Source organism: Cibotium barometz, chromosome 20 (genome assembly GCF_041138505.1).
Source record: "Cibotium barometz isolate CiBa-2024 chromosome 20, ASM4113850v1, whole genome shotgun sequence".
NCBI lineage: Eukaryota > Viridiplantae > Streptophyta > Polypodiopsida > Cyatheales > Cibotiaceae > Cibotium > Cibotium barometz.
This window is the reverse complement of record NC_141065.1, coordinates 29039662-29183840: the sequence shown is the minus strand read 5'-3', so window position 1 is coordinate 29183840 and position 144179 is coordinate 29039662. Positions and strand designations below refer to the sequence as shown.

At 42.1% G+C, this 144179-nt stretch overlaps 1 protein-coding gene across 4 annotated transcripts; it reads left to right on the top strand.

Moving 5' to 3' along the window:
• The first annotated feature begins 35259 nt into the window (after positions 1 to 35259).
• Positions 35260 to 95029, top strand: LOC147627761 (protein ENHANCED DOWNY MILDEW 2-like). 4 transcript variants are annotated; one of them, XM_086814719.1, is made up of 20 exons: positions 35260 to 35486; positions 36139 to 36446; positions 36530 to 36670; positions 36766 to 36862; positions 36958 to 37014; positions 37507 to 37733; positions 37822 to 37924; positions 38209 to 38313; positions 39315 to 39565; positions 39649 to 39732; positions 40415 to 40975; positions 41086 to 41230; positions 41368 to 41469; positions 41808 to 41900; positions 50835 to 50876; positions 51508 to 51618; positions 79437 to 79508; positions 79606 to 79724; positions 92372 to 92435; positions 92546 to 95029. In XM_086814719.1, the coding sequence occupies exons 2-20, from the start codon at positions 36139 to 36141 to the stop codon at positions 94661 to 94663; spliced, it is 4800 nt and encodes a 1599-aa protein (XP_086670845.1). In that variant the 5' UTR covers positions 35260 to 35486; the 3' UTR covers positions 94664 to 95029. The 4 variants fall into 4 exon arrangements, with proteins under 4 accessions (XP_086670845.1, XP_086670848.1, XP_086670847.1 ...); XM_086814721.1 differs by lacking the exon at positions 35260 to 35486 and adding an exon at positions 35544 to 35562; XM_086814720.1 differs by lacking the exon at positions 35260 to 35486 and adding an exon at positions 35573 to 35600.
• The last annotated feature ends 49150 nt before the right edge of the window (positions 95030 to 144179 follow it).

Here is a 144179-nt window from a genome sequence, read left to right as displayed (position 1 = left end):
GCCAAACAAGTTAAAGATGAAATCGGCAAGCTACTCGAAGTTGGATTCATTGATCTATCCGATAGAAAAGTCCACAAGGATATCACCCATCAAAGAAAAATTTGAAGATCAAAAGATCAAAAGTTACTTATATGACCAAGTCTTTTGTACCAAAGCTCAACCTCTGACATAGATGAGCTTCTTATATGTGCACATGTCTCTAACGTAGGCATTGTATCCAAGATAACATCCTTTTCATCTTTTGCAAGAACTTTGTGCATGTACACCCATTTGGATTCATGAGATCACTTTGCATATTTTGCTCCACAATCTGTCCAACCGACCACCAAAAGTTCTTTATAACACCTGGAACATAAAGAAAATTTCTCAAATATTGTATACCTCCTTTGGGAACCTCTAATGGTATATTCCCAATATGAGTAGTAGGATTTGGTGTATCATCTCCAGTGGATGGATAAACTCGTCTTCTTAGTGACTTCTTGTTTTGATGCAAACAAGCCTTCTCTTCAAGTCATGTGACTTGTACACATGGATTCAATGTGCAATTCCTTATATCTCTTTGCTTTGAATAGTGATCTTGGGCTCAATGTCCATCTTGTTATAAAATTTGTTTTGTTGTTTTATTGACTTTCACCATTCTAGCCTCCTTGGTTTGAGAATTGTCTTACACCTTGATCTCTTTGAGTGTTCCTTTGACTCCCCCTATATTTGTTCTCCTCTCATGGCTATTGTTACCTTGGGCTCTCCCAAAGTTGCTACCTCTTTGGCCTTGATGTCCTTAGCCCCAACCTTTTCCTCTCGCTTTCATCACTCCAATGTGCTTTTGATGAGCTTCCCTTAAGTATCTATTCTTCAAGAATCATCTTTTCCACAAGTTCCTAAAAGTTCAAAATAGATGTTCTGGACATCTTGAAGTCACTTCCAAGGCCTCTAATGCATATCTCTACCATCTCTTCATTTTCAATTGGCTCACCAATCACGACCAATTGATCACATATACCTCTTATTTTTGCACCATAGTCAAATACTGCTTCTTCAAGAATCATCTTTGCCCCCACAAGTTCCTCAAAGTTTGGCAACCGATTTCGGGAAAAAATAGATGTTTTAAACATCTTGAAGTCTCGTCCAAGGCCTCTACTTCATCTCTCTTCCGTCTCTTCATCTTCAATTGGCTCATTAACAATGGCTAATTAATCATAGATACCTTTGTTTTTTGCAACATAATCAAACACTATCGGGTTTTTGCAGCATAATAAAACACTATCAGGTTTTTCTTCTCAATTGTGTGTAACTCTTCTCTGAGTTGTATGTATCTTATGAGATTTTGACACACTTTCAAACATACTTGAGAGTATCAGGAAGCCCATTCACAATGCTCAACATGTGGAATCATTACTTGACTCATTGTCTAAGCAATAATACTCATTGCCTTTTTCTCCTTCAATTGCCATACTTTGACATCAGTTTTATATTGCCTTCATAAACTCTATTGAGTCTCGTGAGATTGATGATCTCTTTCTAACTTCTAGTAGCTCTAGAGACATGTGTTGGCATTGTGTTTGCTTTAGTGATGATGAGTAAACCCATAGGTCATACGACTCAAGGAATATATTGATCTTGAACCTCCAAGCTTGATAATTGTGCTTTTTAATAGGGTCGATTTGTACTTCCATAATGATGACGAGGATAGAGTGTCATGTAGAGGGATTTAGAAGTGAAAGGTTAGAGAAAAACCTTATAGGGTATATGAGAAAGGTTTGACGAGGATAGATGGGAATATCAACTCAATCCGAGTTGAAAATGGACTTATAAAAATCCAAAAAACCAATTAATTGATTACTTGTTCTCTTCCTTACTTTTCAAAGTAGGATGACCTACTTTTGCTTTTTTTAACAACTAAAAAATAACTTTGTATTATTTTAAAAAAGTCACAAAAAAATGGCCTTGCACATCTGCATTAATGGCAAGCTTAGCCAATGTTTTAAACATTGAATGTCCTCCTAGCATGGCATGCAAACAGCCCCAAGGAAGCTGGATGATATCACAACCTAATGGTTAACCATCCTCTAATGCCCCCCCTCCCCCCTCGGGATTCCTATCCAGCACACCATGGGGCTTTGGTGGGTTGCTTGGGGACCCAAGGAAAGTGCCTCTTTGTGCGGGACCAAGCAATCAACCAAGCAACCTACTCTCAAGCTACCTTCACGCAATCAGCTCTCCCTCTCCCTCCCCTCTCGAGTCACGGTTGGGGCTCCCCCACCCCCGTGAAACGACCGTGACCAAGCAATCAACCAAGCAACCTACCTTCAAGCAAGCACTCAGCTCTCCCTCTCCCTCCCCTCGAGTCACGATTGGGGCTCCCCCCCCCCCCCCCCCCCGTGAAACGACCGTGACTCGCGTTCCTTCTCAAAAGCGACCCTCTTTCTTGTAAATATTTTCTATGTTAATACAATCTTGACCCCACCATGGGTCTTTCTTAAAATCAATCGTCCCTCTCTCACTCTTGGCAAGCAAATCATGAGTCCCTCGTTGCCGTTGGCTCCGCGTGAGCCACGGGGGACGTTGGCCGGTCCCGTTGGTCATTGGCACATTGGCAAGGTGAAGGGAGCTCCGTTGGGGTCCCGTGGGGATCGGGCCATCACACTTGGTATCAGAGTAGGAATTCGCTCAGGTGAGCAAATGTCCCATGCCTAAGAGGCGCGACATGGTTCAAGAACAAATTTTACAAGAAGCCGGCTAAACAAAAGTAGCAACGCCCCGTTGTCCGAAGCGGAAGCGCGATGGTGGATAGAGGAGGAGGAAGCCCTCTTGACCCAAATCAGATGGTGGGTCCGTCATGCTCAATGCCAAGAAAGGTGTGAAGAACGGCCAAGGCTCTCGCCGTGAGGAACATGGATGAGGAACATGACTTCTGGGATGCACACCAGGATAGTTACGAGGTGCAAGCTCAGATGTCACAGCAAGACCAACGCTTGGGCCGTCTGGAAGACATGTTGGCCACCTTGATGAAGTGGTTTCCTCGGCACCCTGCAGAAGCAGGAGAGACCGTGGGTCCTCTCCCAACTCCGAAAGGGAGTATGCTCAGACTAGCCACGCCGACACCATGAGAGGCATAGAATGCATGAAGATGATGGGTTTGGGAGATACAAACCTCAACCACCCGAGAAGTATTCAGGGCAACGAGACTCACTGGTTCTGCAGAAGTGGTTCCATGAAGTGGAAGAGTATTTGGAAACGAATCAAGTGGCAGACCATCATTGGATAAAGATTGCGTCCCGCTTTCTCAAGGGTGACGCTTTCAAATGGCTCCTAGCCGCCGCAGAGAAACACGGTGAGGGAGACATCTGGAGGTCATGGGATGACTTAAAAAAGGACATCACGAATTATTTTGTTCCCTGAAATGAAATCTTCAAGATAAGGGATGAATGGTGGAATCTATACCAAGGGGATAGCAAGCTGTCCGAGTACATAAGCAAGTACCAGCACATCATGCTTCAAATCGATACCAAGGGGATAGCAAGCTATCCAAGTACATAAGCAAGTACCGACAAATCATGCAAATCGATACCAAGGGGATAGCAAGCTGTCCGAGTACATAAGCAAGTACCGGCAAATCATGCTTCAAATCGATAAGATGACTTCAGTGGATAGACTACATGGATTCTTATTTGGGCTGCTAAAGGATTAGGCTGAAAGACTGGCAATGCTGTGACAGTCGTCGCCAGGGTTAATGCTCGGTCAAACACAGCTTCAAGTGGCAATGCAAATGCACCTAAGACTCAAGGGAAGCAAGAAAATTCAACCCGTGACACGAAGAATGAGTCCTCACAGTCGGGAACACAGTCGGTGGGCAACCGAAGTGGAGGGAATGCAAACCCTCAAAGCGGTGGCTATGGCAGTTAGGCAAGTAACAATTGGCGGAGCAATAATCAATCTACGGCACACACTCCAAACAGTGGTTATCGAAGACCCCTCACATGGAGTACATGCCGCTGGTGTAGTGGAGATCACTATGATAATGAATGCCCAAGATGACCTGCCCAATCTAGGGTGAACACAGTGAATGCCCAGGATTCAGTTGATGGGGCAGGGAATACCATGGGGGGGAGTACGGATCACAAAGATTGAATAACCAGAGTGCTCCCATTTAAGAGGTAGTGCACCAACTACACCCTGTGTGGGGGTCGTGCAAGCATCCCCATAGATGGCAGCGGAGCTGCAAACCATCCTGCACTTGTATTTTCCAGTAGAAATGAATGGTGTACAGCAAAACATCATGGTGGACATGGGGACAACGCACAATTTCATGACGCCCGAATGTGCTAAGAAGTTGGGGGTGCGGTTAACTCATACAGCCACTCGTACAACCACGGCCATGGAGGTGTCTTTTGCTCAAGGCACTGATTCCAACGTGCATGTGGTGTACTCCATGCCTATTTAAGCGGGTGCATGGAGGGCCAAGTTGGACTTCCTTGTGGTCCCGGATGGATACCTTTGAAGCCATAGTAGGGCTCTCGTGGATGGAAAAGTACATGCTGGCTCTGTTGGGCAAAGAAGTTAATAACCTCCTACTGGATATGCAAGGGACTAGGGTATTGGTGCCGTGCTTGAGACCGCCCCTCCTCGCTCCTCAGCTAAGAAGTCCCCGTAACCAAGTGAAGCAACAAGGCAGTTACCCAGGGACAGAGTGGCCCCAGTCAGACAAGTGCCAAGAGAAACGGCAAACCCCTCAATCAACGAAAAAAGGAAAAAGGGTGATCCTAGAGAGTCTCAAGCCAGTAAATGCGACCATGCAAAGTCAAGGAGCTGCCAGTTCAAACATGCAAGGTCCAGGCGTGCTGGGCAATAAACCGGGTAATGCAACAGGACAGAGTCAAGATGTGCAAAAACAAAAGTTAACTTGGGATGACTTGACGCCATATTGGTATTGGTATAGTGCTAGCAGGTGGATCAAGACATGAGGCATGGAGCCCAAGCGCACATGTGCATCATGTGTGTGGATATCAATGAGGGCTGAAGCCAAGTGGTGATTGGGGATTCGGAGATCAAAGGGGTCCTCGATCAGTTTAAGGATGTTTTGCCAAACAAATTGCCTCCATGGTTACCGCCACAGGGCAGCTGTGGGTGGATCACAAAATTGAGTTAGTGGTCTCGGGGCACATCCCACACCGGCAAAGGCACCGTACAGAATGGATGCCACCAAGTTGAAAGAACTGAAGAAATAGTTGGGTGAACTCATGCAATAGGGGTTGATTATACCAAGCAAGTCGCCGTATGGGGCACCCGTGCTCTTTGTAACAAAAAAGGATGGCACAGCCAGGCTTTGTACAGATTATCGTGCGCTCAACAAAATGACCATCAAGAACAAATACCCCATTCCTATGATGGAGGATTTGATGGATAGACTAGCAGGGGCTCAATACTTCACACATATCGACCTCCGATCAGGCTACCATCAAATTCGAATTGCAAAAGGGGACATCGAGAAGACAACATTCAGGACAAGGTATGGTAGCTACTATGAATGGCTCGTGCTTCCGTTTGGCCTCACAAATGCTCCAGCCACCTTCTGTACTTTGATGAATGATGCCTTCAAAGACTATCTTGATGAGTTTCTCATTATATACATTGATGATCTCTTGATATACAGTAAAACCCTGGCAGAGCATAAGGAGCACCTAAGCAAAGTGCTAGAAAGGTTGAGACAATGCAAGCTTTATGCCAAACCAGAAAAATGTGAGTTTGCAATATCAGAGGTTGAGTTTTTGGGAATTGTTGTGAATAGCAAAGGAATCACGGTGGACCCATGCAAAGTGGAAGTGGTGGTCAAATGGCCAGTACCCAAGAATGTCAAGGAAGTTTGGGAGTTTGTGGGCTTTACCCAGTTTTGCCGGCAAGCATATCCAAGACTTCTCCAAAATTATGACCCCATTAACAAATATCACCAAGCGTCGAAGGGCTTTTTGCTAGACAGAAAAGGAGAACATTGCATTTGAAAATATGAAAGTGGCTAGGTGTTGCACTCCCATGTGAAGTTGCCCGAATTCGACAAGGAATTCGAGATCCATACCGATGCCTCGAATGGAGCTCTCGGCGGCATGCTTTTGCAAGACAGTCACCCCATCGCTTTATGAATCTAAAAGGTTCTCTGATGTTCAACAACGATGGCCCACTCATGAGAAGGAGATGTAGGCCGTTGTTCATTGCCTAAAAAAATGGCGCCATTATGTGCAAGACAAGCACACCATCTCCCTCAAGTATTTTCAAACCCAACCCAAGTTGTCACCCAAGCAAGCAAAGTGGCAAGATCTCTTGGCAGAGTTCAACATAGACATCATGCACAAACCCGGCAAATAGAATGTCATGCCAGATGCATTGAGCCATATGCCACAAGTTAATGCAGTGAGTGCAGTGGATAGTGGGGTCCTAGATGAGATTAGAGCAGCCATCAAGCAAGACACCACAATTCAGAAGATGTTCAATGACCTGCATAAAGGGCAGTCAGCGAACGACAGGGTTATATGATTTTAAGGATGGACTGTTCTATGCCCATGGGAAAATCTATGTGCCGGATGTGCCTAGCTTGAAAGCCAAATTGTTGGGAAGCCCATGATTGCAAGATGGCAGGCCATGGTGGCTAAAAGCAGTCATTTGAGAAACTGAGGAGATTCTTCTACTAGCCAAAAATGCAGGATGAAAAAGTTGAGTATGTAAGATCATGTCCCACGTGCCAATTGGTAAAGGCACAACGAGTGAAACCAGTCGGGTTGTTACAAATGATGCCAATACTGTCTCGACCATGGGACACGGTAAGCATGGACTTCATAGTCGAATTGCCCGAGTCACATGGGTATACCACCATCTTTGTTGTGGTCAACTCTTTTTCAAAACAAGCTCACTTCATTCCCGCCAAGCTGCCCCTCACTTCATAGTCGAATTGCCTGAGTCACATGGGTATACCACCATCTTTGTTGTGGTCAACTCTTTTTCAAAACAAGCTCACTTCATTCCCGCCAAGCTGCCCCTCACTGCATAAATATTAGACGGCTAAGCTATTCTTCAAGCACGTTTTCAAGTACCATGGGTTACCGATGGCCATAGTGTCTGATCGGGATGGAAGGTTCATGAGCTAGATGTGGAGAGAGCTCTTCAAGTTATTGGACACTCAACTTCGATTCTCATCCGTCGCTTACCACCCCCAGACTGATGGACAAACAGAGAGGATCAACCAGGGAATCGAAGATTATATTCGCAGTTATGTTAAGGCAGATCAGAAAGACTGGGTAGACTACTTGGAGATACTGGAATTTCATTATAACATCTCCATACATAATACTACTGGGTTTTCCGCTTTTGAACTGGCACCAGGAAAAGAAGTGATAACCCCACTAGCAATCGCCCACAAGAGCCGTTCATGTAGAAGATCATGATGCATAAGAATTTTTGAGACAGTGGCAGTCATGCATGCAGATAGCTAGGCAGAACTTAGTGCAAAGCAAACGGAAGTATGCCACCGACATAGAAGACAAGATGAATTCCATCCGGGAGATCTGGTTTTGGTAAGTGCCCAAAACATCGCGTTGCCAAATAACCTTACCCCAAAATTCAACCACTGTTACTATGGGTCGTACCGCATCTTGCAGTTTTTTAACGGCATCACTTACAAGCTAGAGTTACCAGAAAATGTCAAAATACACAATGCATTCCACATAAGTTTACTCAGGAGGTTCTATGTCGATGAGAGATTCAGTCACCCCATGTGCCACTCGTGGACAACAACTCCAACCCCTTTGAACCAGAAATCCTTCTAAAGGCCCGAGTGCACCGCAATCAGCCAGAGTTCTATGTGGAGTGGAAAGGGCGCCCCATGACAGATTGTGCTTAGGTGCATGAAGCAAAGTTATTAGATGAACAAAAACAGCTAGTCATGCAGTTTTATAAGTTTCCTGAAACATTGCCAGATGATGCCAGTAGCATGTAATGCCTTATGCGCTAGAGGGTCATGTGGTACCTTGTAGTACAATGGTGTACATATGCATTTTGCCGTTTCCTTGGGCTTGAAAGGGACTTCAAGATCTTTAAAGGGGGGGTGTATGTGATGCCCCCTCCCCCTTCAGGATTCCTATCCAGGCCACCATGGGGCTTTGGTGGGTTGCTTGGACACCCAAAGAAAGTGCCTCTTTGTCGGGGACCAAGCAATCAACCACACAACCTAATCTCAAGCTACCTTCAAGCAAGCGCTCAAATCTCCCTCTCTCTTCCCTCGAGTCACAGTTGGGGCTCCCCCACCGTCGACGATCGTGACTCGCATTCCTTCTCAAAAGCGACCCTCTTTCTTGTAAATATTTTCTGTGTTAATAGCAATCTCAACCCCACTGCGGGTCTTTCTTTCAATCAATCGTCCCTCTCTCACTCTTGGCAAGAAAATCGTGAGTCCCTCGTTGCTGTTGGCTCCGCACAAACCGTGGGAGACATTGGCCGGTCCCATCGTTCAAGGTGCCGTTGGCACGTCGAAAGGTGAAGTGAGCCCCATTGGGGTCCTGTGGGGAACCGGGCCATCACACTTGGTATCAGAGCAGGAATTTGCTCAAGTGAGCAAATGTCCCATGCCTAAGAGGCGCAACGTGGTTCAAGAATAGATTCTACAAGAAACCGGCTAACAAAAGTAGCGACGCCCCGTTGTCCGAAGTGGAAGCGCGACGGATAGAGGAGGAGGAAGCCCTCTCGACCAAAATCAGACGATGGGTCCGTCACCCCGCTCAATGCCAAGAAAGGCATGAAGTATGGCCAACGCTCTCGCAGGTGAGGAACATGGATGAGGAATCGAACTTCTGGGAGGCACACCAGGATAGTTCCGAGGTGCAAGCTTAGATGTCACAAAACAAGACCAATGCTTGGGCCATCTAGAAGACATGTTAGCCACCTTGATGGAGTGGTTGCCGGCACCCTCTAGGAGAGACCGCGGGTCCTCCCCTAAGTCCGAAAGGGAGTATGCTCAGACTAGTCGCGCCGACACCATGAGAGGCATAGAATGCATGAAGATGATGGGTTTAGGAGATACAAACCTCAACCACCCGAGAAGTATTCAGGGCAACAGGACGACTCACTGGTTCTGCAGAAGTGGTTCCATGAAGTGTAAGAGTATTTGAAACGAATCAGGTGGCAGACCATTGTTGGATAAAGATTACGTCCCGCTTTCTCTCAAGGGTGGCACTTTCAAGTGGCTCCAGCCGTACGTGGTGAGGGAGGCATCCGGAGGTCATGGGATGACTTCAAAAAGGACATCACGGATTATTTTGTTCCCCGAAATGAAGTCTTTCAAGATAAGGGATCAATGGATATTAAGCTGTCTGAGTACAAAAGCAAGTACTGGATAGACTGCATGGATTCATATTTGGGCTAAACGATTGCCCGAAGAGAATAAGAGAAGCAGAACCTGTGGGACTACAAGGAGGCCATGGTGAAACACTGGCAAATGCTGATAGTCGTCTTGTAGGGTCAATGCTCGATCAAACACAGTTGCAGCCTACTTGCAAATGCACCTAAGACTCAAGGGAAGCAAGAAAATTCAACCCGGGACACGAAGACTGAGTCCTCGGGAACACAGTCGATGGGCAGCCCAAGTGGAGGAAATGCAAACCCTCGAAGCGGTGGCTATGGCAGTCAGGTAAGTAACAATTGGCAAAGCAATAATCACTTCACGGCACACACTCCAAACAGTGGTTATCAAAGACCCCTCACATGGAGGGCATGCCACTAGTGCAATGGAGATCACTATGATAATGAATGCCCAAGATGACCTACCCAATCTAGGGTGAACACAGTGATTGCCCAGGATTCAGTTGATGGTAGGGAATACCATGGGGAAGTACGGATCACAGAGATTGAAGAACCAGAGTGCTCCCATTCAAGAAACAATGCACCAACTATGCCCCGCGTGGGGGCCGTGCTCCAGGCAACCCCAAGATGCATGGCAACGCAGCTGCAAACCATCCCGCACTTGTATTTTCCAGCAGAAATGAATGGTGTAATGCAGAACATCATGGTGGACACGGGGACAACGCACAATTTCATGATGCCCGAATGTGCTAAGAAGTTGGGGGTGCGGTTAACTTGTACGGCCACGGCCATGGAGGTGTCTTTTCCTCAAGGCACTGATTCCAACGTCCTTGTGGCGTACTCCGTGCATGTTCAAGCGAGCGCATGGAGGGACAAGTTAGACTTCCTTGTGGTCCCGATGGATGCGTTTGAAGCCATAGTAGGGCTTTCATGGATGGACAAGTACATGCTAGCTCTATTGGGCAAAGGAGTTAATAACCTCCTACTGGATATGTAAGGGACTGGGGTATTGGTGCCGTGCTTGAGGACCACCCCTCCCCACTCCTCAGCTAAGAAGGCCTCGCAAAAACCAAGTGAAGCAACAATAATTGCCCACGGACAGAGTGGCCCCAGTCAGACAAGTTCCAAGAGAAACGGCAAACCCCTCTATCTGCACAACAAAGGAAGAAATGGTGATCCTAGAGAGTCTCAAGCCAGTAAATGCAACCATGCAAAGCCAAGGAGCTGCCAGTTCAAACATACAAGGTCCAGGCGTGCTGGGTAGTAAACCGGGTAATGTAACAGGACAAAGTCAAGATGTGCAGAAACAAAAGTTGACTTGGGATGACTTGATGCTAAATTGGTATTGGTATAGTGCTAAAGGAGGTGGATTGGGACATGAGGCATGGAGCCTAAGCGCACTTGTGCATCATGCGTGTGAATATCAAACGAGGGCAGAAGCTAAGTGGTGATTGGGGATTCGGAGATCAAAGGGGTCCTCGATCAGTTTAAAGATGTTTTGCCAGACAAATTGCCTCCATGGTTACCACGTAGCTGCGAGTGGATCACAAAATTGAGTTGGTCTCGAGGCACGCCCCACCCCGATAAAGGCACCGTACAAAATGGATGCCACCAAGTTGAAAGAACTAAAGAAACAGTTGGGTGAACTCATGTAACAGGAGTTGATTAAACCAAGCAAGTCACCATATGGGGCACCCGTGCTCTTTGTAACCAAAAAGGATGGCACAGCTAGGCTTTGTACACGTTATCGTGTGCTCAACAAAATGACCATCAAGAACAAATACCCCATTCCTGTGATGGAGGATTTGATGGTGGATAGACTAGCAGGGGCTCAATACTTCACATGTATCGACCTCGGATCAAGCCCATTAAATTCAAAATTGCAAAAGGGGACGTCGAGAAGACAACATTCAGGATAAGGTATGGTAGCTATGAATGGCTCGTGCTGCCGTTTGGCCTCACGAACGCTCCGGCCACCTTCTGTACTTTGATAAATGATACCTTCAAAAACTATCTTTATGAGTTTCTCATTATATACATTGATGATCTCTTGATATACAGTAAAACCCTAGCAGAGCATAAGGAGCACCTAAGCAAAGTGCTGGAAAGGTTGAGACAATGCAAGCTTTATGCCAAACTCGAAAAACGTGAGTTTGCAGAGGTTGAGTTTTTGGGATTTGTTGTGAACTTAAAAGGAATCAGAGTGGACCCATGCAAAGTGGAAGCCGTGGTCAAATGGCCAGTACCCAAGAATGTCAAGGAAGTCTGGGAGTTTGTGGGCTTTACCTAATTTTGTCGCAAGCATATCTGAGACTTCTCCAAAATTATGACCCCATTAACAGATATCACCAAGGGCCGAACGGGCTTTTTTCTATGGACAGAAAAGGAGAATAGTGCATTTGAAAAGAAAGTGGCTATGTGTTGCACTCCCGTGTTGAAGCTGCTCGAATTTGACAAGGAATTCGAGATCCATACCAATGCCTCGGATGGAGCTCTCGGCGGCGTGCTCATGCAAGATGGTCACCCCATCGCTTATGAATCTAGAACGTTCTCTGATGTTCAACAGCGGTGGCCTACTCATGAGAAAGAGATGTACGCCATTGTTCATTGCCTAGAAAGATGGCGCCATTATGTGTAGGACAAGCACACCACCAACATCTCCCTCAAGTATTTTCAAACCCAACCCAAGTTGTCACCCAAGCAAGCAAGGTGGCAATATCTCTTGGCAGAGTTCAACATAGACATCATGCACAAACCCGACAAATAGAATGTCATGCCAGATGCATTGAGCCGTATGTCACAAGTTAATGCAGTGAGTGCAGTGAACAGTGGGGTCCTAGATTAGATTAGAGTAGCCATCAAGCAAGACGTCGCAATTCAGAAGATGTTCAACGACCTGCATAAAGGGCAGTCAGGGTTATATGATTTTAAGGATGGACTGTTCTATGCCCATGGGAAAATCTATGTGCCGGATGTGCCTAGCTTGAAAGCCAAATTGTTGTGGGAAGCCCATGATTGCAAGTTGGTAGGCCATGGTGGCCAAAAGCAGTCATTTGAAAAACTAAGTAGATTCTTCTATTGACCAAAAATGCAGGATGACATGGTCGAGTATGTAAGATCATGTCCCATGTGCCAATTGGTATAGGCGCAACAGGTAAAACCGACAGGGTTGTTACAAACGATGCCAATACCGTCTCGACCATGGGACATGGTAAGCATGGACTTCATAATCTAATTGCCCGAGTCACATGAGTATACCGCCATCTTTGTTGTGGTCAACTATTTTTCAAAACAAGCTCACGTCATTCCTGCCAAGCCACCCCTCACTGCATATAAGACGACTAAGCTATTCTTCAAGCACGTTTTCAAGTACCATGGGTTACTAACGGCCATAGTGTCCGATTGGGATGGAAGGTTCATGAGCTCATTGTGGAGAGAGCTCTTCAAGTTACTGGAAACTCAACTTTGATTCTCATCCACTTACCACCCCCAGACTAATGGACAAACAGAGCGGATCAACCAGGAAATCGAAGATTATATTCGCAGTTATGTTAAGACATATCATAAAGACTGGGCAGACTACTTGGAGATACTGGAATGTCATTATAACAGCTCCATACATAATGCTACTGGGTTTTCCCCTTTTGAACTCGCAATGTGAAAAGAGGTGATAACCCCACTGGCAATCGCCACAGGAGCTGTTCATGCAGAAGATCATGATGCAAAAGAATTTTTGAGACTGTGGCAGTCACGGATGGTGATAGCCAAGCAGAACTTAGTGCAAAGCAAATAGAAGTATGCCAATCGACATAGAAGACAAGATGAATTCCATTAGGGAGATTTGGTTTTGGTATGCGCCCAAAACATCGCGTTGCCACAAATAACCTTACCCCAAAATTCAACCACCATTACTATGGGCCGTACCGCATCTTGCAGAGTTTTAACGGTCACTTACAAGCTGGAGTTACCAGAAAATGTCAAAATACACAATGCATTCCCTATTAATTTACTCAAGAGGTTCTATGTTGATGAGAGATTCAGTCGCCATGTGCCACTTGTGGACAACAACTCCAACCACTTTGAACCAGAAATCATTCTAAAGGCCCGAGTGCGCCACAATCAGCTAGAGTTCTATGTGAAGTGGAAAGGGCACCCCATGACAGATTGAGCTTGGGTGCATGAAGCAAAGTAATTAGATGCACACAAACAGTTGGTCATGCAGTTTTCTAAGTTTCTTGAAACATTGCTAGATGATGCCAGCAACATGTAATGCCTTACCCGCTGGAGGGTCATGTGTTGCCTTGTAGTACAATGGTGTACATATGCATTTTGCTGTTTCCTTGTGCTTGAAAGGGACTTCAAGCTCTTTAAAAGGGGGGGTGTATGTGATGCCCCCCCCCTCTTCAGGATTCCCATCCATGGGGCTTTGGTGGGTTGCTTGGGGACCCCAAGGAAAGTGCCTCTTTGTGGGGGACCAAGCAACCTACTCTTAAGCTACCTTCAAGCACATGCACTCAACTCTCCCTCTCCCTCCTCTTGAGTCACGGTTGGGGCTCCCCCACTTCCGTGACAACCGTGACTCGCGTTCCTTCTCAAAAGTGACCCTCTTTCTTGTAAATATTTTTTGTGTTAATATCAATCTCGACCCCATCGCAGGTCTTTCTTTCAATCAATCATCCTTCTCTCACTCTTGGCAAGCAAATCGTGAATCCCTTGTTGCTGTTGGCTCCGCATGAGCCGCGTGGGATGTTGGTCGGTCCCGTCGTTCATGGTGCCGTTGGCACCTCCGCAAGGTGAAGTGAGCCCCGTTGGGGTCCCGTGGGGACCAGGCCATCACACTTGGTATAAGAGCAGGAATTCGCTCAGGTGAGCAAATGTCCCATGCCTAAGAGGCGCGGCGTGGTTCAAGAACAGATTCTACAAGAACCCGACTACGAAAGTAGCAACGCCTCGTCGTCCAAAAAGCGGAGGCGCGGATTGAGGAGGAGGTAGCCCTCTCGATCGAAATCAGACGATGGGTCCGTCATGCTGAATGCCAACAAAGGCGTGAAGAACAGCCAAGGCTCTCAATAGGTGAGGAACGAGACTTTTGGGAGGCACACCGGGATAGTTCCGAGGTGCAAGCTCAGATGACACAGTAAGACCAATGCTTGGGCCGTCTGGAAGACACGTTGGCCACCTTAATGGAGCGGTTGCCAGCACCCTCCAGGAGAGACCGCGGGTCCTCTCCTGACTCCAAAAGGGAGTATTCTTAGACTAGCCCGTCGATGCCATGAGAGGCGTAGAATGCATGAAGATGATGGGTTTGGGAGATACAAACCTCAACCACCCGAGAAGTATTCGGGGCAACGGGAGTCACTGGTTCTCCAGAAGCATTTCCGTGAAGTGGAAGAGTATTTGGAAACGAATCAAATGGCGGACTGTCATTGGATAAAGATTGCATCCCGCTTTCAAGGGTGATGCTTTCAAATGGCTCCTAGGCACAGAGAAACACGGTGAGGGAGGCATCTGGAGGTCATGGGATGACTTAAAAAAGGAAATCATGGATTATTTTGTTCCCTGAAATGAAATCTTCAAGATAAGGGATGAATGGCAGAATCTATACCAAGGGGATAACAAGCTGTCCAAGTACATAAGCAAGTACCAGCAAATCATGCTTCAAATCGCTAAGATGACTTCGGTGGATAGACTGCATGGATTCTTATTTGGGCTAAAGGATTAGGCCCGAAGGTTAATGCCGGGCAAACACAGCTTAATGTGGTAATGCAAATGCACCTAAGACTCAAGGGAAGCAAGAAAATTCAACCCGGGACACGAAGAATGAGTCCTCAGGAACACAATCGGTGGTCGAAGTGGAGGGAATGCAAACCCTTAAAGCAGTGGCTATAGCAGTCAGGCAAGTAATAGTTGGCAGAGCAATAATCAATCCACGGCACACACTCCAAACAGTGGTTATCGAAGACCCCTCACATGGAGGGCATGCCGCTGGTACACTCGAGGACGACCTGCCCAATCTAGGGTGAATACAGTGAATGCCCAAGATTTAGTTTATGATAGGGAATACCATGGGGGACTACGGATCACAGAGATTGAGAACCTCCCATTCAAGAGAGGAAGTGCACCAATTATGCCCCGTGTGGGGGCCATGCCAAGCAACCCCAAGATGCATGGCAGCGGAGCTACAAACCATCCCGCACTTGTATTTTACAGTAGAAATGAATGGTGTAAAATAGAACATCATGGAAGACACAAGGGAAACTCACAATTTCATGACTGTGCTAAGAAGTTGGGGGTGCGGTTAACTCGTACAGCCATGGCCATGGAGGTGTCTTTTGCTCAAGGCACTGATTCCAACGTGCATGTGGCGTACTCCGTGCCTATTCAAGCAAGCGCATGGAGGGCCAAGTTGGACTTCCTTTTGGTCCCGATGGATGCCTTTGAACCCATAGTAGGGCTCTCAAGTACATGGTGGCTCTGTTGGGCAAAGAAGTTAATAACCTCCTACTGGATATGCAAGGGACTGGGGTATTTGTGTCATGCTTGAGGACAGCCCCTCCCTACTCAGCTAAGAAGTCCCCACAAAAACCAAGTGAAGCAACAAGGCACTTGCCCAGGGGGACAGAGTGGCCCCAGTCAGACAAGTGCCACGAGAAACAGCAAACCCCTCAATCAACAAGACCAAGCAAAAAGGGTGATCCTAGAGAGTCTCAAGCCAGTAAATGCGACCATGCAAAGCCAAGGAGCTGCCACTTCAAACATGCAGGGTCCAAGCGTGCTGGGCAGTAAACCGGGTAGTAATGCAACAGGACATAGTCAAGATGTGCGGAAATAAAAGTTGACTTAAGCAGGTGGATCGGGACATGAGGCATGGAGCCCAAGTGCACCTGTGCATCATGCCTGTGGATATCAACGAGGGCAGAAGCCAAGTGGTGATTGGGGATCCGGAGATCAAAGGGGTCCTCGATCAGTTTAAGGATGTTTTGCTAGACAAATTGCCTCCAGGATTACCGCCGCAAAAGCTATCAGTGGATCACAAAATTGAGTTGGTCCCGCGGCACACCCCACTAGCAAAGGCACCGTATAGAATGGATGCCACCAAGTTGAAAGAACTAAAGAAACAATTGGGTGAACTCATGCAACAGGGTTTGATTAGACCAAGCAAGTTGCCGTATGGGTCACCCGTGCTCTTTGTAACCAAAAAGGATGGCACAGCCTAGCTTTGTACATATTATCACGTGCTCAACAAAATGACCATCAAGAACAAATACCCCATTCCTATGATGGAGGATTTGATGGATAGACTAGCAAGGGCTCAATACTTCACATGTATCGATCTCCGATCAGGCTACCATCAAATTCGAATTGCAAAAGGGGACATCGAGAACACAACATTCAGGAGGACAAGGTATGGTAGCTAATGAATGGCTCGTGCTTCCGTTTAGCCTCACAAACGCTCCGACCACCTTCTGTACTTTGATGAATGACACCTTCTTGATGAATTTCTCATTATATATATTGATATATAGTAAAACCCTGGCATAGCATAAGGAGCACCTAAGCAAAGTGCTGGAAAGGTTGAGAAAATGCAAGCTTTATGCCAAACTAGAAAAATATGAGTTTGTTGTATCAGAGGTTGAGTTTTTGGGAATTGTTGTGAACAGCAAAGGAATCACGGTGGACCCATTCAAAGTGGAAGCCGTGGTCAAATGGCCAGTACCCAAGAATGTCAGGGAAGTCCGGGAGTTTGTGGGCTTTACCTAGTTGTTTTGCTGCTGTAAGCATATCCGAGACATCTTCAAAATTATGACCCCATTAACAGATATCACCAAGGGCCGAAAGGGCTTTTTGCTGGAGAGAAAAGGAGAACAATGCATTTGAAAAGATGAAAGTGGCTATGTGTTGCACTCCCATGTTGAAGCTACCCGAATTCGACAAGGAATTCAAGATCCATACCGATGCCTCAGATGGAGCTCTTGGGGGGCGACGTGCTCATGCAAGACGGTGACCCAGTCGCTTATGAATCTAAAAAGTTCTCTCTCGTTCAACAATAGTGGCCTACTCATAATGAGAAAGAGATGTATGCTATTGTTCATTGCCTATAAAAATGGCACCATTATGTGCAGGACAAGCATACCAACATCTACACCGACAGCATCTCCCTCAAGTATTTTCAAACCCAACCCAAGTTGTCACCCAAGCAAGCAAGGTGGCAAGATCTCTTCGTTGAGTTCAACATAGACATAATGCACAAACCTGGCAAACAGAATGTCATGCTAGATGCGTTGAGCCATATGCCACAAGTTAACGCAGTCAGTGCAGTGGGACAGTGGGGTCCTATATGAGATTAGAGCAGCCATCAAGCAAGACACTGCAATTCAGAAGATGTTCAACGACTTGCATAAAGGGCAGTTAACGACAGGGTTATATGATTTTAAGGATGGACTTTTCTATGCCCATGGGAAAATCTATGTGCCGGATGTGCCTAGCTTGAAAGCTAAATTGTTGTGGGAAGCCCATGATTGCAAGTTGGCAAGCCATGGTGGCCAAAGCGGTCATTTAAGAAATTGAGGAGATTCTTCTATTGGCCAAAAATGCAGGATGACATGGTCGAGTATGTAAGATCATGTCCCACGTGCCAATTTTGGTAAAGGCACAATGGGTGAAACCGAGAGGGCTGTTATTACAAATGATGCTAATACCGTCTCGACCATGGGACATGGTAAGCATGGACTTCATAGTCGAATTGCCCGAGTCACATGGATATACCACCATCTTTGTTGTGGTCATCTCTTTTTCAAAACAGGCTCACTTCATTCCCGCCAAGCCACCCCTCACTGCATATCAGACGGCTAAGCTATTCTTCAAGCACATTTTCAAGTACCATGGGTTACCGACGGCGGCCATAGTGTCTGATCGGGATGGAAGGTTGATGAGCTCGATGTGGAGAGAGCTCTGCAAGCTATTGGACACTCAACTTCGATTCTCATCCCCTTACCACCCCCGAAACTGATGGACAAACAGAGCGGTTCAACTAGGGAATCGAAGATTATATTCGCAGCAGTTATGTTAAGGCAGATCAGAAAGACTGGGCAGACTACTTGGAGATACTGGAATTTCATGATAACAGCTCCATACATAATGCTACTTGAACTGGCAATGGGAAAAGAGGTGATAACCCCACTGGCAATCGCCATAGGACCCGCTCATGTAGAAGATCATGATGCAGAAGAATTTTTGAGACAGTGGTAGTCACGCATGCAAATAGCTAGGCAGAACTTAGTGCAAAGCAAATAGAAGTATGCCAACCGACATAGAAGACAAGATGAATTCCATCCGGGAGATCTAGATTTAGTAAGCACCCAAAACATCATGTTGCCAAATAACCTTACCCCAAAATTCAACCACCATTACTATGGGCCATACCGCATCTTGCATAGTTTTAACGGCATCACTTAGCTGGAGTTACTAGAAAATGTCAAAATACACAACGTATTTCACATCAATTTACTCAAGCGGTTCTATGTCAATGAGAGATTCAGTCGCTATGTGCCACTCGTGGACAACAACTCCAACCCCTTCGAACCAGAAATCATTCTAAAGGCCTGAGTGCGCCGCAATCAACCAGAGTTGTATGTGAAGTGGAAAGGGTGCCCCATGACACATTGTGCTTGGGTGCATGAAGCAAAGTTATTAGATGTACACAAAGTTTTTAGATGCACACAAACAGCAAGTCATGCAGTTTTATAAGTTTCTTGAAACATTGCCAGATGATGCTAGCAGCATGTAATGCCTTACTCGTTGGAGGGTCATGTGTTGCCTTGTAGTATAATGGTGTACATATGCATTTTGCCGTTTCCTTGTGCTTGAAAGGGACTTCAAGCTCTTTAAAGGGGGGGTGTATGTGATGCCCCCCCCCCTCAGGATTCCTATCCAGCCCACCATGGGGCTTTGGTGGGTTGCTTGGGGACCCCAAGGAAAGTGCCTCTTTGTGGGGGACCAAGCAACCTACTCTCAAGCTACCTTCAAGCAAGCGCTCAACTCTCCTGCTCATTCTCCCCCTCCCCTCGAGTCACGGTTGGGACTCCCCCACCCCGTACAACTATGACTCGCGTTCCTTCTCAAAAGCGACCCTCTTTCTTGTAAATATTTTATGTGTTAATAGCAATCTCGACCCCACTGCGGGCCTTTCTTGAAATCAATCGTCCCTCTCTCACTCTTGGCAAGCAAATCGTGAGTCCCTCGTTGCCGTTGGCTCTGCGTTGGCCGGTCCCATCGTTCGTGGTGCCATTGGCACGTCAGCAAGGTGAAGTGAGCCTTGTTGGGGTCCCGTGGGGACCGGGCCATCATACATACAAGGCTATCACCTCTTACAAGTAGTGTGTATGATACTCTTAAAAAAATTGGAGGCTGCACACGTACTTTTGACTTTGCAAGCCCACAAGAAAGCTTTTATGCCGGTCATTTAGTCTTTGCACGACCATCGGCCTTCCAGTCTTCATGCGCCAATTTCATCGGCTTTAGTGAAGCACAACCTTTAAGAGGCTATGATATCAACGTTAAGTAAGGAAGACATATGAATGCACGAAATTTGACTTGTTTATTATGCTTGGCCATAATGCTTATATATAGAACTGAACAAAAATCATCCTAAAGCTAAAGCACGTGTGATGCTTTTACACAAAAAACCTTCCAAATCCGAGGCTCTTAGATTTTGTTCATGCCCTACACTTCTCCTACTTAAGCTTGTGTATTTCAATAGCTAGGATGGCAACCGTCATGATAGTAGTCATTGTTATGGAACCTACAGGATGTTCTTTACATCAAATGAAAGTTAAGAATACCTTTTTACATGGTGACTTACTGGAGGAAGTTTACATGGTGTAACCAAGCACGGCTAGATTTTGTTTGCAGGTTGCACAAAGCCTTGTATAGTTTGAGGAGGCACCTAGTGCAGACAAGGAAGTATCTTGTTGCTATTGGATTTCATAAATCTAATGTTGATTTCTCACTTTATGTGAAAAATACTGGTAGGGGGGATTATGTTAGTGGTCATCTCTGTTGATGACTTAATTGTCACAAGAGATAGTGATGACAGTCATGAGGTAAAGATGCTTCTTAAGTAGAAGATTGAAATGAAAGGTTTAGGTGAGCTATGATATTTCTTTAGTACTAAAAGGTAACTAGATCACGTGATGGGATTTGGCTTTTATAGAGGACGTATGCTGCTTTGGATACATTGTCCAAGTATGGGATGTGGGGTGTAAGCCAATCTTAGTGCCATTAGAGAAGAACATGATATACGTGATCTCTTAAAGGATCCTACTATGTATAGGTGTATAGTAGGTAGTTTGATTTATATGGCTACCACCAAGCTAGATTTAACCTATTCGTTTAGATTGGTGAGTTGATTTAGACAAGCCCCAAGGAAGACACATTTAGATGCAGCTAGGAGGATACTCATGTACATATAAAGTTCACAATACATTATGGACTTTTCTATGAGACTGGGATATACGTATAGAACATGGGTGTTCCTCTGGTGACATCTGAGGTAGCTTGGTTATAGAAGCTACTTGTAGATATAGGTGAGTCCCTGGATAGGCAGTTGTCATTTATTGTGATATCATAAGTAGCATACACTTGGCTAATAACCCGATGTATCATGCTAAGACAAAGCACATTAAGGTGCATTGTCATTATGTCAAGAAGAAGGTTCTAACAGAGGTGATGCGGATTTGGATTATGTCAACACATAGGATCAGGTGGTTGACATATTCACATGCATTAGGTATAGAAGCTTTCATTATGTCAAGAAGAAGGTTCTAACAGAGGTGATGCGGATTTGGATTATGTCAACACATAGGATCAGGTGGTTGACATATTCACATGCATTAGGTATATAGAAGCTTTGAAGGTTTAGAATCTTACTTGGAGTATAGGGTATAGAGTTGAGCTCGAGGGGGAATGTTGAGATAAGTAGTGTGGATATGGAACACACCAACATATTTATGCCACTGTTATGGTTAGTGAGATTATGATTGATATGTCACTAGTAAGGTTTTACAAGCTATCTGACAACCACTTTAGTTTACTAGAATTACGGCATAGTTATAGCACTAGCTCATATAGTTAGGTTTACACTATGAATCTTGTATGTTTGAGTAGTAGAGTACTTTTCCTTATAGCATGTACTCTTATCTTTATGTTATGCTTGTAGAGTAGTGAAGAAGATAGAAGAAATATAGCCATCCATCTCTCTTGTACACTTGTCTACTCTTGTGTGAGCGTGTGTGTGTGTGCGCGAAGAAGATTGCTTATAGTTAGCCCATGCTGTCTCCACTACACTTATTGCCTAACACCTATGGCCATGGTTGCCTATCCACGTGCTTGGAATTGAATCTATTAAATTGCACTTATGCACTACCCATGCCCCCTGCTCACCTTTACATCAGGTGAGCCACCCATTTTTGTAAGATCCATTGGCACTTGTGCCCAGAGATCTTCCTTCACTCTAATGCCGAATGCCTAGATCCGCTCATCAGTGGGCTACAACTCCATTGACATGCCAACCCCGCCATGTTTACCACATATGCCTAGGATAGCTACCCTTGCATGCTACTATGTAATCTACCCTAGTCCTCGTCTTGTGCTACTCATTGTTGACCATCTTAGTGAGAACATTGCCCGACTCCCATCATGGGCTACCCCTCATCGCCCCATGTGAGCCCGTTAGCCAGAGCCCGTCAACCCATCATCGCCCCAGTGGAGCTACACCCTCGATACAACCTCTTGCACCTCTCCCAAGGCCATGGCATATCTACATATGGCCCTTGAGCTATAGCCCGGGCCATATGGTTTCCAAGCCACATGGCAACACACTTTTTTTTGTGGTGACTATGAAGGGGACGAAATGAATTGGTCACCTCCTTAGAGAAAATATTATGGAGACTATGATGACCCATATAGAAGGCCAACTTTCACCTCGAAGAAAATATTATGGTGACTATGATAATCCATAGAAGGCCAACTTTCACCTCCCACTAAGTCCTCTGTCTCACCGCATCTAACCATTTAACAATAGGGGTTTAGGTGAATTGGTTCCAAAGGTAAGGGCTGTAGAACTAGCTCTCTCTACGGCTTCTTGAGAATTGTTTTTTCAAGCTTGATCAAGGCCTTTGGCACGTTCAAAGGAAAAACTCCATGCTCATATAGTTTTAGAAACAAATTGCACACCAAACCATATCTTTTCACGGAAATAAGGGAAGGTAACTAGCTTGAGGAGTTGGCTTAATTGGTTGAGCAGATTGTCATGCTCATGTCTTTCATAAGGGCTCTTTTTGGTGTTGGTTAGGCTCCCTTAGCCTTATAACTTTTGGATGATGGATCCCCTATATCTCATTGGTTCGTGTGAGGATGACTTCTACATCTAGTGGCCCCACGAACAACTCTATTTTTATAACATTACTAGATTCCTAGTAGCTTTTCATATTGTTGTTTTGGCATGTGTTTATTTTTTTTGCACTCTTTAGCAATGTGCCCCTTCTTGTTACAATAAAAGCATTTAACCTTCTTCTCTTTATTTGAGGAGTTAGAATCCTTACCCTTCTTCTTTATGTTACTATAGAGAAAGCCTGGTCATTACCATTAAAACTCTATATTCTAGTTTTCTTGTCTCAATATTGAGAGCAGCGAGGACACCAATATTCAAAGATGTAACAAAACTATATTATACTTAGGTGACAATACCATGAGACAATGGCAAGGAAGAGTTAAGGACACCGCACTCATGTTGACTGCAATTGTTTGGTCTTAAAAATATTTATTTATCATGAGGAACACCTCCACCACTTCATCTTCATTTAGCTTCTTTTGTTGAAACTATTTTTTAAGGTTTCGAATCCTTAATAAATTTGTGGTCTCCTATCGACTTTGTAGCAAGTCCATGCCTCCATAGCTCTGGATACATGTTAAACCATGATTAACACACTATTTTCCATGCTAGTGATGATGGTTCAGAGAGCATGTGCATCCCTTTCTTTTTAAGCTCGGAGAAGGTTAACAACAACCGATGTATGATTTCCTTCTACATCCACTGTTGGTGGGAAGTGAAACATGAACACCATGTGCCATTAAGATTGAGCTTTCCATCAATATGAGAGTTTTATACTGACCCGAAGCTTTAATACATTGTAAGAGGATATGACACAAGTTGGATCTTTTACAGCACAAAAAATTTAAACTCAAATCGTATAATAATAAAGAAAGAACATTACTATATTATTAATGTCATATAATAAATGATGGCCCTTACACTTGTGATTTGAAATTATTGAGATGAAGGCTAAACACTAATAAATGGCATACCATATTATTAAGAACATTACTATATCATTAATCTCATATAATAAATGACAGTCCTTGCACTTATGATTTGAAATTATTGAGACGGAGGCTATACATGAATAGAAGATAAGAACATTGACGATTGATGACTTGTTATGGAGAAGGTGCTAATAGTGTCTCTATATAGGCTTGTATACACGACTAGACTATGTCAGTCCTCGATCATAGTTGGTTCCAATGTTTGTGGTGTTGAACCAACCGAATAACTTCCAAATAGTGCTACATAATGGCTACACATTTGATGCACCTCTCTCATTCCAATATCATCCTGGGGCCTACAAACTTTTGACTAGGGGTCTAAGAGCTAAGTCTAACTGTTAGACTGTTATGAGATAGTGGTTCACTCTAGCATGTAGCATATCTAGCAGTGTGCCAAATCTTTTCTTAGTTTGCCTCTACACCATCTAACTTCCTAGGCCACCATCCCATGTGAAACTTGAGCTAGCTCCTCAACCATGGCTACTTCTCATAATGGGGAGTGTACAAGCATGACCTAGCTAGTGGTTGGACATTGGAGCATTGCTATCCAACACTCTCGTGACATTGGAGCATTGCTATCCAGCACTCGTGTCATTACCCCACCCAAAATGTGTGCATCCCTATCAAGGGAAAGGTGTGGGTTTGGCTTTCCCTAAGAGGTAGGGTGTTCACACTTGCTACTACTCGCCCGTTCTTTTCCAAGGAAAGGCCTCTCTCAGCCATTTTCCTACACCAAAAATAGCTACCTCAATCCTATTGAAGATAAAAACACACTCAATACATAGTAGACTTCTATTTCGGACAAAAGGTCCATATTGGGTGAGATCATCTCGTAATATGGGCTTCATGATGTGTAATGCCAAAGCAAGTAAACAAAAATTTTGTTACGAAGATTCCTTAAGGTAGTTGAAAGTGAGCAAGAATGTAGGGACTAGTTATTAATAGTTATAAGTCTTTTGTGCCATGTTTTTGTATGCACTTAGAAAGCCACTGATCTACTGCATTAGCCGTGTGAGAAGGTAAAGTGCCAATGTACTTTGGTGGTTTCAAATCCTTTAGTGTAAGTTTTGGCTTTAATCCCTTTTCCGATGTACCCATCATGATTACCTAAGGGATGGATATCCATTAATGTGACTAAGGTAGTATAGCTGTTATCATAGTGTGGATATCATTCATAAATAAATTCATTTGCTCTTGCAAATTATGCATTTGTTGGCGAAGAGGGACAGATTTTGGTGATTGAGGGACAGAGTGATCGGAATCCATTTTTTAATGAATAATATACAAGAAGCATCAAACGATGGAAAATAAGAGAGAAGGGATAAGTGAGCCCCCTGGCCGTATGGTTGTCAATCCCAATGAAGACGGAAGCCGTGTAGAGCTACAACTTCGAAGATCATGCCAAGTGCTATGAGAAACAGTCCACTTGAAGAAAATTTAATTTGTTGAAATGCACTGCACAAACTTCTCCTTACAAACCTTAGAGTAGAGAACTTTGGGGCTTGGTCTTTTTTTTAATAAGCCTTCTTTTTTCTCTATGCTTGCACTGCAGCAACAACAACAGGGTCGAGAGAAGGAGAAGAAGGTTTGGCTTGTTGTGTAAGGGGCACCACAAGAAAGGGCTTGTGGCTTAGCCGCCACAAGACCTCCACAAGCGATAGCTGACCACAACGACACGTCAACAGCAGCAATGCGACGGATGAAAGCATCAATGGATGTCAATGACACAGCGATGGAACGAAAACTCGATGTGTAATTTCGACAATGACGGAAAGAAATGAAAATGGACAACCGTAGAGTGAACATTTCTCCACAATCTCCATGCCTCTCTTTGCATTTATGCTTCCCCCATGGCCAAGAATAAAAGCTTAGGCTTTGGGACCAAATGTCAGGCTTCCATGAAAGACGCTCTAGATCTTTGTTTCTAGCCTCATGCGAAAAACGTGAAAGAGAAGAAGAAAAACTCAAAATTAGCAACAAAGATGAACCTAGCTTGGCATACCATGTTTAACCACCCAACCATTATATATACACCAGTGTGTACCTTATCGGCCACACACCTCGAGCATCAAGCGCCCCGTGTCCTTGCTGGTACCCCCATGCTACACATCATTGGGTCTTTGGCCCATAACCATCACCCACGAACATTACCCGTTCACACTTATTATTTTTATGCGATGATGTGCAAGAGTATGCCACCATTGGTTTTCCCACGCAACGTCCACGTGTCCCATGCATTACTGGCATGTAAATCCCATATAGTAGTGTGTACACGTCCCACATGTAAGGGTTGTAACATCAAACATATGTGGATTATTTATAATCTAGCAGTATGGAACTTGATCATGAATCTCAACAAATATGTAATTGGGGCTCAATCAAGTTGAATCACCTTGTTAGCTAGAGCAATAATGTGAGGCTCATAAGTAGGTAGTGGATGATACAATTCAATATTCAAAACAGATTTGAAAGCATATTCTTTGTTGTGATTAAGCATTTAAAATGCTATGGATTGTCCGTCCATCTTTCTATGGTTATTGGGGATGCCTTATTACCACTATGTTCGTACCATGACACTTGGATGATTCCAAATATTCCATGTGTAGGACATATGAATTTAGGGATGGCTGGAACTAAGTGTTGGATTTAATGCTTATGTGATGTTGTGTGTGAATGGACAGCCTATAGGTTGGTGAGATTAACAAGCTTTGTACTCGTAAGCCAATATGGTTAGGACACGGTGGTGGTGATTTGGCATGAGAAATTACCGGGAAGGTTCTCATTTTTTGTATTTTGGCCATAGTATCTACTACAATATTTTGTATCATTGTTGGCCACCCACTTTTGTTATGCTTGGGCATGGATTTATTGATTTTGTTGCATGCGAATTAGCCCTTGGGGATTCTTGATGTATTTTTCCTTAGATGTTTAGATAGGAAGAATTTATCTAAGCTTATGTTAGAAGCAACTCCTATTTTTGTAAAGGGTAAGCCCATGCATAAGCTTGCACTATTTTTGGCATGTGGGCTATTTTTACGAATAAAGACATAAATACCCAAGAAGTGGGAGGATGTCGACACTTCTTGGGGGGGGGGAGATTGCACCCAATACTGTGTTGAAGGTGATGTCTACTCTATCACTTGTTTTCATGTTATTTTTTGCTCATCTTGTCAATTTAAATTCAATTCTATGGTTTAGTCTTTGTTGTATATGTAAGTTTTGTATTATTCTTCAAAAAGAATTTTTAGGTCCAATGTCAGCAGTATCAGAGCTTAGGGATACTTGGATTTGAAGAATAGGAGGAAGCTCAGTAGTGAAAGACTCCATAACTCATGGACAAAATCTTGAAGGGTTATAGGAGTTTTATGAGCCATTGGATTAGGATTTAGATGAAGCGCTATGCTTGAATGTTAACTTTTGATCAAAAACCACCTCTATCAAACCAAAAACCACCCTTCTTCTTCCCAAAACCACCTTCTTGAATTTTAATCCTATCCATAATCCATTAGTATGGATGGAATCAACAAATTGAGGAGATCAATGCCCTATTTTCAAAATTACTAAGCACCTTCTATGCTCAAAAAATCCATAATTGATGGTGAGAAATTACCCATACATCCATTGAGAAAAAAGCGTTTACTGGCTTTTAAGCTTTTAAGAACATTAATCTTGGAATTTAGAAGCTTAACCAAAAGAAAGAGGCCCAAGCCTTTAAAAACACTCAAGAATTTATTTATTAGAAATTTTGTTTTCCTCTTCATCAATCGGATATAGCCCACAGGTTGTGAAACCATGGAAAGGTAGATTTTTTTAAATCTTGTGTGCAGCACGGTTAACAGCCGTGGAGAAGCTTAAATATATTAAATTTTGGTTAAGCATTTTTTACATGCTGGCACAAGGGCACTTTTGTTGCCGGGTTTATAGGCCATGTAGTAGCATTGCTTGAAAGCTTTACTTTAAAATTTTAAATGCTAAGCTTTATTTAAAAGCTTAATGTTTAAGCTTTTTAAGCCCAAAAATCTTATTATTAGTAAAGCTCATAAAAGCTTATAAGCTTTACAATGTATAAGCTCTAAAAGCTTATATTATTACAAGCTTAGCATCCCTCTTTAGCTTTACAAAAAAGAAAGAAAAGTTTTACCAAAGCAAAAACTCAATAATTCGAGAAGACTTTCATAGTGATGCATCTACAAGTTTAACATTAAAGTTTAGCTAAGTTATTAAGTTATTTTAAAAAAGGAGAGGTCAAGTTTTATCCTTTCTTTATTTTTGTCCTCTTCGGGTGTTTTTCAACCACATTTAATTTTGACCAAATCAAGCTAAATTAGTTAAGCTTAAAGCATAGCATAACTCATGCAATTAAGGATTTGATCTTTGCTTATTCTCTTGGCTTATACAAATGTGGGTTCACATGAAATCCTTGTTGGCTATAAGACCTTGTTTGGAAATTTTCTTTAGACTTGCCTAGTTTAATTTTTTTCCCTTATTTCTTGTCCCGAGCAATGTCTTACAACCTTAACTCATCAATATCTAGAATTTCCAAATCTAAGCAGCAAGTTAAAATTATGTTTCTTATTTAGTCAAAGTTTCATATTCAATCTTTTAAAAGGTTTCTAGTTTATATGATTAAAACTTTTATAAGAATAGTGCCTCGATTTTCGACAAGAACACTTTTGTTTTACAAGCTAATTTGGGAAGACTTTGAGACGAAACTTCTATTTCAGATACTTTGGCTTGGATTCTATATCAACAATGGCCAATCAGTCTTCAATCCAACCACTCCTTTTGGCTCTTAGAAACACTTCAGGACCACACGTTTATCTGTTGGTGGAAAAGCTCATCGACTACTACGAGCCTCCTCTGTGGTCTTTGCTTAATGGATGGGGACCTCTCATTTTATGAACACGTGGAATTGTTTGGGATTCGGCAACAAAACTCGTGGATTTTGACATCACATCCTTGACCCATAACGCTTAAGGGGATGCTTTATCTAAATTACTGATTTTATTCTTCTTTAATATGGTGTTGGAAACACGCATCCACATCCCTAAAATAAAAGAAGAAATTTTTATAACAGCCATTACCCGTTTATGAATAGTTTTCCCCGTCATCTCTTCAAACTATAGGAACGAGGCTCTTCGCACCCTTGGCCCTAGGTAAAATTTCTTAGTAACATTATGTTTGATCAAATCTTACTCCTAGCTATTAAATCTATACTCTAGAGTTATCAATTTTAAAAGACTTGTTTATTTAAACCATTTCAAAAGCTTTTAGTTTTGTTTGAATTTAAAGGTTGTGGAGTAACATTTAAGTAGCCCAAAACCTTAAGCATATTTTTTATGCTAGGGTGTTAGGTAGCTTATGTATACATAAACCTTTGTCTTCTTTACGAAAGCATGAGTCATGACTTTCTAAAATAAACAGCTGATGGAACCATTAGCAAAATTTTCCATCATGAGTCGCTAAGAACAAGCCTATAGAGACTTTCCATAGCGTTATCCTCTTCAAGCTTGAGTGACACATACCCTGTATACCTTATGAAGGTACTTATACAACAATATAATCAAATTGTGCCAAAACAATATGTACAAGTTTATTTTGTTTGGCCTAGTTTAAATTAGAGACACTAGAAGATGTGTTAAATGATTTTATCTTGTCTCCTTTTTGTACATGAGAGTTCTCATGGAACTCCACTAACACAAGTGCATGATCACAACTCTTCCATTGAAAGGTTGTACAAACCTTAACTCCTATTTAATCTAGAAACCTTCTTTATCACCTTAAGAGATCACATATAACCTATCCCTAGTAATGTCTTTTGACATTAACCCATTTATGATTTGAACCTTTTATTTTGATCCATAAGTAAGAGTTATCATGAAATAGTTAAATTCATATTTTTATTTTATCAATCAAGGTTGTTAGAGTTGCTGCTAGTCATTCATTATATTCATGTTTATATTGTGCTTAAATTTTGAATATATTGAAAGTCAATTCTCAACTCTAGGTAAGTTTCTCCTATTTTTATATCAATAATCAATTTATATATTATTTTTATGATGTCAAGTTTCTCACGAATTGTGTTGAAGTACTATTGCAATCACAACTCTTAAACTCCAACTTTAGTTGTTATTTCTCTCTTCTTTAATATTTCACTTTAAATGAAGAACTTCGTATTTCATATGCATAGCAAGCATAAAGGTTCACATGTCTTTGGAGTGTTAAAATTGATATTGCCAGATAATTTCAACTACACTATCAACAATGGAGGTATGTATTGACTTCATTTCACCGACGATTTATATTTTTTGCAAAGTCACTTAAATTTCCTTTAAAAACTATCTTTACTTTTGCAATAAGATTTCATATTATCATTCACTTCTCAAGTAAGAAAAGATTTCAGCATGCATACTTTAAATATTTTCCACACTTTAGGAATTAATTAAACAAATTTAAGATAAAGAAAAATTGTGTCGAAATTTAAGTTTTAGAGGGAATTGGCCACTCCATCTCAAACTTCTATTCTAAAGGAGTGATATGTGGAGTTAATCTGGTGGTATGGAACATCATATTCATTTTATGTACTTACACCAGACACATGTATGTCTTCTTTCACCGTCTTGTGTGTGTATGTGGAATGCGCCTTTCACATATGTTCATTTGATTGGTTCGTTGCATATATGCATTATTTGTTGATCAAGTTTTCCCCCACTGGTTTTTATGCACCTATCCTGACCTCATCCAATCTTAGTTTCAAACACAAGCTAGTTAATATAACGCAATTGAGGACATTTGCTATCCTAGGCAGGAGGAATGTTATGGGTTGTCCGTTCGTCCTTCAGTGGTGGTTAATGGGGGATGCCTAATTACCACTATGTTCGTAGCATGGCACTTGGGTGATTCCGAATATTCCATGTGTAGGACATATAAATTTAGGGATGGTTGGAACTAAGTGTTTAATGCTTATTTGTTGTGTGTTTGAATGGACAACCTGTAGGTTGGTGAGATTAATGAGCTTTGTGCTTGTAAAGCGATATGGATGGGACATGATGGTGGTGATTTGGGGTGAGCAATTACAGGGAAAGTTCTCATTTTTTGGTATTTTGTCCATAGTATCTACTACGAGATTTTGTGTCATTGTTGGCCGCCCACTTTTGTTATACTTGGGCGTGAATTTATTGATTTTGTTACACATGAATTAGTCCTTGGGGATTCTTTATGTATTTTTCCTTTAGTGGTTTGGATAGGAGGGATTTATATAAGCTTATGTTCAAAGCAACTCCTATTTTTGTATAAAGGGCAAGCCCATGCATAAGCGTGCAACTATTTTTGGCATGTGGGCTATTTTTTTGAATAAAGACATAAATACCCAAGAAGTGGGAGGATGCTGACACTTCTTGGGGGGGAGGAGATTGCACCTAATACTGTGTTGAAGGTGATATCTACTCTATCTCTTGTTTTTATGTTAATTTTTGCTCATCTTGTCAATTTAAATTCAATTCTATGGTTTGGTCTTTGTTGTATATGTGAGTTTTGTATTATTATTCAAAAAGTATTTCAAGGTCTAGTGTCATAAAAGTTGGAACTTGATCATGAATACCAACCAATTACAGTAGGGATTGATTAAGTTGGATCACGTAGAGTCTTCTCATGTTAGCTAAAGCTAAAAGGTAAGAATCACATGAAGTGGTCGTTTTGCCCTTAGTAATCTTGCATTCCTAGATTGAACTAGTGACCATTTAGTCCTCATACATGGCTAAGAAAGGTTGGCTAACAAATCAACACTTGAGCTCCTCATTGTCCCTTGGGTTAGCTACTTGACATTTGCACACATCGAATGAAATGGATTTGTATTGTCTACACATGCCATTTCAAAGTGATGTTATTAGTAAGGGGGAGACTTTAAAAAGTGTAAATACACAACAACAATTGAATTTTGTTGCACATTGTCACACATGTATGGATTGAAAGCATTCCATTCTTTGTAATCTAGCATAACTTGATTATGAATCTCAACCAATTATATTATCAAGGCTTGATCAAGTTGAATCCCAATGACACTTCCTTTGCTAGCTAGAGCTATAAGGTTAGGCTTAGAAGTAGGTAGATGCCACAATTCAATGTTCAAAATAGATTTGAAAGCATATATTCTTTGTGATCAAGCATTCAAAAGTTGGAACTTGAACATGAATACCAACTAGTTATATATTTTTGTGGCAAGTGATTGTTTCCCTAAAAAGCAGGGTGTTAGAAAGTTGTAGCCACCATGAAGCAACCAAACAACTTGACAAGATGGCAACTAAAAAAGCAAAATACTGGTCAAGCATGTCTAGCCCACTTACCCACTTACGAGGTATATGCCTCCTAGAAAATGTGCATGAAAATGATTTGAACTTGCCACCTCTATTTTGCAGTTTGGACAATAACATCTACCTAATGCCATTATTGTATTTGCTTCATGACATTTTCTTGATGTGCATACATGAGCGGACGAGGTCGAGTGGATGTAGGTGTCCTTTCCTTAGTGTGGCTAGGTGCAAGCATTTTGTCAACATAGCCTAAGGTCCCCTTCAGAGGCGGCTTTGTCCGACCCCGCAAGGATTGAATCGGTATGCAGCCTTGCGCTGGCCACCTTCTAGAACTGAGCAAACCGACTTTGTTAGAAAGAGGCATTTGGATCATAGGAAGCCATGCCCTAAGAATCCCTCTATCTTTAGCTAACAATTTTGTTAATGGGGGGAAACCTTTAATCTTTATCTTTTCACGTTTTTAATAAGCACCCTAAACGTTTTTCATTAATTTATTTTGCTTCCGTTTTGTGTGCTGCATGGTTTATTGTTTGACACGTGTCTTCACTTTGCATTTTTGAACTTGTCCTCGATCTTAGCGTGTTTTTTGCATGGGCGATCATCTGTGGGCTCTTCGGATCATCCATTCGCATTGCTGGTTGGTCGCTAGCGGGCTTGTCCTCGTGAAGATGATGTGTAGCTATCTTTTCCTCCACTCTGTTCGTTTCTCAAGTCATTTGCAGTTGTCGATCGCATGTGGGCTCTTCGGGTCATGCGTCCGCTCTGCTCGTCTCTTAGCGTGTTTTTTGCACGGGCGATCATTTGTGGGCTCTTCGGATCATCCATTCGCTCTGCTGGTTGGTCGCCTGTGGGCTTGTCCTTTTGTGGAGATGATGTGCAGCCATCTTTTCCTTCGCTCTATTCGTTTCTCAGGTCATCTGTAGTTGTCGATCGCCTGTGGGCTCTTTGGGTCATGCGTCCACTCTGCTCGTCTGTTGCTTGTGAGGTCATCCTCGTGAAGATGACATGGAACCATCAGTTGTCGTGGACATGAGAACCTTAGCGCCAACGTTCTAATCGACGTTTTCTTTAGATGCTTCTTGTACGTGGTTCTTCAGTTTCTTTCCTTAGTCTTCTTGAAGCTGCTCGTTGTGATAGTGATGCAATCTTTTTGTGGCTTCTCCAACGTTCGTGCAACTGTCAGTTGTCGTGGACATGACAACCTTAGCACTTGTGTTCTTCTCGACGTTTTCTGTAGAAGCTTCTTGTATGTGGTTCCATAGTTTTCTTTTTGTGGCTTCTCCAACATTCATTTCCTTGCCAGGTTGTACATGTACGTGCATGTCCTCCTGTGTGATTGGTATCACCATACTCATCACGTGCCATGTTCTACAACCACTTGCATGTCTTTGTATGATTCGTATCTGCTATTGTTCGCCACACTGTGCTTTACCTTTTCTATTTATGGACTATCTGTTGCTTATTTAACAAGCTATAGTGCTTTTGATAGTTTGTATTAATTTTGTTAACTCCTCGTGTCTTGTCGTCGTCATGCCTCCTCCTAGAAGGAAGCCTCTTTATGATATCAACAACCTCATGAAAGTGGACCATTGCCCATGTTCATTGTCCTTGCTTTGTGATGGACATGCTTATCCCTCTTCTTCTGCATTGCTTTGCGAGACGAAGCTAAACCTTCTACATCAATTGTACCTAGGGATGAATGCCATCCAGCCTGTTCTCGAATTGTCACACCTCCGGAAGGCGCGTACACAGTTTGTAGCCTTCGTGTAGTGAAGGAAAAAACACGCTCCTGTGGTATGCATCTATGATTCATGTTCAATGAAAACGTTTGGGATGCTTATTTCTTGCGTTGATATGCATCCATGATTCATGTTCAATGAAAACGTTCAAAGATTCATGTTCTTCATTTTCACGTTCAATGAAAACGTTTTTGGGTGCTTATTTCTTGCGCTGCTTTCATCTCTTATTTATTTCATTCGTGATCTTCCTTATGGTAGGGTCCTTAGAGGCTGCCATGAAAGGCAAAAAGCCCGCATCAAATCCATGTCTGTAGCCAAATGATAAGCACACCGAGTCAGAGCCATCTGTGCACGACACCTCTATTTTCAGTAGAGAAGAGGACAAAACTGTTTGAAGTGTCCGTCTCGCTATTGCCATTAGAAATGCAGACATTAATTGGTGTTCCTGGGAACCATTGGAAGAGTTTGTCAGAATGGAGTGTCTGAAGGGTTTGTTTGCATTGGAGAAAGGAGGCACTCTCAATCACTTACACTTCCAAATGTGGTCACTCTCACGGCTCCGTCACTCATCATAAGCATTGGTAAGATTATCAAGAGGTACTTGGGTTGGGACTTCTTCAAACCTGAAGGTGGTATAGTTATGTGCCAAGGTTTACATCAAATAAGAATGCATACGTTTGAAGGTATGCCTGGCTATTGCATGAAAGACTTGCACAAAGCACATTTCAAGCTCTTCTCGCATAACATCTCCACTGAAGAGATAACAAGGGGCCAGCAACTTTATGCTCTTTATGGATAGGTTGATTTAAAGAACAAGGTTTGTTTGTCTCTTATTAATCTTTTTGAATGGGCTTATATTTTCAAGCTTAGCGCATCACTCCAAAGCACGCTTCTAAAAATGGGTCCGCACACAGGCAAATACTATCCGGCTGTATCGTGGTGGGTAATTCCAAAGACCAGAAAATGGGATGAGTAGAAGAAGGTCCTCTGCAATCTGGAAAGTCATGAAGCTCCCTCACGTTACACAATGCATAGATACAAATGAAATCTTCTTCGTGGATACTCCTACTGCAAGGTACTTCACTCCAATGTATGGGCGGAGCAGCATCAACGAAGATGACACTTATAGAGGCATGCTTCATGGAGTCATCATTTTTTCATGCTTTCATAAAAAATACATGGTCATTTTTGGTTTTTCTGTTCTGGTTGACAGAAGCACTTTCTCATGCAACGACTGATGTACATGGCCGTAAAAATCGCTTGTAATAAATTGTTCCTTCCTTGATTTTCTTCCACATCATATTTTCTTATTTTGTTTTGTTACTGTTCCTTGTTGTTTCCTTGTGCCCGCTGGAATTGGGCACCGAATTAATGCACACTTGAAAAAAAGCGTCACTTGAAAAAAAAGCAATATTAATTTGTGACTCTGGAATTTGCATGTAATCACTTTGACAACAAATTATATAATAGCAAATTAATTAATTCATTAAAGGCGGTGGAAAGGCCATAGCTTACATTCGCGGGGGCCTATTTCCTTTTTCCTTCTGAACATAGGAAAGGAATTCGTCTACCTCGCTTTAACGAAAACAATTCCTGAAGCTTGCCCTGGTATATCCATCTTTTACAGTACAGCTTTCTTGTCCTGCAAACGTAACCGGAACGCAGTGATTTTCCTGCGAAATCGGTATTTCAGATTTGGCATCTGCCGAATGCACAGGTTAGGGTATATGTAACATTACAGGATCTGCTCCACAGATTACGGTTTCTCTAACATTACAGCATCTGCTGCCCAGGTTAGGGTTTCTCTAACAATAGAGCATCAGCTGCACAGGTAAGGGTTTCTTTATCAGTATAGAGCGTGCTGATTGCACAGGTTAAGGTTTCTTTTGAACAGTCGCGCATGTGCTGGTTGTGCAGGTTAACTCCATAGTATGTAAGGCTAGGGTTTCCTTAACAGAACTGTACAGGTTAGGGTTATCTTCTGGTTGTACACATGAGGGTTATCTACTAGGTTAGTTTTTCTTTTCCACATCGCGGTCTGCTGATTGAATAGCTTCTGCTGAATGTTAGGCAAGGTTGTCTTTCGCAGCATTTTCCTGGTTTTCTGTCAGCGTAGGGCTCCAGGTTGGGGTCGTTTGAGTTAAGGTTTGCAGGTTGGGGTGTTTTGTGTCAGAGTTCATCTCTTATCCTAGCCTTTGCTAGAGTTGTCGAGGTTAGGGTTTCCTTTCAAGTACTGTTCGGGTCAGGGTTTTCTCCTCGTGACCTAAACAGACATGGCATCTGAAGATTATTGAAGTTAGGTTTCACATTGATGTGGCATGTGTTGATGTCTTTTGCGAGTATAATCATGTTTTTCCCTGCGGTTTCAGATGGGGGGAGAGGAAGATGAGAACATGGGAAATGTTGATAGAACTGGAGATGAGTCTTCAGATGATGACATCGAAATTGTGCCCAAGTCTGTGGACAATTACTGGCTGGAACATGGAGATGAAAGCCCTGTTTCGTTTGCCACTCTGCCCTATTTTAAAACAGGTGAAGAGGCTATGCCAGACAAGATAGTGTACCTGCGAGGGACACAAGACAATGGCATGCGTCTGTATATGAGAGCTGTGGCATGGAAGTTGGAGTTGACCAATGATATGAAGCCAGCTTTTCATTTGAAGACAGAAAAGTATTGGTGAGAATTGTTTTTACCTCTACATCGATAATTCTGTTATGTTCGAACTTTGGCTGTTACATCAAGTGCGTCGTTGATCCCAGGATTCGATTGTTTAAACCTCGTAAAAGCTATGAGGAAACTATCAGAAGCATCATGAGTGTCGCACAGTTCCTCAATTATGCTCTTGTCAACCCCAATGATCCTGAAAGAGATGTGTGGAATCACGTGAATGATGTGTTCCCGTAAGTATACGTTTGAAGTCATAGCTTTTGGCTACTATCTATTTGATACAAAGTGATGAGGCCATTTGTGACTGCTAAGGTATGTTTGCTGGCAGGTCCTGGGAGGTGCGGCCGTGTCGCAATGACTTGTCTTCGCATTTGTCGGTCATACGACATCTTATTGCTTCAGATGAGCGCCTAGCTGGTTCCTCTGTAAGTGTACAGGATATGACATACATAATTTCAATGAGCTTGTAGAAAGCTTATTTAGTGTACTTACCTGCACATTCTCTCATTGTGGATCACAGGCTTTGCAAACTATAGAAACAGGGTCGTTGAAAAAGAGACTAGCATCGGCAACAGAGGTTGGTGCTTTTGGTTTCTATTTCTATACATGCAAGGTGTGATGATGCATTTAAGTCTACAACAGCACATTTTAGCGGTTCCAAGCCTGATTCTGCACTTAGCTATTCAGACGCTGTGACCATATTAAGCTAGAAGGTGGCTCTCCCCGAACACTGCTTGCCCCTCCCACATACGTTTATACCTCAGCCTTGTCTCCCCTCCATGGAAGATTACTAATGTTAGATTAACATGGTTGCTGTCCATTGTTCAAGGATCTCTAGTCCTGTATAGGTAACGCATGCGTGCTAGTCGTTTGTTGGTCGAAATTGAGGATCGCCAACCTACTTCACATCCGTGTGTGTGCTATTATATCCCCCCCCCCCGCTTTCATCTCCCCCGTCCCCTTCCCTGCCTTTGCTCTCTTCTCTTTTCAAATCTATTTTGGCTCTTAATCTCTCTTCGAAAAACACTTGTTACCCTTCTGTTTACACCTTTTTTGGTTTTTGAAACAGGATGGTCGGCAGAGTAGTAGAAGACGGATGTATGTTTCTGATGATGAAGATAATGCTGATGATGAACCTGAGCTATATCATGAGAAGAAAAGAGGCAAGTTGGAAGCAGACGACTTCGACTCTGGTGAGGAAATGGATGGTTTTGGGGAGGAAACAGACTTGGATGAAGTCGGCGATCTCTCTGAGACTGTTTGCTGCATTTGTGATGATGGTGGAGATGTGATCTGGTAATGTGTAGTTACTCTTACAAGTGGAAGAGCTGGTATAACTTCCATTATTTTTTAACAAACTCATCAATGCTCTCTGCCCAAACAGCTGTGACGGCCCATGCATGCGGTCATTCCACTTGAACAAGGGTGCTGCTGGTGCTGATGATTCCAATTGTGCAACGTTGGGTTTTAGCAAAGCTGAAGCAGAGGTATGCCTTATTATACTGTTGATTGTTTCGTAACTCAGACAATAATTCCGTTGCCACCTCGTGTTCTATTTACCACCATGTCCCTGCAATTTCAACTCATTGCCACCATCTTGCATTTTGCCACCTTGGACAGCCAATCGCCACACCTTAATATAGGGGTAAACCGTTCATATGCTTACAATTGCCACCATCTTGCATTTTGCCACCTTGGACAGCCAATCGCCACACTTTAATATAGGGGTAAACCATTAACTTGCTTACAAGTGATTCTGTTTATTATGCAGAGGATGGACAAGTTTTTTTGTCCGAATTGTAAGTTTAAAGAGCATCAATGCTATGCCTGTGGAGAACTTGGATGCTCGGATGACACTGCTGGTGCTGCCCAGGAGGTAAAATCTTACTTCTGCTCCTTATGAAGTACACATGCACCGATGTGAGCACGAGTGACATGGTTCTGATTGCAAGCCCTGAACGGGTTTTGGTTGATACATGCCCAACATTTAAAAAAACCTTGTGCTACCCCCCCCCCCCCTTCTCTCTCTCTCTCTCTCTCTCTCTCTCTCTCTCTCTCTCTCACGTGCGCCGCGCGCGCGCACACACACACACTCGAGACGGCTCTGCAATCCTATGAGGTTATCATTGGCCATTGGTGTCTTCTGGGCATACTTCACATTTTCTATCTGTTCGAATTTTCATTATAGTTTGTTTAGGTTGTAGGGGATGCCCTAGGCATCTTCCACCCACCACAGTTATACATATTGTATCATCATTGTCTCATGGGCTCGCGCGTGCACGCGTGCGGGCGCACACAAGGGGTGATCAAAGAGAGTACAAGATCCTCAGAAGAGAGCACAAGATCTATTCTGAGGGCCAGACGTCCCCTACCTGGGTATCCAAACCACTTACCTGTCAGTTGCAGATCTAGGACCTCTAGTGACATGGAGAGCTCCCATCACAGGAGAGATTTTGACTACAGCCGTGGAGGAGGATGGCATCATTAGCTGAGCCTGGTTACATTACCACCCATGTGTTAGACCAGTCAGTTTGTTTTAAAACTTTTACAGTTTTTTTTTTCCATGATTGAGAATTTCCTCATGGAGACATTGTACTATTTGTTGGCCTCATAGACTCTGAGGTCGCTTGTAGCCATTAATCTCTCTCTCTCTCTCTCTCTCTCTCTCTCTCTCTCTCTATCTTGCTTGTTTCCTGTGGTTCCTAGTCCCTCTACTACTATAATTTTCCAACTTGTCTTGGTTAAGGCATCCAAGTTTATTTTTGTGTTATGGTGAGGTATTGAAAGAAGGAACAAGAGCCTTGATTTTGATTTGGTGAACTCTATTTTGTACATACCCTAGAACAGCCTTGTGTGACACTGTTTTTACTTTTGCAGGTCTTTGTTTGTGATGCAGCTATGTGCGGCCATTTCTACCATCCCACTTGTGTGGCTGAATTAATTCTAAAAGAGAAGGACAGAAGTGAACAAGATGCGCTGGCAGACTCCATCAAGGAAGGAAAGGGGTTTGTTTGCCCCATGCACAAGTGCTGGAGATGTGGAAAAGGGGAAGTCAAAGAAGATAAGGATTTGCAATTTGGTATTTGCCGACGATGCCCTAGGGTTTGGCATCGCAAATGTTTTCCATCGTAAGTATTTCTTTGAATGCACTTACATGTAAAAAAACAAGGCTCTCTGTATCTTTTGATGGCACTCATGTCGTGTCTGGCAGTTTTCTTCGATTTGAAGAAACAGATGATGAGCCTGTAAGAGCTTGGGATGATATTCTACCGAATCGCATTCTTGTCTATTGCAAGTAAGCTTTTTTTCCTGTACTGTGAGGAATGCGAATGAAGGGTCTTGCATTATTTTCGATGTTGGATCCCATTGTGTGCATGTCAAGGTTGTTTGAGGTGAAAGATTTCCTTGTGATTTGAGTTGTCCTTGGGGCCAAAGGATTTGCTAAGTAGGGTAGACATTCTTCTACTTGTAGCTCTTGGTGGCTCTCAGAACATTCTATCATAGCCCGTCTAGTGAGGCAACGAATTTATGTGAGCCATGGTAAGTGTAATAAAACATAATGTGAGATTTAACCACAAGTTACACTTGCACATGCAAGTCAAATTGTGGGTAGCTTCTTTTGTTGTGGGATCTTAGGAGATGAGTTCAGATGACAAATTGGAACATATGAGGGAGGATGGGTAAAAGGGAGTTTGGTGAATTGGCTTTACTGATGAAATGAGGAGAGGGTGAGATCAGGTAGTCGGCGAACTTGTATGTGGTGCAATTTGTCAAGGTATTACTGAGAATGCTGGGCATAGATTGTGCTAAGGATATCATTGTAGCACCAATATAATGTTGAGCATTTCCAGTATTTTATAGGCTTGGTTGTTGAAAGTGATTGTCATTCATACAATTTTGCAGTGAATAAAGGTCCCATGCTTTCCTCTTGTTTTGTGTAGTGCGATTGCTTATGTTAGTCATTACGCTTGTTACAGACGGCACCCAATCATTGCAAAGCTGGGTACACCTGCAAGGACTCATGTGAGGTTTCCTGTGGGTTTTTTGCCATCTGCTAAGAAAGCATTGGGCAAGAGTAAAGCAGAACGGGAAGAAAAGAAGACCAAATTTAGCAAGTCAGATTCTCTGAAGAAGAAAGATGAAGCAGGCTTGAAGAGTCCAAAATTACCAGAGGTTGATGCCTCATGGAAGAAGAAACCACCTTCTTCCATTGGACAGATTAAGCCAGTTGCACGGGCTCCCAAAAAGAGTAAGGTGGATCAAGATGGTTTGGTCTTACAAGGTTCGATGGCCAAGGCAAAGGAACGGCTTCCAGCTGCCCTTTTGATTAAGGGAAGGACTCATCTAGCAAGCAAGACAAATGAGCTTTCTGGAGGTGCTGTTCAGAGCAAGGGCAGATCAGACCTAGATGGCTTGGCCAAGCAAGAAAGGGCACTTAAACCCCCAACTCCCAAGGAGTCAGCTTTGCAACAGCTGCAGCAAAGAAGCAAGCCTCCTTTGGGCAAAGCTGGTATAATTGACAGTGAAGCAAGGAGCATGTAAGTAAGAAAATTAATTTTTGAAACAGATATATTGGTAAGTAATTTGATATGGTTTACAATAATTAATTTTTGTGTTGCTACCAACTGTTATAATGTCTGATTAACAGGGTTGATGGGATCATTGAGAAGATTAAAGCATCAGTGACAGTTGAGAGTGTCTTAAGGAAGCATGATATTCCTGTCTGCTACAGGCGTTCCACCAAAAATCTAGACAAAAAGTATTCATTGGTGAAGATAGAGTCAATAACAAGGGTATGGTAAACCTCTTCTTCTTACGAATGAATCTTTTATTTGCAACGTACAGGACACCAGAAGATAGGTTTTTGGTCCTTTGTAAACTCTCATGAAAGCATGTTTTTTAAACGAATGTTGTGTCTCTGCAATGACAGGGAATGCGCAAAGCTGTGGAGACTCTTGATAATGGTGGTAGTATCGAAGATGCAAAAGCCAAATGCTCCCCTGATTTTATTAAGTATCTAGAATTGTGCAAGGTACTTCTCATCTTTCAGCTTGTAGTAGTTTGGAGGGAGGCAGGCAGACCTTATTTGCAGCTCTAAAATACCTGCCTGAGGGTCTTTGTAGACCCCCCACTCCACCCCCCCCCCCCATCAGACAGGTGGTGGGCGTGTGAAAAGGGAATGCCCTGCCCGGCAGAGACAGAAGGGTGAGATCTCCCCTTTTCATCTACGAGAGTTTGATAAAAAAGAAACAATCGGACAGGGGGGGGCGTGTGGACAAGGCAGATGCCCTGACTGGTCATGATATTGGAGCTGTAGAGCAATGTTGTAAGCTCTCTCCTAAACTTCTTACACGTACCTTTTGTTGGCAGAATGACTTGAGGGTCTATCTTTCCCCATTTCTCCATGGTTCAAGGTACACATCCTTTGGTCGGCACTTCACAAAAACAGAAAAACTGGAGGAGGTTTGTATGCTGTATTTCACATGTCAACTTGTTTATTTTGAGACTAAATTGTTAATGGTGCATGCAATTTCTGAATTTTGTTGGCTTTTATCATTTGATTGTGTTTGGTGGGCCTCAAGTGCAAATTTAGTGTGCAATTAAGGTGGATTCTCACAATTAATGTTGGGTATGTTATGGTATTGCATGAGCGTGTCATGGGGAGGCTCTCTTTTAGGGACAATTAGAATTTTCTAATTGCTTTGTTGAGCATCACCTATTTCATGTGGTGCAGCCTTGAGGGGGTCTTTATTGGGTTTAGCCTTGTGGGGAAAGGCTGTCGGGCAATTTTGGGCAACTTGGGAAGGCGGCGTGCTTTTGGCATCTAGTTTGGTTAGGGTTCTTGAAACACGAAGTCCACTTACTTGAGTGTCTCCATGATACACACCTGGGGGAGTCCCATCGTACCTGGGGCCAAAAGAGAGCATAGCTCGAAGCCCCGTTGGGGGCATAGATGACTACCCATGAACTGGCCGATAGCAGTCCATGACCCATAAACATGGAAAAAATACATAATCCCAAATAAACATGGTTCCCACACACATGAGATGCAGAAAATTCTAATACCCTCTCTGCAGCTCATAGTGTGCAAAAGTCCGAAGAAATAAGTTGATGAATATGCAACCATGGACACTCTAGTATTGCAGATTCCAGATACACCTCGAAAAGAGCACGTGCCAACTTGACTTCTTGAAACAAAATGCCAACCTGAACAACAAAGAAAACTTGGTTTTGCTTGGGCTTTACCTTTGGTCTTGCAATCCTTGGCCAAGTGACCCTTATTTCCAGAAGAGTAGCAGCGACTCCGTCCTTTCTTTTGCTCAGTAGCAAGTGCTTGATCCTGTCTCCTAGGAGGGAACCTTACCTTCCCTTGAGAAACAAGGACACCTTCCTCCTCCAAGGGGGGACCCATATCCACGGCAATAGCAAACCTCCGCAAGCAAGACTTTGTGCCACCGATGATCTCAGCACTCCACCAATCTCCAGCACTTCTCGAGCACCAAGAACCACAAGGACCAATCAGCCCCCTCAAAAATCTGAGGTAGAGAGCGGCTGGACAGCAGCAAAACAGTCAACAAAAATCCTTTGAGAAACACCCACCAGGAGGGGAGGGAAGCTAGGAAGAAGATGAACGGTAAGAGCCACTTGTCGGGCTGTACCACAAGCAAGAAACATACCTCCGGCTGCAATCCAAGCTGTAAGAACGGCCGACTGATCACCAATGCAGCCCCCCCTAGATTGCACTTGGACTCCGCGAGGAAAAATGTAGGGCAGGAGCACCGGAAGAGAAAAACCTGATGAAGAAGGGGCGTCACTGCAGAAAATGTTTATGCAGCAGTGAAAACGCAGCCACCTTCAAGCTCCAGAAATGCAGCGCCGCGAGGTAGAAAAGCGCACATATGGGCAGTTAGGTACTCAGGTGTCAGATACCATTATGAAGAGGAAAGCACATGGGAAAAAAAAGCACTGAAGTAGGAGATCTGAAACTCCCAAAAAACCGCTGCTGAAAACACAGCAACCAGCCACCTCGCTTGCTCCAAACTCCATCAGAAAATGCAGATGCAAAAGCCGAGTGTTGAACTGCCACTTGGAGCCACCAAAGAGGCGATTTGCAGAAAAACGCAGATGGAGGAGAGAGGACAGCAAGCGAATGAAGGGGAGGTTATAGCAAGATGCGAGAAAGAGAGCCGGATCAGCAAGAAACCTGGGTGATGATACCATGATAAAGTTGACAATGTGGAAGCAAAACGTAGGAGAGAGAGAGAGAGAGAGAGAGAGAGAGAGAGAGAGAGATCAGACAATGAACATCAAATTATCATTATGGCATGAGGCTTTACAATGGCAATACTTGTCAAACAATGTGCGTGTGGGATGAATGAATGACAAGTGAGAAGGAGAGGCCTTTATCCATGAACTGGCCAACTGCACATGAACTGGCCGACAGCAGCCCACGACCCATGAACATGGAAAAAAATAAAACTAAAAAATGCAAGAACTATATATTCAAAGATAGCGTAGCGTGACCTGCTCTCCCACCCTCCTGCGATTCAGCTTGTGCTTCCCCCCCCCCCTTCCCTTCCCTTCTCTGCCGTCGCCTTCGCCCCCTCCTTCAACCTTGCCTCCCCTCACTTCCCCCCTCCCAGCCCCCGCTTGCCCCCCCCCCCTCCCCTCCCTTCCCTTCTCTGCTGTCGCCTTCGCCCCCTCCTTCAACCTTGCCTCCCCTCACTTCCCCCCTCCCAGCCCCCGCTTGCCCCCGCCCCCCCCTCTCAGCGTCGGCCCCTCCCTCTTTGCGCCCTTTTGTTTTCTTTTCCACCAGAGCCCCTCCCCCCTCCCCTCCCTTCCCTCGCCGCTTGCGTTCCTCCCCCCGCTCCCCCCTTTCTGCTTGCCCCTCCCCTCCCTCCTGCTCGTTAGTCTGCCCCAGCTCCTCCCCTTCCCCTTTCTCAGCTTGCGTCCTCCCCCCTTCTCGGTTTTCATCCTTCTCTCGCTCCCCCCCTCCCCCTTCCTTTCGTGTCTCCCCCTTCCTTCTCGGTAGCGTCTCCTACGTTGTCTTTAGGCAGTTTTCTGAGTTCTCAGGGCTTTCTCCTATTGGCAAGTCTCTGCTTTTTTTTGGTCTTCACCCTCAAGAGGACTCCATGGAAGCTACTCCGTCAACCTCGACCGAGACTGCTGTTACTTGCTCATCATTTTTTGAAGTGGGCCTTCAGCTCCTCGCTACGACTGTTGCATCATTAGAGGCATCCAATCTGTTATGCAAGATTGTCGGTAGCCGCCCAGCATGCGGACAACTCAAAGATCCTTTGCATGCGAGCCTCATTGGTGGGTCTGCAAAGATCATAGACATTCATCCTTTGGGGTGTGGCTACTATCAGGTGGAGTTCGACTCGCCAACGGCATCACGTCGAGTCATGCAGCTAAGCCCATGCCTTCTTTGCACGGTGGCAACACGGTTTTTGATCCCATGTTCGATCCTTTGGCTGGCGTGTCAGGCTTCCCAGTGACAGTTTGCTCCCTAGGCCTTAGGAAGAAATACCTTCCTCTTCTCTTGGTGATCGGTGAAGCCATAGAGGGAGTGAAGGAATCATCCTCCCCACTACTGCCTTGTCTCTTGCACAAGCGGTCGGGATTCCATCCCTTCGCTTTTGTATTGACTCGTCAGAGAGAGTGCCTCATGTCATATCTATCCCATGCCTTCGAGGTGACCCCATCATTCAGCGAGTGGGTTACTTAGGCCTCCCGGATCAGTGTTTCATTTGCAGGCAGATGGGCCACCTCACTCAACCTTGTCCTCGACGCCAGTCTAGGAGAAACCCCCCTCCCCCCTCGGTCCCCATTTAGATCCTCACTAGGGGGCAAAGAGAGAGGTAGGCTCTTAGGTAGTGAAGTACCAAGATCCGGTTGTGGACGACCCTGTTGCCGGAGAGTGGGTTGGTCCGTGCCCGGGCCGCTAGTCGACTACCAGAGCTAAGTGTCGCATGTCGCCTCCACGCGCGATAGGCTGGCAGTGAACAAGAGGATTTGGTTCTGTGAGAACCATTTCGAGCATTTATCACACGTCGGTGATGGCCATAGGGACCAAGATGGGGAGGTGGTGGTCTCCAGCTTGGAGGTGCTGCTCCTTGTGTTCCTGCATATCTCAGTCACAGTACCTTTCCCCCCCTCCTTATAGATATCTCCATTGTCATCGATGGAGTTTGGAGTATGTCTACTCTCGCGCACGGACAAAGTGGCCACATATGGAGTACAAGGTCCGTGCCCACTTGGCGCGTCTTTGTCCCAGCCTTGAGGATTGATAGTGATTATTTCCCATCTAAACCCATGTCCAAGACTCTTCCAATGGAGGGAAGTTCTGATAGTTCCGCTTCCCACAAAGATTGATATACGGATAGCTGCATGGAACACTCAGGGTTTAGGGGGGCTTCAGTGTTTTTAGAGACGAGGTGTCCTTTAGAGGGCGCTCTTCACAGAGCTACAGTTGGGTGATCCATTGACATTTTCTCTTCCTCTAGGAGCACCATCTCTCTGAGGGACGTACCTGTCGTTGCGAGAAGATTTTACTAGGCATGAGCCACACTTTTTGGTTCCTCTTCTTTGGCCCCTCCAAGATGCAAGGAGGAGTTTGTATGTCTCTTACCAGCAGTGACAGGCTCAGGTATCAATCTCTTGGCGAGCACAGTGGGTCATTGTTGTGATCGGAGAGGATTGCGTGGACTTCCTCAATGTCTATGCCCCGAGTGTTGCAACAGATAGAGCCATATTTTGGAGCATAATATATATATATATATATATATATATATATATATTTATGTATATTTGTATTTATGTATATTTGTCGGGCTCTTCCTTAGGCTGACTTTGGGGGGGGGGCTTCAACATGATTGAGGTAGCAAAGGACAGACTCGGAGGTGGCGCGGCCACAGTCTCAAGCGCATAGTACTCTGCATGGGAGGAGTTGATCTTGGCACTCAAGGGACAAGATCCTTGGTATCTTCTAGAGTTTGGGCGTAGCCTTGGGAGCTTGTGCTTCTCGTGGTCTGATTGGAGAAGCACCGGTCCTAACCTCTCTCGACTTGACAAATTTTATGTGGATAAGTGGGCTTGTGGCTTTGGGGGCATGATCGGCATCTTGGTGGGCACTACTTTTTCGGATCACGCTCTGGTTGTTCTGACATTAGAGGATCCCTAGACGCAGGGCACGCACGCTAGCTCTAGGATTCCGGACAGCCTTATTTAGGACCCCGAGATATGCAACAAGATAGAGCAGGGATTGGATTTTATTTCAAGCTTTGCTACGTGCACCTAGGATGTGGGCCTTGGAGAGATTAGTAGTTTTTTTGCAAGAGGCAGCTCAAAGAAGATTGGAGGGCTCCGTGAGCAGGAGAGGAGTTTGAGGAGGCGTCTAGCTTCTCTTTAGCGGCTTTAGGAGAGCTCCCTCGATAGCCCCTGGATTGAGAGTCAGCTTGTTGTCGCCCGTACGGAGATCAGATCCATCAAGGAGAGGAGGATGGAGTATAGATACCATGCCAGAGCTTCCTTTTGGACCCAGGTTGGCGATAGACTTACGGGAGACTTCTTTGAGATAGTAGGTCTCCACAGAAGGAGAGATGGTATTCGTAGGTTGCGTGGATAGGATGGAGACATTGTGTTTGACCCCCTCCCCCTCCCCATGTGAGAGATTCTGGCGGTTATGGATAGGGGAGTGCCAACCTCTCACGCGCCTCCAATGGGACTTTGGGCGAGTGGACTTGGCACTTTGGGACAGTTTTCAGCCTCGAAAGATCACCCTCTTTCTCTAGTCGATGGCACATAGGAGCTTGGTGGTGAGCACGTAGTTGGCCATTGGAGATCGACCAGGAGCTTGCACGAGTTGCGGTCACCCTTGGGAGTCTCAGCGACATCGTCTTTGGGTTTGCTCGAAGGCTCGGCAGGTTTGGCAGCGGATTCTCCGCATCTTTACGATGGGTAGGGCCTCGACCTGGATCATTACTTGGGGCACCGTTGCTTGGGCCATAGATGCCGAGGTTGTCATGGATTATGAGGAGCAGGGTGGGAGCCTTGCCCTTCAGGTTTCTCACCCTCGCATTTCGGTAGTACTAGTCCAAGACCCCCATCTAGTGACCATTGGAGATCAGGCTCATGTCAGAGATGGGAGATTTGCAGTAGCATTGTAGCCTGGCACATATGGCGAGCTAGATGCAGTGAACCCATCGGGGGTACCCACACTGCGCCTTCGGAGTTCATCAGGGGCATTTGACTCCACATCATTCATACTTTTCCGCCGTGAGGGGGGGAAATTGTAGGGTGGCTTTGATCACATGCGGAAGCGGCGGGAAGCTTTCTTGAGGCTTTGGCGGCTTGGCCCTTTTCTCATGGATAGAGGAGGTGATCCCACTTGGCAGTACAGACCACCTTTGTGGTTATTTCCCCCTTCCCCTCCTCTTGTATGAGATGGCCTTCTCCTCAGAGCGGCCAGCCAGAGGGGAAGTGCATCTTTCTCCACCTCTTTTGATTATTTGATTCCGGTGAGGTTGTATCTAGCCCTTTGTGGTTGTATTTTAGCCCATTGTGGTTGTTTTTCGTTAACTAATAGAAGGATCTATTTCTCGTGCCTGGGGGGTGGGGGGAGGTACATGGAGAAAATACATAATCCCAAATATAAGGGCTTGTTTCCCCCACACATGAGATGCACAAAATTCTAACAAGACGTAGGTTTGAAGTGGTGAGAGAAGTCAACTGTTTCCTCGTAGATGGTCGAAGCTAGAGTCGTGCTCGGAGAAAAGTTCAACAAAATGGAAAAGAACGCGGCTCCTATGTTTTGAGGGAGGAGGCGGGAGTGATGCAAGATCATGCGGATACACTAAGGACCCACCACCTCTTAAGTAAGAGCTCGAATCAATCGATAAGTGCTAGAAAAAAGAGGACTCCATCGGGTGTCCCTTAATCCGAGGGGGGCCACCAATAGATTCCAGTGGTAGGGTTGTGCTATTGGTTATGCGTTATTGAGCTTTCCATGGGTTAGTTAAGCGTTGAACTAGGCATCGGACCTAGCTAGGGTACAATGAATCAGGCCTTGCCCTGTTTGTGTGGAGAGGCAAAGCAAAAGGCGGAAGAAAGGATGGGGGTGCATAGGGTGGACAAAAGGGGAGGAGGAGGGCGAGGTGGGTGAGAGTGGAGGGACAATGTTGAGGGAAAGTTGAAGGGAGGCGAGATTAGAAAGTGCTTTTTTTAAACGCCATCAAATAAAATTTCCAATGACCACTTGAATGATAAATGAGATGAATAAGTAAAATTTTCAAAAAATGAGTCAAAAGCTTTAAAGTACTTGGAGAAAAGTTAGATTTGTTGAATGTTTAAAACACCGGTTTTACGCGAGATATTTGAGTATGGAGGTTTTCCCTAGAGAAAATGATTAAGAGCTTATTTTGGAGAGAATCAAAGCTTTATAGAGCTTTGCTTATCAAAGAAAAAGGTTTTAGAAAGCTTCATTTATCGAAGGGTCATTTAGTGTAAGGTTGAAAATTCCATAGAATTGGGAGTATTGAAGTGGCTATTTATTTAACTCACGGGATAAGAAGTGCCAAATTTAAAGTGCACGATGAAATTACGCACATAGGCTTTTCACTTATCTATAAGTTGTTATGTTCATACAAAAGAACATCATACAATATTTGAGAAGGCTCTATGTGTGGGTTGCAAACATTAGGCAGCTGAATATGTCCCATAGGGTATCAACCAAGGACACATGTTTCAAACATACCTTGTGTGCCATTTTGAGCTTTTTGAAGTGGCGATCTTGGATGTTTATGTTAGTTCATCATTGGTGCAAGATTAAAGATTTGATTAAGCAAGATTTGCATAAAATTTTAAAAACCATACTTGATTTAAGTGTGCGTGAATGGTTGCTAAGCTGTGTTGTGTGTGTACTTTGTCAACATAGTGTGTTGTTTGTGTGGTAGTGTGTTTGTGTGAACCACCTCTTAGAGGGGTAAAATAATATCTAGATATTTGTGTGTGCCTGATGTAAGAAGTGATGTCAATGAGGCAACCCTGTATCACCTATAAAGGTGCATGTACTTCATTGAAGAAAAATATATCTATAAGCATGTCTATCATTTTGTCTATTGTTTCAATCATGTTGTCTAACTCTTTCTCTTTCTCTGATTTCTCTGTTTATTATGCCATAGCCATGCTCTTCCCTTTCAAGCCTCCATAGCTTGTCTCAAGCTTTGCCTGTGTATGCCTGATTTTCGTCACACCCAAGTGTAATCAATCTCTCAATCTAAAGCCTCCGATGTGGTTGCTCAACCCATGTTTTCTACTTGAACCTGTGCTTAGATTCATAACTAAATTTATTGTCAATCCCAATCAATAGATAATCAAAATTAATACTAAAAATTAAGCTTCACCTTTCTCAAAAGAATTTGAGTTTTGATACCAATAGAAACACCCCAAAAGCAAGTCATCCACTTAGTTGAGTTTGCGCCATAGATCTACACACAGAAGGAAGTCTGTAAAGCAATCCAAGTACTTGTAAGTAGTGGTCACCTACACGAGAAGACATAGGTGGGTTCAGCCCAACCATAGGCTACAACCTGGATACAACAATGAGTGATCCTTGTACTAGAGGCCATGCAACCCTGGACAAATCCTCATCACACAGGCATGCGTGTCCCATATCATGCAGTCATTGGCACCAAAACTGCCACTTATGCGACTAGCCGGTGGGCTATCCAGTAGCTAGACTTTTGGGAGGCACCTCTCCCAAGGTCTAAGTCCCTCCCCTAAAATGAGCCACAACCCAACTACATATAACTCAATAATCCAGAAAGAAAACTGTTGTCTCCCATTGTCCGGCTGGCATTGAGGCTGGACTTTTCATATTAGACATGATAGAAATTATTACAATGGGTAGTGGCAAGTAAGGATTTGGGGTGCTTAGGAAGAATAGTAGAGTATTAAGAAGTTAGCTTAATAGGGAAAACTAAAATGGGTAATGACAAGAGATGATGCGGGCTGCCTATGTGGAGGAATACTGCTGAAGTACTAAAAACTCTAGTTCAGTCTTAAATGCGGGGATTAGGGAGTCATGGACTTATTCGAACAAAACCGGGATTTGGGACTCCATGGATAAACAAAGCAGGAAGTTGGAACCAGCTGTAGCTCAGTCTTAGATGTGGGAATCAGGTGACTGGAAGTCATGGACTTTTATGAACAAAGTTGGGATTTGGGACCCCATGGGTGAACAAAGCAGGAACCTGTTACTACAGCATGTGCAGTTGACTCTGGCTGTATTTAGCAGTAGGTTTATTGTGCCAACCATCTGTAAAAGTTCTATTGTCCACCCTTTTTGTTTGGATGCATGTGAAAAACAGGGCACTGATGTTAGCATGATTTTTGCAGATTGTTGATCGGCTACATTGGTATATTGAAAAGGGTGATACGGTAAGCTGTCTTCTTCTATTTGCAGATAGTCACTGTATTTTGAGTCAACTAAGAAAGTGCTGGTACTAAGAAAAGGTTTCGTGCCTGTACACCTTGGAAAGTGGTGTCATCAAAAGTGTGGTATAAAGCAGGGTGACTGCTTGCGTGCTTTGAGGAAAGTGTGCAAAGCTCATATCTTAGGGGATAAATCTAGAATTGTTTGAATAGAAGGGAAATTTTAGCTGCATGAGTCCTCTACAGGCCAGCCCTTACTTGTCAAATGGGGCAGCTCTAGCCCTTACTTGCCCATGGGCAGATCTGGCTTCCCCGTCTTGGTGCTCATGATAAGGAGCAGTGCTTTGGCAAGGGCTAGAGCTGCTGCCAGATAAGGTTTCAAGATGGCAAGATTTCTTAATGCTGTTCTGATTACTAGGCACTTCGTGCCATGCTAGAGGCATTTTGTTAATGCCGTTCTGATTACCAGGCACTTCATGCCATGCTGCCGTTGTGACTACATTTTCTGGTGTTTTGCATGTAAATTAAAAGATGTAGAGGCTTGGAGCACATTAGGTATGCCTGAAAAACATCTGATTGTGACTTTATCGTGGGCTTCTTTCTATAATAGTTTTATGGTCTATTGTCCCTGTCACAGGTGGTGGATTTCTGCTGTGGAGCAAACGAATTTTCTTTGCTAATGAAAAAGAAGCTAGAAGAGGCAGGGAAAAAATGCGAGTATAAGAATTTTGACATCATCCAGACAAAGGTGAGTTTTTTGGGACCTGAACCACTGCTGCTATATGGAGCGCTATGGAGATATTTTGAAAATTTTAAAGAAGTTAAATGAAATTCTAGTGTTCTAACTTGTGTCTTATCTAGTGCTCTGTCTTATTTTAATGAAATTCTAATGTTTTTTCTTATCTAGAAAAATTAGATGCTTGCGAGATTTTCTGTGGTGTATGTGTCCTTGAATACTTTGATTCTTCCTTTTTCTTTTTTTCCCTTTGGAAACAAGATCCTTCTATTAGTTAACAAAAAACAGCCTTGAAGGGCTAAATACAAACTTGCCTCCAAAGTGGGCTCACCACCTCTATCTGGGAGAAAAAGGCTAGGTTGGCAGAGCCTCAAGAAGGCCTCTTGACGCTTCCGCATATGGTCTGAACCACCCTGCAGCTTCTCCCACTGGCTGTGGGGGGTATGAATGATGTCGAGCCAGATGCTCATGATGGACTCCACAGGCGGAGTGTGGATGCCTTCGATGACTTCGTTGCATGGAGCTCTCCATATGTGCCATGCTGCCACAAATCTCCCATCTTTGGCACGAACCAGGAGTCCCGTGACTAGTAGATGGGGCTGGGATTGGCACTGTCGAAATGCGAAGGTGAGAGACTTGAAGGGCTAGTCCCCCACCTTCCTCCTCATAAGCCATGACAACCGCAGCCTCAGTGGCCCAAGTGTCCCATGTAATAGTACGGGTAGAGGTCCTGTCCAATGTGAAGATGCGGACAATCCGCTGCCAAACCTGTTGAGCCTTCTAGCAAAATCCCAAAGACAATGTCGCTGAGACTCCTGGGGGTGGCCACACCTGGGACATGCTGTTGGTCTACTGCTAATGGCCAACCATGTGCACCAAACTCATATGTGCCAGCAACCACAAAAAGAGGGTAATCTTTTGGGGTCGAAAATTGTCCTAGAGCCTCTTCCAAAAATCTGAGAGAAAATGTGGTGAGAGGCCCTGAGATTGTACTTTGATTCTTTCTGTGGTGGGTTGAAAACTAAACTAGTTGTATGGGAGTGTGCTAGCCTATGATAACTTTGAAGGTCAACACTTCACTGATATGCATGCATTTATGTATGTTGATGTAATGGTTTTAGTGGTAGTGGCCGTTTTTGTGCTTATTTTCTGTTGCCTAATCTCCTTGTGAGATACTCCCCACGCAATCTCCTCATTTATCTTGAACTACCCTAAGCTTTTCCTCCGCTCATAACTCTTACACTCATTTCCATATTTTTTTCAAGTCGTGCCATTTCTGTCTCCTAGGTTCAAGCAGTTTCAATTTTGCAGACATTAGACATTTCTGTTCTTGTTTTTATTATGTATGTAGAATACGCATGCATATACATATACATGCATGTGTGTTTATGTTACCGGATCTCTTCCTTGACACCTTTAGGTTGCTTATCGTTTTTGCTTCAGCTTATAAACGGTTTTACTTCATTCATGAAATCTTCTCTTCTAGGTATCATAACAATGTGTTGGAATTTCTTTTCTATGTGACCAAGAAACCTTTTCAAGAATAGAAGTAGAGACAACATTCGAATGGGTTTGTGCTATGGCTGCTTTCTTCATATTATTGCCTTTTCATTGTTTGGGCCCAGCTGGAAATGAGACTTTGGAGCCCCAGATGAGCATGCCCTCTGTCAATGTGCTGTGGCAGCCGCTTTTATAATTCCCAAAAAGTACGTTGGTTTGTCCTCGAGCAAATTGTGATCCAAAGAACATGCTCTTCTGAGAAAAACCTTACTATAGGCTTCCTTGAGAAAAGGAAGAAGTTACTAGCATGTGCTGTTTTAAGAACCCAGATTGTGTTTCTCTCCAATGATACATGACTCCTAAGGAAAGGTGGTTCCTTAATTTTGTCTACTGCATGTATATGTTTTGCATTATTGCATGTTTTATCAGTGAGTTCATGTTTGTGCTGAGGATAGTTTGAGTAAATCATTTGGATCTTGTTAGAGGCACTCTATTTTATTTGGTAATACAGCTTTGGTCTACCCAAACCCTTAAGAAGAGATGATGTTTATTTGCTTAGTTCTGGAGAGTTAGCCCCAAAGTTACTTGACATCTGTTTGCTTTCCATTTATGTTTTGGGTGACCATTTGATCACTTCAGCATAGAATGTCTGCTTGCTTGATTAACATCGCCTCAATAGCAAGCAAACAAATCACGTGCTTTCAATGATACCGAACAAAATGCATCCTTAAGATTGTATGGAGAGCATATCATTGGTTGCAATATGTCCACATGACGGAGTTTTTTTGGGTAATTGCTGATATGTTTCGGGATCATATAAAGTTTTGATTGTGGTGATTGTTATGCTGACATGAGGTACTCGTGAAAGTATAAGGTTGCAAGTGGTAGATACTATTTATGGATCTTGGAATCTACGATCTCTGTGTTCTCTTCAATTTGAGTTAAAAGTCAAGGGGGCGTGTGTAAGGACCACATAGTGGAGAACCGTATTAAGGTTAGAATAAAACCCGAAATTGATGACCGCGATTGGTGAGCGATTCTCCTTCTAGCCATAGGTCCCTTCTTGGAACCACCCTCTAGCTTGAGGGCTAGATTTTCACGAGGTAGCTCCACCTACATAGCACGCCGTGTTGTCCCATACATTAGACCACTTACCTGCCGAGAGCTACTCTTGGCCCTACGGTCCATCACGCCTTGGTAGATGTCTCTGTTATGAGGATACCTTATAATTATCACAAATGAGCCTAAATTACTCTCTTATAATACAAACCTGTCTATTATTAGCTACCAGCGTGAGGTCCATCACACCTTGCTAGATATCTTTCCTCACTAGGATACCTTATATTAATCACAAATGAGCCCAAGATATTCTATTATAGTGCAAACTTGGCTATTACTAGCCAACTATATTATTGAGATTTTAGCTATTTTTAGCCATTAGTTAGTTTTTAATCACCCAAAGCCACTTCATCCTTGCTAGCCCTTATCCTTGGGTAGGTCCTATGAGTTCCCTTAGTCTAAAGTAATGTAACTTGCGTATCAATCCAATTACCTCTTGACCCATTCCCTTCCACCAACTGGCACCCATGCAGGATTTAGTTCATACGAAAGTAGTAGCAGCAACTCCCCTGATATAGACCAAAAGCACTTGGTTGATAGAGAAAAGTTCACGAGCCATTCCCCACATCACAATCTTCTCCCTTCCATGTGAATTTGTGCACTTTGGAGGTGATGTAGTGATGTAGGTAGAAAAGCATACAACAAGAAAAGCACAACAACTGTGTGTAACAGTATCCTCTTTGCAATCCTCTCCCTTCCACCTCAGTTGGCACCCATGCACGCTTCAGTTCATGCAAAAGTATTAGAAGCGAATCTTGCGCCACAGATCAAAAGCACTTAGTTGAAAGATAACAGTTCCGGAGCTATTCCCTACATCACAATCTGCTCCCTTCCATGTGAATTTGGGCACTTGGGAGCTGATCTAGTGATGTAGGTAGAAACGCATCCTACAAGAAAACACCCACCGTGTAATGGGGAGCGTGCATCTTGGGACAATTAACCAGTAAGTTAATTAAAGTCACTTAAGCATGAAGGATTAAACCACTATCACAAGACCATAAACCTTGCACTAGGAGTCAAAGATGGGTCGACCCCTCACTTTAGGTTATTTTATTACCAAAAGAGTCTCTTGTACAAGCATGGAAGCTACCTTTACTGGCTCCAATTACAATCAAGCAATGATAACACTGAGTAGAGCAATCATAGACTCATCCACCACTTAAGGTGAATATTCACTCTTGTAGAGTAATCTAGGTCTCCCATAAGCCTTTAAAAGCTGTTCCATTCCATGAAAGTCTTCAAAATTGAAACATAAATGGACATGTGCTTAATTGAACTCTTTTCCATGCTTGTGTAGTGGTAGGGCACTCATAGCTTCAAAACAGTTTGGAAAGCACTATTTAATCTTCAAATCAGCCCTAAAACATGTAAGCACTTCAAAGCAGCAATAGGACATGCATTTGGGGTGGTAAATCTCAAGAAAGAGGCTAAAAACATTCTAAACAGCTAGGTAAAATGAGGTAGAGAGTAAGAGGCGAAATGTAGAATGAGCGAATTTTGAAAATTGCCGGAGTAGGAGAGGGTAGGTGCTTCCTCCACGCCCTTTGTACATGGGTTTGTCCACCCGTCAGCCTTGCCCATGCCTCCACACGCTTCATTAATGAAGGGGTGTCCAACTTATAAGTTGTTTGCCATGTTTATTATTTGTCCTTGGCTTTTTAATGTAGTGTGAACCATCACCGTTCCCAGTAAAATACATAAGATACACAGTACATGTCAAATCCCCATAGGATCTCCTCGTAGAACGCTCCTGGTACAAGACTCGAAATCTGCAAACAAACCAAACAAATATGATGGGGGTGCAAGCCTGACTCACCTCCCAACCTTGACAGCCGTGGGCAAGCCCACAAGTCTTGGCTGTCCCCATCGAGCCAGGAGCTGAGCTAACTAGATGGACGTACTGACCAATCTCTATCTCGTGACGTCCCTTACCGCTAGGAAGCTACCCTCACGGGCCTCGAGACTGCTACCGACCTCGGCTGCATAAAGCAAGTGCACGTCTGTACTAGATCCAGGCTCCTGACCATAGAGCGCTCACAAAGACACGCGACACTCTATATCACTAATGACTAACCTTGGCCACTCTTTTATAGGCTCTGGCCGGTCATCAGGCGTCCACACTTGGGTGCCCGCCCGTCCATACTTGGGTGTCTGCCCGTTAGTCTATCCCTAACTTAGCTCGTTAATCAGCCTGCCTAGCTCCAAGCTTTCCCAACCTTGAAGCTAGTCTTGTGTGCATGTAGCACATGATAGATACACACTGTGTACATGACATACTCCCCTTCCTCTAAGAGCTCACTCCTGAGCTCACTAAAAGCCAGGGTAATCTCTCTGAAGAGTAGTCAATGTCTCCCATGTAGCGTCCTCCTCAACACGATCCTTCCACTTGATCTTGTATTCCGTGATAAGCGTATTACGCAATCTTCTTTTACGAAATCCAAGAATCTTTTCAGGTTCGTCTGGAACAAATTTCATGTCCTTGATATCTATGATTTCTTGAGGAGTAACTAATTGGTCTGTTCCACCCAGTACTTCCTTAAGTCTACTGACGTGAAATACAGGATAAACTTTCACATGAGAAGGCAAATCCAATTCATATGCAACTGAACCAATCCGTCGTGTAATACGAAATGGTCCACAGTATCTACTAGGGGATAATTTCGGAGATCAACCTGTCTGAAAGTCTTGGAATCTTTAGGAACTCGCAAATACACCATCGTGCCTTCAGAGAACTCTCTGGGTGAATAATGTCTATTAGAATAAAATCTGTCTCGGTCTTGAGCACTTCTAATAGATTCCTTCGGAACTTGTAACATTTCTTGCATATCTTGCAGAAAATTACGTGCTGCATCATGCTGAAGTCCTGAGAATCCCACTGTAAACAGGTGATCTAGGTTGAAAACCATACATAAGCATGAAAGGACTAAAACCTGTACTCGTATGCTTAGTACTGTTATATGCAAATTCTAACATAGGAAGATAATTCTCCCATGAACTCTGCCTTTTGGATACATATGCTCGAAGCATATCCTCCAAAATTTGATTCACTCTTTCAGTCTGGCCATCAGATTGAGGATGATATGAGGAACTTAAATTCAAAGTTGTTTCCAACTTCTCAAAAACAAGTTTCCAAAACTCACTCGTAAACTTAACAGTCCCTATCACTGACTATGCCTTTCGGTAACCCATACAGTCTAAACAATTGCTTGATAAACTACCTTGCTAATTGCGTAGCTGTAATAGTCTTCCGGGACGATAAAAATCTAGCCATTTTTGTCAAAGGATCTACCACAACCCAAATAGAATCGTGGTCTTGATGTGTTCTTGGCAATCCGGTAATAAAATCCATGGAAATAATTTCAACTTGACACTTGAGAACATAATCTTCTACATACCCTTTCATCTTTGGCAATATAAAGTGTGTTTCACTAACGGTAATGTGCTGTGTACCCGAGGGTGTCCAGCAGAAGGGGTGTCGTGACACTCCTTAAGAATCTTGGATCTAATGTCCGGGATCTGTGGTACACAAATTTTGTCATTATGGAATAGTAAACTATTCCGAACACTGGCCTCCTAGAGCTTGAATGGTAGGCTGCTTAGTCATTGAGTCTTGGTCAATCAATGAGCTCCCGTCTTGGATTTTTTGTCAAAATGGACCAAAATAACTATCAATCTTGCAAAGCCCTCTCAATGACTGAAATAAGTCAGTAGAAATCTCGGTGAACAACAAAGTATTCACCTCTCTAAGTCGACTAAGCGCATCTGCAACACTATTCATGGACCATTTTCTATAACGAATCTCAAAATCAAAATCTTGCATTAATTCAGCCCATCGAGCTTTCCTTCCTCTCAAATCATTCGCATCACACACATACTTGATTGATTGATGATCAGTCAAGACCACAAACTTGGAGCCATATAAATAATGTCTCCAAACCTTGAGAGCGTGAATCACAGCATAAAGCTCCTTCTCAAGGGTTGGCCTACGAAATTGAGTGTCGTCTAGCTTTTTACTTTCAAAAGCAACAGGTCTACCATCTTGAAATAGAGCAGTTTCGATGGCATAGTCACTGGCATCAGTTTCAAGAACATAAGGCCGACTAGGATCGGGTAATGCTAAGATAGGTGCTTTCTTGACTTTATCTTTCAAAAGTTTTAAGGCCATATCCAGATCGTTATTCCAAGTGATAGGTTTTGTTGACTTACGTCCATGACCTTTCAACAAGTCGGTTGTCGGTAGTGTGAGCTAAGAGTACTCCCGCACAGATTTCCGAAGAAAAACAACAAAACCGAGAAAAGAACGAAGTTGTTTCACTGTTCGCGGTATAGGCCAGGCCAGAACCTTCTGAACTCGGTCATAGTCAATGCTCAATCCATCTCTAGTGATCTTTGTGTCCCAAGTAAATGATGCCTGTCATGAAAAACTGACATTTACTTAATTCAGCATATAGTCGATTCTGTCTTAAAATAGTTAAGACAATCGTGACGTGTCTAACGTGATCCTCTAGAGTACGACTATATATCAAAATATCATCCAGGAACACAACCACAAATTTTTCCAAATGTTCACGAAAAAGATCGTTCATCATTTGTTGAAAAGTGGCTAGAGCATTGGTTAACCCAAAAGGTAATACGAGAAACTCGTAATGGCCATACCTAGTCCGAAAGGCGGTTCTTTCGACATGCCTTTCATGAATACGTATCTGGTGATAGCCAGTACGTAAATCTATCTTCGTGAAATATTTCGCTCCTGCGAACCGGTCAATCAGGTCATCTAATCTAGGAAGAGGATAACGGTTCTTAATTGTCAGCTTGTTCAATCTCTTGTAATCTATACACATTCTCCAGGTGTTGTTCTTCTTTCTCCGAGAAGCAACACAGGTGCACTCCAAGGTGACTTACTTGGACAGATCTGGCCCATCCTCAAATAATCTTCGAGTTGTTTGGCCAACTCATCTTTCTCAGCTTGGCTCATCCTGTAAGGTGGAATACTAATAGGGTGAGCACCAGGGATCAGGTCAATATGATGATCTACTACCCTTTCAAGTGGTAAAGCCCGATGGCAGTTCCTTAGGAAATACATCTTGAAACGAATCAAGTATCTTCTGTAATTCTTTGCTTTCAAATACACTTAATTCATTGACATCCATAGAAGTTATGAGAAATGAAAGTGGAATCAATACACAATGGAAAGCAGTATACAGAGAAGAATCCATTATATTACCAAAATCAACTGTATTTACAAGAGGTTCCTGAGAGGGATGTATACAATCACCTAAGATACTATACCGGGTGTTCCTATGTTCAAAAGAAAAAATATGACTAGACTAATCTATCTGGACTTGAAGAGTCTTAAATCACTTAATCCCTAATAACAAGTCTACATGTTCTAGGTGCATAATATAGCATTCCAGAGTATCTTTGTAGTCTTGAATCCGGATCGGTAGTGTCTCCTCCTTTTGATCCCATACTGTGACTCGCAGGTAGGCGTACCTCATAGGTATGATCGCTGAGTGTTGTATCAAGACCCAATTTCTGCACAAGTGTGTAATTAACAAAGTTGTGTGAGCTGCCAGGGTCTAGAAGAATGTGGATTCTATGGCCATTCACTTCTCCATAAACTTAGAGAAGATCATGAAAGCCAAAAACTTTAGAGTTGAACAGACAATCATAACATGTACTAGGGCGAGAAAATACAGTAATTGACGTACCTTTTAAAGACAACTGGTTAGTTGTCTTTGGCTTGGGTCTTGCGTTGGTCTTTGCACCCTTTTGCTTTGGGCACTCGTTACGCATATGTCCTTTTTCTTCGCAGATGAAGCAACGTCCCTCCTTCTTGAGCTTCAAAGCCTTAAGGAGACGTTTCTTCGCTGGTATCGAAGTTGAATTCTTCGAAGGTTGGTCCGAAGACTTTCCTTTTTCTTCGCAGATGAAGCAACGTCCCTCCTTGAGCTTCAAAGCCTTGAGGAGACGTTTCTTCGCTGGTATCGAAGTTGAATTCTTCGAAGGTTGGTCCGAAGACTTTCCTTCAGTCGTGCTAGCCATTGGTGCGAAGAACTTCCTTTTGTGCAATGGTATGAGTCGGGTAAACCGGCTACGAAGAAACCCAAAAGAGTTGTGGAATCCATCTTCGTAGCTTTCATCCTGTAAGTCCCTAAATTTTTGGAGAGAGACCTTATAAGTGAGGTTCTGCGTCAAAGTAGTAAACCGGGCAACAACATCATAGTCATCCTCCTCCTTGAGGAATTCTTTCTTGAAGACGTCTACGAATTGTGCCCAAGTCGTTGGTTTAGGGTTGAGTTCCTTCCACCAAAGCAAAGCTTTGCCTGAGAGGAAACTTGTTGCCAATTGGATCTTTTTTCCATCGTCGTATGGATGAAATTGAAAATGGACTTGTCACTTATGTAGCCAAGTGTCCACTATCTCTTTGGTACGCTGCTTTTGCTCGCCCCCAAACTGTTCCGGAGTAATATTGGGGCCTAAAGCAGATGCTAAGGTATCCATACCCGAAAGAGTAGATAGGGTAGTGGTCATCAAAGAGATGGAGTTCTGTAAAGCCTGCATCTGCGCGGCGATTTGTGCTTGACGTTCCGAGAAAGAAGCTTTGAGAGCAACTTTAAACTCTTGGAAATCTGATTTTGAAACATAATCATCGAAAAGATCGGCATCGGTGGCTTCCGTACATTCGAGAATGGGCTCCAACTCGGATTCTTGGGTCGACATCTTGAAGAGGGCAAGAGGAGAGAGAATATTTATCTTGCACAAGGAGAGTGCTAGAGAGCTTGAAAGCGTGAGAGATGTGTGGCAAGAAGCCCGCTTAAGGGGAATATATAGGCTTTCCCAAAAGCTAACTTTAGCTTTTGCTCTTGTGTGTTTTTTTTTGGGCTATATATATATATATATATATATATATATATATATATATATATATATATATATATATATATATATATATATATATTCTGTTTTCTTTAAAAAAAGAAAAAGAAAACACTTATAAAGCAATATTGGGTTTTTAAAACCCTTTTACTAAGGTTCAGCAAAAAACGAAAGCAAGGACAAACAAGGCGTGGGTTAAAAAAAAAAAAAACGAAAGCTAAAGCTAAAAAAAAAACACCCACGTGTTGGCTTTTTGCTAAATCTTGCAGGAACCTCAACGCCGCCTTCTTTCACCCGACGGCTGCATGTCTGTCTGTGTGTACCTGCCTACTTACGTGCGAGGATTTGACGCCTGCGCACAACCTGGCCGCCTGCGCTTACAATCGGGGGTCTGTGCTTGCCTGCGCACCAGCGCATGCACACGTACCACCTGCTTGTGAGTACTGGCCCGCCTGCCTGTGAGTACTGTCCTGCTTGCCTGTGTGCTTGATCCCTCCATTGTCTGCGAGTATAGCTGCGTATACAGTCCACGTGCAAACTTCTTCGCACATAAGGGCTGCGCTACCACCATCCAGGCGTTTCTCTCTCTCTCTCTCTCTCTCTCTCTCTCTCTCTCACAAACAACCGACTGTTTTTTTTGTTTTTTCTCTCTTCAAACTGTTCAAACAGTTGCAAAACATACAACCCTTCTTCTTGCTAAGCAAACCAACCCTTAACAATGTTGGGTTTTATGCTGTGTATGCACCCAGAGGAGTGCTAGTGATCATCAGTAGGTTACTGGGGCACTTTTTACTTCAGTTAGTGGAGGTTTTTTCCCCCAGTTTAGTTCATTTTCACTTATATGCAGTTTATAAGTGTTTTGGTCCACCCGGCACATTTATGGCCGGACATGTGAACACTTATCCTTTAGGGGTCACTATCATGTGGCTTGTACTTCACTTTTTTATCATTGAAGAGTACAGCAGTCGTGTTCACTCCTTCACCTTGGTTTCCACGCCTGTTTGCTTTCTGTAAACCCTAACCCTAACCCTGTTTTGTCTTCAATTGGTATTAGAGCCATTGAAGCTTTGCCTTTGCCCATTGCTGTACACATTTATCTTTATCAACTGCCCGTACATCTGACCCGTACATCATACGTACACTGCCTGCGCTCAACACTACCCGTACACCAAGCCTGCGCCGCCTTCAGCTGTACGTGTGCGCCACCTGCCCGTGTCTAGTCGCCTCCATGTGGCCTTCAGCCCATACACCTGTGCGCCAACAGATCTACTCTGCGCCTGCTGCCCGTACCTGGTCGCCTTCAGTCGGGTACTGCATTAGTCAGTACGCCGCCTATAACTTGAGCGCACGTGTACAGCGCACGTGTACTAGCCACCGTACGCCTACGCCTTCAGCGCCAACAGTACTACAAGTCGCCGCCTGCAGACCCGACAGTGCCTACTGTCACTTGCGCAGCCATACGCCTTCAGCGCTGACTGAACCTGCAGTACTGTGGTCGCCTCAGAATCCGTACTGTACCTGCTTGCTTACAGAGGACTGGTTTCGTAAAGTACCTGCACAGTACAACAGTCTACGAGTACATCAATCATCTCTTATCTCAGCTGGCAAGCATTACAGGTTTTGAGTTTTGGGCATTTTTATTTTTCTCTGTGAAAAATATACAGGCACAACAGGCAGTTTTTCTAGCAAGAAAAATATACAGGTTTTTAGCACAGTTTGGGTGCAGCCAATTTGGGCATTTTTGGGGCATTTTGGCATTGTGTACGCCATTTGCTGCTCTACTCAGTCATTGGTGCATTGAGCTGCACATTCAGAGGATTGAGAGTGCAGGCAGATTTGGGTGAACTGTATTCAGTGGAGTACAGTTGTTATCAGGGTTTTTTTGCTATTGGGTTTTTTGGTAAACAGGTACAACTTTGTGCGTAAAGCATAATGGCAAATCAACAGCAAAGTGATGTATTCACATATTTGTCTAAGGAAGACAAATTGGATGGCACGAACTACTCCTTGTGGAGTTTTATGCTGAAAAATGTGCTTGTGGCAAAAGGTCTTTGGGATTTTGTTAGTGGTGATGAACCACGTCCAGGTCCATTGGCTCCAGAGACTCCTCCTCAAGGGGGTGCTCGTGGACGAGGACAACAGGTACAGGCTCCAGGACAGCCATTGCCTGTTCAGAGAACAAATGCTCAAAAGACATGGGATGCCAGGGATGCACAAGCATTGTCACTCATTGCATTGTCAGTTCAGAGGTCCATTATACCTCATATTCGTTCAGCTGGCTCTTCACAGAATGCATGGGTGACTTTGGAGCAAATGTATGCTGCTCGTAATGAGGCTAGGATCTCATTTTTGAAAAGAGAGCTGGAAAATCAGAAAATGAATGAAGGAGATGATATGTCTAGCCACTTAAACAAGCTGCAGGATTTGAGAGAGCAACTCATCAATGTGGATGAGATTATTCCTGAGACACAGCTTGTGTCCACCATCTTGCACTCTTTGCCAAGATCTTACTTGGCTTTCCATACCTCTTTGAACCTCAGCATGAGGAATGCTGTTGAACCCCTCAAGTATCAGGAACTTGTTGCTCTCTTACTACAAGAGGAGCAAATGAGGAAGAATATGAATATGAACACAAATGTTGAACAAGCATTTACTACAGGTCAAAAGGGGAAAGGGAAATCTCAGCCAAAGAGTGCAAATCAAAATTCAGGTGATGGTGGTTCTTCACAGGATACCAAGAAAGGTGATGGACAGCCCAAGAAGAAGGGAAAATGTCATTACTGTAAGAAGCCAGGTCACTACATCACGGAATGTAGGAAGAGGATTGCCAAAGAGAAGGCAAAGGAAGCTGGGATGTCTGTTAATGATGCTCCTAAAGCTCCTCCAGAGACTGCTTCTTTTGTTGAGGACAGGGATTACTGTTTTTTTACATGCAGCTATGATGCCTCTTGGTCTTCACAGGCACTCAGTTTGACAGAGCATGCATGTACTTGGTATTTTGATAGTGGTGCCTCAAAGCATATCACATCTCGCAGGGATTTGTTTAGTCATGTTGGCCCTGCCCCTGTTGGCAAAACTGTTCAGTGTGCCAACAATGCTTCATATCCAGTGTGTGGCATTGGGGAGATTCAGCTTACAGCCATTGATGGCTCCATTCTCCGCCTTACAGATGCCTTATATGTACCAGGGATAAAGAAGAATTTGTTGTCCATTTCTTCTTTAGCACATTGTGGAATGCAAGTCCACTTTGATGATGATAAATGCATGGTCAGAGACAAAGCAAATGCCTTGACCTTGATGCTTACTGGTACATTATGTCATGGACTTTATGAGTTGGATGCATTTCAGCCCGTGGATCAGTCTGCTTATCATGCATTCACTCTTACTCCAGCTATGGTTGATGCGGAGTTATGGCATGCTCGCATGGGGCATGTAAATTTTGGTAGTCTTATGCTTATGCAGCGACATAATATGTTTACAGATCTACCTCTCATGGAGAAGCCTCCAGATCACATTTGTGAAGGATGTATTTTGGGAAAAATGCACAGGTTTTCCTTCCCACGTGATCAGGCTCTAAGAGCAACTGCAAAGTTGCAACTTATACACAGTGATCTTTGTGGACCCATGCAGACGAAGTCATTAGGTGGTTGCTTTTATTTTGCAACATTTATTGATGACTTCTCTCGTATATGCTGGGTCTATCCTTTGACATAGAAATCACAGGTATATGATGCATTTTTGGCCTTTGTAGCACTTGCTGAAACAGAGTCAGGATGCAAGGTGAAGACTCTCCGTTCTGACCGAGGGGGGGAATATATGTCACATGTGCTGAATTCCTTTCTTGGGAGTAGAGGTATAAAACATCAGTATACTACTCCTTACACTCCACAGCAGAATGGGGTTGCAGAAAGGAAAAATCGGTCACTCATGGAGATGGCCAGATGTATGCTGAAGGCAAAAAGACTACCACATATCTTTTGGGTGGAAGCAGTAATGTGTGCTTGTCATATTTTAAATCGATGTCCCACAAAGGCATTGGTTTCTATTACTCCTTTTGAGGCTTGGCATGGCCGCAAGCCTTCTGTATCGCATTTTCGTATCTTTGGGTGTCTTGCATATGCACACATACCCAAAGAGTTGAGGAGGAAGCTTGATGATAAAGCCACAAAATGCATTTTTGTTGGGTATAGCCGTGAGAGCAAGGGCTACAGGTTATATGACCCACTATCCAGGAAGATATTCATCAGTCGGGATGTGATTTTTGATGAAAAATCAGAATTATCCATGGCTGGTTATGAGGCAAATCAGGCTGAAAATGATGTGTTTGAAGGTCTACTACCCATGGAGTTTCATTCCACAGTTGGTGATCCAACTCATGAGAATACTGGACAGCCAGCAAATGATGTAGGTGGTGCAGAAATTCAGCAGCCAAATGAGCCAGAAGCTGAACCAAATATGGGACAGCAGGCACCACAGGTCAGACATATACCTAGATGGTATTTGAGGACATTACAGGACAGCCATTTAGAGGGTCCTCTTGCTGGTCGTACTCGTAGGGAGACAAGGACCAATGAGCATGCACACATCATGGATTTGAATCTGGTTATGGCAGCCAGTTTACAGGATGATGATGAGCCTGATTCATTTGTGGATGCACGAGATAATGTGCATTGGAACAAAGCCATGCAGAATGAGATTGATTCTATTAAAAAGAATCAAACATGGGATTTGGTTGATCTGCCCAAAGGCAAGAAAGCCATTGGTACTAAATGGGTCTATAAGTTGAAAAGACATGCAGATGGATCCATTGACAGGTACAAAGCCCGTCTAGTTGCAAAGGGCTATGCACAGAAGAAGGGCATTGATTATGAGGAGACATTTGCTCCTACATCCCGTATGTCGACACTTAGGTGTGTCATTGCATTGGCTGCACATCGTGGTTGGGTTGTTCACCAGTTGGACATAAAGACTGCATTCCTACATGGGGACCTCGAGGAGGAAGTTTATGTATTTCAGCCCATGGGATTTGCAGAACATGGTCATGAGGGGAAAGTATGCAGGCTGAAAAAGGCCTTGTATGGTTTGAAACAAGCTCCACGAGCTTGGTATGCAAAAATAGATGCTTTTCTACTCACTCAGGGATTTGTGAACAGTCCATCAGAGACCACTTTGTATGTGAAGAAAGAAGAGACAGATCTGCTGGTCATCAGTCTTTATGTGGATGATCTCTTGCTCATGGGATCAAATGATGACAAAATTGCAGCATTTAAAGAGATACTGCAACAGACATTTGACATGTCTGACTTGGGCCTTGTACATTACTATTTGGGCATACAGTTTGTGCGGGATAACAGAGGCATTGGGTTGTTGCAATCACGTTATGTTGCTAAACTTCTGGAGAAGTTTAAATTTCAGGATTGCAAGCCTATTAGTACTCCTATGGAGCCTGGGATGAAACTGTCACTACAAGATGACAGTGTTTCCTTTGATGCCACTACATATGCTCAGGCTGTTGGGTGCCTCATTTACTTGTGTAATACAAGGCCAGATATTCAGTATGCAGTCTCTCAGTTGAGCAGATTCATGCACAGCCCACGGTTGTCACATTGGCAAGCTGTGAAGCGTGTATTCCGTTATTTGCAGGGTACCTTGTCTCTTGGGTTGCTTTATCCTGAGGGGGGTGACATGCAGTTACATGCTTACAGTGATTCAGATTGGGCTGGTGATTTTGATACCAGACATTCCACTAGTGGGAATTGTTTCTTCCTTGGCGCTTCATGCATTTCTTGGCTAAGCAAGAAACAGACCACAGTGGCCACTTCATCTTGTGAGGCAGAGTACAGAGCAGCCTACACTACTACTGTTGAGTGTGTTTGGCTGCGTCGTCTTATGACTGATATGGATATTTCAGTGGAGGAGCCTACACCTATCTATACTGATAGTCAGAGTGCCATTGCTGTGGTCAGGAATCCTGTGTTTCATGCTCGCACGAAACACATTGAGATTCACTATCGGGAGAGACTCCAGGCAGGAGATATCAGTCTGATCTACTGTCCTACAGATCAGAATGTGGCAGACATCTTCACCAAGGCATTACCACGTCCGAAATTTGAAGCATTCTGCAATGCTTTGAATTTGTTTCCTTTTGGTGGATGATGTACAGTGATCACATATCACTCCAGGGGGGTTTGTTGGGTTTTATGCTGTGTATGCACCCAGAGGAGTGCTAGTGATCATCAGTAGGTTACTGGGGCACTTTTTACTTCAGTTAGTGGAGGTTTTTTCCCCCAGTTTAGTTCATTTTCACGTATATGCAGTTTATAAGTGTTTTGGTCCACCCGGCACATTTATGGCCGGACATGTGAACACTTATCCTTTAGGGGTCACTATCATGTGGCTTGTACTTCACTTTTTTATCATTGAAGAGTACAGCAGTCGTGTTCACTCCTTCACCTTGGTTTCCACGCCTGTTTGCTTTCTGTAAACCCTAACCCTAACCCTGTTTTGTCTTCAAACAAGACCAAAACCTTCATCATGGGTTCCTACGATGCAAAGAAACTTGCTGAATTTGAAGAAACAGCAGTATACTCTGAAAAAACAGCAAGCTTCTCGAACTCATACCTTTTCTTCGACCTCTTTTTCTCTACCTACCGACTTGCTCGTTCACTAGGCTTGCTCTGATACCACGGTCAAATCCCCATAGGATCTCCTCGTAGAACGCTCCTGGTACAAGACTCGAAATTTGCAAACAAACCAGACAAAAATGACGGTGGTGCAGGCTTGACTCACTTCCCAACCTTGACAGCCGTGGGCAAGCCCACAAGTCTTGGTTGTCCCCATCGAGCCACGAGCTGAGCTAACTAGATAGACGTACCGACCAATCTCTACCTCGTGACGTCCCATACCGCCACGAAGCTACCCTCGCGGGCCTCGAGACTGCTACCGGCCTCGGTTGCATAAAGCAGGTGCATGTCTGCACTAGATCCAGGCTCCTGACCATAGAGCTCTCACAAAGACACGCGAGACTCTATATCACTAATGACTAACCTTGGCCACCCTTTTATAGGCTCTTGGCCGGTCATCGGGCGTCCACACTTGAGTGCCCGCCCGTCCATACTTGGGTGCCCGCCCGTTAGTCTATCCCTAACTCAGCTCGTCAATCAGCCTGCCTAGTTGCAAGCTTCCCCAACCTCGAAGCTAGTCTTGTGTGCGTGTAGCACACGGTAGATACACACTGTGCACATGACAGTACACTACGTCAACCTCAAATGGGATTATGCACACATGCATAAAATGGAGACAACTTCCATGCTCGAAAGCAAGTTCACACGTGCAAAGCATGACAAACGACATGTTCATGCACAATATGCAGTTGTATTTCATATAATTCACCCATCTTCAAGCATAGCTCCTCGGATATGAAATCTTGTATGGGAGCCTAAGGGCAGATTGCTGCGAGCCTACCAGTCATGGATGACCCCAACTTGGCGTTCCATACCACCAAGCCATTGCCACCCGCTGAGAGCTCTATAGCCATGAGATCTAGTGTACTTCCTTGGTAGCCCCATGCTACCGTTTGGCTCCTTGATCGCATGTCTAATAGGTTACCTTGTGGTCACTTATATAGTAATAACCCTGCTATAAGTGGTATGCTTTTATTTATAACGTTGCCCTGCTTCATTTATAAGCTTTTAGCCATTATTAGCCCTAGGCTATATAGTAATAAGTGACCCCAAGGTCACTTACATAGTAATAACCCCGCTTTAAGTGACTTGCTTTTATTTATAATGCTTTCCTTGTTTATTTATAAGCTTTTAGCCATTATTATTCCTAGGCTATTAATTATAAGCTTTTAGCCAATCTGGACCTCTTCTTGCCTTGTGAATCCTCTAAGTTCCCATGTCCTTGGCTAAGTCTTAACCCTAATCATGGGTTAATCCTAATTCTAATCTTGGATTAGCACACTTCCCTGTCCTAACCCTAGGTCGGTCGGGACGTAACATTCTTCCCTTCTTAATTTAATTTGCGTCCTCGCGAATGACTAAGGAGAACACCCATAAGCACAAACTTGGAGCTGGACATCTGTCCATAGTATGTACTCAGTCCACTGGCATATACCTTTCCCAAAACAAGACTTCAGCTATAAAAAGATCCATCGTGCTTACGAACAATCATAGTACTCTATAAGGAACATTCAATCACAAGCACGATAGTCACAAGAACAACCCAAGCACAGACTTGTAGCACAACACGTTTGTCATACTTTTTTTTTTTCAATTGGCCTTTGGACCAAGTTCCTCTCATAGTTACCAATTTTCACCGCTCATAGGTGGCCGCCTGTAGGCGCTTATTTATCCACTCGTAGGCGATGTCGCCGAGGAAGCACCAAGGGGGGGGGGTTTTGAACCCAAGACCTCTTGGTCCTAGGCAAACACCTTCACCACTTGAGCTCTCACCTCGTTGGCCATGTTTGTCATACCTTGCAATGGTTATCAGTAAATACTAATGTGCTTTACCAAGTCCCAAACTTGTTTTGAGTATTTACACACTAATGTGCGACTTGATCTTTCTCTTTTTCCAACCCATGACTAGGACTAAACGAAGAACATAAATCTTGACTCTTTAGAGTCATCTATTAATCTTTGAATAATCCCTTGGAACATAACCATTCCGGATGTCCATTACTCCATGAGTAGTAACTTGAGTAGCTTAACCTTGAGTAACATATGCCACCCCTTCTCTCACTTCCCTAAACAAGGAAGTATTAAATAATCCACCCTTAAATATGTTCGCAGCGACATCTCTTCGAACAAGCGGGGTTTCACGTGACTCCAAAACTTGGAATCAAAATAACCTCATGGAACATCCATCCACCTTGGAGTATATCTGACCATTGTGACGCACCGGCATATGTCCACAAGGTCAATATAGAATAAGATAAGTGGTCCTAAATCTTTGACTCGCAACCTGGTCTTAGGCACTTAGTCCTAGAGTGAGAAGTTCCAAACTTCTTCTCTCTTTCATGTACAATTTCAATACATCAATATTACTTACAGAGGAGGGGGAGAGTGTGTGAGGAATCACCCTACGATTACAACCAGGAAAGTCCCTTATCATGTTAAAATGCCCAAGCATAGAGTGTCCTAGATAAGAAATCCATGAAGCCTTAGGAGATCCTACATGAGAACACACTCTGGCGTCTCATACCACTAGAGCACATCCCACATAAAACCTCTGTTAAGCGTTTGATCATAGGTGGAATGGCCAACTTTGCCCCCTATATCTTATAGCCTTGAAGCAATCAAATTTCCTTTGAACACTAAGGTCAAACCTTAGGTCAACTTAGAGGATCAATCTAACCTATGCAAAGTCAAGGATCAAAGATACTACCATGTTCACACTCTAATTAGTGTCTTGGATCTTGCAGGTAGCTCCCCAAGTTGTCTACAAGCCATCCGGAAACCTTGGCCCAGGCATCCCAGAGATTGACTATCACCACAAGACTGCCTAACTCAGCATGCCGTCTTGGGTTAAGTCAACACCTAATATGACTGTTAGTGCCATCACCACAAGACTGCCTAACTTAGCGTCCCGTCTTGGGTTAAGTCAACACCTAATATGACTGTGAATGCCATCTGCCACTCAGTGGCTATCCGGTTAACACCAAGGGTTCATGGTGAAGCTTGGTGTGATCTCTTCATCGCTTTCATAGTCACAGGGAATGGGCATTTTTAGACTCGGGAATGTTGGGGATGGCAGCGTCTTCCCGTTCCCATTCCCGTCCCATGTCACTCTATAGTCACAGGGAATGGCCATTCTCAATCTTTTTCGTCCCCGTTCCCTGTCCCCCTTTCGTGTCCCATGTGACTATGATCGCTTTAAAAAGGAACCATCCACTCATGTGGAAAAGTAAGAGCATGCAACAAATTAGATTCCATCACTATTTGGCCAAGACCTAGAAAGGAAAAAAAACAAAAAAACGAATTAGGGGTTTTACAAAAAAGTACCTGAAAACAAGCATCACGGCTTCGGGTCTCTGAAGTCAAGGCTATTGAGCCATTCTTGGGCATGTGTGCCAATTCAAATTCGAATCCCACTGAGTGATAGTCTCCTAACACCACTTCTCCTAACACCACTGACAACCTCATGGTCATTTGCTTGCGAAGGCATGGAGCACCAATCAACTTGGGCTTTGACGGCATCCTTTTTTTTTTTTGAAAAACGATCCTTCTATTAGTTAATGAGAAAACGCCATAAGGCTACAAAGCTCACCTCACAAGGAGGGATAATAAACACAGTGAACACCGGAGCTCCACCCCCTTGGCTGGCCGCTCTCTGGGGGGGGGGCTACCTAGTAGTAAATGCGGGAGGTGAGAAGAGCCAAACTGGAGGCCTGTAGTGCCAAGTGACATCCTCGCCCCTCGCGATGAGGAAAGGGCCAGGCTGCCAAGTGCGGAGGAACGCCTTGCGGCGACCTCTCATGCGATCCGAGTCGCCCTGAAGTTTCCCCCAGTGTCCTCTCAAGGTGTGAATGATGTCCACCCAGAGGGCTTGTATGACCTCCGTCGGTGGAGTCGCCTGGCGGTCTATGGCCTCCCTGCATCGGTCTCTCCATACGTGCCAAGCCGTCATGCTGCTGATCATCTCCCATCTGTGCCCGTCCCCCTCCTGGGAGACTGCCGAAGAGAAGTCTGGCATCGGAACCACCGCCATCGCCCTGTCAGAGACCTGGATGGTCACACTGCCAGGGACGTCCTCGTATCCAAGGGCCGGGCCGCTGTCCGTGGCCCAAGCCACCGCACCCCACGTCGCCATCATCTCACCTGGCGAGCCTACAAAAACCATCCTGAGAGCGCGCTGCCAGACCTGCTGTGCCTGTGGGCAATCCCATAAGCAGTGCCGCTGCGACTCCTGTGCATGGCCGCACTGAGGGCAGGACGCTGGGTGTCTGCCAAAAGCTAGCCAAGCCCCCACAGCCAGTCCTCTATGCGCTGTAAGCCAGAGAAAAAGCGTCACCTTCCGGGGCCGGAAGCTGGCCCAAAGGCGCTGCCAGAAGTCCCTGAGGAAGGCAGGGGAGAGCCCCTGTCGCCGCCAATGCTCGGCCGCCGCCGGGGTGCCCGCTATCCTGTGCCTCTGGATCCGCCGCCCCAGCCTCGCTGTGTATTGAAAAAAGGGGGTGCCTGGGTTGGTAGGGGCCGAGTAGGGATCTCGCCAAAGCCACTCGCCTGGATCCCACTGAAGGCGAATAAGAGGCCTGCTGTCCCAAGCCCATAATCTCCAAGAATAGTCCTCCCCTATCGAGGCCGGTGAGGGGTCTACATGCCACTGTCTCTGATGAAAGCCGACCACCCGCACCCTCTGAAAGATACAACCCTGGAACTCATCCAAATCTAGTCGGGTCCTCTGAAGCTGGCCTCCCTCTCCCACCTCGAAGGTGAGTGGGGCGACTCTCTCTGCTGAGCCGCAGACCGCTAGAAGGACCTCATGCCGAGTAAAGACGCCCATCCACTGTGGAGGTGGAGGGTCCTGTACTGGAGTCCGCCACTCCCGGGGGATGGCCGCCTCAATGTCCTGCCTCATCAACTCTCTGCCCCTCATCCCGCTGAGTCTCCTCTCCTGAACCTCTAGAGGCAGCTGCTGAAAACATATCCAGTCGTCTAGGGACTGGGCTGGGCCGGAGCTCAACGGGCCCCACGACACGCGAGATCGCGATCCAACCATATGACCACTGGGAAGTCGGATCAAGGGGTTCCAGATCAAAGGCTGCCTCAGGCGCTCCTCATCGGTGCCTAGGGGAGTCTGGAAGAGTGACGGCCTCAGATGCTCCCAGGCCTCAGAAGGCTAGCTGCAAAACGCTCCTTGAAGCCAAGGCCCACTCCTCTGGATCGCTGCTCTGTAAATATCCACTTGATGCTGGGGTCCAGGGGCCGCTAAGAGAAGGAGTGCGGCTGAGAATCCTGGAAACAAGAAACTCCTTCCACGGCTCAGCGCCTGGTAGGAGGCCACGAACCACCAACTTGCCAAGCAAAGCTCGGCTCTGACAAATAGGATCAACTATGCCCAGGCCGCCTCTCTCCCTCGGCTGAGTGATCACAGCCCATGCCACCTTGGCCCTGGCGGGCCGCCCGTCGCCACCGGACCAAAGAAAGTTCCTGATGAGCCTCTGCACCTGGCCAATGCACGCCCGAGAGAAGGCCCAGCAAGAAGTGATGTACCACATGGTAGCAAGCAGAACCTGGTTGGCCACAACCACTCGGCCAGCTAGAGATAAACAAGCGGTACTCCAATACAGAAGCTTCTTCCGAATGCTCAGAAGAAGGGGGGCTATCTGCTGCTCCGGAGATATGTCAATGCCCTCATAGCATCCCAAATAGCGCACTGTAGTGCTGGGGGGCAGCCACTGAAACCCATCAACTGGCCTCCAAGTCGGGGGGGGGGGCATAGAACTGACCCACAACCCACACGACTTGTGCCCGTTGATCAAAGCGCCCGAAGCTCTGCAAAACCTGTCCATGGCTGAGGCGAAGCGGCGGAGGTTCTCCTCCCCTCCCTGAAGATAGACAGCAGTGTCATCCGCAAACTCCGAGTCTAGGAGCTCCTCCGAGGTGCGGATGGGAAGCTGGAGGCCCCGCAGACCTGTATCCTGTGCCGTCAAGAAAGTGCTCATGGCCTCCGCCACAAAAAGAAAAAGAAAGGGCGCCAAGGGGCACCCCTGCCGCACCGAGCGCGAGAGCTGGAACCTCTCTCCGCGCACGCCCTGTATCAGCACCTGGCTATGAGCCGATGTGTAGAGTGCAGAGACCCCACGGATCCACTGAGGGGGGAAGCCCATCCTCTCCATAGTGCCTTCCAAGAAGGCCCAGTCCACCCGATCATATGCCTTCTCGAAGTCGAGAAGGAGCACTGCCAGATCCTCCTGCCGAAATCTAGCCAAAGCCGTAGCCTCCCAGAAAGAGAAGATGTTATCCAGGATGCTCCTATCCTGGATGAAGCCTGTCTGCGTGGAGTGGATGATGTCCGGAAGGTGAGGCTGAAGCCGCCTGCTAATCGCCTTAGCTAGGACCTTGTAGGCCGTGCCTAGCAAGGTGATCGGTCTCCACTGTCTAATCTCCAGTCTGTCTCCTCCCTCTTTGGGGATCAAGTGAATCAACCCCTTTGCCATGCTGTCCGGCATGTCTCCCGTCTCCATGATCTCCTGGAATGCCAATCTGAAACCCCTATGCAAGAGACCCCAGTACCTCTGGAAGAAAGCCACTGAGAGACCGTCCTCTCCTGGGCATTTGCCCCGAGGAAGTGCCTGAAGAGCCTCCTCCAGTTCCGTATCCGAGAAGGGGGAGAGAAGGGAGTGCTGCAAATGGGCCGGCACAACCGGTCTCGTGAAGCTCCAGACTGTCGCCCGAGCCTCTCTCACCTTGTCATTTGCTGGCTCAGTAGAGAGCAGATCCTTGTAAAAATCTGTGGCGATCGCCCGAACCCTGGGGGGATCCACCACTACCTGGCCATCAGCCTGCCGAAGACGCCTGAGACCCTCTCGTCTGAAGCGAGGCCCTGTCGCCTCAAAGAAATCTCGAGTCACTTTGTCTCCAGCCTGTGTCCAAAAAGAAACCCGAGCATGGAATCGAACTCCACCCTCCTCTCCTCGATGGATCTGATCTCTGTGCGAGCTGACTCCATCTGCTCTGAAATCCAAGGGCTCGTAGGATCCCTCTCCTGAAGTCTCTGAAGGGAAGCTAGACTCCTCCGCAGGCTCCTCTCCTGCTCTCTGAAAGCCTCCAGACGGTCCAGGGCAGCCTGTCTGAGCATCCTACTGATCTCCTGCAAACCCCTGTCAAGATCGCTGGCTGCCGATCCTCTCCTGAACTGAAGCTCCTGCCAGACCTGCTCAACTCTGGTCGCAATCTCGAGCTCCTCTATGAGACAATCTGGAATCCGGACGCTTTGGCCTCGCTCTCCTCTCGTAGGGTCCTCGATCTGGAGAAGCACTGGAAAGTGGTCTGAAAACGAGGAGCCTGCAAGTATACCCACAGTGCCACCTCTATCGCAAGCCCACTCATCAATGTAAAACCTGTCAATGCGGGAAAGGTTAACTCCTGTGGCCCGTCTATCCGAGCGCGAGAAAGATAAACTCCCCTGCAACCTGCCAAACTCTGAGAGAGTCCACGGATCCTGGCCTCTCACCTGCAGCACTAGTTCCTCCCAGGCAGCGAGCTCCGGCCCATGAATGGTCTCTTGGCTGCCCCCCATCTGTCCTCTGCATCCTCCAGCATGTTGCAATCCCCCCCTAGGCACCAGTGGTCTGCCATGGGGAGGGACTGCCTAATGGTGCTCCAAAACTCAGCTCTCCCGGTCGCCCCATTAGGGGCATGCTTTGACGGCATCCTTGCTTGCGGGATATTGGGTAACACGCTTCTGACCAGCTTGCAGCTGTGCAACTGGTGGTGGATAAAATCCAAGCCATCTTGGTGGCTTTACGTCATAGTAGTAAGGGGATTGTGTGAAACGGGTTTCCTAAAAGTTTAAAACGCGTTTCAAACGGGTTTCGTAAAATCAGCCCCAAGTTTCCTACCTACAGGTTTTTGCATGTACAAAATTTCAAATATATATCGTATAAAATATGTAAATACTCAAAATAACACTAAATGCATAGAATACATAGAAACATCAATTTGAAGCCTACAGTCTTTGAATCACAAATAACAAAAACCATGTAATCATCCATCATCAATGTCAAATGATCATGATTCAAAGACCATGATCCATGATCCATGATCCATGATCCAATCATCCATCATTCCATGCCACACAAAAAAAAAAAACCCATACATGACACTACATAGGTTAAAACTTTTAAGTTTGAAGTGTTCATGTCACATGAATCATGATGAATCAACAGTCATCGCCCAATGCCCATAAACAATACAAAATAAATCAGCCCTAATGAAGGAAAGTGGCACACTGAAATAAAAAAAAACTTTATCAAAAGAGTTGCACAAATTTCAACGTTAGATTTGGGGCAAAAAAAAATGTCAAAAAAAAATTTTCTTGAAAAAAAAACGCGTTTCCTACAAGGAAACGTTTCCATGTTTCCTTCTCTGTAGGAAACGCATTTCCTAACTACTATGCTTTACGTGTTCAAAGTCACCATTGTTGACCGACTTCACGTTGATAGTAAGGTCTTCACTAAGTTATTGCCCACTGATTCCATATAAATACTTACCTCTGAATCCATAAAGTTCCGTCAAACTTGCGTACTTTTCTTGGATAAAGGAGTAGTAAAAGGTGAGGATTTACAGATTGGAAAGAATTGGAAGGTTTAGAGAGGCTTGTAAATCCCGTGTGAACGAGAACCTAATAAAGACCGGCATCTAAACTGTGCTCCGTGCACTTGGAGAGCTTCGCGAGAGATCCTTGAGAGATTTGAAGGCATATAAAACAATGAGAGTATAAGCCTTGTTATATTGGATTAAAAAAAAGCTTCATGTTTTTCTTAAAAAGGTGGCTTTCTGATTTTAATAAAAAGCTTTCTCTCTAGTTTTTTCAAAATTTCTTTGCTTTGTTTATAAAGCATGGTCCTTAGCCTTTTTTTCAACACCCTCCCTCGATTCGAGCTCTGCAAGGCACTGAGGTACGAGGGGGTCGCCCAGGACCACAGATGCCTGAGACATGGATAAAAGTGGCTAGGCACTGTGCGCCTGCTGCCTGGGAGGCTGGGCACTGATGGCTATTAGGTGGTGAGCTACCTGGCACAAGATCAATGCGATGATCTTCCGGTCGTACGGGTGGCAACTCATCAACAAAACAATCATTGTGCTCTTGCAAGAATTTCAGTCTATCATTACTAAGAGTGTTTACATGTACATTATTTTCCTCAACATAATCTCGTACAAAAATCAAGTACGCAAAAACTCTTTTTCATTACTTTCTTAATTTGTACATGATAACTAAATGTCAGCTTTTCCTAAAAATTGTGGCCCCTTGCTTTTCTAATAAATAACACATAATACCTTGGTTTTTTTTAGTTCACCCTTATTCTCTCTCTCTCTCTCTCTCTCTCTCTCTCTCTCTCTCTACTTGCACATCCACGCTTTTCCGCTGCACAACCTGCTGCCCTGGCCTGGCTGCCCGCTGCCCTGTGCAGGTGCTGGGCCTCCTTGTGTGCAGTCCGCCTTGCAGCCCTGGCCTGGGTGCGGACTTGTGCACCCTGCTGCCCTGCTGCCCTGTGCAGTAATCGGTGTGTACAGCACTTGCTGGCCGGTCTGCCAGAGCTTAGGCTGGCTGCCTGTGGGCTGGCCCAGCTGTCCCAATTGGGCTAGCCAAAGGCCCTCGACCTTGGGGCTGTGGCCACTCAGGGCTAGCTGCCGGGGACAAGGCTGCTTTGGACTCGTGCTTGGCCACCTTTAGGTGCAACTATCATGGGGCCTGGCTGCTTCTGCAGGCCATCATCGAAGATCCTGCTGTTGGCTGTGTGGCCTGCTGCACCCACCACCCGGGCTGTGTGCTGGCCTCCTTGTGCTGCTGCTCAGGCTGTGCAGATGCCACTTTTGACCAAGCGCACCTGAGCTTCAGCTCGTGTGTGGGCTACCACGAGGATAGCATGGCCTGATTAGGGTCCTTGCAGATGCGAACCAACCAGCCATCAGATGGGGCAAAAAAATTCTTTCATCCTGCGTGCACACCCTCGTGACAGCACAATCCTGTACGTCCTCCATGCCTCGGTTCAAGCTTTGTTAGATCCTGGCTTTGATACCAATGTAAGGTCTTCACACTACTTGAGCATGGTTTCAATAGACCTGAACATCGAACATGTTGCATGATCGTGATAGACTGTGGCTAGCAACTCACCATCCAGGTATCTGGTACGTCCCAACTGACCTAGGGTCAGGGCTAGGCCCAAGATTAGGGTTAGGGACCAAGGTTAACCCATGATTAGGGTTAAGGCTTAGCCATGGGCCTAGAGACTTCGAGGGTTCACACGTGGGCTAAGGGTGCTAGCAAGAAGAGGTCTAGATTGGCTTAAAGCTTATAATTAATAGCCTAGGACTACTAATGGCTAAAAGCTTATAAATAAAGCAAGAAAACTTTATTATAAGTAAAAGAAGGCCACTTATAGCGGGGTTATTACTATACAAGTGACCTTAGGGTCACCGATTAGGAACAAAATCAAGGAGCCACGCAGTAGCTTGGGGCTACCAAGGAAGTGCACTAGATCTCATGGCCATGCAGCTGTTAGCAGCGGGTGGCAACGGCTTGGTGGTATGGAACACGAAGTTGGGGTCATAAGTGATGACGGGCAAGTTCGCGGGAATCTGACCTCTGGTGCAAGGGTGGTTCGAGGTACCGAACCTACGGTAGGAGGCCAAGGGCTAGCAAGGATGAGGTTTGGATGGGTCAGGTTAATGAAAAGCATACTAGTGGCTAAAAACAACTAAAAGATCAATAATAGAGCTGGGGGTTAATAATTACCAAGTTTGGACTACGGTATCCTCGCAATAGAGACATCTACCGAGCGTGTTGGACCTTAGAGCCAAGAGTAGCTCTAGGTCAAGAGGCACTCCGGTGGTACGTGGAATTGTCTAATGGCAATTTGGACCTCAATCTCAAGGGTGGTTTCCGAAGAAACCAATGGGTTGGAAAGAGTCACTAGCCAATTTCTATCATAATCATCGACCTCAAGTTCGATGCGAATTGTTCTAACTTTAATAGGATTCTCACATGTGTGGCAGGTGGGTCCTATCAGCCCCTACGTCCAGCTAAGACCTAACCTAACTTTGGGTTAGCTTTTCAACCCTAGTAGACGATTCTAGGTTAGCACATCTCCTTGACCCTTGGTCCTTGAATCAATCCTTGAACCATAGTTTATATTGGCCTAGCCCAACTAAGGATGTAACAGAGTCTCAACCATTTAGCAACATCTTGAGAATGTAGCTTGTGCCCATGGATTGACGTGCCTTCTTTCAAGGGTTTGGTGTAGGATTTGCAATAGAACCTTGCATCGTGCCTTGGGAAGTGTCTGAAATCGTGGTTGAGCAATCCGGGTTATTTTTGTTTCCCTTGTGTTATGTAAGTACAAATCTAGCAAATCATTAGATAAATAGTATTGCAAGTCTTGTGGAGTTTGTGCATTATATGTGAGGTGCCTACTTCTTCGTGTTTATGGTCTTCGCATGTATTGTATCTGTGTCTTGTCCCATATAGCGTTGTGCCTTTACAAGCGAAGGAAGCAAGTCTTCTGAATGTGCCATATAAGAATTGGTTTTTACAAGTACAAGCCTTGACAATGGAGATATTTTGTCAAGCTGTTAACTTGTGCTCTCATTCTTTGATCTGTGCAGAATGATTTCAACTTCGTAAAAAGGGATTGGTTTCAAGTGAAGCAAGATGAGTTGGTTGATGGAAATAGGCTAGTAAGTTTATTAGAGAAGGAAGACAATAAGATTTATGTATTGTGGCTTGATGGTTTTGAGCATGGTTCTGTTGCTTATGGCCTTGATTGTGTTGCAGATCATGGGATTGAATCCACCTTTTGGAGTAAAGGGGCAGCTTGCAAATTTATTTATTGATCATGCTCTAAAATTTAGGCCTAAGCTAATAGTGCTGATTGTGCCCAAGGAGACTGAAAAGTAAGTTTTGTTGAATCATCCTCTAAAGTTTACTGATTGTTTTTGAAGGGACTGAAATGTAAGGGTTCATCCTTGAAAAAAACTTTAAGGTCTTTTTCTAAAGAATGTGGGTGTGCTTTCACCTCTCTCTCTCTCTCTCTCTCTCTCTCTCTCTCTCTCCCCCCCCCCCTTCCCTTTTCCTATTGCGAAGGGATGGGACCAGCCCGGAGGGCGTTTGACTTGAAGGGCAAAAGTGCCCTTAACATAGACAGGGAAAAAGTAGTACCCGTTTGGAGTGCACTGGACTGTATTTGACGGGTGAGGGGTTACTGAAATGAATGCTCGGGTTTTGTAAGAATGAGCTTCTTCGTGAAGATGTAAGGATCCACCTTTCTCCTGCTCAATCTTCTGCAACTCAGCAGAAAAGCTTTCCTCTGTTGTGCAATACACGTCAGTGGAAAGCATGCTAAAGGAGCTCATTCCTACCTAGGCTTGCAACACCTAAATTTTGAATGGCTAATTGTGCAAACTCTACTAGCTATACACGAATTTGGCAATTTGTGAAAGATCTTGGCATGGGCAGGCTGCACAGTCATGTGGGCAGCGGGTGCGACAAGCAAGTACCAATGATGATGTGACAGTTGGTACAGTGTACAACAGTAAATTAGGATCTGTTCAGGATTAGGGTATTAGGGTTTCTCAAAATGTAGCAGCTCCATGAGTAGGTGCAGGTAGTAGAAGCTACTAAGATCCAAGCAAGGATCCATTGACCCCCGCGGGCTCTAGTTAAGAGCTAAAAGCTCAACCCAAGGGTGGACCATTCGGATAACCAAATGGTGACATTGAATGCATAATGCGCCACTGTATTGGCCTAAACTCTCATCTTCCAAGCTTGTATTTCGCAAGGTTGGATTAGACATGGGCATGGGTTCCAATTGTGTCTCATTGAAACACCATCATAACCATATGAGATAAATCAAAACCCATAATCTTGATTAAATCCAAATCTTGTGATATTAAGCATGTAAAGAGATAGGTTATTGAGGATTCATGAGATGGTGTGAATTTGCTAGAACTTACTATGACATGTGCATTGTGCCACACTCTTTCCACTATTTTTTTTCTTCCCTAAAGCATAGCTGCAGGCATCAATGAAACAAATCCCTTTGCAAAGCATTGGGTTCTTTGTGATTTTATTGTTATGTACCTGTTGTTAATCATAGGATCAGGTGACCTAGGTCCTAATTTGAAGGTCAGGAGACATAGGGATTAGGAAAAGAAGTTCATTATAAGGATCAAGGCTTATAAGTAATATTCCCATGAGTAATAGCTATTTATAACTTATAAGTGATTAAGTGGGATGAGTCTATAGAGTGGGTTATTGTGGTATTGCATTGTTAGTATGATGGTCAGTACGTGGGCCATGAGCAATAATCACCCTTGCTAGTCCATAAATGGATGTAGACAAGTCTATTGATGGCCACTTTGGGCATATCTTGGTGGTATGGGACACCTACGTTGACTAGTGTGAGTCTGTGTTGATGGGAGCCTTGATCCCTATGCCTGGAGGTGATTCGATGTACTGGATGTATGGCTCGGTTGTGAGCGCGATCTTGTAGAACCTAATTTGAATCAAAGTTGCTTATGTTTGATGTTTAGGGGATCTTGCATAGGGTTGGCCCTTTGACACTTGCTATCAAAGCAACCCTAAACCAATGAGAGGCATAAGCTGAAGCATGGAGCAAGATTTCTGTAAGGTTTTTGATCCGTTTTTTCTTGGGTTTACGCATGAAATAGATATTCTATTGTTTTTGAGTTGATGCATGCTCTAGATGAGGTAGGCGCATTGATGGGTTGTATGTATGAGATTAGAGGGTTCGTAGGAGAAGAGATTAAGTATATAGATGCTTTTTGCATGTGCATGTACGAATGTGTGGGGCGTAGCTAGGTGGTGCTTCTCATGCAAGGATTGTGCAAGCGTTGGTCAGAGAGTTTCTGTTGTACAACAGTTTGGTCGTACAAATGTAGGTGGTTGGAGAAAGGCTTATAGCTGGCGGTCGTACAAGCGCAACAATCTGTATAGCTTTTGTAGCAAGTTGTACAACCACGTGGCACTGTGAAAACAATAGATCGTGTATATCCGTACAATTGGGGCGTGTTAGGCTTGTAGGTGCACACATATATGGATGTAGAGCAAAAAAATAGGGCACCTAGAAAAACCAAGGGATAGTGTTATTTTTGGACACTTACTAAAAGCATACATTATTTACTAAATGCATACATGAGAATTTGGTTTCCTCTTTTAATGATAATAAATGAAAACGTATGCTCTTTAAAAAGCAACTATAAAGAATAGATATCTCCTTCCGAGAGTGGATGATTTCATTGATACAATGCAAGGCGAAATGTAAAAGTATAGATGTGCGGAAAAAGTGCCCTTGGTAAGCCCCTGTCACTACCACATATGTATAATCCTACAAATCGCCATGTAGTGATAGCGTGAACATATACAGGGTAGCAGATCACTCTCCAAAGGAGAGTAAGCCTAAAGCTTTGCGGAAAGCTTCAAACTTTTCTTTAGTCAATGTCTTCATAAACAGATGTGCAATACTGTCATGTGTAGGACAATAGATCAAGCTAATCTCCTCTGCGTGCAACATCTCTCTTACATAGTGATAACGAATCTTACATACTGGATTCCTTGCCACAACATAGCACTCTGATTGCTAGTGAGAAGGGTAGTGGGTTTTTGCTGACACCCACGAAGATATGCCATCAATCTCCTCAACCATACACACTCAACTGTAGTAGTGAAAGCTGCCATGTACTCAGGTTTACAAGATGATGTGGCCACAGTTGGTTGCTTTTTGCTCAACCAGGATATACATGAGCTGCCAAGGAAAAAGCAATTCCCACTTGTGGACACCCTGGTGTCATAATCTCCAGCCCAATCTGAATCATTGTAAGCAAGTAAATAACAATCACTCCCTTGGGATAAAACAATCCAAGATCTTGGGTGCACTGTAAGTACCGAAACACTCGCGTTACAACTTGCCAATGCTTTGATCTTGGGCTGTGCATAAACTTACTCAATTGAGACACCCCATACAGAATGTGGTAGCCCACAACTTGGCTGTAATATGTGCTATCAAAAGGCTCTCCTGCATTATACATGCTTAGCCTAAGTCTGGGTTCTACCGGAGTAGAAATAGGCTTGCAATCCTGAAATTTAAACCTTTCCAACAGCCCCTTTATGTACTTGGACCGTAGTAGAACAATGCCTTTGTCTGTCTACATAAACTGTATGCCCAAATAAAAGTGCAATAGGCCGAGATCTGAGATGTCAAATGTGGCCTCCAAATCAATCTTGAATGCTGCATTTTATCGTCATTTGTCCTAGTGAGTGTCATGTCATTCACATAGAAGATGGCCACAAGCAAATTTCGTCCACCTTGACATAGGTGCAAAAGCTTCATCCTCATAGTCTATGCTCTTTTGTTGTGCATATCCTTTGGCCACGTGTCACAATTGGGCACGTGAATACAAAAACTATTTGCCAATAGACAATATACATTCAGCATCGATCATAGCATGAGCATGTTTCGATACATTTGTCACAAATACCAAGAACATATACATTGTGTAAATACAAAAGACAACCTTGCACATGACACAGTTCTAGGGGTTGAAGTTGGGTTAGTCCTTCCCTGAGGTATCTTTATTACTAGTAGAGTACTCTCTTGTACGAGATGTGGGTGGCCCGAGAGTACATACTCTGCCTGCATCACCAGATTATCCAAATCAATGTAATACAGAATAGAAAAGCAAACCCTTGGTCACCAACCCGTGTAGAGCAGTCAACAACCGCTCTCTCAATTGCCTCGGGGCACCTGTTAGGCGCCTCCATCTGAAATTTATGAGTCAAAACATTGTCCTAGACCATACATTTGGCCATCGCCGTCAAGGACATATTCTTCCTTTCTGCAACACCATTGTGTTGTTGTGTGTATGTACACTGGTGCTTAATGCCTTTTTCAGCCAAGTATGCTTTGAAAGCGTTAGACGTATAATTGTCATCATTTGGCCACCCAATTGGTCCACCCGTGCTTTCTTATCATGTATGTACATTGGATTGGTGTCCATGGCAGTTGTTTATGTTGGGGATTGATGCCACTCATGTGATACTGTAGACTTGGCTTTCCGTTGGGACTTGTGCCTCCGTGTACATGCCTGGAAATGCTTGGTGGATTGGTGTTCCATTGGGTCTGGTACCTCGTGTACTTGCCTGGAGCACGTCTATTTTGGTATAGTCACATGAACGGTGATTGTCCATACCAATGCTGCATTGCATAGCATCTTTATGTGCTTGCTTGCAGTTGAAATTGCATGCTGTTTTCATGCTTGCTTGACCAATGTGTAGTTCCGGGTAAGGGGACGCCCGCCCGTGAACCGTGCGTGTGAAACTGTCTGCTGACATGGTTATGTGGCATGTGACAGGTGGTAAGTATTGGTCATAAACTTGGCCTTAGGAGTTAGCACTAATTTATAAGTGAGTGTGTACACACTTCATTAAGTTTTGGGCGACCAAAACTCACTTATAAATTATGACCAGCTCGGTGTTCACACACACTGATGTCCTGAGGTGGACATAACCGAATGTCCACCGCCCAGACCTTATCCCCTTTGTACAAAGGGAGTAACCAGCCATGTGTCCACTCTAGCTTGCTCCACAAAGCACCTGCCTGCCACCTACACTGGACACCTCACCACCTCACTCCTCTTCCTCTCTCTAGAGTTTGGCGCCTCCTCCACGAGGGCTGTTGGGCTGCATTTTCTGCACATGTACCTTCCCAACTCCATTTCCAAGCTTGCTAAGGTGATTTTCAAGCTTCCTAGAGTGTTTCCGGATGCTAATCACTCTCCTACACACTTCCAATGACTGAAATTCAGCAAAACAGCTCTCTTTATTGCTGTAATTTTTGGTCTTTTTGCTGAAAACCCTAATTTCAGCTCTCCTTTCTCAAGTTGAACCATAGGGGAAGCTTTCCCAAGGCTCCCTTTATCCTCTTGAAGACTTTTGTCGCGAAGAAAGGCGACAAATCAAAGATCTTAACACTCCAAGGACTTCCATCGCAAAGACTTCTGCTGTCATCGACTCTACTTGCTATTGGTAAGCTTTTATTCTTAAATATGGGAGCAAGTAGTAGGAGAGAGGAACCAGATTACAAGATCACATACCCTGTGTAGTGTTCTCTTGTCCTACGTGCTCTCTTGCAGATTGTTGCTACCATGTGTTGGTGGAACAATAGAGAGCAGATGGTAGGGAACATGGACACTTGAGAAGGTAGTGTGGGTTGCAAGTCTACATCGACAACCACTTGTTTGCAATACTGTATTCATATGCATTGGTATGGAAATCTGGTCAGAAATGCCCATGACACTATGTACTTGATTCTCCCAAGATCAATATACTTTATTTGAGGGAGGGGTGGGCCGTTCCAGCTCATTGTGTGTCTCTTGTTGTCAATTTAGCAATTTACTTCTTGTATTTGAACAAGTGTCCATCAAATCTTAGTGTATTTAAGTGTATTGATTAGCATTGTGTTCAACCAAGTTACAATAATTCCCCCTCCCCCCCTCCCCCCTCGATCTATACGGAGGGTTTTCAACTTGTTTCATTTTCAGCCCTTGCAACATACTGTTGAATACACATAAAAACCTCCGGTTTTTGCTTTCAAAGGGTATACCCAAGCAAATATGGAGTAATCATCTATAAATGTTACAAAGTACATATGCTTTCCAAGTGACATTGTCTTCACAGGACCACATAGCTGTAATTTTCAATCAACTCCCACCAAAACATCATTTGGGAAAGCATTATGATCCATCTCTCACATGCATGTCTGGGAAGTAGTTCAACATGTGGCATGTCATGCACCATTTGTTGCTTTTGCAAGAGCATCAAATTGTTGAATTCACATGCCCAAACTTGGCATGCCACATCTCCGCCTGTCACCAGCCTGGACATTTCCCAGTATAAAAGGAGTCTGGTGGACTCCGGCTGTACCAGCCACCGTACCGGCTATACCGGCTGAATGGAGAGTTGTACTTGCTGTACCAGCTCTATTACATGAAGACCCGTGGTTTTTGGGGAAGAATGAGTACCCACACGGAGGTATATGGATTATGTTGTTGGCTCTGCATTTCTACAGCCTATGTTCTGGCTTGGTTGCCTCGTGTTGGGCTGTGTTATGGCATTTGTATATGGATAATCCGGCATCTCCCGTGGGGAGAGTAAGGCCCTCAAAGCTTGTACATGATATTATTCTCCTTGGGTAATAAAATACTCCAAGGGGGAGGGGGGGGGGTCGGCCCATTCCGGCCTCTATGCGGTGTCACACGTGCAAGCTCCATTTTCAGCATTTGTGGATGTTTTATCGCTTTTATGTTTTATGCAAAGTGATGATGGATACGTGTTAAGGCTGTGGCTATATTTAAATGTTTTAATATGCATTGATGGTATCAACAAGTGTGTCAAAGGCCCTAGTCCCCTGGGCAGCCGTCGCGAGTTACACCGCCTTTTGCATGGTAGGAGTAGATGTATTAACCACACAAGCATCATGTGCTCTCTTTTCAAACTATCAAGATGTTAGAGTCACTGGTATAGTGTCCCAAAATTGGCTCACTCGCTCTTTTCTCGCTCTTTTCTGGTCTTCGCGTCGTGCATGACGGAAGAGTTACATGTGTACAGATGAGAAGATGGGAAATTTTTCCAATAGCATTTTCCATGTGTGTTTTGGCTTTTGTTTTATTCGTGTGACATGTTTTATCTGCCTGGACAATGCTTGGTATTTTGATTGTGAATGTTCACGGCGCTTGGGGACGCATGGAAGTCCTATGGATGCATGCATGCATACTCTGTTTGGGCCACTATGCATCTGTCATCCTCAAAATAAAATTGACAACAAACCCTCTTTCCACAAAAGCGGGCACTCCAACAATTTCTTCTTATCTTTGTTCTTAAAATCTCATAAGTTGAATTTTGGTAGCGCCAAACTTGTGTAGTTCAGTGCAATCTTGGTTATATCAGTCATTCACTGGGTGTCTTCTATGATAATCGTGTGTTCTACAATAATACTAATCAAGAATTCAAGCTACTTTCCTTCCTTCAGGATGCTGTGTCGTAAACGTCTGATAATGGCCACGCACACCCATAGACGTGTTCTTCCTTGTTTGCCTGCAACAACAGAAGCCCTACCTATTCTTGGAATGCGAGTGGGTTAGTGTTTGGAATCACCTCATCAATGTTTAACAGCTACTCACGAAGATCTTGGATCTTCATCAAGTGATCTGACATGTTGTCCCCCTTATTCATATGCATACGATCAAGCTGTCTTTTCAAATACATTACATTGGCTACTCACGAAGATCTTGGATCTTCATCAAGTGATCTGACATGTTGTACCCCTTATTCATATGCATACGATCAAGCTGTCTTTTCAAATACATGGCCTCCAAAGTATCCCAAGCATGCTTTGACGTCTTGCAAGACTCGATATGAGGTATAATTGGCCTCTTGATTGACAAAGCAATTAAAGACATGGCTTGTGTATCTCTTGCATCCCATCCTCTTTGCTCCTATGAGGGCGTAGGAGGTGCTGCAGTTTGGAATTGGGTCTATTGACCACCTTGCCCATCACCTCTTTGATGCGTGCCAAGCGCAATGCTTAGTAGGAGAGGTATTATCCCCTCTCACAAAACCCCGTAGGCCCTTGGCCACAAGCAAGTTTTTAATCGTAAAGCTCCAAAGGGAGTAATTACGCCCGTCAAGCTTGTCTCCTTGTGCCAATACATCAAATACATCTCTAGTATTTTGTGCCATTTCTAACTGCAAATGCGCGGGCAATAATAACCACAATTTTTGAAATGCTTTTTGTCAAGTTTTTCCTTAGGAAATGCAACACAATGCAAACTGCCTTGTAGTAGTCCATGACAGAAAAGTCTTGTAGGGAGAGAGATTGATAGCTGAAAGTACAATTGATGAGAGAAGTTTTGTTACCTTGAAGGTTGAATGCCCCAATTTGTGTTGTAATTGCAGAAAGCCCCAAATTTTTGAGATTTGCAGGTGTTGCAGATACAAATGCAAGCAAGTATGAACAATAGGGATTGCAAGTACGATGATTGTATAGGCATCGCCTGAGGATATACAAATGGGTTCGCGACGACAATGCGAGGATATACGATCGGGTACAAACTTGTGCAAGCGCACATACATGTATGAGGAAGAATGAGGATGTATAGTCAGGTACGAGGCACGGGTGGTTGGGTTGCGAATCAAGTTGGAGCTCTGATACCACTATTGGGTTTAGACAAACCCTAATGTTTAGCAGAAATACAACAAGACCATAGTTTAGGGAGCAATAGAGAGCTGGGAAGTGTGGATATACTAGAATGAAGTGATACGATGTGTACAACCATGAGTACCCTAAGTACAAAACCGAAATGTGAAAGTATAGGTGTTCGGACACACCAAATGTCTAGGAGAAAAACCTCTATAATGTGTAGAGGGAAAAAGTCTCCCTAGTAAAGCCCCTTTTCACATGGTTAAGACGACATATGTATAATCCTACAACCCCTCCCTTTAAGTAGTTACACTTTTGTTGTGGTATTGAGTAACCGTCAAGAATGTCAATATTTCAATGTTCAAGAACTTTAGCCATGTTCAAAAATGTCCATATGTGCTTTTGTTGTTCGCCCAAATGTGATTTTAAACTTGGCTGTGGTTGGTTTTAAACCTGCACTGTCGGGATACATGCTCGTTGGTAGCTTGAGTTTTGTTCTTGAGAAATGAACTCTTAAGTTTGAAAATGAGGGAAGGTGATGCTATGACTGATTGCTTCACAAAGATCAAGGATTTGAGAGAAACTCCTAAATATCGATGAGGTTGTTACTTACAGACAATTGTTGTCTTATTGCTTTGAACTCCTTGGCTCCCTCCTATCTCACTTTTATTACTCCTTTCAATATTTCATTGAGAAGAGCTTCGAATCTTGCAATGAGCTTGTGGGGTTACTACCTTAGAGAATCAGGCGAATACAAATTATATAGCCTTTAGGAGGCCAATCTTGTTTTGCCTGAAGAGAGCAAGATTGGACATTGAGGAGGTCATCGATGATTCTTGTAGGATTACGTTACGTTCTAGTCATGCTCATGCTTGCATATTTCATACATCTCTTGATATGGCTCAGTGCTTTAGAGACACAACACCTATTATGGTACGTTTGTAGTGGTGCTACTAGACACATCGCTTCTAGCAGAACTGTATTGAAGAACTTTGAGCCCGTTGCACGTGGCAAAAGTGTTTCTTGTGGTGTTTACTCTTCTTACCAAATCAAGGGTATAGGCAACGTGTCCTTGGTGAGTAAAGGTAAGTATGATCTCTCTACACATAATTACAAAGCTAGGATCCTTGGGCCCACAACACTCTAGCTCAAAAACCTATATGTCCATTTAGCCCATCCATATGTCCACGGTGAATACATTGAGGAGAATGGTAATAATCAAATATGACAACAATACAAGATGAATCCAAACTTATGCATATGATAATGGATAGCCTAATTGGATCCCCAATCTAACCATTAGTGGAATGGTGTTATGTAATTGGAGAATAATCTACAAATTAGGGAACGGGGTTAGGGGGCCTCGAGATTAGAGATTACCAAGATGGTACTTGGCTAGGGTTCTTGGGTTGATAAAACAAGCTTAATGGCCTTTTATAGCGAGTTAGCTATTTGATCGTAAGCCTTTGACATGCCAAACTACGTACTCAACTACGTACTCACCGTGTGCGTGGCATGACCATGTCTGTTCTCTTGGTCCAAGCCACATTGCGAGTGGTGCATCTATCTCATAATAACCCAAGCTCTCACTTATATAGTGACAACTACGCCATAGGCTTCGGTGGTATGGGACGTCAGAGTTAGACATGTGCCTATGGGATTGTGGAGGAAGCCCTAGCCTTGGCTCGGGGGAGATTGGTGGATGCCGGTCGTGGGCTGGGAGGTGAGCTAGCTTGTTGTGGTCTAGTAGTGGATCCTACCATTTGTAAAGCCCTTCCCTAAATCTCCGTAAACACAACTGAAAACCAAGGTTAGTCATAAATCAAATCATGAGGTAATTCTCTCAGCTCCAACCCTTAGTTGAATTGTAGGATCTACTTCTGCACTAGACCACAAGTTTCTCTTTGTAGAACACTTGTGCCTATGTGCTAGGGTTTTTGAGAGAGAGAGAGAAGAGTGTGGCGGAATCACATATACAACACACACAAGAGTCCTAAACTGCTGCTTTGTATTATGTACAAGAAAGAAGTACTACAACTAATATTCAAGTACAAGATGTGGATGAGAATGAAGGCATCAAAACATAGCCCCGTGACCTATTGGACACTCTTGGCAAGCACTTCGCCTATAGAGAAACGCATTGTGAAGTCCAACATTGAGGAAAGTAGATGAATATGACGATTTGTATGCACCAGTGCTCCTAGTTGGCCAGTAGTAATGATGTCGGGCAATTGTACCCAATTGCCATGTCGTCATTGCCATAGCATCAATGCCAAATCACCATTGCCATGTGGCAGTGCCATCTGTCACACCTGCGCTGTCGGCCTTGCCCATCAGTTGCTATTTGATGTTTGGCTTTGCCGTGCACACTCGTAGGTGTGTCACACTCAGTTGCCATCTAGCTCTTACAACTAACTGTTAGTAGTCATATCTTGTCTGTACAGTGAGGGCCTTTGTTGTTATGGATCCACCTACACTCCTCCATCATTAGAGGCATTGAGAACCACCTTACTAGTGAAGGAGAAGGGCAATGTTGTTGCAGTAACAGAGATTGTTAGGTCCTCTTGGGACAAGAATGGCATCACATTTATTGCAGATGGCTGGAGTGACACTCGGTCCAGATCCATTCATGGTGTCATTGCCTATTCCAGAGGGAAATCTTACTTTATCTCATCGCATGATGCATCCGAGACAGGGAAAAGTGCAGAAGCACTCTTCCAAGAGTGGTCAGCAGCCGCCGTACAAGTGGAGGGTGAAGAGAAAGTGATCTACTTTGTAGCTGATGGAGAGAATGCGAACAAGGCAACCGACAGATTGTTGTGTGACAGGTTTCCTCATATCACATTTTCTGTATGCATGGTGCACTGCCTCAACAATCTTCTCAAGGACATCAAGAAGTTTGATTGGGTTGCTCCCATCATAGAGAAAGCCACCCAGATTGTATCCTTCATTTATAGGCACACTTTCTTGCTGGCTGAGTTCAAGAAGAAGTCATCTAGAGATTTACGCAAGTATTCAGACACTCGCTTCGGATACAACTTTCTCATGTTGGGGTCCCTTAACAAGTGTTCTAGTGCCCTAAGGTAGTTGATGGTGAGTGATGAGTATGAGAGGCATGCATTGTCTGGAATTGTTGTAGGGAAGGCATGTGCGTCAAATATTGGGAACCCTCTTTGGTGGGAGCAGGTGAGATGCATCATAGCTTTGGGGAAGTCGATCATCCACTTGTTGAGGATGACAGATTCACTTCAGCCATGCATTGGAAAGATTTACGAGGGGATGGACAAGATGGTGGAAAAGTTGGAGCACATTGAGCAAGATGAACATGCATGCAGCAAGGTTCATGGTTGATCCTTAGTTTCAAACAGGCAATCAATACACAGATTCAGAGGTGGCAGATGGATGGGATATGATTTTGGAGAGACTTGAGCCTGACATTGCAAAGTAGAGAACTATCAAGGATCAACTGGTAGATTACAGGGCTTGCAAGAGGAGGTTTGGAAGAGCCAATGCTTTGGTAGATCGCTTCACCACTGATCCATGTGTTTGGTGGGAGGACTATGGGGCAGACACTCCAGAGTTGCAACAATTGGCCATCAAGATTCTGAGCCAGGCGGTTAGTTCGTCTTGTTTGGAGCAACAACTATGGAGCTCATTTAGCCATATCGCTTCAAAGAAGCGAAACCGGCTTGGCACTCAAAAGACCAATGATCTAATTTTTGTGAGTGCCAATTTGCGTCGTCTTGAGCGAAAGGAGAACCCCCAATCTTGGAAGCATTGGTCAAAGGAGGATGATAAGGGTTCAAAGGCAGAGGAGCATGCCAGTTTACCGCCTACGCCGATAGCTACTTTGGGCGAAGCAGGGGATTGCGGCTCCGATGACTTTCTAGATTATGATCATTTTGGCTCAGACAATGTGCATCTCTCGCAAGTTTGAGTCTACTCATGAGTTCCAAACTTGGCTGATGTATTTGCATTGTGCTTTCTATTCTAAATTCAACAAGAAATTGACTTCATCTTGAGGTGTCCTTTATGCAAATTTGAGAAAGTCTCGCTGTTGAGTTTGTAATCACTAGTTTTTGGTTCTATAGTTTAATTTATCAAGTATATGTGCCGTTTCCTAGCCGTTTCCGTTTCCCGCTTGCCTTTTCCGTTTCCGAGGGGGGTGCCGTTTCTGTTTCCGTTTCCCGTTTCTGGTGACTATGATTGTAACTTCAATCTGCATGATTTTGTTGACCTTTATGAGGTTTCTCTTAGCACTTTACCTTACGCAATCACTTTAGATGGTTAATCTTGTTTTGAAATTACAACCTTGTCATTTCTCAGGCTGGACCGGAAACATGATAAATATGACTTGATATGGGAAGATTCTGACCTCTTAGAAGGCCAGGTTAGTTGATAAATTGCCATTTGGCATAACCTTTGTGGCCTTCTTGAGATGGCTTGTTTATTATTGTTATGAGGTAAGCTAAGTTGTTTTAACTCTGTTTTGGCTTGCAGTCATTTTATTTACCTGGTTCAGTTGATGTGAACGAGAACCCTTTGAATGATTGGAATGCTGTCGCCCCTCCCTTGTTTGTTTGGAGCAGAGCTGACTGGACGCTCAAACATAGACAGGTAGCTTTGGAGAACGGCCACATCTCACCTAATTTAAGCTCTCGCTATGTTGGCAGTCCTTGGAAACTACCCCCACGGCCCTCCTCTCCACTGTTGATGTTAGATACTGGTGTGGAGAAAAAAAGGAATTATGCAGCTCCCATGGAGCATAGTATTGTGGAAGAGACTGCTGGGTTGGACAAGAACAAGAACTCTACAGCACTGGTGGAGCCTAGGATGGTGGACGAGAATGCGGGTGCGCAAGAAGCATCCCCCAATGCAGACACATCCAACTCCTCCAAGTTGAAGGACAAGAACAGGACTAATAGAGCACCTGTGGAGCCGAGGATTGGAGATGTGATTGCCAGTGTGCCAGACACACACGATGTGATTGCCAGTGTGCCAGACACACACACCAACAAGAACATGTCAAACTCCTCAAAGTTGAAGGTGGCCATGAAGGCTGCTTGTAATGATGACCCTGTGACACAGTTGTTGCAGGAGAATCCTGAAGGGAGACAAGCTGAACCATTGACGAAAGCCTTCAAGGACGACCAAGTGGTTTCTCAAGCAAGTGAGCTTATTAAGAAGAACAGGAAAGGGGAATTATCAAAGGGAAAGTCTCCTGAAGGACAGGGCCACCTCCATAATAGAAAAGTTGAGAACGCAAGACACAATTCTCGGCAGGAGTCACCAGAGAGAGCAAGACACAGTTCAGAATTCAGGCATGATGTCACCAAGCAAGGGAGGAAGTCAAATGATAGGTATGATCGGGATGCTGGCACTAAGGTTGACATGTCAATATATGATGATCATCAACGGAAGAAAACCTCTGAAAGACATCGACTTAGCATGGAAGCTGAATTGGGTGGACGAAAGTCACCCAACAGATACGAGCCTGGAAGAAAGTCACCCAACAGATACGAGCCTGGTAGAAGGAAGTCACCAGATAAATATGATAGACATGGGATCAGCAGGCACGAAGAACATAGAAAGGCATCTCCTGAGAGATCTCGGCACAGCTCTGTGCCTGCTGAACATAGGAAGGCATCACCGGAGAGATCTCGGCACAGCTCTGTGGTGGACCTAGAAATGCATGGATTCTCAAGCAGAGATGCAAGTAACGATAATCTCATGAGAAGATCAATCACAGATATAGGGTATCAAGATTCCAAATCTCATAGACCTGGCTCACCTAAGCGGGCAAGCGACTACATAAACACAGACTATATGAATTCTGGGGTTCACAAGAAAGTTTCCAATTATGATGAAATTGCACAATATCATCTGAAGCACTCTGAAACACAAGTGAATCCCTTGAATAGGGATTACTTTGATCGAGAAACTCTTGGTGCTAGGAGGCAGGATGCATATAGTGTCCAGGGAATCGATGGGCAGAGGAGAATTTTTGATGATGCCTCAGTTAGAGGTGCAAACGGCGTTGAAGCAGTGTATTCAATAGGAGACTATTCTAATGAGTCCACCAGGACACAAACTTACAAAGGTCGTGATGTGCAAATGGCGGGGCGCTTTGATGAGGCTGCCTTTGCAAGGCAGGGCAGGCCTACAGATTTTTATCACACAGAGCCATCCAGAGGTGTGCTTGGACTGCAAGAGACTAAATACGGAGGTGACACTCGCATCGATCCCGTCATTGGTCCTTATAGATATGGATTGCCGGAATTAAGAACAGACGGCTCTTTTGGGGCAAGCACAGCTGGTGGAATGGCTGCTTTGCCAGAACGAAACTTCCAACCTCCACCACAATTTGGTGGGAGAGATTGGCCAGGAACTGTCGTGCCTACAAATCCAGTTGCAGCGTATCCTCCAGTTTATGGATCCCGTCAGCCACAGCAGCAAGCTTCCTTGCGCTTGAGTGATCCTTCATTGCTTTCTTCTCATGGTCTGTTTGATAATCGTCTGGCTCGGGCGCAAACTAACTTACCTCAATATCCTCCCATCCAAGGGAGATTTCCAGGCCAAGCAAATGGACAGTTTTCAGGGGGTTGGATTGATGATTGAGGTTAGTGTTTCTATTGAGTCAATCAATGGAATCTAGCCCTTGATATTGTTAAGTTAAGGTCTTGTGCAGGTGACATGTTTCCATCATGCATGGGTCAGTATGTGAAATCAGACTTCCTTGAAATTCTTGGTTTAGTATCTGATTCTTTTACATTACAAGTTGCTCATTGAAGTGATGAAATTAGATATATTCTATATCCCGCAGGTGAGCTGAAAATTTGTGGTGGGTTTTGGTGATTGCGGACTAAAACGTTATCAACTGTAAAAGGTAGCTGGTTTTCTCAGTGATACACTGTTGTGGGCAGCAAATAGAGCTATGTGCATGTTGTTGGAATTAGATATAACTAAATGGGAAATTTTGAGCTATAACCTGAAGTCAACAAGAGAACTGTTTGGTGTGAATTTAAAAAGCTTTTTAATGTTTGGTGGATTCAAGTCTTCCCCTTTCATGATCTTAGATTAGGCCATCTAGCTTTTGTGTTGCAATTACAGCCATCCATTCGACGCTAGTTTTAGGCATTGAGCATGGGACATCAAGGGGTGACAAGATGGGGTTTCATGCAGTGGCTACTGATCTTCACAGATCTTCACAAGTTGACAGTGATCAGCCGGTGTCTACTGTTGCTTCACAACTTCAGGGTGGTCAAGATGGGCCTTCAGCCAGTGGCTACTGTGCTGCACAATCTGATCTGCATAGCAACCACCTGCTAATATGCTTGGTAAAATGCAGCGTAGAATTTTGTTCTATGTATCGAACTGTAATCCCCTCCACTGGAATGTAAGAGGAGCTGAGCTATGTCGGGATGTTATTTGGTTACTGAGGTATGTCAGGGGGATGTTATCTGGTTGCTGATCTTCACAATCTGATCTGCATAGGAACCACCAGCTAATATGCTCGTAATTAAGCTGCATCTTATAATTTTGTTTTATATATTAAAGTGCAATCCCCCGGTGGTGTGAAAAGCCAAGAGGATCTGAGAAATGTCACCCCGCACAGGATCACACCACAGCTTTCAATTATGATCTCTTTTAGGGTAGTCGTCCTAAATTAGTCTCATGCACCTTTGAGGGCTCTCTCTCTCTCTCGCATCTCACATGCATGCCTCCATCTGCACATTATGGCAAGTTGAGAAGTGCACGTGGCAAGCTTTGGCACACTGCACTTGACGCTTCCATAGAAATTTAGTTGGATACCACTCACCGTTAGATGGGGGGATTATGTACAAGGTCATACATTGTTATGTACGGGAGGTTAACCTAAAGGCTAGAAGGCTGTTCTGTGAGTTAGGGGGCCAAAAGATTAGAAAGTAGGCTCATGAGTAAATTGTAAGTTATTACTATTTATAATAAGTGAATTAATAGGGATAAGCCTAGGGAAGTGTTTTTGTTTAGGTGCTTTTGCAGTTGTGGCTCAAATGTATGAACGTGTGTGTGAGGCTAAGCGGGTGTTTTATCGTACACCACCACGTTGTACTGTACTAGCACTTGGCTGTACTACGACCATACGAGCTATGTAGCAACCAGCATTGGGTTGGTCATGTGGGCACAGCAGTTTGAAATGTGAATAGATGGTGCAGGTGTTATATTTGGCCATGTGTGCATGCGGTTGTGTAGGTGTGCTTAAAGTGACAAGTAATTTTTGTGTGTGAAAACAAGATGCCTAGATTAAAAATCAAGATTTAAGTGTATATTTGGACACTGTTTAAAATCATACATTAAATATTAAAAGTTAATAGGCTTGGGAGATTCTGTTTTTTTTGGTTGCATTTTTCTCTATTTGTAGAGGAAAAAATTAATGCCTTTGTAAGAAAGCATGGTGTAAGATTAGCACTTAGCTCTTTGAAAAGTATTCTTCTCAAAAGCATAGGATGTGTGCTATTAATAACCTGTGTGAAACATGCACAAAATAGGCTGATTTGATATTTTAGCTATTGTTGGCTTAAAAGAGCCTAGAAGAATCTCTTTTCATATGCCCTTTTATTTTCTCTTATGAGACTAGATTAGTCCTTGATTATTGTGAAGGAGTTGTGTGCTATTCCGAATTCCTAGCAAGAGAACCTTGAACATGTAGTTCTTTAATCTTTAGATATGTTTGGGGTTGATAAAAAACAGAAAAGTCAAGTGTGTTCACTCTTGGTTGAATTTGCGTTTCATGTGTTATTAGATAGTTGTAAGATTTAGTTTCTCTAGGAGAAAATCTAGTGAAAGGGATCTTTGGTAGAAATCCATAACATAATAGATTTGAGAGCCTCTTTTGAGCCGGGTTTGTCCAGGTTAAAGATAGAGTTTAGTGTTCTCAACAAACCCTAAACTTGTGATGTAGAATGTGTCTTTTGACACTTATGATCAAAAACTCCATGATGGTACTACGCATGTGGATTCTTTGTTCATAGGCGGTAGTATTAAGTAGATGACAATATGAGGGAATGATGGTGCACATGGATGCATTCATTTGGCTAAAACCTTTAAGGAGACTATTGTTAGCATGATTATATCCAAGCTAGCATAGGATGAATGCTAATAATAGTAGCCTATGTGAACATACTGTTGGCTTAAAATGAGGAAAAAGAGGTGGCTTGTTATATATATTTTTTCTCTTTCATGAGACGAGTAGTCCTTGATTGTAAAGAGCTTAGAGGGGAGTTTTAACGATAGAAGATCCAAGTGTCCGTAACACATGGGAAAACACATCTGCGTTTCATGTGTTATCAAAGAATCGTAAGATTTAGTTTTTTTATTTAAAGGAGAATCTAGTGAAAGGGCCATTTCGAGGTTATTTAGCATCTCTCCGTTACATATGAGAGCATCGTAAGTGTTGTGAAACGGCACTATAATTGTAAATATGAGAATGGTAGGCTATGCCCAAGCCTAAGTAGCCTTTGGAATCATTTAGTTCATCTCTTTTTAAGTTTTGGGAACTCTAGTGTGAATAAGGGTTAGTTGTATATCCACATTGAATTTGAGCCAATCCATAGAATCTATAGAGGAGGTTCTTATGGATATATGTCTTGTTTGGAGATGTGTTCTTGTGTGTCTAGTACAACAACAACTCTCTTTGGACATGGAATCTTACAATTCTCTTGTTTTACCCTAAGTCAATTGGCATTGGGTTGGTCAGGTTTTTGTGGCTTTTGGTTAGGTTCTTGTGGCTTTCTAATCACAACTTTAGTAGACATTTGTTTGCGCCACCATTCCCACCTAGCCTTAATCTCTTGGCCATGATTAGTTAGGTCTGGTTTTCGACTTGGCTTTTGTTTTGACATCCATATCTTTTTGCTAATTTTGATGTGGGTAGTTGATTTCTTGATGGGGACCCATTTCTTCTTTCTGTCTTGTTTTAGTTTTGCCAATTGGTTTTTGTGCATTCATCGTGGGTTTTGGTAGTGGATGGTGAGGTTCTTGCATATATGACTTGCTTTCATGGTCCTTTTGCTTAGATACCCAAATCTTCATGTTTCCTTTATAGTATCCTTGTGCCTTTATCACTCGTTTGGGGATCCAACATTTATGAACAGGAGGCTTCTGGCCTTTGAAGGTTGGCCGTGGAGTGGGAGGCTTTCTTTTGTTTGAAACCCACAGGGTTTCTGGAGTGAGAAGACATAATATCTTTCTTGGTGGCTTTGTCTCTTTAGTCTTTAGATTGTTGCTTAAATCTAGCAAACTCCACAATGGCAATGCATATTTGGATCCTCCGGATGACGAGCATGCCATCCTTTGCTTTCAATCCACTTAGCAGTCCATTGTTGAAATTTAAGTCCTTTCTAGTAGCATCTCTCTTTCCATGGTACCTATAGGCAATACAAAAGCCTTATACGGCCAAGGATTATTTCTAGTGGAAATATTAACTTTTAAACTTCCTAAGGTTTGCATTGTCCCTGCATGCACACTTTTGACTGTGGCTACAATCGTCTTTAGCTTTGGTTTGTTGAGGTTCATCGATATTTCATACGAGAGTAAGTTGTGACTTGCTCCCGAGTCAATCACAGTAATGAAATTTGTGGTTGTTTTCTGAATGGAGAGTACAGCTTTGAGACGAGTAGACTCTATCTCAAGGTAATTCTCTTCCATCAGGGTGAGAGTAGACATGTTCACCATTAGTGTTGGCCCTTTTTATTTTTCCTTGGCTTTGGTAGGTGTTAACTCTTGTCGAAGACCTCTATGGTATTGATGCTGTTGCCACCACATCATTCTTTACTTTCTTTGGCCACCGGCATTAGAATTGTATTGGTTGTATTGTATATGTTGTGTGATACTATATTAGATTAGGTGTTTACACAAGCCTAGGTGGACTAGAAGGATCAGGAGGTGTACTTGAGCTTTGGCTGTCCTAGTAGTTTGAAACGTATTGGTCGGGTATAAAAGCTAAGATGTAACCTAAATCTTGTAGTCTTATGCACGTGTGTGAGTGAGTGAGAGAGAGGGATCGAGCTACAAGTTGGTTGAGCTTTTGTTGGTGTGCAGTGGTGTGATGACGGTGTTGAGCTCTTGCATGCTCCATCGGCAAGGCGGCTATGAGGAATCCTCCATTACGGAGAGTGAGGTATGTGAGAGATACTACGTCTTTTGCATATTGTTTCTATTGGTAGATGGAGTTCCGATGGAGCTATGGCTCTCCGAGGCTTTTGGATTAGAGTTAATTTGTGGGGGGATAATCAAGACTAAAGCGGACTAATCAATAGTTGGACGTTGCGTGTCCACTGGATTGGGTAGCAATGGGTAATTCTAGAAACTTTGTCACCACAAAATGAGATAACTGTTCATAAGGGGAGAGAACGTCAAAAAGAAAAGTAAAAGATAAAAAATATTATTAAAAAAAAAAGTTTAAAAAAGAGGAAAAAAGGAAAAAGAAAGCTGTTGTCAATAGTATTGGAAATTTCGGAAAAGTGTATGCACAACTCTCTAGATACCCGTTCTAGGCCATGGAGATCATGTTGGTACAACTTGTAGAATATCCCAAAAATTTTAAAATTTATATAAACTACATATTGGCGCTTAGGTTCCTTGAAAAAAGTGCATGCACAACTCTTTCCAAAGTGTTTAGAATTGTGTTTTTCCTAACACCAAAAATAAATAATAAAAAATAAAAATTGGTCATTCAATTCTTTAGTTCGTGACCAATCCTAAGTTTGGACTTAAGGTTTGGATGTGTTTTAGAGGCCGGTTTAGAGGACATCGCATCCGTTGTGAGCTAGGTATGTACCAACCTACTTTAGGCTTTGGACCTTTAATTTAGCAGAGTCCATGGTCGTAAACTTGGCACCAGTGACACCTCGTCTGAATTTGACTCAATGGAAGTTTCTCAAGATCTAGGTAGAGGAAGCCTTGTCCCAGTCGTGTCAGGAACTAGATCGGCTTTCCAGTCTTTTTGGTCATATATCAGAGGTTCGGCTTGGCTGTTGCCTTTGAACCATTCTACAACACATACCAACCCATTAATGGAGGAGTTGAGGTTGATTCCAAAGTAACAACAAATGTAGTCATCTTGCACAAGTGCTTATGCTCGATGGTAAAACATTGGAAGAAGTGCATCTACTAGAGGTACTAATTTAGGTTGTTAGAGAAAAAAAAGAAGAGACTTTGTGGTTGGCATAACAACGATTAGCCCAAAACCAGTCCCAAGCTAGGACTACACAATAGGCCAAGACAAGAGTGGTGACATTCCACATGCCTCCAAGAGGGAAATAGGCATATAAATCTTAGACTAACATCTACTCAGAAGACTGAAAGTACGATGCAACAAAACAAGATTTTTTATAGATTTTGGGATTGCCCAAATATATGGTGTTAGTTGGGAAGAGATAATCCAGACAGTATTTGGAGCCACGACTGAGGAGGATGTTTGCAGGGCATCTATGAATGCATATATAGGATCATTGAACATGACAGGATCCAAAGACCCATGAAGCCAAGTCAGAACATTCAAGGCTAAATCCCCCACAATGAGCAAATAGGTAACACCTTGTGTAAGCCCACAAGATCTTACCATTGTAGTTTCATCCGACTATACCTTGGACCAGACTAGACCCTCTATCGTGAAAGGCCATATAAGAATCCAAGAATTATCAAGCACGAGCTTTACCTTCCTAGATCTTGGAGTTATCTCCACATGAGATGATACTAGCACACTTCTTGACCCAGTGATTGGTGCCACACCACCAACTTCAACACCTAATGATTAATGCAATATCATTGTCTCTTAGCTGCATGCCCATGGTAACCATGGTAGCCACCACCACCGTTTCTTCCATCCCTATGCATATAGTTCATGCTCCTAATACAGTTGCCATTACCAAACAAGCCATGGGAGGAGTGTCCACTTCACAACCTCCATTTGCCATGTTTCGATTTAGTACATAGACGCCACACTTACATCCTAGGGTGAGAATGATACCGCAACTAGACCAATGCTACCACACATGCTCACGTAGCTGTGGCACTAGTGGGACCCATGCGATCTTCATACTATTTGCCCGGCCCCGTTAGGATATAGACCACTACACTCTTGTATTGTACCACATGTTGTATCTGCACCTGTACCCACATCCTTTGTTGCACCCATTGTACCAGCACATGCTCTACTAATAGACCCGGTTCCCTTTGCACAAGCCACTGTAACCTACAATCATTGTGGCATAGATCATTGGATCAAGGATTGCCCAGTGAGGTCAGTTATTATGTAAATTAGAAAAATGGGGTGAGAAACCAAACTTAGAATACAATCTTAAAGGACCCTAACCCATCTATAAATGTAATACCAAGGCTCATGGATTAAAACACATCGATTGTAGAAAAGAACATAGAAATCCAAGTTACCTCGGTAGGAACCATGTCTACTTGTTGTAGTTTTTAAACAATTGGGGAGGACCGTAAGTTAGTATTTAATAATGTCACACAAAAACCAACAAGTAACGTAGGAGGAGACTACGATGGCCCGAATTGAAGTAAAAGAAGTAGACTTGGCTGCACCTTGAGAATACCCTAAACGAATCTTTATAGCAAAAGACCTCACCCAAAGAAGTCCGGTTGCATAACTCATTACTCTCCTCAATGAATATAAGGATTGTTTTGCATGGACTTACCATGACATGAAGGGAGTGCTCGCACTGAGGTTGTGCAACACACAATTCCCGTAGTACTAAATGCTAGACCTGTCCAACAATGACCCTATTCTGTGAATCCTAAGTATGCTAAAATTATTAAGGAAGAGGTCGATAAGTTTATCGAATGTGGATTCATCTATGAGATTGAACACTCGGATTGGGTTTTGCCAATTATGGTTGTACCCATAAAGAATGCAAAATTGAGAGTACGTGTCGATGTATCAAGAAGGTAAATGCCGTAAACGAGAAGAGATCATTACCCCTTGCCATATTTAGAACACATCCTCGAACATGTAGCTAGCAAGGAATTATACAACTTCTTATATGGATACTCAAGATATAATCAAACTTTTATTTCTCCTAAGGATGAATCTAAGATTACTTTTTTTTACAGAACATGGTGTATTTTCTTATAGAGTTATGCCATTTGGTCTCACAAATGCACCATAGTTACATATTCCAATGACTTATGAATACTGCTTTTAAGGATTTTCTCTAGGGGAGTTTCTTCAAGCTTTCTTAGATGATTTATGCATTTATTTGTCTTGGAAGGAGCACTTATCTTGGTTACATAAGATATTTGAAAACGATGGAGACTTTATCGCATATCCTTAAACCCTTTCATGTGCTAATTTTGGGTAAAACATGGAGTCATCTTAGGGAATATAGTGTCCAAAATGGGATCTCCACGGATGAGAGCAAGATAAAAATTATCTTAAAATTACTCCTATCTACGAACTTCAGGGGATTTCGAAGGTTTATGGGACATGTAGGTTACTACAGACGTTTTATGCTCATCTATTCCAAGATCGCTTGTGCATTATACAAGCTTCTCATTGTATTTGAGTGGATGAAAGAGTGCCAACATGTCTATGATATGTTAAAGAAAGCTTAGGCTATCTCTCTAATCTTGCGAGTGCCAAACTGGGGTATTCTATTTCATGTGCATATAGATACGTCTAACTTTGCTATTGGATACGTCTTAGCTCAGTCAGGTAAACACAAACTAGACTACCCTATAAGTTTCACTAGCCAACAATTGTGTGAGGCGGCTGAGATAAACTAAACCACCACAAAATGTCAAGGATTAGCTATAGTGTATGCATTTTGGCATTACCTATTAGCTAATAAGTTTGTTTCAAGCTTTATTGTACTTTATTTTAATAAACCACATGTTCTCCCACAGGAAGAATTACTAGATGGTTGTTGATTCTTGTTGAGTTTGATTTTATAGTAGTTGTGAGCCCTAGCAAAAAACATGTCATGGCTGATCATCTATCTCGTGTGCCTAATGGTGAAGCACCAGCTGGAGTAGATGATGATCTAGTTGATGCTACACTACTCAAGGCTAAAGCTTAACCAGAGTGGAGTAAGAAAATCGTTAACTTTCTAGCTAATGTTTTTCCAAAACTAAAGAATTTAAAGCAAGATCTAGTAAGAAATTGCTACAAGAAGCGAAGCTTTACTAGTTGATTACTAGAACTCTTTATAGACAAGGTAAGGATGACATACAAAGACATTGACCTTGAGAGGATGAATACTTATACATCTTAGAATAATTGACACTTTGCTGTGTGTGGATATTACTATAAGAAAGATACTTCAATCCAGGTATTGGTGGCCAATGGTTTTTAAGGATTTCACATTATTTGTCAGAGGATGTGATGAGTGCCAACGATGTGCTAAACCACAAAAAAAAATGATGCCTTTGCACTCTATCGAAGTTTTAGAACCCTTTATGAAATGGAGCATTGATTTTGTGGAACCCAACAGTCCTATCGCACTTAGCACTCAGGCAATATACGTTTTAATAACTACACACTACGTTACAAAATGGGCCAAAGCAAGAGCTTCAAGGATGGTAGACTTTGTGCCCACATCTAAGTTTGTTTACGAAAACATTATTACCCATTTTGGCTGTCCTTTTGAAATGGTGAGTGACCAAGGAAAGCACTTCATAAATGCTATAATTAAATATTTTACCACAACATTTATGATATCCATGCCATACTACCCAAAAGCAAATAGTCAAACTGAGAGAACCAACAAACTCGTTATTTCTATACTAAATAAAACTATTGAGGCCTAAGGTAAATTGGGAATTTAAACTCACACCTTTATGGGCTTATCGCACCTCTTACAAAGTTGCAATTGGTTGTATAGATTTTTAGATGGTATAATTCATGATACCTAGCTTAAGGGTAGCCATAGCCAAGAGACTTGAAGGTAAATATGTTGGCAGACCAATTGTTCATTCTTGACCAACTCGAGGAAGAACGTCAAATTGTTGTGAAAAACATGTTATAACAAAAAAGAATCACCGAAAAAAGTGGTTTGACTACCATCTCCCTTGATTACTTTGAACTCTTGGGGAGGATTTCAATGATGTAATAAATTTGACGAATATAATAAAGCTTTTTACTTTTCTATGCGTCGCTACTATATAAATTTTGAACTTTAAAGATACACAAAAAGTTGTGATGCGTGTTACGTGATGATGTAACAAAAAAATGATGAATTATCCCTACTTGATTAGGAATGATAAATAATACCAATTGCATAGAGGCTAATCCCTTAGATGACAATGAATTATCCCTACTTGATTAGGAATGATAAATAATACCAATTGCATAGAGGCTAATCGCTTAGATGATAATGATGAGCTTGATTAGAATATACAAAAGGCCCTACATAGATTAGAATATACAAAAGGCCCTACATAAAGCAAAGCTTGGATTTTTCAAATGTGAGGGAATTGACTCTGGAGAAACCATGGAGTCCTGGATTGAGTCCATGGATGAGTTCGACCTAGTAGGTTACAAATGAGCGAAGTAAGCTGTCCCTGGCAATGACTAAAAGTCATAAGAGTAGCCAAAGTGGATAGAAGAACTATTGTGAAACCAATGGTCTGGATCAAAGTGATATGTCATGGATGACATGAGGGATTATCTTTATGATTGATTCTGTCTAGTCGGCTTTTAAGAGGAGAAAAAAGGGAAACTGCGGAGGAGTATCACCAAGAATTTGCTAATCTCCTTTGCTTGCAAATGGAGGAGATGACTATACTCCATTAGAAAGTTGAATCCTCTATTAGAAAGTTCAATTCATTAGAAAGTTGAATCCTCCTTTAGATAGATTAGTAAAAAATGCCAAGCCAACATCTATTTCTGAGGCTGAAGTCGGCACCAACCTTCATATAGGTGGTGGATCAAATGTAAGTCATGGGCCAAATTTCAATGGTCCTAGACATGGGGAAAGTTATCAACTTCAAATGTCTACCCCAAGTGTCCCCTTATAATTGACCAAAGCGTAGAGAAAAATTCTACGACAAATCAATCCATGTTTCAAATATTATACCCCAAGTGTCCCCTTTTTGACCGAAGAGAATAGAGAAATAATCTATGACAAACCAATGTTTGTTTTCAATGTAAGCAACTAGGCACATAGCTTTTAAGTGTTTGAATCAGGTTAATGCCAAGATGCCTATCTAGAACAACTACTTGAGGGTGGTGATGTTGCTAACCCTCTCATCTTGTCCATAGACCCCATTCAAAATTGATGATGGATAATATAATAAATGGACGTCTCATACATGTTTTGTACTTTATTTGGATCCCCAAATACATGTACAACATTATCTTGATGTGCCCCAACAAGTGGTGTATGCATATGTGAAGATATGGCCCTGTTTTTACCTAGTGCTGACTTTTACTAATTTTGGGTTGATTGCTATGCAATATCTAGAGCCCCCCTCTAGATATGGCCCTGTTTTTACCTAGCGTTGACTTGCTAATTTTGGGTTGATTGCTATGCAATATCGAGAGCCCCCCTCATGGAATGCACCTTATGGGCTGGTAGAGTACCATATGAAGTTTCCTGTATGTATTTCATTGGACTTAACTCAACCCCTAGAGCATGTAGAAACCTCCCTACAAAACTACCTTGTTTTTGAGCCGTTTTTGAGATTTGCCATGTTTCTTTTAATACCATCAAACCCATGAACTCTCCCATATTTGGCCATATCAAATCCATCATTTGTGTCATGTTTTACATCTCTGTATGAGTGTACCACATCATTCACACCCTCGTCAAGCATGCTTTACCATACCTTGACCTTGCAACTAGTTTGTCAACTTGTCTTGCATACCATGCTAATCCTTCATCAAACATCACATCCTGAGTTATATATAGCTTCTTTTGCTTTGGATTATATGTCTGAAAGGCTTTGTCTCCTCACTCACACCAATGAATATGGATTTCATAGCTTTGGCTTTTGTAGCTTTGACCTTACCTCTTCAGGGACATGCACATAACATACACAACCAAATATCTTCAAGGACATATACGTAACATAAACAACAAAATATATTCAAGTTGCTCAAATCTAGTTTCTATCTAGTGTAAGTTTTCTTTGGTGTCGCATCTCCAACCATATGAGTCAGAGCTTTATTGATTAGAAACACAACATATGTGCATTCCTCAATCCAATATAAGTTAGTCATATTCATCTCATTAAGCATATGTGCATGGCTCAACCCAATAGAAGTTAGGCATATTCATCTCATTAAGCATGGCTCTAACTATCTCTGCAATATGTCTATTTGCAACCGCATTCATTTGTAGTGTATATCTTGTAGCCAACTATTGATATATGCCATGTTCTCACAAATAAGCATTAAAATCAAGTGATAGATACTCACCACCACCATCCATTCTTAAACACTTTACTCTCAAACTGCTTGATTATCAACCAAATCAAGAAACTATTTAAACTTATCCAATGCTTCTTTGATGAAGTATATCCATGTCTTTTGTTTACAATCATCAACAAAGATTATATAATATCTGGTCCCACCTATGAATGATAGCCTCTTTTGTTGGACCCCATATATCAGAATGCACACAAGCTCCAAAGGCAAGTGCTTCAACTGACCTTGCTTACTAAATCCGAGCCTTCGATGCCATACATCAAACTTTGACATACTCTTTGCTTGTGTGCCCACATATTCTCACAGCACTTTATATTACATGCATCCAAAGTAAACATCCGCCCTTCTCTTCTCCCTCTTTCTATGAACTTATTTTTTGCTTTGAAAAAATCATAAACAAAATAGCCCATTGCATCAAATATTAGTCTCATGTCTTGCTCAACCATTTGTCCAACTTATAGCAAGTTATTTGTAATACCTGGAACATATAATAGATTATCCTATTTGGTGTCTACAATTGTATCGGTATGTCACCCAGACGAGTCATGGGATGAGTTATCATCCCCCAGTAGTGGGGGATATCAATGAGGGAGCTTGGTGGAGGGATCTTTAGAGGGAGCTTTTCTTGGCTACCTCTGTTTCTCTACTTTGAACACTCTCTCTAAATCTCCCCACCACCATCTCCTCCCACCACCTCCTAGCCTAGCCTAACTACTCCCCTTCAACCTAGCTCCTCTCTTTCTCTCTCTATCTATTACCATCTCTCTCTCTCTCTCTCTATATATATATATATATATATATATGTATATGTATATATATATATATATATGTATATGTATATATATATATATATATATATATATATGTATATGTATATATATATATCTCTTGTCTCGCTCTCCATTCACTCTTTTTCTCTTTGTCTCTCTCTTTGAAAGCTCTCCCTTCTCTCTCTCTCTTCTAGCACACTCTCTTTTCTCTCTCCTACCATCTCTTTTTCTCTCTCCCTTCGCTCCCTTCTCTCTTATCTCTCTCTCTCTCTCTCTCTCTCTCTATATATATATATATATATATATATATATATATATATTTCACTCACACTATCTACTACCATCTCTATATCTCTCTTTCTCTCTCCTACCATCTCTCTCTATCTCTCTTTGTCTCTCTCCTACCATCTCTCTCTCTCTCTCTCTCTCTCTCTCTCTCTCTGACTCTCGCTTTACTCTTTTATCTCTCTATGTCTCTCTCTTGAACACTCTCCATTCTCTCTCTTCCCCTCGTCTCTCTCCTTCCATCTCTCTCCCATTTCTATATCTTTCTTCTCTCTCTCTCTCTCTCTCTCTCTCTCTCTCTCTATATATATATATATATATATATATATATATATATATATATATATATATATATATATATCGGTCCTCTCTCTCTCTCTCCCCCCCTCCTCTCTCTCTCTCTCTCTCTCTCTCTCTCTCTCTCTCTCTCTCTCTCTCTCTCATTCAAGTCCCACTGTTGGTCGTATATGCCCTCGTGTTGTTGCATTCTACCGACGTTAATATCTCTCTCTCTCTCTCTCTCTCTCTCTCTCTTGTCTCAATGTCCCTTCTTTCTTTTCTCTCTATGTCTCTCTCTTCTCTCATTATCCCTTCTCTCTCTCTCTCTCTCTCTCTCTCTCTCTCTCTCTCTCTCTCTCTCTCTCTCTCTCTCTCTTTGATCAACATATTATGTTCGTTTATGTAGACAAGTTATGTATGATGTTTGTTCTTGTTACAATTTTGATTTTTTACCCTCGTCAAGAGACCACATTATTTTGGCAAAGAAAACTCATTTAAATGATTTTCACATTTAAGAGGACAAAGACAGAGTAAGCATCTAAGAGTGATCAATACCATTATTACAAAAACCACATGAATGGACACTAATACACAAGAGAGATAAAGGGATAGTGTTCATGATACCACTGAATTTGAGAGAGATCAAGACAAAGAAAAGGAATTTCACTTACACATTTTTTTTTAGAATGCTTCCAAATTTTAATTAAGTAAAAATTATCTTACAAAATTTGTTTAGAGTAAATTTAACTACTTCATCTAGATCTACACAAATTACACGTAATTCTCTTGAACGAGCTTCCTGTGCAAAATCTCCACCACGAGTGTATAGGTCAAGCACTAAATTCGATTCTCTTATGAAGGTATTTAGAATTAATGTCCATAGCTCTCCACCTCGTTGCATCCCTCCTACAAATATCGCCATTATGTTAGCATGAATGTTAGCCATAGGCTAGCTTGAGCCACGGGCCAATGTCAACCAATGCTGTAGCTGTAGAGTCGCATGTCAACACCACCAACTATCAGGGCCTAGGCCCGCCTACTTTATTGCAGGAAACAACGCTTCCTTAAACACTCATCCGGCACATCTTATCATCAGAACTAGTAGATATTGTAAGAAGGCACTAAAAAAGGATGAATCCGTAGCCTTGCAAAGGCTGGTTGTCAATTGTATCATTTTTATTTTGGATTGATATAAGCAAGATCATCCCCTTTTTGCTTTCTCTCTCTCTCTCGTGTACATTCATCTTCTTGCTATATTTCTATATAATTTAGTTCTGCTGCATATGTTATAGTCATCTATGGTAACATATCGTATTTCTAATTGCTTTATCAAGCAAAGAGCTCGGTAGTGTTCAGTAATCTGTGTATTGTGTTTATTGGGTTAGATTTGCAATGTTCTGGTGTATATTACATGCATAACCAATGAATCTCAGTAGATTGCAGTGGGAATAAGTGGTCATATTCCCTCGCCAACACTGTGGCGACCACGATGCTTTTTTGCACCTTTTATTATTGCCTTTTCGCTTGCTGCCTGATGCCATCCTGTTTGAATCTCTTCCCCTTGTTTTCAAACTTGTCTCTCATGTCAGCACGTGAAAGGCGCTATTTGGAGCGCAACCAAGCTAGGCATTTCTTATTTGGAAATCTTGAAAACCAACCTGCTGTATATCTGATCCAGAACAATCCCCATCCCACTCAGAAGAAGAACCACTCACCCTTACTTCCCCAACCTCACCAACATTGTTCATAGCCCCACCACTAGCACCGCCTCTGCAACCTCGCCCCCTTCGTTACCACAATATGTTTTCCCGAGTAGCTGTCAATGTTAAGTATCCCAATTTTTTTAAAAAATCTTCAGATGATGTAGATGCTCACATCCTGATGTTTGACACTGCTTGGCGTGTCAATGTACCTAGTCCAGTTGATCCAGCAACTCAAAAAAGCTGCCTTTGTTCCCACACTCCAGAAGAGTGCTGCTCTTTGGGTTGCTCAGTATAAGTATTCTCATTTTTCCACTTATGATGCCATCCGAGATGCATTCCTTCAATGCTTTAGAGAAGACAAAACATCTGTGCATGTGCTAGATAAGATGTGCAGAATGAACCATAAGAGAATGACAGTAGAAGATTATGCTGCAAAATTTTGAAAACTTATCCGAAGGCTAGATGTAGTTAATTGGTCAGCAGAGGAAGTTCTCAACTCTTATTTCGTGAAGGGCCTCAACAAGCAACTCAAGTGCTCCGTTGTGCTCGTGTTGACCTAGCTACAATTACCATGGACGAGCTTGTAGATTCCACTCTCAGAGCAGAGAGGGTGTTGGTAGGCCCGAGAAAAAGCAAGGAAAAATCCAAGAGTAAAAGGAAGAGGAGGATGATTCTGATGATTCCACAACCAATGAGGAATTGGAGGAGGAGGAGGAGGAAGGTCACAAAACTAGGTCCAAGAGCAAGAAGGCAGGAAGACAGCTAAGGAACTAGATGCAGCCAAGGCTCAGTTCGCTACTTAGTTCGCTAGTGAAGATGTGAAGCCCACTCCTTCCATCCGGTAGACATCTGGTGTGTGTGAAGTGTCACAATTATGGACATGGAGCTGATGAATGTGGCCTCAATGAACTCTGGTGTGCATTTGTAGGATGGCCACCCATACAACAGAAGCCTGTTACTACAATGGCAGGAGAGTCGCAACCTGTTATGGGCTACCATACCTCCAAGAGGGAACTCAATGCATTCATCTTTGGAAAGAGCAATAGAACACAACTGTCGTAGGGCACTTACCAATGCTTTGAACTTGTGTCCCTTGAGGTCTCCAAGCTCCACCTCCACACTCTCACCGTAGAGTCGCTTGTACCACCACATAAGGCAATCACTCTCTCTCACTCCTCAACACAAGCATGCAACATAAGGCAAACACAAGCTCCACCTCCACACTCTCACCGTAGAGTCGCTCGTACCACCACATAAGGCAATCACTCTCTCTCACTCCTCAACACAAGCATGCAACATAAGGCAAACACTCTCTCTCACTCCTCAACACAAGCATTTAAGTATAGAAGAGGCACAAGTGCTAGAATGCTCTCTCTCAAGACAAAAGCAAGAGCTCTCAATAGCACAAAGGGGGATTGTCTCCATTCATTATGAGAAAATGCCTTATATTCAATTGGCCCTTATTCACACTTGGGAACCCAAATCTTACTTAACTAAGGCCTTGGGTGGCCAATATCTCATAATGTACAACTTTTATAGTGCCTTTGCATGACACTTATTAATGTCCTAAAATGGAGGATCATATTTGTTAATCCAAAATGGGATTAACATCCCCCCTACCTGATGTAGCTTTTGTCCTCAGAACTTGTTACCGAGGTTGAAAGACCTTGTTGTTGCCGAACTCATGAGACGATAGAAGTTTTGGTATGGCTGAAGCTTTTTCAAGGTTCTTCGGAATGCAGCGTGTTATCTCTAGAACCCAGTGTCGACCATATCCTCGAAATGTGACATGAATATATTATGGTAGACACCTTAGGCGATGATAATATAACATCATGCCTCTGTCACTTGGTCCTTGATTCATGTCGAACTGTAGCTGATCAGCACCATATCCATTATATCTTTCTTTGGGTTGATCTATCAAGACCACAAGCAGTTTTAGGAATCGAACACTGGCTACAATTATCGGGTCCGAGATACGGTGCCATGCATGTATCCAATTCAGCATTTGCTTTCTTTTCTCTCCTTTATTTGTAAATGATGCCGACATGAATATAGGGAAGTTGTAGCAAACATGTGAATCTCTTTGCTTTGCCTCTTGAAAATCCAATGTATATTGATGGCTATATTCTGGAATTGTAAGGTACTCTTTTCTCCAATTTCGGTTTTATATCCAAATCTTCCAGCTTGGGGTTAGCATCATCTATGATAATCATTGTATAACCCCCTCTTGTGTGGACTGGATTAGCCTTCCTCCACCTTCGGAAGCAGTAATCGATCATAAATGTAACAATGCTTATTTCCAGCAGATCTGCCAAATGTGGATTTGCCAGTTTTATGTGTCGTGCCACGTTGGACCATAACATGCCCTCTCTAGTGAAAGGCAGTAGCTCTTCTAATTCTGGTCTTGGTGCTCGGAGAGGGTATGGTACATACGACTGCTTCATTGGTGTGACATCAGTGAGAAGAGAGGGAGAGAGTAGAGAGGGAGAGGTTGGAGAAAAGTGAGGAGAGAGGGAGAGGTTGGGAGATGGAGAGAGAGAGGGAGAGGGAGAGGGAGAAGGAAAGTGAGGAGAGAGGGAGAGGGAGAGAGAGGGAGAGGGAGGGAGAGAGAGGGAGGGAGAGAGAGAGGGAGAGGGAGAGGGAGAAGGAAAGTGAGGGAGAGGGAGAGAGAGGGAGAGGGAGAGATAAATGGAAGAGGGTGGGAGAGGGAGGAGGGAGAGGGAGAGAGAGAGAGAGAGAGAGAGGATAGAGGATGTGAGAGGGGGAGAGAAAAAGAGAGAAGGGGAGAAAGAGGGAGGAGAAAGAGTGAGAGAGAGGGAGATGGAAAGGGAGGGGAGAGGGTGCGAGAGAGGGAGAGGGAGAGGGAGATAGAAAGATGGTGGGATAAGGGGAGCGGGAGAGAGAGAGAGAGAGAGTGTGAGGGAGAGGGAGATGGAGAGAGAGGGAGAGAGAGAGAGAGAGGGGAAGGGGGAGGGAGAGAGGGAGAGGGAGAGGGAGATAGAAATGAAAGAGGGTGGGAGAGGGGGAGAGAGGGAAGAGGGTGGGAAAGGGAAAGAGAGGGAGAAGGCGAGAGAGGGAAGGAGAGAGAGTGAGAGGAAGGGTGGGAGAAGGAGGGTGAGAGGGAGAAGGAAAGGGAGGAGAGAAAGGGAAAGGAAGGGTGGGAGGGTGCAAGGGAGAGGGAAAGGGAAAGGAAGGAGAGAAATGGAAAGGGAGGGTAGGAGAGGGAGAGAGAGAGGGAAGAGGGAGAGAGAGGGAGGGGGGAGAGAGAGAGAGAGGGAAGAGAAGGAAAGAGGGCAAGAGAGGGAGAGGGAGAGAGGAAGGGAAGAGGGTGGGACAAGGGACATAGAGAGAAGGAGAGAGAGTGAGAGGGATTTGGAGACATCATCTCATTCCATCGGAGAAGAAAAGAGAATATAGAAAGAAAGGAGAGGTTCATCCGAGGAACCTATTATTACAAAACACGTTTAATAGAGTTCTCTCTCTCTCTCTCTCTCTCTCTCTCATGAAGTAATTAAACCATACAAGAAAAATAGTAAAAGGAACTGATACTCTCTGTAGATGTTTTCTTGTCTCAGCCTGTCGTCGTGGCTTCCTGTATGTAGGTACACGCTTGCAATGTGCAGGGATGTAGCTCTCTGGTCTTTCGCTCTAGAATATAGTTGAGTTCATACTTAAAATTATGGGAAAAGTGTCGATCTATAACCTAGAATGGGCAATTCTACTAAATTTGTTGGTATGTATAAAAATAGACTATTTTGAAGAGGTCTATTTTAAGAAAAGTTTACTTTTTCTATCAATTAGCTTTTTAGTATACATATATTATTATTATATGATATTAAAGTATATTTATATTTTATTTTTGATATTTTATATTATTTCAACTTGAATAAAGATAATTATAATAATAATCAACCTTAAATTATTCATAACAGCCATTTTGGGCACACATGTTGGTCAACACCCAAAGTTGAGTTGCACAAAATATATTCATGACCACCCCACTAGCTCGCTTCCATTATCATAATTAATGATCTACACTTACATTAACCTTGCCACTCAATTAATAAATTAATAACCTAAAAAATACAAGTAACCATATGAAACTTCATATCATCAAGACGATGTAACCAATACTCCCACATATGTACGAATTCACCCATGCACATGTAAAGTAAGCTACGATCGCCTGGATTTAGAAAGGCATCCCAATCTAAACTTGTCTAGGAGAATTCATAACATAAACACTTTGGAATAAAATATTTCATGAATTCTTTTAAGAATCCATAAATAACACAATATGGGAATATATAAAATATTCCATGAGTTCATCCTTATAACATAGGCTGGGGGTGATAACAAGCAACTATCCTCAGTTATCACAAAATCATAAATAATCATGGCAACGAGGGCATGATTGTTGAAACTATGGATTGAGCTCTCCTAACTACATATCATAATAACAAGACATTTACCTAATCATAAACTAGTCCTACACTAATGACAACACTAATCTAAGGTGGATAGAAATGAAGAAAACTCATCATGAGTGTGTGCAAATTAAGGTTTAGACTCAAGTTCAGTTAGGTTACAAGATGGAAACTTGTACTTATAAAAAGACTTGAGATGTTGTGCTTGTATATTCCAATGCTTAAAATTCCCTCCTTTTATATGAGGAGAGTACAACATGGCCTTTCTCTTGCATATGGGATAATTCTCACTTGGTGATGTGGCTTCTCACACTCACTCCATATTTTCCTTGTGCTCTTTGTTGGCACCACATTTCTTAACACCCCCCCTTGGTGCCAAATCTTTGGGCTACTCAAGGTGGTTAGATGTTGGTTACAAAGTCTGGTTTTGACTTTTTACTTTCTACATTCCCCTATGTGCTGTGAGCAACTTTGGTTCATGTGCTACTTTCGCACTTCCTTGTTAAAACCCTAAGATCTCTCTAGATAATTGTCATGCATAAACATGCATAAACTAGGCATAAACTCATCCACCCAACCACCCCCGAGCCCAAGGGTGCACACATAAATACAATGAAGTACCACATACCTTACCTTGGTGGCCCATACCACCAAGAGATATGACATCATTCTAGCAGCACATAGCTCTAGTGTGAAATGGCAAGAGAGTAGATACCATGCTCTACACAAGAGGACATCCCTTGAGTGTGCCCAATGCCCCTATTATATAGGAGGGCCCTCAAGTGACTCTTGACTCTCCATTTCCCATGTGTGACCTTGGATGCTTGACCCTAACCTCAACCCTTAAGGTTAGCCCTAACCCATGATCCACTAGAGCTTGTTTCCATGCTCCCATGCTCACAAGACTAATGTGGGTTAGCCTCCTAGTATATGCACATTGTGTGAGACATAAATGACCGCGTCCAGCTGGTCATAGTGTGTGGACATTAGCTAGGGTTAGTTGTGTGTAGTGTGTGGACACAACACATGTAGTGTGTTGTAGATTATGGATTATGGCTTTATGCATTGAGTAAGAAGAGAGATGGCTTCCCTCTATGGTTAGGGTTTTCTTAGTACATTAGGGTTTGCTCCTGTGTGTGTGTCTCCTCTCCCTCTACCTGTTTTTCATCATGGTATCAGAGCTTGGTCTCTCTAGCATGGTTTATGAGTGAGTGAGAGAAGAGGGAGAAGAAGCTGTGAAGCTTGGAGCACATCGATTTTCATCAAATCTGAGAGCTTGGCCTACGGGTAAGGACTACTAAACATCCTTGAGCAGATTGCAGGTGTAAAAACACAAACAACACCAGATTTGAGTTGCCCAAAGCAAAGAGATTTTTTTATTTTGCAAGCTCTCCATTGAAGCTTGAGTGTGGTGAATGTATGAGGCAAATGGTTGAAAATATGACAAAGAATCATGTATCTGGCAAATGAGAATGTATTGGCAACCCATGTGCAAGTCCTACATTGAATTTGGAGCAAAGTTGATGCATTTAAGTGAGTGAAAATTCACTGTTTTGAAGCCCTCACAAAAACAGATAAGAGATGTTTATTATGGATGAAATTGGAGCTGGTTTTTTGCAAAAAACACTACATTGATGGATTGGGTACATACCTAGGAGTGTTGGGGACTCACATCTACCTTCAATTACCACAACAAACCACCCAATTCTCCTCAGGAGAGCAGGCGGCGCAGGCTGTAGGGAAGAAACAGTGTAGAATTTTTAATACTATGCTAGGTGGAGGCCAAATTCTAGTTTTGTGATTGATTAAACCCAAAATTTGCTTAGTAACTTTGTGGTACACACACTTGAGAAGGTTGCTATGTGGTTGATTGGAACAATTATGCATTATGGAGCTGATTAATGAGCTGATTAAACAGGCTATCTACAGTGATTAGTGAAATAGAGGGTCATTAATCGGCTAATTACTCTCTCAACTTAAACAATTGGTCTAATTCTTTTTACATGGAGTTAGTAGACATCATTGCTAAGCTAATGAATGCCTGGTCTCTCAATTTGGACAAGAATCAAAGGAATTAGAGTACTTTTACTATTGGTTTTTCTCAAAACAGAGAAGGGGATTTGATATTTTTGGTATGTACGCACCTTGGTTGGTGTTGATATGCAACATTGAGCTTGTTTAGGTGTCAATGCAAGTTATTCACACTTGATTGAACCACTACATTGCAATTTGAAGCCTTGGAAAGCGTGACAAAATAGGGTACTTTGGACTGTGTATGCAGTTCAATTTGAAAATGGAATCAGAGTGAATTTGTATATCACCAGTGAAGTTCGCTGAGTACTTTGGAGTATCTGGAACACTTATTAGAGTGTGGTTGAGGTGAGGAAGGCTCATTTATAGAATTGGACGTGTGCGAAAGGTGCATTTGCATTGAGCAAATATGTCAAACAACCTAGTACAGATTGTGGGTGAGAAGTTGGATAGAAAGAACTTCCAGGCATGGAAGTACAGGATTAAAAGCTTTCTGAAGGGAAAAGGATTTCGGAATCTTGTTACAGGTACGGAGCCAGAGCCGGAACTACCCCGACAAGCTACACGACAACAAGTTGTAGCTCATAAATAGTGGTCAAAGACAGCATACAAAGTTTTGCATTACTTGTCTATATGTATTTCGGATGGTATACTCATACATATACATGATGCTGAGAATCCCAAGGATGCATGGAATATGTTGGTAAAGCCGTTTGATACAGATACTAGTGCTCGTAAGTCTCAGTTGAGACAATAGATTCATAATGTGAAGCAGAAAGGAAGGAGTATTCATGATTATGTACAAGAGATAAAGAAGTATGCAGATGCATTGGTAACTATCAATGCCCCCATGCCTCATAATGATTTGGTAGAAATTGCCTTGCGTGATCTTGGCAAGGAATACAAGTCTTTTGATACATCTATCTCTGTTCGGAGTATAGGTTTACCAGATTTTGATGAGTTGGTTTCACTCTTGCTTGTTGAGGAAATCAAACTCAGTCACTCTTTTCATGATGCATCTACTAGCCACATGATGATAATGGCTAGCCACATGATGATAATGGCAGAAATCAGGCTTTCTATTCACAAAGGGGATTTAGAGGCAGGGGGAGATTCGCATCACGAGGTCGTGGTAATAGTCATGGATGGTAGGATAGGTCACTGTAATAGAATTTTTAGCCTACATATGGTGCCAGAGGTGGTCGTGGATATACACCTCAGAGAGGCAGAGGTAATCCTCATGGAAGAGGATGTTGGCAAGGCCAACAAGCATCTATGCAAACTGTGGAATGCCATTACTGTGGGAAGTTTGGTCATATGATGGCACGAGATTGTTACCTCCGAAAACAAAATGATTTGAGAGGGGGTAGAGCATAACATGGTGGACATTATGCACAACATGGTGGAAATTATGCAAATGGTGGAAATTTTGCATCAAGCAGTAATGATGGCAGCGCAAATCACTTGTTTGCCTCCATGAAACATGTCGTGGGATCTATGATGACAAATGGTGACAGTGATGACACTTGGTATATGGACTCTAGAGTATCAAACCATATGACTTGTCATGGCAAATGGTTTGAGCATATGAAGCCAGTGGATGTGAAAGGCTATGTGGAGACAGGAGATGATTCCCAACATGCTATCACACATGTTGGAAGTGTACCATTGGTGATGCACAATGGTGAAACAAAGTCTATGGCAGATGTCTTGTTTGTACCTTCTATTACAAAAAGTTTGGCCTCAATTGGTCAAATGTGGTTGAACAAGGTTTACAGGTTCGTTTCAACGAGCATGGTTGCTTCGTTGAGGATTTCAAAAATGGATGTAGAGTCATTTTGCCAAAGGCAAGAAAGAAGGTAGGTTATTTAAGTTGGATGTTGGGATTCTTGAGTTGAAATCAGCATGTTCTCTCTAAAAGCCGAAATGTGGTACAGGACATTGACATGTGGCATAAAAGGATTGGACATGTGAACATACAAAGGTTAAAGAACATGCAGGCAAGAGGCATTGTTAATGGGCTGCCTAGATTCAAGTATGATGGGAATATGCATGTCTGTGATGCTTACCAGTTTGGAAAGCAAGCAAGGTTGCCATTTCCTAAAGAAGGCAACATGAGTAGCAGGCCACTTGAGATAGTTCATAGTGATGTATGGGGTCCTGCACAAAACCCATCCATTAAAAGGCAGCTTGTATTATGTGACATTCATTGATGATTTCAACAGAATGACTTGGATTTACTTTCTTAGAGAGAAAAGTGAAGTATTGGGAAAGTTTATGGACTTCAAAGCTTTTGCAGAGAAGCAATATGGCTCTTGGATAAAATGTTTAAGGACAGATGGAGGTGGTGAATACACCTCACATGCTTTTGAGAATTTCTTGAGAAAGCATGGCATAAGAAGGTAGTTAACTTACAGGTACACACCTCAGCAAAATGGTGTTGCTGAGAGGAAAAATAGTCATTTGTGATGTGGCTAGGGAAATGCTCAATTAAAAGAGCATGCCAGACTATTATTGGGTAGAAGCGTATACCATAGCGGTGTATGTACTTAATAAGATACCCACAGTAGCCATACATGGAAGTACGCTAGAGATGCGTCTTACAGGTTTTAGGCCAGACATTGGACACCTCAAAGTGTTTGGTTGCATAGCTTATGTGCATGTGCCAGACGGGAGAAGGAAGAAGTTGGATCCTAAGGCAGAAAAGTGCATTTTTGTTGGGTATGCACAGGATCGCAAGGCATATAAATGTTACAATCCACAAACTAGGCAAGTGGTTATCTCACGAGATGTGGTGTTTGATGAACTTGCTAGTTAGTACAAGGCAAAGGATGAGGGTGTCATTGATTCCGTTAATGCTACTGATGTGCATGTGAACTTGCCACCACAAGCAAGTTCCATTTCTATGTCTGGGTTAGCAGAGTGTAAGAGTAGCACTATATGTCCATGGTCACGATGCTTGAGACATGCGAGTGTGAGCACTGGGAGTAGTGCTGTGTGGATAAAGGGAAAAAGAAGGTTGAAGGAATTGGAATTATAGGTTATGAGTCGTCAAGTTCAGAAAGTTTGGATGAGGAACTTGGCATACCAATTTTATGCACACCAAGTGCAAGGCAGGATAGATATGTGCCTCCACATGCTAGAGTGATAGGTGTTCAGAGTGATCCGTATGCATTGCGGAGATCCCAAAGGGTCACGTATGATAGGTTGACATATCGTGACTTTGCTATGCATTACGCATATATGACCTCTTTGGTGAAGCATGTGGAACCTACATGCTATACAAAAGCTATTGGGAAGCATGTATGGGAGAAGGCAATGGATGTTAAGATGGACACATTGGTTCATAATGAAACTTGGGATTTGGTTGCCTTACCACAAGGCAAAAATGTCATTGGTTGCAAATGGGTTTATAAGGTGAAATGCAAATCAGATGGTTTCCATTGAGAGCCATAAAGCGCGGTTGGTAGCTAAGGGTTATGTACAAACCCAAGGCTTGGACTATGATGAAACATTTAGTCCAGTTGCAAAGATGGGAACAGTGAGAGCAGTCATTGCTATGGTTGCAGGCAAATGGTTGGGAAATACATCAAATGGATGTGAAAAATGCATTTCTAAATGGTGATTTACAAGAAGAAGTTTATATGGCACATCCAAAAGGATATCTACACCCGAGGTACCCCACTCATGTATGTAGATTAAGGAAAGCATTATATGGTTTGAAGCAAGCACCTCGTGCTTGGAGTGAGAAGATAAGCCGATATCTTATCTCCCTTCGATTTCAGGTCTTCAGCAGGATTCTTCACTCTATGTGAAGTAAACGGTTCATGGGATTGTCTTGCTTGTCATCTATGTGGATGACTTGATTGTCACAGGAGATCATGCTACAGATGTTATGCATGTCAAGAAGGCATTGAGTGGGCAGTTTGATATGAAAGACTTGGGTGAATTGAGATATTTTCTTGGGATTGAAGTGATCAAAGACCATACAGGGACATGGTTAGTGCAACGCCAATATGCATTGGATATGTTGGCAAAATATGGGATGACAGGGTGTAAGCCAATGAGCAGAATGTGAAGTTGCAGGCTGATTTTGGTGAAGAGTTAGATGATCCATCTATGTATAGAAAGATGGTTGGCAGTCTTATTTACATGACTATCACATGCCCGGATCTCAGTTATGCTGTAGGGCTAGTAAGCCAATTTATGCAAAGCCCCAGAAAACCTAGTGAGACGCATTATGCGCGCTATGTAAAGACCACTGCATATTATGGTCTTCTTTATGAGCATGGTAAAGGCTTGGATGTACATGGCTACACAGACGCAGATTGGGCATGTAGCTCGTATGACAGGAGGTCTACTAGTGGTTATGCCTTTACATTTGGAAGTGCAGTGGTGAGTTGGAGCAGCAAGAAGCAACCTACTGTTGCTTTATCTAGTACAGAGGCTGAATACAGGGGTGCAGCCATTGCTACATGTGAAGGAGTATGGTTAAAGAGTCTCTTGGCTGATTTGGGTGAGCTTATTGATGGCAAGGTTGTCATTCATTGTGACATGAGCAGCATACAGTTGGCCAAGAATCCAATCTTTCATGCGTGGACCAAACACATAGAGGTCCACTATCATTTTGTCAGAGGAGAGAGTGTTGGATGGTACAGTGAATTTGTAGTATGTGAAGACTAAAGAGCAGGTGGCTGACATCTTTATAAAGCCACTTAGTTTGAGTACTTCCATACTATGTTGGGAGTACATGGGATGAGCTTGAGGGGGAGTGTTGAGAGCTTTGATAGCCCAAGCTCATCTACATCTTCATTTAGGGCGGTACATCATGAGCTTGAGAGGGACTGTTGAGATTCAAGCTCGATGTCAGCTTGTGCCAGTAGCACTATGTGCTGGCATGTTAGGTAGTAACATGTGTGAGACATAAATTACCGCGTCCAGCTGGTCATAGTGTGTGGACATTAGCTAGGGTTAGCTGTGTGTGGACACAACACATGTAGTGTGTGGACATTAGCTAGGGTTAGCTGTGTGTGGACACAACACATGTAGTGTGTTGTAGATTATGGATTATGGCTTTATGCATTGAGTGAGAAGGGAGATGGCTTCCCTCTATGGTTAGGGTTTGATTAATACATTAGGGTTTGCTCTTGTGTGTGTGTTTCCTCTCCCTCTACCTGTTTTTCATAAAAACCGTGCTCTATCCTAAGCATTCATGATAGAATCCTGAGCTTGGGTTAGCATTTCCTGCATATTACACAAGAAATCCCTCGATGCATCAAGCTCAATGTCCTTAAGACTGATATCAATAGGTGCCCTGGGTTGATACCCATATATAAGCATGAACGGACTAAAACTAGTAGCCATATGTTTAGAACTGTTGTAGGCAAATTACATCATTGGAAGATATTTTTCCCAATTTGATGGTTTTCCAGAGACATATGCACGAAGCATATCCTCTATAATCTGATTCACACGCTCTGTTTGCCCATCAGGCGGATGATCAGAGGAACTCATACTCAAGGTAGTTTTCTCGTTGTAAACCATTTGGAATAAAGTAGGAAGACATGGCATTAACGGCATGAACCAGGGATCCCATCGACGACCCGATGTGTACCAATATCTACACAGGGAATTATCCGTGTCTCGAGTTACCCATATCAACATAGGGAGTCATTAACGTCTCGATGAGTCACATATGTACATCCATAAACCATTAGGTGGATTGTATAAACCACCTAAAGGACGGAACTAGAGAAAGAAATGCCAACAAAGGAAGAATCCAAAATTCCTTAATCTGAACACAACAAGATAAACTCGTTGAACTCTAAAGAAAGAGATTTCAACAAGTGAAAATGTCGACGACATTACACTCATCAAAACATGCAGGCTATAGATAAAATAAGTTTATCTAGAGAATGCTTACACTACAACTTCAAGTAGTGAATTCAGAAAATGAGATTGTCTTTGAATGTTGGTGTCAACACGATAAGTAATGTTAGCAAGGCAACAATCTTGAGCCCAAATTATCCCATAAGATAATATATGCGAGGAATCGCTAGCGTCCCATACCACCATGATACCACCCATACATTTCTTACCAATTTAGAACTCCCAATTATGCCGTCTAGGAAACATGAATAAAATCCTGCATAAAAGGAATGAGATGGCCTTATCCTAGACTTTCACATACTAAAACATGTCTCTATATACCTGAGACCACATTAAGGAATAACTCTTTCCGAGTACATCATTAGAAAACAATTTGAATTATTGGCGCCTTGCTAATGATAACTACCCAATAAACACAATAAAGATGGGGTAGAAAAATAACTCACCTAGATACATAAGCAACTAGGTATCTAAGTTGGAATATGTACAAGAGTATAAGGAACATACTCCAAAATGACGTGCAAAAACGAAGGCAAACCCTACCTTCAAAGCACATGATATTATCCAAAAGATCAAAAGATCCTTATAAAACCATGGATAGAAGCATAGAAACACCTCGAATCCATGAAAACCATAGTTGATCATAAAAATCAATGCATGGTCATTAATCATGCCAAAAGAAGCATTAAAATTGGTGGCCAACTCATCAATCCGGAGTATATGAACATGGTGTTGTTCAAGCAAAACTCCAAAGTAAGAAAGTGAAACACATGTGTGTAGCACTCATTAAAAACCCGTAAACATCTAGGTAGAACCTGAGTGCATATAAAACTTGGAAACTATCCAATAAAATCCACCAAAATAAACAGATCAACTAACCCATGATAGCAAATTAAGCATAGACCACACTTAAACATTCCACCAAACCTATCTTATGGCATTCCAAACCTATATTTTTTCATAGATTTTTTAGCAATTAGATTTGCCAAAATACCATTGATATTTTAAAAATACTAATTTTTAAGATTTTTAAAAATAATTTCTAGAATATTCCTAATTTCTCATGAGAATCCCATCGTTCATGAAATTTCCAATTCCACCCGACAATTCTTAAATCCAATAAAAATTTATAATTTTAATGGATTTTCTAAATTTTTAGCCAAAAAATAGATTTATAAAGAAATTTGAATGATCTCACTTGTCCCCGAATGGACACACCACATGCCAATCACCAATCCCAGATTTTCCAAAAAATTAAAATAACCTCTGTCTAATTTTTCACTAATTTCCAAGATTTTTTAAATTTTTGTAATTTACCCGGAACGCATTAGAATATTAAAATTTACTTTAAAAAATGCTAAAAATTTAAATAAGAAAGAAAAAACAACAACAATTAACTAGAGATTGCTCTAATATCACTGTTACAACCCTAAGATCTCTCTAGATAATTGTCATGCATAAACATGCATAAACCAGGCATAAACTCGACCACCCCCGAGCCCAAGAGTGCACACATAAATACAATAAAGTACCACATACCTTACCTTGGTGTCCCATACCACCAAGAGATATGACATCATTCTAGCAGCACATAGATTTAGTGTGAAATGGCAAGAGAGTCTAGATACTATGCTCTACACAAGAGGACATCCCTTGAGTGTGCCCCATGCCCCTATTATATAAGAGAGCCCTCAAGTGGCTCTTGACTCTCCATTTCCCATGTGTGACCCTTGGATGCCTGACCCTAACCTCAACCCTTAAGGTTAGTCCTAACCCATGTTCCACTAGAGCTTGTTCCCATGCTCCCATGCTCACAAGCCTAATGTGGGTTAGCCTCCTAGTATATGCACATATAATGTGCACATAACATTCCCCCCCTTAATGGTAGATTGGGTACAATTTTTAGGCTTTCACTCTTCCTCTCTCTCCCCTTGTGCTAGGCTACTTTGGCATTATAGCTGCTTTGGCTATGAATTTCAGCTTGAATGCATCATATGCCTCAGAGGTTGATTACATCACACTTTTTGTAGAGACAAGAGGCGTGAGTTTCTAGCTTGGGTACATCATTGGTCCCAGAGGCTAGATACAAGCACTTTTTGTAGGAAGTAGGATTTTCTTACAAGAAATTTTTTATTTAAAAAATGGGTAGTGGTTGGTAGCTTGTTTGTTTCTTCGTTGATGCTTGATCATGTTTACATTTGATGTAAATGCACTCTTGCTTTTTTTTAAAAAAAATCCACATATGCACTTGCATACTCATTTGGTTGTGTGAGATTTTTACAAGAAATTTGCTCTGCATTTTCAAACTCACTCTCGCATGCTCATATTGGCCGCTTTTACAATGGTTTTTACGTACGTCATTTTGGAGCAAAACTCCCATCATTTTGGTGAATGCCATCCCCACACATTTTTATTAAAAAAATACTTGAAATAAATAAGCCCATACAAACAAAGGCTTACTTTTTTTTTTCTTTTCTCTCTTTTTTTTTCTCTAAAAAAAAACGAGAGATAACCTTATCTTTTTCATTCGCTCCTTAACTTTTTTTTTGTTTGTTTTTTTTTTTTTTGGGTGGTCGTCACCTACTGTGCAGATGGGTTGAAACCGAGCTGGCGCTGTTGGTCACCTACTGCTCATCTTAGTTCCATTTTCTAGCAGATATGGGTTGCTTGGGATGGCTTTGGCTGTAACAAAGAACTGGTGCTGCTGCTCACATAGACGCAAAACCTTTTCCTAACACAATGGCTTTGGCTGTAACAACGAACTGGCGCTGCTGCAGATGCAACTTCGTTACTTGCTTGCAATGGTTGTGGCTTCTGTTATATGTGATAGCTCTGCTGATTGTTGCCTTCTCTCTGCTCACAGCAGCAGCATCTCTTGCTTCCTCTACAAGCTCCTTCATAGCTCTATGCTATCTCCTTTAGTCTTCTCTTAGTGACCTTGAAAAAACTTTGCTTAAACCCTATCAAACTATGCTAAACTTAGGATTAATCAAATACTAATGATGTGAACTAAAATAGGAGAACTATACCTAAGCTCTAATACCATGTTGAAATACTAATGATGTGAACTAAACTTAGGATTAATACTAGGTCAAAATCATGCTCCATGTTAAGCTGGTAAAAATAGCTACGAGAAAGAAAAACAAAAATAAAATCACTCAATTTTATTGTGGAGCATTGCTGTACCACTGTTATGCAGCGAAACAAATTGAAATCAAAGAAATACCAACAGAGGAAGAATTCAAAATTCCTTAATCCGAACACAACAAGATAAACTCATTGAACTCTAAAGAAAGAGATTTCAACAAGTGAAAATGTCGACGACATTACACTCATCAAAACATGCAGGCTATAGATAAAATAAGTTTATCTAGAGAATGCCTACACTACAACTTCAAGTGAAATTAAAAAATGAGATTGTCTTTGAATGTTGGTGTCAACATGACAAGTAATATTAGCAAGGCAACAATCTTGAGCCCAAATTATCCCATAAGATAATATATGCGAGGAATCGCTAGCGTCCCATACCACCATGATACCACCCATACATTTCTTTCCAATTTGGAACTCCCAATTATGCCGTCTAGGAAACATGAATAAAATCCTGCATAAAAGGAATGAGATGGCCTTATCTTAGACTTTCACATACTAAAACATGTCTCTATATACTTGAGACCACATTAAGGAATAACTCTTTCCGAGTACATTATTAGAAAACAATTTGAATTATTGGCACCTTGCTAATGATAACTACCCAATAAACACAATAAAGATGGGGTAGGAAAATAACTCACCTAGATACATAAGCAACTAGGTGTCTAAGTTGGAATATGTACAAGAGTATAAGGAACATACTCCAAAATGACGTGCAGAAACGAAGGCAAACCCTACCTTCAAAGCACATGATATTATCCAAAAGATCAAAAGATCCTTATAAAACCATGGATAGAAGCATAGAAATACCTCGAATCCATGAAAACCATAGTTGATCATAAAAATCAATGCATGCCAAAAGAAGCTTTAAAATTGGTGGCCAACTCATCAATCCGGAGTATATGAACGTGGTGTTGTTCAAGCAAAACTCCAAAGTAAGAAAGTGAAACACATGTGTGTAGCACTCATTAAAATTCCTTAAACACAAGTGATCTAGGTAGAACCTAATGAGTCCATATAAAACTTGGAAACTATCCAATAAAATCCACCAAAATAAACAGATCAACTAACCCATGATAGAATTTGTCTTAGGCTTAGGAAATTAAGCATAGACCACACTTAAACATTCCACCAAACCTATCTTATGGCATTCCAAACCTATATTTTTTCATAAATTTTTTAGCAAGTAGATTTGCCAAAATACCATTGATATTGTAAAAATACTAATTTTTAGGATTTCTAAAAATAATTTCTAGAATATTCCTAATTTCTCTTGAGAATCCCATCGTTCATGAAATTTCCAATTGCACCCGACAATTTTCAAATCCAATAAAAATTTATAATTTTAATGGATTTTCTATTTTTCTAGGCAAAAAATAGATTTATAAAGGAATTTGAATGATCACTGGTGCCCGAATGGACACACCACATGCCAATCACCAATCCCAGATTTTTCAAAAAATTAAAATAACCTTTGTCTAATTTTCCACTAATTTTTAAGAATTTTTAAAATTTTTTAATTTACCCCGAACGCATTAGAATATTAAAATTTACTTTAAAAAATACTAAAAATTTAAATAAGAAAGAAAAAACAACAACAATTAACTAGAGATTGCTCTGATATCACTGTTAAAACCCTAAGATCTCTCTAGATAATTGTCATGCATAAACATGCATAAACGAGGCATAAACTCGACCACCCCCGAGCACCCAAGGGTGCACACATAAATACAATGAAGTACCACATACCTTACCTTGGTGTCCCATACCACCAAGAGATATGACATCATTCTAGCAGCACATAGATCTAGTGTGAACTGGCAAGAGAGTCTAGATACTATGCTCTACACAAGAGGAAATCCCTTGAGTGTGCCCCATGTCCCTATTTTATAAGAGAGCCCTCAAGTGACTCTTGACTCTCCATTTCCCATATGTGTGACCCTTGGATGCCTGACCGTAACCTCAATCCTTAAGGTTAGTCCTAACCCATGTTCCACTAGAGCTTGTTCCCATGCTCCCATGCTCCCATGCTCACAAGCCTAATATGGGTTAGCCTCCTAGTATATGCACATATAATGTGCACATAACATTCCCCCCCTTAATGGTAGATTGGGTACAATTTTTAGGCTTTCACTCTTCCTCTCTCTCCCCTTGTGCTAGGCTACTTTGGCCTCTATGCTACTTTGGCATTATAGCTGCTTTGGCTATGAATTTCAGCTTGAATGCATCATATGCCTCAGAGGTTGATTACATCACACTTTTTGTAGAGACAAGAGGGGTGAATTTCGAGCTTGGGTACATCATTGGTCCCAGAGGCTAGATACAAGCACTTTTTGTAGGAAGTAGGATTTTCTTACAAGAAATTTTTTATTTAAAAAATGGGTAGTGGTTGGTAGCTTCTTTGTTTTTTTGTTGATGCTTGATCATGTTTACGTTTGATGTAAATGCACTCTTGCTTTTTTTTAAAATCCACACATGCACTTGCATACTCATTTGGTTGTCGAGATTTTTACAAGAAATTTGCTCTGCATTTTCAAACTCACTCTCGCGTGCTCATATTGGCCGCTTTTATAATGGTTTTTACATACGTCATTTTGGAGCAAAACTCCCATCATTTTGGTGAATGCCATCCCCACACATTTTTATTAAAAAAATACTTGAAATAAATAAGCCCATACAAACAAAGGCTTACCTTTTTTTTTTCTTTTCTCTCTTTTTTTTTCTCTTAAAAAATAAACGAGAGATAACCTTATCTTTTTCATTCACTCCTTAACTTTTTTTTGTTTGTTTGTTTGTTTTTTTTTGGGTGGTCGTCACCTATTGCAGATGGGTTGACACCGAACTAGCGCTGCTGGTCGTCACCTACTGCTTGTCTCAGTTTCATTTTCTAGCATATATGGGTTGCTTGGGATGGCTTTGGCTGTAACAACGAACTGGCGCTGCTGCTCACACAGACGCAAAATCTTTTCCTAACACAATGGCTTTGGCTATAACAATGAACTCGCACTGCTGCAGATGCAACTTCGTTACTTGCTTGCAATGGTTGTGGCTTCTGCTATATGTGATAGCTCTGTTGCTGCTTGTTGCCTTCTCTCTGCTCACAGCAGCATCTCTTGCTTCCTTTACAAGCTCCTTAATAGCTCTATGCTACCTCCTTTAGTCTTCTCTTAGTGACCTTGAAAAAACTTTACTTAAACCCTATCAAACTATGCTAAACTTAGGATTAATCAAATACTAATGATGTGAACTAAAATAGGAGAACTATACCTAAGCTCTAATACCATGTTGAAATACTAATGATGTGAACTAAACTTAGGATTAATACTAGGTCAAAATCATGCTCCATGTTAGGTTGGTAAAAATAGCTACGAGAAAGAGAAACAAAAATAAAATCACTCTATTTTATTGTGGAGCATTGCAATAGCTGTGATACCACTTTTATGCAGCGAAACAAATTGAAATCAAAGAAATACCAACAAAGGAAGAATCCGAAATTCCTTAATCCAAACACAACAAGATAAACTTGTTGAACTCTAAAGAAAGAGATTTTAACAAGTGAAAATGTCGACGACATTACACTCATCAAAACATGCAGGCTATAGATAAAATAAGTTTATCTAGAGAATGCCTACACTACAACTTCAAGTGAATTCAAAAAATGAGATTGTCTTTGAATGTTGGTGTCAACACGACAAGTAATGTTAGCAAGGTAACAATCTTGAGCCCAAATTATACCATAAGATAATATATGCGAGGAATCGCTAGCGTCCCATACCACCATGATACCACCCATACATTTCTTACCGATTTGGAACTCCCAATTATGTCGTCTAGGAAACATGAATAAAATCCTGCATAAAAGGAATGAGATGGCCTTATCCTAGACTTTCACTTACTAAAACATGTCTCTATATACCTGAGACCACATTAAGGAATAACATGAATTGCTAGTGTCCCATACCACCATGATACCACCCATACATTTCTTACCAATTTGAAACTCGTAATTATGCCATCTAGGAAACATGAATAAAATCCTGCATAAAAGGAGTGAGATGGCCTTATCCTAGACTTTCACATACTAAAACATGTCTCTATATACCTGAGACCACATTAAGGAATAACTCTTTCCGAGTACATCATTAGAAAACAATTTGAATTATTGGTGCCTTGCTAATGACAACTACCCAATAAACACAATAAAGATGGGGTAGAAAAATAACTCACCTAGATACATAAGCAACTAGGTATCTAAGTTGGAATATGTACAAGAGTATAAGGAACATACTCCAAAATGACGTGCAAAAACAAAGGCAAACCCTACCTTCAAAGCACATGATACTATCCAAAAGATCAAAAGATCCTTATAAAACCATGGATAGAAGCATAGAAACACCTCGAATCCATGAAAACCATAGTTGATCATAAAAATCAATGCATGCCATCTAATGGTCATTAGTCATGCCAAAAGAAGCATTAAAATTGGTGGCCAACTCATCAATCCGGAGTATATGAACGTGGTGTTGTTCAAGCAAAACTCCAAAGTAAGAAAGTGAAACACATGTGTAGCACTCATTAAAAACCCCTAAACACAAGTGATCTAGGTAGAACCTGATGAGTCCATATAAAACTTGGAAACTATCCAATAAAATTCACCAAAATAAACAAATCAACTAACCCATGATAGAATTTGTCTTAGGCTTAGGAAATTAAGCATAGACCACACACTTAAACATTCCACCAAACCTATCTTACGACATTTCAAACCTATATTTTTTCATAAAATTTTTAGTAATTAGATTTGCCAAAATACCATTGATATTTTAAAAATACTAATTTCTAGGATTTCTAAAAATAATTTCTAGAATATTCCTAATTTCTCCTAAGAATCCCATCGTTCATGAAATTTCCAATTCCTCCGACAATCCTCAAATCCAATAAAAATTTATAATTTTAATGGATTTTCTAAATTTTTAGGTAAAAAATAGATTTATAAAGAAATTTGAACGATCTCACTGGTCCCCGAATGGACACACCACATGCCAATCACCAATCCCAGATTTTCTAAAAAATTAAAATAACCTTTGTCTAATTTTCCACTAATTTCCAAGATTTTTTTAAAATTTTTAATTTACCCCGAACGCATTAGAATATTAAAATTTACTTAAAAAAATGCTAAAAATTTTAAATAAGAAAGAAAAAACAACAACAATTAACTACAGATTACTCTGATATCATTGTTAAAACCCTAAGATCTCTCTAGATAATTTTCATACATAAACCAGGCGCAAACGAGGCATAAACTCGACCACCCCCGAGCCCAAGGGTGCACACATAAATACAATGAAGTACCACATACCTTACCTTGGTGTCCCATACCACCAAGAGATATGACATCATTCTAGTAGCACATAGATCTAGTGTGAAATGACAAGAGAGTCTAGATACTATGCTCTACACAAGAGGACATCCCTTGAGTGTGCCCCATGCCCCTATTATATAAGAGAGCCCTCAAGTGGCTCTTGACTCTCCATTTCCCATGTGTGACCCTTGGATGCCTGACCCTAACCTCAACCCTTAAGGTTAGTCCTAACCCATGTTCCACTAGAGCTTGTTCCCATGCTCCCATGCTCACAAGCCTAATGTGGGTTAGCCTCCTAGTATATGCACATATAATGTGTACATAACATTTCCCCCCTTAATGGTAGATTGGGTATAATTTTTAGGCTTTCACTCTTCCTCTCTCTCCCCTTGTGCTAGGCTACTTTGGCATTATAGCTGCTTTGGCTATGAATTTCAGCTTGAATGCATCATATGCCTCAGAGGTTGATTACATCACACTTTTTGTAGAGACAAGAGGGGTGAATTTCTAGCTTGGGTACATCATTGGTCCCAGAGGCTAGATACAAGCACTTTTTGTAGGAAGTAGGATTTTCTTACAAGAAATTTTTTATTTAAAAAATGGGTAGTGGTTGGTAGCTTCTTTGTTTCTTCGTTGATGCTTGATCATGTTTACATTTGATGTAAATGCACTTTTGCTTTTTTTTTTAAAATCCACACATGCACTTGCATACTCATTTGGTTGTGTGAGATTTTTACAAGAAATTTGCTCTGCATTTTCAAACTCACTCTCGCGTGCTTATATTGGCCGCTCTTACAATGGTTTTTACATACGTCATTTTGGAGCAAAACTCCCATCATTTTGGTGAATGCCATCCCCACACATTTTTATTAAAAAAATACTTGAAATAAATAAGCCCATACAAACAAAGGCTTACCTTTTTTTTTCTTTTCTCTTAAAAAAAAACGAGAGATAACCTTATCTTTTTCATTCGCTCCTTAACTTTTTTTGTTTGTTTGTTTGTTTGTTTGTTTTTTTTTTGAGTGGTTGTCACCTACTCTGCAGATGGGTTGACACCGAGCTGGCGCTGCTTATCGTCACCTACTGCTCGTCTCAGTTCCATTTTCTAGCAAATATGGGTTGCTTGGGATGGCTTTGGCTGTAACAACGAACTGGCGCTGCTACTCACACAGATGCAAAACCTTTTCCTAACACAATGGCTTTGGCTGTAACAACGAACTGGCACTGCTGCTGCAGATGCAACTTCGTTACTTGCTTGCAATGGTTGTGGCTTCTGCTATACGTGATAGCTCTGCTGATTGTTGCCTTCTCTCTGCTCACAGCAGCAGCATCTCTTGCCTCCTCTACAAGCTCCTTAATAGCTCTATGCTACCTCCTTTAGTCTTCTCTTAGTGACCTTGAAAAAACTTTGCTTAAACCCTATCAAACTATGCTAAACTTAGGATTAATCAAATACTAATGATGTGAACTAAAATAGGAGAACTATACCTAAGCTCTAATACCATGTTGAAATACTAATGATGTGAACTAAACTTAGGATTAATACTAGGTCAAAATCATGCTCCATGTTAGGTTGGTAAAAATAGCTCTACGGGAAAGAAAAACTAAAATAAAATCACTCTATTTTATTGTGGAGCATTGCAATAGCTGTGATACCATTGTTATGCAGCGAATTAAATTGAAATCAAAGGAAGAATCTGAAATTCCTTAATTCGAACAAAGGAAGAATCTGAAATTCCTTAATTCGAACACAACAAGATAAACTCGTTGAACTCGAAAGAAAGAGATTTTAACAAGTGAAAATGTCGACGACATTACACTCATCAAAACATGCAGGCTATAGATAAAATAAGTTTATCTAGAGAATGCCTACACTACAACTTCAAGTGAATTCAAAAAATGAGATTGTCTTTGAATGTTGGTGTCAACATGACAAGTAATGTTAGCAAGGCAACAATCTTGAGCCCAAATTATCCCATAAGATAATATATGCGAGGAATCGCTAGCGTCCCATACCACCATGATACCACCCATACATTTCTTACCAATTTGGAACTCCCAATTATGCCGTCTAGGAAACATGAATAAAATCCTGCATAAAAGGAATGAGATGGCCTTATCCTAGACTTTCACATACTAAAACATGTCTCTATATACCTGAGACCACATTAAGGAATAACATGAATCGCTAGTGTCCCATACCACCATGATACCACCCATACATTTCTTACCAATTTGGAACTCCCAATCATGCCGTCTAGGAAACATGAATAAAATCTTGCATAAAAGGAATGAGATGGCCTTATCCTAGACTTTCACATACTAAAACGTGTCTCTATATACCTGAGACCACATTAAGGAATAACTCTTTCCGAGTACATCATTAGAAAACAATTTGAATTATTGGCGCCTTGCTAATGATAACTACCTAATAAACACAATAAAGATGGGGTAGAAAAATAACTCACCTAGATACATAAGCAACTAGGTATCTAAGTTGGAATATGTACAAGAGTATAAGGAACATACTCCAAAATGACGTGCAAAAACGAAGGCAAACCCTACCTTCAAAGCACATGATATTATCCAAAAGATTAAAAGATCCTTATAAAACCATGGATAGAAGCATAGAAACACTTGAATCCATGAAAACCATAGTTGATCATAAAAATCAATGCATGCCATCTAATGGTCATTAATCATGCCAAAAGAAGCATTAAAATTGGTGGCCAACTCATCAATCCGGAGTATATGAACGTGGTGTTGTTCAAGCAAAACTCCAAAGTAAGAAAGTGAAACACATGTGTAGCACTCATTAAAAACCCCTAAACACAAGTGATCTAGGTAGAACCTGATGAGTCCATATAAAACTTGGAAACTATCCAATAAAATCTACCAAAATAAACAAATCAACTAACCCATGATAGAATTTGTCTTAGGCTTAGGAAATTAAGCATAGACCACACTTAAACATTCCACCAAACCTATCTTACGACATTCCAAACCTATATTTTTTCATAAAATTTTTAGCAATTAGATTTGCCAAAATACCATTGATATTTTAAAAATACTAATTTCTAGGATTTCTAAAAATAATTTCTAGAATATTCCTAATTTCTCCTGAGAATCCCATCGTTCATGAAATTTCCAATTGCACCCGATAATTTTCAAATCCAATAAAAATTTATAATCTTAATGGATTTTCTAATTTTCTAGGCAAAAAATAGATTTATAAAGGAATTTGAATGATCACTGGTGCCCAAATGGACACACCACATGCCAATCACCAATCGGAGATTTTTTAAAAAATTAAAATAACCTTTGTTTAATTTTCCACTAATTTCTAGGAATTTTTAAAATTTTTAATTTACCCCGAATGCATTAGAATATTAAAATTTACTTTAAAAAATGATAAAAATTTAAATAAGAAAGAAAAAACAACAACAATTAACTAGAGATTACTCTTATATCATTGTTAAAATCCTAAGATCTCTCTAGATAATTGTCATGCATAAACCAGGCGCATAAACCATGCATAACAATGATATCAGAGATTACTCTGATATCATTGTTAAAACCCTAAGATCTCTCTAGATAATTATCATGCATAAACATGCATAAACCAGGCGCATAAACTCGACCACCCCCGAGCCCAAGGGGGCACATAAATACAATGAAGTACTACATACCTTACCTTGGTGTCCCATACCACCAAGAGATATGACATCATTCTAGCAGCACACATAGATCGTGTGAAATGACAAGAGAGTATAGATACTATGCTCTACACACAAGAGAGTATAGATACTATGCTCTACACACAAGAGGACATCCCTTGAGTGTGCCCCATGTCCCTATTATATAAGAGAGCCCTCAAGTGACTCTTGACTCTCCATTTCCCATGTGTGACCCTTGATGGATGCCTGACCCTAACCTCAACCCTTAAGGTTAGTCCTAACCCATGTTCCATAGAGCTTGTTCCCATGCTCCCATGCTCACAAGCCTAATGTGGGTTAGCCTCCTAGTATATGCACATATAATGTGCATATAACATTCCCCCCCCTTAATGGTAGATTGGGTACAATTTTTAGGCTTTCACTCTTCCTCTCTCTCTCCTTGTGCTAGGCTACTATGGCCTCTATGCTACTTTGGCATTATAGCTACTTTGGCTATGAATTTCAGCTTGAATGCATCATATGCCTCAGAGGTTGATTACATCACACTTTTTTATAGAGACAAGAGGGGTGAATTTCTAGCTTGGGTGCATCATTGGTCCCAGAGGCTAGATACAAGCACTTTTTGTAGGAAGTAGGATTTTCTTACAAGAAATTTTTTATTTAAAAAATGGGTAGTGGTTGGTAGCTTCTTTGTTTCTTCGTTGATGCTTGATCATGTTTACATTTGATGTAAATGCACTCTTGCTTTTTTTTTTAAATCCACACATGCACTTGCATACTCATTTGGTTGTGTGAGATTTTTACAAGAAATTTGCTCTGCATTTTCAAACTCACTCTCGCGTGCTCATATTGGCCGCTTTTACAATGGTTTTTACATACGTCATTTTGGAGCAAAACTCCCATCATTTTGGTGAATGCCATTCCCACACATTTTTATTAAAAAAAATAAGCCCATACAAATAAAGGCTTACCTTGTTTTTTCTTTTCTCTTAAAAAAAAACGAGAGATAACCTTATCTTTTTCATTCGCTCCTTAACTTTTTTGTTTGTTTGTTTGTTTTTTTTTGAGTGGTCATCACCTACTCTGCAGATGGGTTGACACCGAGCTGGCGCTGCTTGTCGTCACCTACTGCTCGTCTCAGTTCCATTTTCTAGCAGATATGGGTTGCTTGGGATGGCTTTGGTTGTAACAACGAACTGGCGCTGCTGCTCACACAAACGCAAAACCTTTTCCTAACACAATGGCTTTGGCTGTAACAACGAATTGGCGTTGCTGTAGATGCAACTTTGTTACTTGCTTGCAATGGTTGTGGCTTCTGCTATATGTGATAGCTCTGCTGATTGTTGCCTTCTCTCTGCTCACAGCAGCAGCATCTCTTGCTTCCTCTACAAGCTCCTTAATAGCTCTATGCTACCTCCTTTAGTCTTCTCTTAGTGACCTTGAAAAAACTTTGCTTAAACCCTATCAAACTATGCTAAACTTAGGATTAATCAAATACTAATGATGTGAACTAAACTAGGAGAAGAATCGCTAGCGTCCCATACCACCATGATACCACCCATACATTTCTTACCAATTTGGAACTCCCAATCATGCCGTCTAGGAAACATGAATAAAATCCTGCATAAAAGGAATGAGATGGCCTTATCCTAGACTTTCACATACTAAAACATGTCTCTATATACCTGAGACCACATTAAGGAATAACTCTTTCCGAGTACATCATTAGAAAACAATTTGAATTATTGACGCCTTGCTAATGATAACTACCCATAAACACAATAAAGATGGGGTAGAAAAATAACTCACCTAGATACATAAGCAACTAGGTATCTAAGTTGGAATATGTACAAGAGTATAAGGAACATACTCCAAAATGACGTGCAAAAACGAAGGCAAACCCTACCTTCAAAGCACATGATATTATCCAAAAGATCAAAATATCCTTATAAAACCATGGATAGAAGCATAGGAACACCTCGAATCCATGAAAACCATACTTGATCATAAAAATCAATGCATGCCATCTAATGGTCATTAATCATGCCAAAAGAAGCATTAAAATTGGTGGCCAACTCATCAATCCGGAGTATATAAACGTGGTGTTGTTCAAGCAAAACTCCAAAGTAAGAAAGTGAAACACATGTGTGTAGCACTCATTAAAAACCCCTAAACACAAGTGATCTAGGTAGAACCTGATGAGTCCATATAAAACTTGGAGACTATCCAATAAAATCCACCAAAATAACTAGATCAACTAACCCATGATAGAATTTGTTTTAGGCTTAGGAAATTAAGCATAGACCACACTTAAACATTCCACCAAACCTATCTTACGGCATTCCAAACCTATATTTTTTCATAACATTTTTAGCAATTAGATTTGCCAAAATACCATTGATATTTTGAAAATACTGATTTCTAGGATTTCTAAAAATAATTTCTAGAATATTCCTAATTTCTCCTGAGAATCCCATCGTTCATGAAATTTCCATTTCCACCCGACAATTCTGAAATCGAGTAAAAATTTATAATTTTAATGGATTTTCTAATTTTCAAGGCAAAAAATAGATTTATAAAGGAATTTGAATGATCACTAGTGCCCGAATGGACACACCACATGCCAATCACCAATCCCAGATTTTCCAAAAAATTAAAATAATTTTTGTCTAATTTTCCACTAATTTCTAAGAATTTTAATTTTTTTAATTTACCCTAGACGCATTAGAATATTAAAATTTACTTTAAAAAATGCTAAAAATTTAAATAAGAAAGAAAAACAACAAATTACTAGAGATTGCTCTGATATCACTGTTAAGACCCTAAGATCTCTCTAGATAATTGTCATGCATAAAACATGCATAAACCAGGCATAAACTCGACCACCCCTAGAGCGCAAGGGTGCACACATAAATACAATGAAGTACCACATACCTTACCTTGGTGTCCCATACCACCAAGAGATATGACATCATTCTAGCAGCACATAGATCTAGTGTGAAATGGCAAGAGAGTCTAGATACTATGCTCTACACAAGAGGACATCCCTTGAGTGTGCCCCATGCCCCTATTATATAAGAGAGCCCTCAAGTGACTCTTGACTCTCCATTTCCCATGTGTGACCCTTGGATGCCTGACCCTAACCTCAACCCTTAAGGTTAGTCCTAACCCATGTTCCACTAGAGCTTGTTCCCATGCTCCCATGCTCCCATGCTCACAAGCCTAATGTGGGTTAGCCTCCTAGTATATGCACATATAATGTGCACATAACATTCCCCCCCTTAATGGTAGATTGGGTACAATTTTTAGGCTTTCACTCTTCCTCTCTCTCCCCTTGTGCTAGGCTACTTTGGCCTCTATGCTACTTTGGCATTATAGCTGCTTTGGCTATGAATTTCAGCTTGAATGCATCATATGCCTCAGAGGTTGATTACATCACACTTTTTATAGAGACAAGAGGGGTGAATTTTTAGCTTGGGTACATCATTGGTCCGAGAGGCTAGATATAAGCACTTTTTGTAGGAAGTAGGATTTTCTTACAAGAAATTTTTTATTTAAAAAATGGGTAGTGGTTGGTAGCTTCTTTGTTTCTTCGTTGATGCTTGATCATGTTTACATTTGATGTAAATGCACTCTTGCTTTTTTTTTAAAAATCCACACATGCACTTGCATACTCATTTGGTTGTGTGAGATTTTTACAAGAAATTTGCTCTGCATTTTCAAACTCACTCTCGCGTGCTCATATTGGCCGCTTTTACAATGGTTTTTACATACGTCATTTTGGAGCAAAACTCCCATCATTTTGGTGAATGCCATTCCCACACATTTTTATTAAAAAAAATAAGCCCATACAAACAAAGGCTTACCTTGTTTTTTCTTTTCTCTTAAAAAAAAAACGAGAGATAACCTTATCTTTTTCATTTGCTCCTTAACTTTTTTTTGTTTGTTTGTTTTTTTTTGGGTGGTCGTTACCTACTCTGCAGATGGGTTGACACCGAGCTGGCGCTGCTAGTTATCGCCTACTGCTCGTCTCAGCTCCATTTTCTAGCAGATATGGGTTGCTTGGGATGGCTTTGGCTGTAACAACGAACTGGCGTTGCTGCTCACACAGACGCAAAACCTTTTCCTAACACAATGGCTTTGGCTGTAACAACGAACTGGTGCTGCAGATGCAACTTTGTTACTTGCTTGCAATGGTTGTGGCTTCTGCTATATGTGATAGCTCTGCTCTGCTGATTGTTGCCTTCTCTCTGCTCACAGCAGCATCTCTTGCTTCCTCTACAAGCTCCTTAATAGCTCTATGCTACCTCCTTTAGTCTTCTCTTAGTGACCTTGAAAAAACTTTGCTTAAACCCTATCAAACTATGCTAAACTTAGGATTAATCAAATACTAATGATGTGAACTAAAATAGAAGAACTATACCTAGGCTCTAATACCATGTTGAAATACTAATGATGTGAACTAAACTTAGGATTAATCAAATACTAATGATGTGAACTAAAATAAGAGAACTATACCTAAGCTCTAATACCATGTTGAAACTATGGATCGAGCTCTCCTATAACTACACATCCTAATAACAAGACATTTACCTAATCATAAACTAATTCTACACTAATGACAATACTAATCTAAGATGGATAGAAATGAAGAAAACTCATCACGAGTGTGTGCAAATTAAGGTTTAGACTCAAGTTCAATAAAGAGAAGATGGAAACTTGTACTCATAAAAAGACTTGAGATGTTGTGCTTATATTCCAATGCTTGAAATGTCCTCCCTTTATATGAGGAGAGTACAACATGGCCTTTCTCTTGCATGTGGGATAAAACTCATAAAAAGACTTGAGATGTTGTGCTTATATTCCAATGCTTGAAATGTCCTCCCTTTATATGAGGAGAGTACAACATGGCCTTTCTCTTGCATGTGGGATAATTCTCACTTCGTGATGTGGCTTCTCACACTCACTCCATATTTTCCTTATGTTCTTTGGCACCACATTTCTCAACAATGATTAGGAAGCCATTGAGCCTCTTTGATAGGGTGGCCTTTACGCTTCATCAAATATTCATGAAATGTTTCCTCTAATGAGAATATCAAATAACTACGAATTCACTTACTTGGCAATTTCACTTAAAACATGGTTGAGCAATAGCTCTACAACTTTGTAGAAGAAGTCAAAATCTCATTTGGTTGTTTACTAGGTCAAAATCATGCTCCATGTTAGGCTGGTAAAAATAGCTTTGAGAAAGAAAAACAAAAATAAAATCACTCTATTTTATTGTGGAGCATTGCAATAGCTCTGATACCACTGTTATGCAGCGAAACAGATTGAAATCAAAATAATAAATTTTCACTTAAAATAATAATTTGCAAGAAAATAAAGCATAGAGATATAAACACCATATTGGGTCCAATTTTCTCCCCCGTGTGTGAGACCCGGTCTCAAACATGAGTATTTCAATGATTTATTAATATATGAAGTAATTTGGTTCAATCAATCTCTTTGGAGACATCATTCCATCTCATCAGAGAAGTAAAGAGAATATAGAAAGAAAGGAGAGCTTTATCCAAGGAACCTATAATTCTTACAAAACATGTTTAATAGAGTTCTCTCTCTCTCTCTCTCTCTCTCTCTCTCTCTCTCTCTCTCTCTCTCTCTCTCTCATGAAGTAATTAAACTATACAAGAAAAATAGTAAAAGAAACTAATGTCATCACACATGCTCCATACCCGATTGAACCAAGAGCTACAAGAACTTCAAGTATCTCATGTCACATGGATAGGGTGTCAACACATGAGTGAACAAAGAGCCACAAGAGCTACAAGTATGCCAAATTTGTGATGTGAAGGACACTAGACTGGGGAGCATGCCATCCTTGATTGTACACATAATACTTTCTATAAATGTTTGCTTGTCTTAGCTTATCCTGGCTTCCTATATGTAGGTACAGGCCTGCAACTTGTAGCAGTTGTAACTCTCTGGTCTTTTGCTAGGATATAGTTGAGTTCATACTTAAAATTACGAGAATAGTGTTAGTCTACAACCCATAGTGGGCCGTTTTACTAAATTCGATTTTATGTAATAATAGACTATTTTGGAGAGGTCTATTTTAAGAAAAGTTTACTTTTTCTATCAATTAGCTTTTCAGTATATATATATATATATTATTATATGATATTAAAGTATATTTTATTTTATTTATGATATTTAATATTATTTTAACTTGAATAAATATAATAATAATAATAATCAATCTTAAATTATTCATAATAGTCATTATGGGTACGCATGTCAATTGACACCCAGAGTTGAGTCTCACAAAATATATTCCTAACCACCACGAGCTCGCTTTCGTTATCACATCCAATGATCTACACTTACATCAACTTTGCCAGTCAATTAATAAATTAATTGACTAAAAATACAAGTAACCATACAAAACTTTATATAATCAAGACGATGCAACCAATACTCCCACGCATGTACAGACTCACCACATATGTGTAAAGTAAGCTACAATCGCCTGAATTTAGAAAGGCATCCTAATCTAAACCTGTCTAGGAGAATTCATAACATAAACACTTGGGAATAAAATATTCCATGAAATCTTTTAAGAATCCATAAATAACACAACATGGGAATATATAAAATATTCCATGAATTCATCCTCATAACAAGTTAGTAGGTCTAATAGTCTTTCATAGTATTAGTTAGTCTAGTATACATAGTTAGTGTACTCTACTATATGTAGTTTTCTAGTCTTCTATAGCTTATTAGTGTATTAGTAGTCTAGTTAGGCTATTATAGTAGTTTAGTTAGTATTCTAATAGTCCTTTATAGTATAAGTTAGTCTACTATATGTAGATAATCTATATCTTCTACTAGCCTTCTTTATCCATATGTAGTACTATAGGCTATTTAGTTAGATAGACTAGGAAGTATGTATATTAATTAGTCTAACAATAGTGTGTTAATTTTGTTTGCGTAGCCACCCGCTAGTCTACTAGTTAGTTTTAACAAATATAGCTTTGAATGTAAAGGTCAAGAGAAGAATTTCTCTATGTCATAGATGTGAGGAATTACGAGAGAGTGGGGGCATATTTGGAGATCATTTATTTATGTCATAGATGAGGATTTGGCAGAGAGTGGGGGCCTATTTGGAGACAATTTCCCTATGTTATAGATGAGGAAATATAACAGAGTGGGGGCATATCTAGAGACAATTTCTCTATGTCATTGCAAGAGTGGGGGCCTATTTGGATATGAGTGAATTATGATAATCTTGATAGAGAGATTGATGATGTGAATTGGCAAGATATAAGGGAAAGAAACTCTTGGTATGGGTTAGGAATCATAGACTTAAGGCATGTTATACAAGAGGATAAGTAGATAATGGAAGCATTTAATTATTTCATTTCGTGAAGTTTTTAAATTCCCTTACAAAAATCTATAGCATATTCTCTTTCTCTTTCGCAAAGGTTGAGTGGAAAAAAGAGGGATATCTACTTATTGCTTTGATGCAAGAAAGTGTGTGTTATGTGTGGAGGGTGTGTTGCTTTGGCGATTTCCTTGTTGCCCGATGAAGAAGAAGGAAGCTCATCCTATATCTCTCATGGTTGTTCCTAGACTATGACATCACAACTCACTATAATCTTCTATATGGAGGGGCATAGAGTTGTCGATATCCCTTCAACTCCATGTTGTAACCTAAAAAGATGTATTTATGGATTTTGGCATCTAATTTAGTACTTGGAGAATTTGGAACATGTACACAAGGCTCACACCCAAAAACTCTCAATTATGTAGCTTAAGGTTCTCACCTAAGTAGGCATGTAATGGAGATATCTTTTAAACAACCTTTGTTGCACTCCTGTTAGGAATGTATACAAACATGGTAACTACCTTAGCCTAAAAGAATTTAGGTAGATTCTTGATGTTAAAAGTATACTCCTTGCCATTCCATAATAGTGTGATTCTTTCACTCTGCAACACTATTTTGCTATAGAGTATGAGTGGTAGTGAGCTACTACTTTATGCCCTCTTTATGGATCTTTCCTTGTAGAATCCCAAGAATTCATCAGACATGAATTCTTCTCCTCGGTCTATTGTGAACTCCTTCCATTTTGAACCTACCTTAGCTTTAATTAATGTAAGCTATTCCTTAAACTTTCCAAAAGCTTGAGACTTTTCCTCAAGAAAATATGCCAAGACAAAAAGGAGAATCCTCTTCATATGTGAAACCTAAATAACATTTGAAATATTTTTTGTACAACTTTCTTTAGATATAATTGAAATAGTACCTAGGCTACCTAGACATTTAATTGGGTAGTTTACGTCTTTTCCCACTGATTCCACAGGGAGGAATATCAATCCTTACAACTAGTCATGTGCTTAGAATCCCCACTATTGATGATCCAAGAATCATCATGTATTATAACATTACTTGTCTCACTCCACATTTCTTCAATGGAAACAAACAACTCTATTTCTACATTATTGATTGAATTTTTCCTTGGTCTTTAGTGTGTTGTTCTTAGTACTTGTCTAATATTTCCTGCATTCTTTGTATATGTGCCCTTTCTTGTTACAATAAAAGAATTTAACATATTTTATTTTGATTTAAAGAGTTAGAAAACTTACACTTCTTCTTTGTGCCAATGGAGAAATCCTAGTCATCCCCACCATTGCAACTTTGCATCTGCATCTCCTCATCGCAAAGTAATGAGCTCAACTCCTTGAATGTGAGAGGAGTATGCATGAAACTAACCTTTAAAGATGTAACAAAGATATCATATTTAGGTGGTGATACCCTTAGTGACAACGATGAGCAAGATTTGGGTGTTGAAATATCAAGCTCAACAAGTGTGGATATGGATGATATGCTAGGATGATGACACCTCCATGCTTATGCCACTTGCATAGTTGATGAGATTATGGTTAATATACCACCAATGGTTTATTGGCTGTATAATAGCCACGATCGTGGTTTTCTAGAGTTATGGCATAGTTATAGCACCAACACATATAGTCAGGTTCACACTACAGAACTTATATGTTATAGTAGTAGAGTAATCCTTGATAGTATATACTCTTATCTTTCTATTATGGTTATAGAAAGATACTCTTATCTTTCTATTATAGTTATAGAGAAGTGAAGAAGATAGTGGAAAATTCAGCCATCCATCTCTCTCGTGTGCTTTTCTGCTATAGAGAAGTGAAGAACACAGTGGAAAATTCAGCCATCCATCTCTCTTGTGTGCTTTTCTACTATAGAGAAGTGAAGAAGATAATGGAAAATTTAACCATCCATCTTTCTCTTATGTGCTTTTCTACTCTTGTATATGTGTGTGACAAATTTGCTTGTAAGGAGTTCAAGCTCACTCTCTCCCTTGAATTCTTCTTATGGTATTAGAGAATTTTCTTGTAAGGAGTTTAAGGTCATCTTCTCCCTTGAATTATTCTCATCGTATTAGAGCACTTGTGTGAGACACTTACCCCCTAATTCTAGACGATTGGGCAACAAAACTATTCTACACACGTAGAGTGACCCAATTAGGGCGATATGATGAGTAACTACAGTAGCTCCCCAAGGCTCAACTAAAAAATTCCCTCACCAAGAAATGTACTCAAAATTCCCTCCCAAAGAAATGTAGGTGATTTCTCCAAGTTAATAAAATAACTTCTAGCACTATTTATATCCAAGTTAATCAGATAACTTCTAACACTATTTACTCTATGATCAAATTTTATACTCCCAAAGTTGTTTTCTTTTATGCGCACATGCACACCGCCCAAGTTCGTGTACTAAGCCTAACCCCATCCAACCCATGGGTTAGTAGCCTACTGCTGCTTGACCACTCAATCTATTGATTTGGTGACACTCATCACCTTTTCTTTCACTCACACACATATTAGAAAATAGGCATACACACACTCTACTTTGAAGACAATTCAATAAACATCTTACTATATATTCACAAATAGGTATACACACACTCTTCTCTGAAGAAAATTCAAGAAACATCTTACTATATATATATATATATATACACACACACACATATATAAAATCACCATAATTCTTCACAAATCACCTGGGAATTACACATTTGAGTTCTCATGAAT

What these genes read in the sequence shown, in the direction of transcription:
- LOC147627761 (XM_086814719.1), top strand. Translation starts at nt 36,139, where the DNA reads ATGGGGGGAGAGGAAGATGAGAACATGGGAAATGTTGATAGAACTGGA. An exon ending in CTGCTGGTGCTGCCCAGGAG is followed by an intron (nt 38,314 to 39,314) that starts GTAAAATCTTAC and finishes TTACTTTTGCAG; the next exon opens with GTCTTTGTTTGTGATGCAGC. An exon ending in ATATTGAAAAGGGTGATACG is followed by an intron (nt 50,877 to 51,507) that starts GTAAGCTGTCTT and finishes TCCCTGTCACAG; the next exon opens with GTGGTGGATTTCTGCTGTGG.